The following is a 144,179-nucleotide window of genomic DNA, read 5'->3' on the forward strand; positions in this document are numbered from 1 at the left end:
CTCTTGACATATAGTCAATATGAGGGATTAGAGATGTTCATAATGATGTAAATAATTTAATCTGGGGTAAAGGCAAGTCATTTATGTCTCTGATTCTTTCTATGGACATTTATGTCTCTAATTCGTTCTATGGAGCAGCTAAGTAAGGTGTGACAAACTTCTTAGCAGTTGAATGCTCAATGTGCTTGCTGTCGCACGAGCCATTTTCCCTAATGTATGGAATGAATGTTCTTATTTGGTCTTTGTGACTAATTAATTTTACTCTGGTCTTCGTGACTTGATCCTCATAAAGTCTATGTAACTTATTTGGTTTTTGTGACTAATTTTGCTCTGGTCTTCGTGACATGATCACCTTGTAGTCTATGTGACTGACATGGTCTATGTGACCATATAACCTTATGGATTGACTTGGACGAGTGGAAGATGTTGGACGTTATAGGAGACGAAGGGGCATGGTTTCAACTTCGTTTCTCTCTTTGATGCAAACGCCAAGGAGATGAAGGGGTGCCCTTTCCCCTTCGTCTTCCTTAGTCTTCTTATAAAGGTGCGCCCAAGCCTTTGAGAAGATCAGAGGATCGTAGCAGAAGGTTTGCGAAGGTGATCAGAGAGTGCAAGCGAAGTTGTGAGGTGATCAGAGAGCGCTAGAGAATGTCTAGAGACTGAGATTTGGTTCGTGGAAAAGTTCGAGGAGGTTCCGAGTGGTGATCTTCTCGGCGACAGCAGCAGCGACTTCTCCGGCGGTTCTTCGGCGATTTCTTCAGGAGATCACTGTGAATGGTTACTACTTTGATTTCGATTTGTTTCATGCTATCAAAAGAACCTACAGGCCCTCCTATGCTTAAGTCAATCACCGACGATGAAGTGGAAAGCGGAGCAATAAGAAGACTGTAACACAACAGTGAATATCACATACCTCCGCCGATACTTGGACCCTCCTTTATATAAAACTCCGGTAGCGCACGTGCATGCTTCCCAAGGCAAGCATGCTTCTCAAAGCTTTCCCTGAAAAGACTTGTCAGTAAAGTGTCACTGACACAGTACCTTAACGGGCCGAGCATATCTTTGGAGTGACAGTGGAAGCTTCCGCCGTACGATCTTTTGGCAGTCCATGCCCAATGTCGGTGGTACCAACTCCCAAAAGGATATCATTGGATATCATCAGGAGTGTACTGCTAGGCCAAGCGGGTTGACCGCTCGGCCGGAATTTCGTCGCCCTGGTGCCCTGTCTGGTCGGCCAAAACCTCGATGTTCATCAGTGTGTGTCCGCCCGACCGAAGGTCCACTTTGTTATTACCGAAGCCTGCTGCCAAGCCAAGTGAGGTAGTCACTCGACCGAAGTCGAACTCTGCCCACATTAAGCTTTGCTGTCTAGCCGAGCGGGGTAGTCACTCAGCTCGGCTTCTACACATTGTCTCCCTTGAGTCTCGGTTGTTTGATTGCTCTTCGTAACGAAGGCGACGGCGGGTCAGAGACCTCTCTCCGGTCGGGGCATGCTTCACCCGACCGGTCGATGCCATATATGCGTTGACCGTCTTGACTTTGACCTCCATCGTGGCAGCGGGGTGGGGCCCTTCATCATCACCGCATCACAAGTCTCCCCCTTAAGTTTAGTCGAAGGAGGTTGTAAGTCCGACTGACTGGACAATTATCTGAGCATATTTCATGCTGATCAACCTTCGGCATCAACTTGGCTTCTGATTGGGGGGTGCACGCTTCTTGTCGATCGACCTGTTGATGTTTGTCATTCGGCCGTAGGTATGCTCCCTCAATCCGATCGGCACGCCGAAGGTTTGTACTTGTGAAATATTTTCTTGGGTTGTCCTGGGCGAGTGTGAGCGAGGCTTACGTCACCCAGATTTCTGGGAAATCGTACAAATCTCTTCACATTAAAGCTAAGCACACCCCCATGCCCTCATTAAATGTTGACCCATGGTGATGCGCCATGTGTCGTGCTCACTGTCGTCGCACGCCTGACGTGATAGGAGAATAGCCGCTGTGGTGGTTCAAATTCAATGGACAGATCTCGACCTGGATTTTTGTGACCTAGATCGGACAGCTCCGGTCGGCCGACCCCGAGGCTTCTAACCCCGTGCGTGTCGCCGCTTCTTCCTTCGCATCCTCGTCTTCGTGCTCTTTGACGCTAGCTTCTTTGTGCTCCGGCAACCTCTCTCCTCTACTGCTCCACCGACAACCTATTTCCAGTAAGCTTCCTCCATCAACCTTTTGCTTTCTCGTCTTCCGGCTTTTGTGTTTCCTCGTCTTTGACTTTTTTGACGTCTATGTTCCGGCGATAATTTCGCCAGTAGGTTTACTTTCTTTCGCATCTCTTCACCTTCCCTTGTTTTGCGATAGTGAGCTCCTCACAGCCTCCCGTCGGTATCCCTGGGCTCTGGTACACTTCTACCGAGTCCCAGTTTGACGCCGACGACGCTGAGAGTTTGACAGCCGCATTCGAGTTTTCTCCTAATTACCAAGTCTTTCTTTCATCTTCTTCCGATCGGCCAAATTCTCCACCGCCCGGTTGTATCACCTTCTTTCGAGATCAGTTTATCGCTGGTATACGGTTCCCTATTCATCCCTTCTTGCCTGCTATTTGTAAATATTTCTGCATCTCCCTCCACCAACTAGTGTCGAACTCATTTCGGCTGTTGTGTGCGGTGGTGGTTCTTTTTCGCTTGCATGACATTTCCCGTACTCCCCAGGTCTTCCACTATTTTTATTATCCAAAATTATCCGAACCAAGGACTTTCCTTTTCGAAGCCCGAGTGGGCTTGGTTTTCTTCGACAAAATGTCGTCCTCCAATAAGCATTGGAGGGAATATTTCTTTTTTGTACACCTTCCCGAGCGGCCAGACTTCCTGACTCACTGGCAGCTCGAAGTGGCGCCTCAGCCTCCCTTGAAAAAGTACAAGAGCCGATCGGACTATCTCAATGCAACTTCAATGTTGGCCGATAAAAAATACGACATCCACAAGCTGCTGTTGGAGGGTGTCCTGTATATCTTCGGCTTGAGTCCAATCCGCACCCGGCTACCGACCAGCCTAGGTATGCCACTTCTTTCAATCATTCTTTTGATTCTAACTGATTTTTCTTCCTTTCGTGCAGCCAAAGTCATGCTGCGCGCACGTCTGGCGACAAGGCAAAGCTCCCGGATGTCGCGATCAACATGGCTATTGTAGAAGAACTGGGGAGTCGCGGCCTGCAGCCGGTCAGCTCACAAGAGGAGCCGCAGGATGAGAGCGAAGCAGCTCCCATTTTGGCTAGTGGCGGGGCGACTAGTGGCTCACAACCTTCTGAATGGCTATCGGCCGTCGAAGGTGAGGGAGCTTCGGGCTCAACCTCCTCAGCGGAGACACTGATCAGGCACAAGAGGCGACGGGCGGAGATTTCATCGTGCTCCGCCACTTTCGGGGTGCGGTCAGCCGAACGAGTGGAGACATCGACCCCTGCTCCCGTCTAAGAATTCACTGCTCTTAATCGTCGGATTGGGCGCCCTCCCTATCCGGTCTGCCTCAGGGGACAGTCTGCGCGCCGTCGGTGGCCTTCCTACCACCAAAATCGAAGTCTAAGAAGTCGGGCATCCGACCGGCCTCTTCATCACGGTCGTCCGGGTGGGCCACTTCTGCACAGTTGGCCCAGAGTGGCCAACGCCACATTACCGCGATTCTGCATCTGTCGACCGAGGAGTGGCGCGAATCCAACGCCAAGTCCCGAACTCCAAAGCACCATATCATCATCCAAGGCCCGCTCGCCAAAATATGGGAAGATGCTAGGGCCCGTGCGACGGTGATGCCTCCGGGGTCACTCGCGGACAGCCACACCCAGATGTCTACTAGGGTAAATTTTACATTTGCATAATTTACTTCCGATCGACGCTTATATTCGCTCTGTTTGCAGTACTGGGTGGAGAGCTTGGTCATGTGCCAAAGGCTTGCATTTTTGGAGGAGGAAGTGAAGAAATGAAGGCGTTGAGTGACCAATCCTCCATCGCTCAAGAACAAACAAACGCTGAGATGGCCAAACTTCAAGCCGATCTGGCGAAGAGCAACAAACTGCTTGAGGCCGAACGGGAAAAGAGCTCCAAGCAGGCCACTCTTCTGGCTCGGCTCAATAAGCTGGCCACCGCCAAGGATGAGCTGGAGGCCTCCCAAGCGACCTTGAAGACCTACCAAGAAGCCGAGCCTAGCCGTTTCGAGGCTATGAAGAAGAATTACCTCCGCTCGGATGTTTTCAATGAGAAGGTCGCTGATCGGACTCTGTGCCTTTTCGATCTAGCCATCGATGGGATGATCAACTAGCTCAGGGAGGGTGGCTACCTACTGGTAACTCTGACCAGCATCATCATCAGCCGGGATAAACTCACTGCAACGCTGCCTGACGACGTCTTGGACTACCTTGAGTGAGGGCGAGAGTCTCTGTAAAGTTTCTATAAAATTTTTGAAGTCTTAATGAATGCTCATCCGTTCGGACGAGTTTTATCTCCTTGAATATTTTTTTGACTCCCCTTTTCTTTGAGCATTGCACGAACTCGTGGCCTCGTGACTCCGATCATCTATAATTAGTCTATCCAGCTGACCGATCCCTTTTGTATTCGATGCTGTCATGATTCTACGAAACTCCGATCGGTCCCGAGGATGTCTTGAAGAATAATGTCAAACGGTTACTATATTTTGGAGACTTAGGTTTTGCATAACCGACACTTGCCCTCTCATTGAGTGAAGGGTTTAAGGTCGCCGCTCGACCGTCGATGTAGACCTAGGTTTAAAGTCGCCGCTCGATCGTCGATGTAGACACGGGTTTAAGGTCGCCGCTCGACCATTGATAGAGACAAGAGTTTAAGGTCGCCACTCGACCGTTGATGGAGACACGCGTTTAAGGTCGCCACTCGACCGTTGATGAAGACAAGCATTTAAGATTGTCACTCGATCGCTGATGACGACTCAAGTTTAAGGTCGCCGCTCGACCGTTGATGGAGACACACATTTAAGGTTGCCACTCGGTCATTGATGGAGACAAATGTTTAAGGTCGGCGCTCGACTGTTGATGGAGACTCGATGTAGAGCCGGGTTTAAGGTCGCCGCTCAACCGTTGATGGAGACTAAGTTTAAGGTTATTGCTCAACCGTTGATGGAGACACACGTTTAAGGTCACCGCTCGACCGTTGATGGAGACACGCATTTAAGGTCGCTACTCGATTGCTGATGACGACTTAAGTTTAAGATCGTCGCTCGACCGTTGATGGAGACACGTGTTTAAGGTCGTCGCTCGACCGTTGATGGAGACACGCATTTAAGGTCGTCGCTCGACTGTTGATGGAGACTCGATGTAGACTCGGGTTTAAGGTCGCCGCTCGATCGTTGATGGAGACTAGAGTTTAAGATCGTAGCTCGATCGTTGATGGAGACACACGTTTAAGGTTGCCGCTCGACCGTTGACGTACACCTGGGTTTAAGTTCGCTGCTCGACCGTTGAGTGAGACACATTTCAAGAGGAATTCGCTTTTTATTCATATTTTGCCCTGCGCTCGAGAGACATACAAAAAATACATAGTATTCACTCATGCCCCTCTCATCCAGCCCTGTAGGGTTGAAGATGATTCGTACTCCATGGCCTCTCGAGCTGCCTTCCCTCTTCATCCTCCAGATAGTAAGCGTCGAAATGGAGCTTCTACACGGCCTTGAAAGGCTCTGCCCATGGGGTCTCGAGCTTAATGATGTCGCCGATCGGCTTCACTTTCTTCCAGACGAGATCGCCGACCTGAAAAGACCTCAGGATCACCCTCCAGTTGTAGTTCTATTTCATCCGTTGTCGGTGCGCCGTTAGCCGAACCGTTGCTTTTGCCCGTGTTTCATCCACCAAGTCGAGCTCCATAAGGCTCCGTTCGGTGTTTCCCTCATCATAGTGTTGCACTCGATTAGATTATACTCCGACCTCCACGGGGATGACTGCCTTGCCGCCGTATACCAAATGGAAGGGGGTCACACCGGTCACCTCTTTCGGGGTCATGTGGAGGGCCCATAACACACTTGGGAGTTCGTTGACCCAACTGCCTATAATATGGTCGAGCTGATCGTGTAAGACTCTGAGGATCTGTCGATTGGCGACTTTGGTTTGGCCGTTGCCTTGGGGGTAGGCCACAAAGGTGAAGACTTGTTGGATGCCATAGCCCCTACACCACTCTCTGAGCCTTTGACCGACGTGTTGGCGCTTGGAATTTCGTTCTGTGTAAAACCCCTGTACAAAAATTTGTACAGCCATAAAACTTTTTCTAGCAACCTACATGCTCTATCAGACATGTGTTTGATCAATCAAGCAAGCCCTTGATTGACCAAAACACACTTTGATCGAAGCACAAGATCACTTGCCTCTTGTGTTGGCGTTCAGGATCCATACAAAAAAAACATAACTAGTTGCGCTGCGGAATAAATAACTAGTTATACCTTTCTTTGTAGACAAAGACCTCTTGATCTTCTACTGTATTCCTCTCCTCTTCTTGGACGTCGTATTGGCGATGATCTACCAAGACAAACCACCCGAACCTTCTTTTGTTTCCAAGCCGCCTACCACCAAAAGATGCAAAGAAAAGGGGTGTCTCCTTCTTCTTCTCCTCCTCCAAACCTCCTACCACCTAGGGTGGTTCTTCTCTTCTTCTTCTCCTCCTCCAAGCTCCGGCCACCAAAGGAGATATGCGTCGACCCTAGAGGGAAGAAAGGGAGGAAGAGATGAGAAGGTGGAGCGCCGACCCTAGGAGGAAGAGAGGAGGTGGGCGCCGACTCTAGGGGAAAAGAAAAGAGAGAAAAGAAGAGATGAGGTGCCAACCACAAGCAAGGGAAACAACTCACGAGAGATTAGGTTTTGGTGGCATGACCTCTTCCCTTTTTATAACCTTCGGCACCAGATAAAAGAGGAGAAATATTAACAGAATTTTTGTTTAGAAAAAATCTCTAGGAAAGAATTAACATAATTCTTTTTAGAAAAATTTCTTAGGAAATAATTAATATAATTCTTTTTAGAAAATTTCTAAGAAAGAATCAACATAATTCTTTTTAGAAAAATCTCTAATTCTGTTGAGAAAAAATCTCCCTTTTTTTTTTTTTTTTTTCTTTTCTCTTCCTTTTCTTTTCTTTTTCTTTTCTTTCCTTTTGGTTTGGCCAACCCCTTGCTTGGGCACCAAGCAAGGCTTGGGCTGACCCCTTTCTTGGGTAGGAAACAAAAATCAAACGAGTAAATGCGAGGCTATACAGAGGCTACAACAGGGATCGAGAGGAGGAATTGGTTTTGTCCTCCTGATGGACTTAAGCTTCCTGTGTTTGACCCGAACACCCAACTCAAATTCATCAAAAATAACTCATACCACTAAAGAGTTATTATTAAACTACCGCACCAATCCCATATTACAATATGAGCTCCTTCTTATCATGAGTGCGTTAATCTCCCTGTGTTTAAGATATCGTATGTCTGTTAATTAAATAAGCTACTGGCAACTCAATTAATTAACATCTAGCTCCAAGAGTAGTACCACTCAATCTTATTATCATGTCGGACTAAGTCCACCTGCAGGGTTTACATGATAATCCTTATGAGCTCCTCAAAGGGGCATCATCAACTTAAATAAATAGGACACAGTTTCCTTTTATAATCAACATCACACCATATAAATGGTACTATCTCCCAACTCATCGGGCATATTGATTTAACGAATAAATCTCACCCATTGATAAGTCAAAGAAATAAATACTAAGTATATGTGTTTCTTATTATATCAGGATTAAGAGAACACACATCCATAATAACAGAGGTTCTATTCTTCTATGTAGTCAGTATAAATCGAACAACCTCAAATGGTCTTGCTCAATACACACATAATGTAATAGTATAATTTTATAGTCAAGACAGACTAATACCAAATTACACTACAACCGTTCCAATGGTTTGTCCCAATCCGTCTTGGTTGTGAGCTACTATTTATAATTTATGAGGAACTGATAACATGATCTTCTATGTGGCACCATACACCATGTTATCTATAGGGATGTAATCGAGCCGAGTCGAGCCGAACTCTTGGATGTTTGAGTTTGGCTCGTTTATAATCGAGTCGATCTCGAGCTTTATTTAACGAATATATTCATGGCTCATGAGCTTATTCGAGCTTTTATCGAGCATAAGCGAGCTTAATAAATATAAATTATAAATTTAAATATTCATTAAAAACTAAATTATATATTTTTAAAAAATTATAATATTCTTGTTAAAATTTATAATTTTATTCTAATAAATAAATTTAATATATTTATCTATGTTTTTCATAAGTAGAGTGTAAAATCTATAAATTCAATATCAAAACTATTATTTTTTTTTATTTAAAAGTTGATTCATGAGCTTAACGAACATGTTCACGAGCTAACGAGCCGAATATTATGAAACTTGAGCTTGATTTGTTTAGCTTAACGAGCCTCATTAAACGAGCTCAAACGAGCTTTTATCGAATCGAGATTCGAATAACTCATGAGCGGCTTGGCTCATTTACACCCCTAATTATCTACAATATAAATTAAATAAACAACTGCATTAACATATAAATATAAAATGCAATATTTGACCAAAGCGATTCTCATTTCAAAATATCTCAAAAAATAAATATTCATACAAAAGCTAGGCTTATAGTATATATCCCAACACGGTGAACTATCTTCCATTGTTAGATACGAGTCGCGCGTAGGATGTCGAACTGGCAAATGATGTTTCTATTTACTTCTTCCCGAGCGGATGTTCTTTTTCGCTAGGTCGGTACTTGGGAGGGGTCAGTGTTATCCCTCCGTTGATGTTGGTGGTGCCGCTCGAGCGCCCTCCTGTCGTCCTCCCGCTGCTCAGCGGATCTATGCCTCTGTCGCCGATCGGGAGAAGTAGATCAGTGGTGGTATCCACGTGGAGCCGGTCGGCTAAGGATTGGTGTTAGACCGTGACAATCACGCGTGTTGTGGGTCGCTGATTGGTGGAAAAGCAAAACATCGGCGTCCATACTTTTCCTTTTGACGCCTTAGGCTGACCGGACGCCACATGTTGTACGGTGTGTGCCCTGGTCTCTTGGTGTGGCCGCGCTCCTTCGGCCCTCGGCCCCTTGGGCGGCTGATGGATGCTTGTTGGTCGGCGCTCGGTCTGTGCTGAGTGTTCGATCGACGCCTCTTTCCTTCTGGCCACTTGGGCTTCTTCCACGTTTATATATTCGTTGGCCTTCTTGAGCATGTGGTCGAAGTCCCTGGGCTGCTTCCTTATGAGTGATCGGAAGAAATCTCCCTTGACAAGCCCCTAGGTGAAGGCGTTCATCATTGTCTCGGATGAGATCGAGGGGATGTCCATGACTACTTGGTTGAAACGCTGTATATATGCTCGGAGCGTTTCTTACGATCCCTGCTTCAGGGAGAAGAGATTGATGCTCATTTTTTTGATAGCGTCGGCTGCTAGCCAAGTGGTGTAAGAAAGCAGCTTGGAAGTCCTTGAAGTTGCGTATTGATCCGTCCGACAGTCTTCTGAATCAACGTTGCGCTGATCCGGAGAGGGTAGTGAGGAAGACTCGGCACTTCACTCTGTTTGTATACTAGTGCAGCATGACTTCATTATCGAATCGATCCAAATGATCATCTAGATTGGTTGATTCGTTGTATGTCTCGATCGCCAGCGGGGTATAACTTCTAGACAGAGGGTCTTGTAAGAGCTTCTCTGAGACTGCCGGTTGATCCGTTCAAGCAACGCGTTACTTCGGGGTGCCTTGCCTTTTCGTGCATCCCGGACGAGAGCATCATCCGAAGATGATCCCCGCTCTTGATTCGCTTGGACTATCTCCAAGGGGGTTTGGAACAAAGCACGATGAAAGGGGATCGGCGCAAGTGGTGCTTCCCCTTGTGTGCCAGTCGGCCTTCGGTTCTGCCCCCATACGGAGATTTCCTCCGTTCGGTCTTCCGGCCCCTCTCGTCTACCAGCCGCCGATGTTGCAGGCTGTGGTGCTGGCCAATCGGTTAACACCTGCTATTGTTGCTGCTCGATCATCTTTGCCGCTCGGGCTTGAACGAGCATCTCGAGCTCCTCCTAGGTGAGCATCACGGTGGTGAGTCGTCTAACGCCCTCCATAATCTCGGCTCGGATGCAGGCTACGTTCCCACAGACGACGCCAAATATGATTATGTCCAAAAGTCGAAGAGACGGAAAGCTGGGATGTGGCGCTCACGTTGACCTCCTGTGGACTCCGCTAAGACCTGCAACACAAACTACGTCAGTGCCGAGTCAGGGAAGGAGTCCCCGACGTTGACCCTTCGACGCTCAAGTCAGTCACCGGTGATGAAGTGGAAAACGGAGCAACAAGAAGACTGTAGCACAAACAGTGAATATCGAATACCTCCGTCGATGCTTGGACCCCCTTTATATAGAGGGGTAGCGCGCATGCACGCTTCCCAAGATGAGCACGCTTCTCAAAGCTTCCCTGAAAAAACTTGTCAGTAAAATGTCCCTGACATAATATCTTAACGGGCCGAGCATATATCTGAAGTGACAGTGGAAACTTCCACCGTACGATCTTCTGTCAGTCCATGCCCAGTGTCGGCGGCACCAACTCTCAAAAGGATATCACTGGATATCATCAGGAGTGTACTGCTAGGCCGAGCGGATTGGCCGCTCAGCCGGAATTCCGCCTCCTTGGTGCCCCGTTTGGTAGGCCAGAACCTCGCTATTCCTCAGTGTGTGTCTGCTTAACCGAAGGTCCACTTTGTTATTGCCAAAGCCTGCTGCCAGACCGAGCGGGGTAGCCGCTCAGCCAAAGTCGAACTCTGGCCACATCAAGCTCTGCCGTCTGGCCGAGCGAGGTAGCCGCTCGGCTCGGCTTCTGCACATTGTCTCCCTTGAGCGTCGGTTGTTTGATTGCTCTTCGTAGCGAAGGCAACGGTGGGTCGGAGACCTCTCCTCGGTCGGGGCATGCTTCGCCCGACCGGTCGATGCCATCTACGCGTTGACCGTCTTGACTTTGACCTCTTTTGACCTCCACCGTGACAGTGGGGTGGGGTCCTTCATCATCACTGCATCAAATAATAATAATAATAATAATAATAATGGTTTTTATTTTCTCTGTTGTAAAAATAATTAATTTTTATTACTGACTAAATTAACTAATTTTTTGTTTGGTTTGTTCAATTTTAATATAGTAAAAATAAATCGATTCAGTTGGTTGGGAAACATTTAATTAATTTAGATTTAATAAATTCGGTTGCTTAAAAATATTCAACAATTTGCAAAAGAAACGAAATATTTAAACGATGATCCCACTAAAAATATAAATAAACCCTAAAATTAAATATCTTGTATCATTAATCTGTAATCGTATATGAATACAAGCAAAGTTACGAAATATCTAAACGATGATCCCACTAAAAATATAAATAAACCCTAAAATTAAATATCTTGTATCATTAATCTGTAATCGTATATGAATACAAGCAAAGTTAATTTCTATTTTGGAATTAGAAACCTTCTCTTTTAATTGTTCTTGTTCTGTCGTTCATAACTCAATTGCAAAGACACCAGAAAACAACACTTCTTCAGGACGTACGCCCTGTAAAGCTAAATCCTGATTAATTACGCACAAGAAATGCAATGTCATAAATTTAATCATGGCATCTTTTGGTTGTCAACTTCCCAACTAAACAAGAGCCAATGTAATAGAAACGGCTTGTAGTCGTGTTTAAGATTATACTAATTATATGACTTCATTTTCAAATTACAAAAAAGCCTACTGCATCAATGAGTTAATAAAATATGTAGTAGTTTATATATATATATATATATATTTTTTTTTTCTTTTACATTTCTCAACATATAAGAAGAGGACAAAATGAAGAAGAAAAATAAGAGGTGAATTAAGTTCCTCTACGTGTAAACAAAGTCATGAAATGAAAAATGAATAATAAGAGAGTTAACCAAATTAGCCACATATAATCCATGAAAAATACTCTAGAGAGTTAACCAAATTAGCCACATATAATCCATGAAAAATATTCTATATAAGGCAAATCTAATTATTATTTAAATATGTTTTTGTTGCTATATTAAATTTAATTATTCAAATTAATAAATAGGCATTTCATTATTCTATGAAAAATATAAATGGAAAAATAATACGATTTTAATCATTTATATGTATTAAATGCTTACAATTTATTTTCTATAAGCACGAATGGAGTAGAAAAATTAAAATATAGTTAAATTCTCTCTTGTTCTCCAGTTTCATCCAGATAAATATTAAAATTAGCAATTATATTTATTTTGGTTGAAGTAAATTAAATATTGAGCTTAATATTACTTAAGTCAATTTCTGAAAACAATTTTATGATTTGAAATTTCGCAAATTTAGAGGCGTCAAACGTAAAGTAGAGAAAGAAAAAAGAGGTCTCAAATATTTTTTATACGGACTCAACAACCGTGGGGAAAGGAACTGCGCTCGTGCGGGGACTCATGAGTGTGTCGAATCCTCGTCCCCACTTTATGAAACAGCAAACACAATCATAGCGAATGAAAACTGAGCACGTAATTATTTGTCCACCGAATGCGATCCTACGAGTCCGGGAAACGAAAGCGGGAGAAGAGAGAGAGAGAGAGAGAGAGAGAGAGGGGTATATATATATAGACACAGGTGAAGAGGGAGGGACAAGAGAGAGAGAGAGAGCGCGGGCGCAAAGCGAGCATCCTGGAATCCCTGCTACTTTTGTCCCCAAATGCTATTTCCGATTACCGACTGGAAAGCCTCTCGCGGTTTGATCGGCGAGCGAAGCATTCGCCGCGAAGTTTTCGCTCAAAAATCTGCTTCCTTTTCGCCTCTTCTCTCGCACTTCCGCACAAAAATGATGTTTCTCACCTCCTCGAAATAGCCTGCAGGGCGAGGCATTTGCCATGGAGTTGTCGGATGCTTGAGCCACCTTTCTCCCGACCATTCTCCAGTCGTTTTCTCTGTTTGTTTGGTTTCGGCTTCTTTGGTTCCCGGTCCGCTGGAGGGAGGAGGAGGACGGTGGCCATGGAGTTGAGCTTGTTGGCGCAGCTGCACGAGCGTCTGCAGGGGTTGGTGTTGACGACGTCGGATCATACCTCGGTGGTTTCCATCAACCTCTTCGTGACGCTGCTCTGCGGATGCATCATAATTGGTCACCTCCTCGAGGAAAACCGCTGGATGAACGAATCCATCACCGCGCTCGTCATCGTGAGCTACTTCTTCCTTTAGCGTTCGCGCCGCTCAATGTAGGTTTTAATTTCTTTTAACGCTTTTCCTCTTGCAGGGAGTGTTCACTGGATTCTTCATCCTGCTGGTGACGAAAGGGAAGAGCTCGCATATCTTCATCTTCAGCGAAGACCTCTTCTTTATTTACCTTCTTCCCCCAATTATATTCAATGCCGGGTAATCTTCCTATCCGTCATCTAAAAGGAAATAATACACCCGAATCAGAGATAGTAGAGAACTTTGAAATTGATATTTTGGTTTTATTGATGTTAATGTAAACCGCAAATTTAAAATTTCTTGGTATCAGTACCTTATTACTCAAGTTTAAACCTTTTTTTACCCTGTTTCTCTTTATGCATCCCTTAATATGACATCTGCAACATGAAAAATCATCCTTGCAACCTGTAAATCTTTAGTACTGATATTGTAGCGATTGACTACAATAAAAGCTAACTCTTTGGATGACTACAATAAAAAAAATATTTTAACAGATTCTCAATTACTAGTTTAGCTGGTTTTTTTCTAGTAACTTAACTAATGGAACACAACCATTAGATTAACTTGGTTATTTCCATCCAAAACTTTATGTCTCATGCTTTTACTGAAATTGGCAACATTCCTCTGGTCTTGTTATTTCTATTTATCTGGTGAACATTCTTGAATAATTTAGTTGCATTTTAAATTTATAAAATAGAATCCCATTTGATACCACTTGGCTTATTAGCCTTGGACTGTTGACAATGATAAAAAAAAAAGAGAAAGAAAACATGGCGTTAGGCGCTTGCAATTAACTTGCTTGATTCTGAAGTGATCTTTTGTATTTTCACTGAAATTAACCTGATTAAATGCTTGCATGATAGGGGAGCAAATAAACACAGAAATTTTTTGATCAATGCCAGTGTGACTCTTTCATAACTGAACTTTCAGTTCGTGCAAATGTAGTGTGCAAATTATAGTTTTAGATAGTCATATGCCGCTAGCCTCTACTGAGAAATGATGTCTATAAATGCAGTCCAGGATATAACATAAGTCTGGAGAATAGGATTTGTACCTTCTTGAGATCATATGAACTTGTGCAAGTGCATGAATCACCCTTGCCATATTCTTGCAAGCACAATTGAGCCTAATTTCTAGTATTTTCTGTTTAATATTATGTGACTGACCAGAAGTAGAAGGGAAACTTTACTATTTACTTCCTCTATGACAAGTGACAGTGATGATTTATTTTTTCCAACATGATGGAAGAGAGTAGTATTAAAGTTTTTCTGTCATGTGGAATGTTTCAGATCTGAATACTGTGATGTCTCTTATTACTTAATTTTTCCAAGTTAAAAGTCTTGAACAATAAACCTTGCATGTACTTTCTATGTGGCATATCATTTACTCTAGCACCCTTGCTATAAAAGGAATTTCTCATCTGTTTACTAAAAAAAATATGATAGTTTCAGGCATTCTAGACTGATTACTTTTTCTTTATTACCAGGTTCCAAGTAAAAAAGAAGCAATTTTTTCACAACTTCATGACTATTATATTGTTTGGTGCAGTTGGGACATTAATATCCTTTTTCATAATTTCCATCGGTATGTTATTTGAGATCAGTTGCATTGTTCTGTTTCACTATACACAAACTTGTGATTGTTTTGACAAACTATGTTTGGGTGATCAAACTTGATGTGCTTTTGTCTTGATTTAACTTTGGGTCCTTTTCCTCTCGTTGATTCTGAATGCAGGGGCAATTGCATCATTCAGAAAAATGGAAATCATCTCATTAGAAATCAGAGATTTTCTTGGTGAATTATACTATTACTCTTTTCTTGTTTTCTGCTACATTACTTAGATATATTTGGTTATTTGCAATAAGTTTAGTTCCATTTGTCAGTATGCTTTTATTCATGCAGCAATAGCAGCAATCTTTTCTGCGACCGACTCTGTTTGTACATTGCAGGTCTTGAATAAATTAACAGCAATTTGTTCATTGTATTTACCTTATAAAATTAAAGATTAATAGTACTCATAATACTGTTTCTTCCAAGGCAGGTTCTTAATCAGGATGAAACCCCCTTGTTGTACAGCTTAGTATTTGGTGAAGGTGTGGTTAATGATGCCACATCAGTTGTACTTTTCAATGCAATTCAGAATTTTGATTATGCTCATATTGATGCAAATATTATCTTAAAGTTGTTGGCAAACTTTGGACACTTATTTTTCTCCAGCACCCTCCTTGGAGCATTTGTGAGTTTGTTGTTCTCATGCTATTTGACTTAGTATCATGCCTCGACTTACAAATGTTTTTTTTTCAAAAATTTTATGATGATATATTTACTCTATTAATTTCAGAGTGGATTGCTAAGTGCATACATCATTAAAAAATTGTACATTGGCAGGTCTGTTGAAATTTTATAGATTTTGCATGTCTCTAATTTTGATTACAAATTTTGCAACTAAAGATTTTTGGGGTGAAACTCATTCGTTCAACTTTCAAATCTTCTGTTTAAGAGTCTTTGTCTCCACTTCTTAGGCACTCTACTGATCGTGAAGTTGCACTTATGATACTGATGGCATACCTTTCCTATATGCTCGCAGAAGTGAGATTCTTGTTTAATTGTGCTGAAGAAGTCAGACAATCTGCACATTTCAAATTAGGATTTGAGTTGATATGTACTTAAAACATTTATTCTATTTTTCAGTTGTTAAGTTTAAGTGGCATTCTCACAGTCTTTTTCTGTGGGATAGTAATGTCTCATTATACCTGGCACAACGTGACAGAGAGCTCAAGAGTTACCACAAAGTATGTATTGTTGGCTACTTAATGCATCTTATTGATTGACTAGCTACATCTATTAATAAACTTAATTTTGATTCATCTGGATGATCATGAATTTTCTATTGATTTTTATTTCTTCATTGCTTTTGCCTTACCACTTGCTTTAATTCCAGGCATGTATTTGCCACATTGTCATTCATTTCGGAGACATTCCTCTTCCTGTATGTAGGAATGGATGCAATGGATATTGAGAAATGGAAGTTCGTTAGTGACAGGTATGCTGTAGTACACCATTATGAATTACATTACCCTGGTTAGTCACTTTTCATTTTTGCTGTCTAGTTTGTGATGGAACTACCTCACAATTTTGTAATTTATGTACCCAAAGTTATCTCTTTTGAAGTTTGTTTGAGCATAATCTCTTATCTACTTTCTAGATTAACAAGCAGTTTCTAATCAAGGGTTTATTGGCGGATTAGTAATTTATTTGGGTTCTTTGCATCTTGCAATCTGTAAGCAAATATTTAAGGGTAAATATTTGCTTTTTTGCACCAGTGTACCATATCTTATAGCTAATTGTTATGAAAAGACTATCATGTCGGTTGGTGTTCATTGTGCACTCTTTCTTAGATCTTTATTTTATCAAGTTGGTCTTTACTTTGTCACTTGTCCGTTGGCTTTTGGTGCTTAGTATGTATATGCATTATAAATTAATTTATTTTATTATTTTCTGCAGCCCTGGAAAATCAATTGCTATCAGCTCGATTCTTCTTGGCTTAGTTTTAGTTGGCCGAGCTGCTTTTATTTTTCCACTCTCATTCCTGTCCAACTTAACAAAGAAGTCTCCAGACGAAAGAATTCAATTCAAGCAACAAGTCAGTGCATAAAATTCATATGCAATGTTTTTTTCCCTACATTTGGTTCCATTTAGCAACTGGTGCTATCTGTTTGACAGATTACAATATGGTGGGCAGGTCTCATGCGAGGTGCTGTGTCTATAGCACTCGCTTACAATCAGGTTAGCTCTGGTTTGTTTGCAGCCCTTGCTCTTGTTGGCAGTTACTTGAGATTTCAAGCTTCAACTCTCAGATATTCTAATTGAAAAACAAAGAAAGATCTTAAGTTTGAGGTTACCCCATTATAGTTTCTTTTTGAATATGTAAGATACCCTAGTGGTTGACTAGAAAATGTGCCTACATTGTGATTCAAAATCATCTTAAAACATGATCCAAATGGATACTAGAACAAAAGATCCAGATCTCACCACCAGAGTGAATGCTGAATTTTTCTCCTTTCCAAAAGTAATGGTTAAAACTGCTTTCCATAATCTTTAGGTATTGGATACTTTATTGGTAAATTTATATGGTCGTGCCCTTGACTTCCAAAATATTGGTAGCCACCTTTCTTGCATTTATTTGCAGTCTATTTTAGGAGCCATCTTCATTTAATAACACGCTCAGCCTTTTGCATTAGAAGAAATCATAAGATCCATCAGAGATTCTGAAGTCATAGGATGCCTCTTAATTCTGGTGAATGGTGACACCCCTGAGGTATTTCCTAGTGATATTCATAAGCTTAGCATTAAGCATGAGTTGCTCTAAACACTCCTCATTTGCTAGACCACTTGCCCATCTATCTTTCCACAATCTATGCTCTTAAAGGATATTAAGTGTGCATTTTTCTGTACTTGCGGATCATGAAATAGTCATGCTAATTAAGTATCCAAAACGCCACCAAAACAAAGGTCTCAGGCAAAGAGATTGATCTCTGCTGTTATTGTTATTGCGTGAAAAGCAGTATACTCTGTTGCATACATGTACCTTCAGATTAACCAAATCTATTAATGACTATAAACTTTATGTTCCTGAAGAATCTTGAGTTTCTTATGTTGTGGTTCAATTCTAGAGGTTTAATCATAATCTTTGTATATGATTACTCCATCTCTTACCTATAAATTTCATGCTTTGTTCTTTATTCTTAGGAATTTAAAGAACTGTTACATTTATCCTTTGTATTAGACAAGTTTAATCTTTTCATCTTGAGAATGTATATCCATTTGTCTTTATAATTCCTTATCTTATTAAATTTGTAGTTTGCAAGATCTGGTCACACACAACTACGAGGGAATGCATTTATGATAACCAGCACAATTACAGTTGTTCTCTTCAGCACGGTGGTAAATAATTCTCCCACCAAAATGTCCTCTACATTGTTGATGCTTCTTCTTCAAATTTAAATGTGTTTCAAACAATGATAATCATTTCAGTTTTCTGATAAAATATTTCAAACTCTGTAGCATATCAACGAAAATGATCCATCTATTTTATTGTCATTGTCATCATTGTCAAACCATGTTTTCCTAAACTAAAATGAGTCATCTGTGTGGTAGTATTTTATTTTAATCAAATAGTAGGAGATCGGTAGATTATCTTCAAAGTCAGTTGATGTATCTACTTTGAAAATTAGATCGCAGGAAGTTATAAACACACAAGCCAGTCTAAAATAATAATCTCATCTTCTCAATTATCCTTTTCTGAAGGACTCCTAGAAATCTATTTTAGCATTATCTATTGACCTCAAAATTCACAACATTCACTTTTCTCTTCTTTTTTTTTTTTAAACTTATACATGAATATCAAGATGCTTGGTTGACTTTGTTTTGGTGCCTTAGGTTTTTGGATTGATGACAAAACCTCTTGTGAGGTTCTTATTGCCTCACAATGCAAAGCCCACGATGAGCATATCTTCAGAACCGTCAACACCAAGCTCTCTGCATGCGCCGCTGCTTTACAATTTGCAGGGAACAGATACTGAAGCCGAAGCAGAATTCGTGCACCGTGGGCCTGGCCTCCGTATGCTCCTAAGTAAACCTTCTCATACAGTTCACCACTACTGGCGCAAGTTTGACAATGCATTCATGCGTCCAGTGTTTGGTGGGAGAGGTTTTGTTCCCTTTTTCCCTGCTTCACCTCCTGATGAGGGCCTTCAAGGGTTGCCATAAGCTAACAAAGAGCATACGTTTAAGAGTAAAAAAGGACTGAGTTGGGGGAAAAAAAAGAAGAGAAAAATTCAATAGTTTTGCTGAAACTTTCCAATTTGCGGTGACAGTTCTTAACCTTGACCTCACCATTGATCAGTTCTCGTTGGCCTTTCTAGCGGCAGATCAATGTGTGAAACATGCAAATGTTGTCACTTAGATACTTGGTTAGTATTCTGTAATTTTTGTTTATATATATATATATACACACATATATTTCTTTTGAAATTACACGGTGTATTTTAAAGTCCAAGGTTTAGAGTGTTTAGGCCCATTTGTTTTATCTACAATCCTTTAGGAATTGACTCTTGTATGTGAGAAAAAGTGATTATGCTCATCCCAAATGCCTCTCTCTTGTATGCAAACATGATATTATGAAGTATGACAAGCTTGCCTATACGATTGTGGTTAGATCAGCTAATGTTGTAAGAATTTTGCTTACATTCATACAGATGAAGATTGTGTCAGCAGTTGTCCATTTCTTCAGGTTCTAAGTTGAAGGATAACTCCAAGAATGTGAGTCTGAAGCTTCTTGCCAGTCATAGGCAATCTGTTGATTTAGTAGGTTGAAGAACATTGTGTTTTAAGAACTCAAGCTGAAAAATAACTTTGGCATCTGAAAGTATAACAATACAGATCTAGTAGCTTGTACACGGATTGCACCACAAGATAATCGTTTTAACAGATATGAAGATCACCACACTCAAGTTCAATTAACTTAATTAGACAAAAATGATACCAACCAAACAATTCGCTAGTACAAAAGACTCAATAATTAGTCACAAAGGCATAAAGATAATATTGCAGGACAAACGATCAGAAGTAAATTCCTGGTGACTTTCAACCCCATAGAAACAATCTCATCATGCCATATGATCATCATTAAGCTATGTTGGTCAAAACCTTTTCAGCTATCTATAAATTTCTAATGAGATAGTGCTAAATCCCTCCAACCAATGTCATGTGGATGGATTTTCCGGCATAGGAATATGGACACCAGGCCTGGATTCCCATCCTCTCTTTTGTCTGTAAGCTTCAATTGTTTCTAATCTTACTCTTTCATGAAAAGCATCAAGAGGTCCTTTTGTGGATCTCTGCAAAAAAAAAGAGGAAAACAGAACAACAGCATGTTGCATCAGCTCTTTCGGGTCTCAGTCAAATGCAAGAAATTCTACCTTAGGAACAGATAGTTTAGGTGGAGCTTGAACAACTTCACCAAACACTATCTCTTCGTGACCAGGAAAGTTCCGAACATCATCAATTTTGGGCCTTTTGTTTTTCTTCTTCTTTGCCTCGAAATAACTTAGGATCAAAGAAAAAGTCAAATATCAACAATGAAAAGTTTTTTTTAAAATGAAATATATAGCTCCCAAGAAACCAATATGTACAGGGAATTTAAAAATGATCCCATTTTTCTTCTAAGATATGGATTCATCCAGATTTAATAAAACTTAACCAGTAACTTACTCTTTGCGCTTTTTCTTCCTTGAGACACCGGCAACTCGATCCATGTCCACAAAGCGTAGGTCCTTAGGCACCTTTCTTTTTTGTTTCTCCTTTCCCTCACCATTTAAGAATTGAGTTTTAATTGCATCATCACTATTTAAATGGTCTTCCTTTATTGCCGGGATGCCCTCTTTGTTTACAGAACTTGTTGTAGATGAAGACTCATTTTTGTTCATTTTCTGTAATTACAGTATCAATTAAATTCAATAAGCAATCAACCCAACTATGGTACAAAAGTTATTGCAGGAACTGCATGAACACTGAATGAAAGACAGAATTCTCTGGGTTATAAAGATGAATTAGAAATTGACTAGGATTTGAAAACAGCGATTTAATTTGCAGAAGTATCACATACATAAATAACAAATTGAATTTGAAGACAATAATTCAGTGAGTGCATTGAATTTTAGAGGAATCATTTCATGGAATCCATTATTCGTGAAGAGTCAGACCATAATTAGCTACATTGGATACTTGAACATACAGTGACATGTAAAAAGACATAATGAAGAAAGGTGGAAGGGAAACAAAGAAACTTGGCTCCTTTTAGTCTCACATTGTGTTTCAAATTGATATGTAAAACTTCTTAAGATTAAATATTTACACATCACTACTATCTTGATATGCATTTTGCCTCCCTCTTGAACTTCAAGATGGTATCAAAGTCAATCTCTCTCCACTAACAATATTGGATACAAAAAAGCATCCTTAATTTACTCAGTAGGCAATCCGGGGGAAGGCCGCCTATCTCCAAGATTAGTCGGGCGAAGCCCAAACACCTAGATTATCATTTTTTTATTTACAAAATTACATCCTATAGTAGGTAAAAAGAATGAAGAAGACGAAAAACTGCATTCCTCTAGTCTCACATTGCTGAGTGAGACTCCTTATGCACACTTAACTATCAATGGGATATCAATAGGTGTTCCACCTAAGGTGTCTTAGTATTTTTTGTTGGATTGGACTCCTCTTGGCATTAAGATGGTATTGTTAGTCTCTCTAACAATGTTGGACTTGATATGTTAAAAGTCATGCTAAAAGAGGCAAAGACAAAATACTGGAGTTCTCTAGTCCTTTACTACCATGATACAAATTGAGGCTTCTTAAGGATGCTTAAATATCATGCAGTCATACATCTAAAGTGCTTCAGTATTTTTGCTTAAATATCAACGGTCTCTACTAGCTTACTAATAGCAACATACAAAAACACATCGTTTGCCTAGGCTTCGATAATCAGGCATTATATATATATAAACTGGCTCCATCAAGTAATATAGTTTGATTAATTACTCCAATCAATCTGGAACAAGAACCCTCTTGCAGTCTTGACTTTTAACAACTACAATACCAAGAACCCTATCAACCAATATTTGATAGCCCATGCTGTTACAGATCAAACATGCTTATTGCGTGCAAAAACCTATGATACAAAGCTAGAGGAATACAAATATAGGGTGACGATAAAATCTTACATCAAATGCAAAGAGATGTTAAAATTCACAAAGTTCAATCAAAAAATGAACACAAAGATTTAACATCTTTGATTATTATCCTCACCTTGTTCTTCTCAGAGTCGCAATCGCTTACTGGCTTTCTCTTCTTCTGGCCTCTGCTGTCTTTGGAAGTTGGTGCGTGCCCTAAAAAATAAAAAAAGTTCAAAACATCAACAGGAAAGGAAAAATATGGAAGAAGTAGTAAACCGCATGTGAGGTATTTGTGAAAACAGCTGCTACCTTGCTTGAAATTCTCGTTCCTGAGCTCCATGATTTTGCGGAGCTTGAAGGGAATAACATCTAACTCTTTCACACTGGGAGGAGGAGGTAGCCGCGTTTCACCACCGTGAGCAGCTCTGTAATTCTTCTCCCTCCGTCGTTGCCCCTTTCCGCCCATTGCCGCCTGCCGCCTGCCGCGCCGCAATCAAAAATAAGGCCCAGGCTCTATGCTTCTATCTGGTGGCTCCTGCCTGCAAGTGTATTCCAAAATGCCCTTTTTATACGCTTTAACTAATTTATAAAAAAGTCCTTTAAAATTTATTATGGTAAAATATATAAAAATATTATATTCTAGTTTAAGCTTAAAAAAATATATACGGTCCGGGATGATTGTTTATTTTTATTTTTATAACTAAAATGAAAATTTTAATGAGCTCATGGATTTGAGCCATATAATCCATAATTTAAATTTTTTAAAAAAATAATTTTAATATTATTTGAGTCGGCTCAAAAAAAACTCATTTGCATCCCTAGTTAAAATACTTTTAACTCTAATATATAATATTTTTCAATAGAATTTCAGCTGAAAAATTAAAAGAAAAATAGAACAATGTTTCAAATACAAATTAAAAAATATTCCAATTGAACACTCAAACTTTAAAAGTTATCAATTGCTTCTACTCCCTCGTTGATATCAAATAAATGAATGCAACATCCATTAAGTAGAAAAGTAATTGTAATTATAAGCACTTTTTTTATGAAGTAAAATGTCCATTGTTTTAAAAGACACAAAAGAATTCTCCACTATTGCAGGAATTAAGTGGCAATTTTTTTTAAAAAAAAAGTTTCATAGTTCCATAATCCCTTTATCATTCCAGAACTTATTGGCTTGTTTTTTTTTATCACAAACATGTTATGGATTTTTCGGTAGGACAAGAATGATGATTTCTATGCAGATGATATTCCTCAAACTGTGTAATAAGTTTGGTGCTCTTTGTTTATTTTATAATGTCTTTTTTTTTATACTAGGCGTGAGTATTCTTTTAATTTAATCCATAAATTAACCAAACATATAATTAAATTAAAATTTTGCTAAAATCAAATTAAGTGAATTAAATTAAAAATTAATTATTTCGATTAACACCAAATTAACTGAATTTATTTAAAAAATAATTAAAAATATATATATAATTAATCAAATTAATATCAAATTAACCGAATACTCATTCCTATTTTACCTTTAACTTCTAGGTCTATTTTTTTTAATTTAAGATCTCTCTTACTAATTGGAATAAAAAACATGCCCAAAATGGAAATGGACTGGGATTATGAACTATCAGGGAATCGATTCGATCATTATATTATAAGTTCATTTCATACCGAACCCTATCGGAATAGGATTATGTACATTCTTATGAAGATGGGTCATTCGAACGTATGCAGATAGAAAGATTTAACACTATATTTATCCTTTTAATACAGATAAGCAAGTGTTATATTAATACAACGAAGAGCTTCTCATCTAACCACGAATCCAACTAAATGCTTACTAATTCCCCATCCTTGAATTTTAGGCCGGATGAAGTTCACCTCGAAATTACTTTGAAATTATTAGGTTGATCTGACCAATCACTACAAGGCAGCTTAATACAAGAACCCGTTTGAGACCATAAATCGGTTACAATAGCTCAAATGGAGACCTATCATGATCAGATCTTCCTGAATTCTTAATTGCTCAATACGAGTTACAGAGTATACTACAAAATAAAAATTGACTAAGCCAGACAAAAATTAATGTTACAGAAGTTCCCAATACGACAAACTAATCAACTAACTAGTCAATTTGGATCATCTCAGATAGGTAACCTATACGACAATCTGTATTCTAGGAATACCCTTCAATAATTTGGATGATTGCAGAGCAAGTATAATTTGTTAATTCAAACAGCTTCCCACCAAGTTAAGCAGCCAAGAAATGAACTTACTTTACAAGGGCCTGGAGTAAGATGTCAACTTTCAAACCTAATGCAACCTCTGCTTCTTATTTGTTTCTGAATGATTATCAAGTAAAACAAGGTCATCATCCTCATCATTGTCGTCTTCAACATCTTGAGGAGTTTTTGAGTTATTTAGTTCTCTCTTCATCCCAGACACTTCTGTAGCTACTTTAATCCCTTCAGATTCTGTTGATCCCACTGCTACTTGGTGGTCGGTCGATGTGCTCTGTCCGTTGCTTATAGCCCCATCTGTCCATCCTAACAGAACCATCCCGTCTGGCTCTTTCTCCTCATCAAAGTCATCCCTGCATAATTGGAAAACAGTAGTCCATGAGCAGCTAGTGCATGCACAAATTATCCAAATCCTAGTAGAAGGGCAGGAGCAAAATGTAAATGTCAGTGAGAACACTGAGGTGACAAGCTAGAACTGTGAATTGACACAAAAAGGAGCAAAGGTGAAGATAGTCCTAAGCATGTAAAAAGAATGCATCACTCTACAACTTAGAAGCACATGAGCAACGAGAGATGCAAAACCTTCAACTAAGTCCCATTGCATGCACCGGAATCCATCTGAAAGGTAAAATCATATTCAATTTGATCAACAGACTCTCATTTATGACTTGGCACTTGAAAATCTATAATGCTACATACTCCATTTGTTGAATTCTAAGACTGTCATCTATTCATACCCTTATGGCGTGCTCGTACTTGAAGATTGCATAGATCACATGGCACTACAGCAGGCAGTTCATTTGGGAGATAATGTCATAATGTCCACCAGGGTTAAAAGCATTTGGCGGTTGTACAGTTTGTAGGAAGCTCTGATGCCGCTTATCACGTGAAGTATGAATATTATGCTCACATTGACTTCTTGTAATGTCAACTACCTTCTAAAAAATCAATGTCTTCCATACAACAAAATTGATGGGGTATATATGGTAAATATTGCTTATACTTCGGCAAGTATTGGCTTGTTTGAATAGTAGGTATTGATCTAGTAAAAGAGACAGAATGCATAGGTTTGCAACGGACTGCTGATTGCAAATGATATATACATGTGTGTGTGTGTCTACACACACACACACACACACACACACACACACATATTCAATGATTTGACATGCAAGGAAATCAAGAAAAAACCTACTGTACTATAACATGGAATAATTAGCAAACAGAACCACCAATGTAATATAGTAGCAAAAACAAAAGAGCTCTGGGGAGACAGGAATAAGGGGAAGCATGCCAGGTAATAAGGGTAAGGTGGCAAGCAACAAAAGGGGACCTGTGTTTAATGTTTAAATGGCATTTCAACTCCTGCCGAAAATCCTCAACTGTGAGAATGGTGCCACTTGTAACTGGTGCAGGGAGGTCTGCTAAGATCTGCAATAAAATGGTGACACAATGAAATTGTAGACACTATGTTGAAAGATAAATAATGTAAAAAAAAATGTGGCAGAAAATATGAAACAAATGACAACCTTATCAAGGTTTAAGGCATAGTTAGCGACATCATCTTCCTCCAGATCGTCACCCACCTCATAGATAAGGGTAGTACCTTGCATTACCATAGGGAGATTCATGCCCAATTTATTTTTTATTATTTTTTCAACGACATCTCTCAGTGTTGAGGTTCGAGTGTTGACCACAAGAAGCAAGGGTGTCTATACAGTATCACAATGAACCCAATTAAGAAAACACAGAAACAACAAATATGAAATGCACTAGTAACTAATGGATTGAAAGGCTCACCTCAGAACAGACATAACAAGATTTGTTGGCCTCATATGGCTCGACTGGCATCAGAAGCATCTTTCTAGATGGATGTTCGAGACAATAGGTCATCCTAATTGGTAAAGAAAACGTTACGATTTGAATGAGAATTATTATAGATTTCACTAAAGTTAGTTTGACAAAATAACAAAGAACAAAATCTTGAATGATATGTGAATAGCAAAATTTATAAAAACGAAGTTCTCAATGCACAAGGTTTCTGCTAAATAAATAATCATCTAGATTTAAAAAAAAAATGAAAAAGAAAGAAACCTTATATTGAATCAGTTCTTTTAACACATTTTTTTATACAGTACATTGTTAATGATAAAATTACTAAGATGCATGTGGTGCTTAAAGTGCCATTTGTCAAAAACTAAAACAAGAAGAGGTACAAAGCCTAAGGGAAAACCTAGTTTTTCAAGGACCTAGTGATTTTTTATATCATTATTTTGAAGGAGAAAACCATGAGTCTCAATATGTAGTCACCAGGAACTTAGAATTCGAGTCCCTGAAAAAGGTTGATGAACAGGTGCTTGGCAGGCAAAAGAAAGTTAGGTTGAAAAAGGTTCATTGAAACATACCTACAATTCTGAAAATCAGCTTGAAGCACCTTGATTGCTTCAATCACTATCAATCCAGCAATAATAGCATTAGTTGTTGCAACAGCATGCACAATGTTCCCAGCAATTCCCTTAGCATCAAAAAGGCTATGTAAAGGAATCCCAAAGGAAGATGCCCTAATATTAGCAGCAGCAGTAACAAATTCTACAGCCAATTGATCATCTTTGTCAAAAGTAAGGTTCCCAATGTCCTGAAAATCAACAGATAAAACTTTAGTATGAAAATCAGAAAAATACAACTCAAGATAACATATTGACAAGAAAAAAGAAAAACACCTTCTCTCGCTTCTCAAGAAATAATTGTAATGCTTTCAAGAAAACTCTTGAATTTTCAGCAAGATTCCAAACCTCCTGTGGGTTACTCAGACCAAGAAATGGCATAGCAGATAATGATAAATCATCAATCAAGCAGTTACTTTCAAGGATACCATTGTGTAGGATGTCTTTTTCAGGCAACACATCTCTAAGAAAGGTTGGTTTAGGCTGGCTTCTATTCTTCCATGTTTCTTCATTAGCCAAAGCAGCTTGAATGTTATATCCAAAAACATAGTCATAGATCTTTCTGCTGTACTGCTCAGGATCCTCATCTGAGCCTCGCTCAATTATATTGTCTGTAGGTTTCACCGAATCAGAAGCATTGTTACTAGGTACAAAGAGATCATTCTCCTGATTTTTATCACCAAACAATTTTGCAAAAAGCAAGTCCTTTGCCCAAACTACACAATGAATAAACTGTAGCAAATAAAACAAACCAATAGAAGGCATAAGTCATTGGCCATGAAATAAGAAAACAAAACAAGAAAAGACAAGTTGGATCTGTCATCAAAGAAATTTTATATGCATAAAATGCTGAAGAACTAAAAATAGTAAAAACAAATAAATTAATGATACTTATTAATAAGGCATTCTTTAAAAGCTAAACAACAAGATGACATTGTTAGGACCGGTGGGGGGTGGGGTTGGTGAATGGCTCAATTCGATTTCTTGGTTAACTTGATGTTGCACAGTGAAAACTTGAAGGTAATACTAACTCCTTGTATTTACTTGGTATCCACCTCCTTGAAGTGACTAATCCAAGGGTCCACACCAGGGTTACACTTTGCACTATGAATCTTCTCCTTCTCGGATTAACACCGAAGGTGGAGAAACCTTACACAATAATCTACAAATCTTCCTCTCAACATAACACCTCACAAGGAAGAAGAAGAAGACAAGAGATTAGGATTTTGTGTACACCTTCTTCTTCTTTGAGTGACTTGAGATTATAGCACTAGTGAGAGCTTGAGCTTGAGCACTGGTGAGAGCTTGAGCTTGAGCATTGATGAGCAATGGAAAAAAATTGATCGCAATGGAACAGTGCCCAAAATAGGCTCGTCAAGCCTTCTTAAACCATTCGAGAAGGAGCCGTTTTTCTTGTCGTTTTATGAGTCTTAATCGATTAAGAATTGACCTTAATCGATTGCCCATCGTTAATCGATTAGAGTAATCGATTTGGGGTGTGTTTCATTTAAGCGACTCTTCCAAATCGCCTACCCTAATCGATTAAGATTAGGATAATTGATTATCTAAGTCGATTAGGGATTATTCTATTTCAAGCAGAATGTTCCGTAAGCGACTGAGCTAATCGCTTAAGCTTCGAACAGAAACATTCTGTTCGAAGCAAAAGACACCGTAAGTGATTGATCTAATCACTTACCGAGTCCTAATCGATTACACCAATGGATTAGAAAACCTTCTGTTTTAAACAGAATGTTTGTTAAGCGATTGAATCGCTTAACATTTTCTTAATTGATTAGCCATTTTTCTTAATTGATTAACACACTTGCTTGCGTTGATTATTAGCCGTCTCGCTAAGATTTGGTTCTCGATCCCCTTGGGCTTCTTTTGTCTTACATCTGATCTTCTGACCTGCAAGGGCTTTTCTTGTGCTAAAGATCTGGTCCTCTGACCTCCTTGGACTTCTCTTGCCTTGCATCCGGTTTTCTGACCTGCAAGGGCTTATTTTGCCAAGAATCCGGTCCTCAACCTTCTTGGTCCTGCAAACTTGAAATCATATTAAATCCAATATATTAGCCTAAACTTAAATAATTGTCAACCATCGAAATTTCTTCCTTAGGACATGATTGCACCACCAACAGACATGAGTCTCGATCTTGCCCCATTATTAAACTCCATGTAAAATTTAGATATTTTAATTTTTAAATAACTCTTAGTTACACTGAATACGAATTTTGTCGATTTCTCTTTGCCCCTTGTGCATTCAACTCAAAGTGATTCATATTTGAACATATTCATACCATTTTAACACATTTCCTTTCATTTTATCATTGTTGAAGTTGCACTTAAATGCACCTAGTCAATAGTATTTTATTTAAGAAAAAAAATTATAGCAAGCACAAATATCCATCTTAGCATTGTTATGTATGCAATACCAACATTGGATACGGAGGAAAGAGGGAAAAAAGGGTGAAACAAAAGTGAGAGAAAACCTAATTAGAAATGGTGAAGGGAAATTTTGCTTCCTACATTCCAACAGAAAGTTATTGCCATTATATAAATGTAAATAGCATCTTGTCCAATAAATTTGAATAAGTGTCCATTTAAACTGAAAGAATAAGTTGTTTTTAAAAGATCCATTTAGATATTTATGGTATCACAAGCCAGATCTATTTTAATGCCATCATGCATCATGATCAAACTGGATTAGATGTACATTGTGAACTAATCACGAGAGAAAGCAGCACAACAGATAATACAAAGAAGAATAGCATCACAGAAGAATGAGCAAAGAGATAGAAAATGACAAGTCTGAAGTCATGATACCAATTTGAGTTGTAAATGGATGACCATCTATCCCAAAAGCTTAAGTTGTTTCAATGGACCCAATTTCTAATGGATTCTTGTAGCAAGATTGTGCATGCCTAACTTATTCAAAGAGATCTTTAATGTGGTATTTGCTTTAAAAAAGATGCCATTGCCTTAAAAGCACAAGACAAACTATGCAAAGCCAAAAATTAAAGAGAAAGATATTTCATGTCAAAGAAAATGCTGAGATAACACTTGGTGATGATGCTAATCGCCAAAAAGTATTAGGAAAAAATAATAAATGTTTATGATGATAGTGATATCCATTTACATAAACACACACCAAAAATGAAAAGGAGAGAGAGTGAAAGCTTTAACCTTTGATGGTGTGCTGGTGATTGTGCAGACAGGATAGGTTTTTGGGGTCGGTTTTGGTTGACACTCATAGCATTCAGTTCTACCCTTAATATGGACAGTCACCTGATCATGGAAAATATATATTTATGTATCAAATGAAGTCGTGAAGATTAAGAGATGAACTCATCTTAAACCATGCATTTTTATTGATGATTTCCAAGTAGAATAATAGTAGTAAATTACATCTGCATCTTCAATCAAAAATATAATGAAGGGTTACAATAAATGCAAAAAGATAAAGTTAACAAGTGTCAAAGTTGATTGGCTAACCACATTTATATCCATAGTAAAAAAAGAACTAAGAAATTTTCTGGAATCAAGCTTTTCAAAGGTAGATTAGGTAGGTTGGTGAAGTGAGAAAAAACAGACAAAAAAACTTTGATTTTGTGAAGTGGTAGTCAAGGTTGTTCGCTCACATAAATTATGCATAAACATTTAGTATCAAACTTTCTGAAAATATACATACAAAAGACAAGCAGTACTGGCATGATGAAACAAGTAAATTTGTTCTCAAGTTAGAATAATTGACTTGGCCAAATTCAGAAGCATCCAAAATAGCCATGCCATTGAAAATAAAGAAAAAAAATGGAAGCAAAACAAATCCTAGGAATAAAGTTCATTTTTTCTGCTAATGATGGTTACATGCTACTAGAGTAATAAGAGTTCATTGAGCCATGCATCTCAAAACAGTAGGGCCTAATACATTAAAGGCCCAAGAGATATGTTAAAATGATGAGGCCGTAGAGAAGACAACATCATCAGACAAACATCATTGAAATGTTATGTAAGAGAAATTAAGAGATAGCATTTGCTCAAAACTCAGAGTTGATATTATCTAGGTGCCTGATAAGACATCTAATCTTGAACAACATGTAGCCACCTAAATGTTATGCAGTATATGTAACCACATACATAGTCCAATTTCCAGCAATGAATAAGGATAGTGTATATTACTTGGAAGTTGAAGGCTGTGGAAACTGATTTTATAACACCCTTCAAAAGTTATCTTCTTATTTAGTTTTCAGTGCAATTCCCAATACTATATAGCAAGTCTGTGCTAAAAGGTTCCTTGTCTATTGATATCTTTTATAGTTAGTACGCTAAAGTACCAAGTAAAAAAAATGTGGAATTGCCACATCAGCGGCTCCCCTAGAGCCGGTCCCACGAATATGAAGAGAGGTAAATGCAAGTACACAACTGAAAGCGCATGGCCGGGACGCTAACCCCAAGTAATGATACCCCGAGGATCGAACCTGGACCTTTCGGCCACGAAACCATGCACCCCCAGTTGTGCTACGCCCTGGGGACAAACGCTAAACTACCAAGTAAAGCAAGCATGAGACATTGGTCCTGCAAATAGTTTATAATAATCTTCAAATAGAGAATATACTAGGAAAAGTAAATTCTATAATTATACACCAAAACTCTAAATGAACAATTGCCAACAGACATTAAGTCTACCTGTCCCAAAAAGCCTGTCGTTCCACTTTCAACCAATGGGACTTCAGCAGCAAGGCAAAGACGGTTAACATGTCGTCTAGCATCCAGGTTATCCAAACCATTCAATACAACATTAAATTGCTTAAAAAATTCTACATTGAAGTCAGGATCCTTAACATTTGCATGGTAAGGTGTTATCTTTATTTGAGGTACAAATTTCAAGACCGCATCTCGAGCAACCTGATATAAACAAAAATATTCATGAAGGATTCAAAATCACAGGTAATGAAGGAACACTAAAAGCATCAGTATTAGATTCTAAAGAATAGTTCACATACTTTGGCCTTCGACTGACCTACATGACTTTGTCGAAATAAAAATTGTCTATTCAAGTTACTGACTTCTATAGTGTCCATGTCAATCTGCGTAAACCAAACCAAAATAAGATGCACAATAATAGCTAATATTAGAATATATAGCAGGAAGAAATATTACAAGATTACAACTCCAAAGAAATGAAAAATTGATTAGATACTTAAAAGTCCTAAACAATATCACAAATACTATAATACTTTTTGTAAGATAGCTACCTAGTGAAAAAGTTGAAAATAGGTATTTGGAATGAGATTACAAGATTAATACAAGGAATATAGTGGCTAATCTAATTTCACAAAAGAGAAAAAGATCATATTGAAGTGTCCATGATCGAAGCTAGGATCGTGTTTTATGAGGTTTAACCAGAAACTTAAACTTGATTGAGGCAATAAAGAAAAGTTAGCAAATGGGATCATAGGCCTCAGTTGGCTACTCATTTTAAGGTTGTGAGCCTCCATTGGGTCTCATGTAGAAGCAAACAGACCATATCCATATTAATTGTTTTATTGAATTATCTCCAACAATAAAGCCCAAGCCTCTTATATTTTTCTTTCAAAAAAGATTTCAAATGATTATATCATTCTATTTCATTGAAGAAGGGGTCTCAAGCAATACATACAACAGAACAAGGAGTTTCAAAAACATAGCTACAGAAAGACCCTACTGAGCACCATCTCCAGAAAGTTCTAATGGAAGGCATAATAGAAAGAGGCAAGAGGTCTGCTGGGAACTTGTGGAGAACCTTGAAAGCACCTTGCCTTGGACATGGACCCTCCAAAGAAACAGTAGCCCCCTCCACTTCCGAAGAAACAAAGCCACATTTGGCGACCCATCAAGGAAGACACCTTATCATATTGAAACTGTGCTGAATTCAAATAATCCCGAATATTTAGAATGTTGTTCCTTTTCACTTGATACCTAATCATATTGTGTGAAACCTCATGGGAATTAAGTGACTCAGTTAAATCAATAATACAATTCCGAAGAACATAGCAAGTTCAACAAATTGGATAAGAAAAGAAAACAATTTGCACATGGTAGTAATTACTTCAGTATAAAACATTGTTCTTCACCTCTCTTATTCAGAACATGAGTCTAACAATCAGCAAGCACATCAACAACCTTTTCATTATATGCAAATTTTGTCAAAAAAACCCGTTGTAGAAGATCAATGTTTAGCACCCAAAATTTTCACCTCCAGAAAAAAAGCATCATCATAAAGTAAAACAAACTGATGATACGAGTATTACCTAATTTAACACCACTAGCCTGAAATACAAAAAAATTTGTAGACAATATTAACTTTTGCTAAACCCTAATATTTCGCAACCTCAATAATGCATCACATGCAACAATCTCCATGTGGAATTCGAAGTAACAAAAAAAAAAAAAAAACTAAGCTCAAGGCTGGTTGCTTACGATGTGAACTTCTTGAAATCCAGAAAGCACGAGGGTTTTCAGCAATTCGCAACCAATGCCACCAGCGCCTACCATCAGCACCTTTGCACGCTGCAACCATGAAAATAACTCCTCTTAAAATCCGCTTATCTATCCGAATCAGCTATACCAAATAACTAAAAAAAAAAAGAAAGAAATCACAGCAATTGAAGTAAAATAGACTACGAAGGACACCTTAATCGCCTCCGCCTTCGAATCCGAATCCATGGGAACAGGAAGCGGAGAGCAAAAGCAGCAAGAGAAAGGAAATATTGTCAAATTTCAGAATTTGGGAAGCAAGGACGCTGCTCGCCACGGAGAGGAACTGGAATCCGATGACTCGCTGAAAAAAATTATTAAAACAAAGAGAGAGAGAGAGGGAGAAGCGTTTCTCTTATTATTAAGAGATCGTTGTTATCTTGATCATGACCGTTGATTGCAAAACAAACGGTGATAATATAGGGGCATTTAAGAAAAAAACAAAGCAAGATTCTTCCGCCTCGATTTCCGCCGCCGTACGCCGGCTGTTGGAAGGGTTCCCCTCGGTGCAGTGAAAGGCACGAGAGAGGAAAACGATGGTCGGTGGCCGGCCGAGTGACGACGACGGCGATGAACTGATTCGGTTGCAGGTGAAGGAGACGGAATCCGGTTCATCATGGTTTTCAATTACCAGTTTTGCCCTTGGGAGGTTGACCTTCGAACCCATCGATGGGCTCCCAGGAAAGTTCACTACTTTAAAATGGCGTCCAAGCATGTTCTGGTTGCATTAGCGATGCCTTTTCGGGCTCCGCCATGGTCCAATCGCGAAGGGATCTCGATTTCGATCTCGATCTCGACGATTTAAGTTGGATTTACTTCAAATTTCATTTTGATCTTTTTTTTTACATACAAAAGTCCTTTTAATTTTTTATTATTATCTAATAAATATATCATGAACTACGAATTAGGTGGAAAAAACGGTGGGAGGGAAGGAATGGGGTTGGAGTTGTGAACACGGCGAGGAATGCAAATAGAGGATAAAAAATAATACAAAGTGAAATAGAGAAAGATGTAATCATAAAAAAGACTAGTCAATTATATTATCAAAAAAAACTTAAGTTTATAGAAGAAAAAAATATAAATAGATAATAAAATGATAATAGAAGATTAATATATTATAATAATTTATTATATATTAATATCCTCCTCAGACTCACGATGCACTAACGAAAGCCGAGTTTATTAATCAAAAATTAAAATTGTGCAGTGGAATGTGCCTGAGTGAGTAAATCTATAATTTGCATAGAAAATGAGACAAATGATAAAATGATGATGTCATTCTGATAGTGATGGTGAGTGAAATAACAATCAATCTCGATATACTTGGTACGCTCATGAAAAACAAAATTACGAGTAATTTGAATGATACTAGAGTTGTCACAATGCATAGGGGTAGGGTTCAAAAGCAAAACACTCATATCAATAAGAAGTCAATGTAACTAAACAATTTTAGCAGTAGTAGAGGCCATAACACGATATTTTACTTCGACAGAAGAATATGAGACAACATTTTACTTTTTACTCTTCAAAGGGATAAGAGAATCTTCTAAGAAAATACAATATCCTGTGGTAAATTTATAATATGTAGAATTATCACCCCAATCTGCATCTGAATAGGCATACAACTCTAAGGTAGAAGTAGAAGGATAAAAAAAACTATAAAACTGAATACCTCAAAGTTATCGAAAGATGTAAAGCACAGCTCCCCAATGTACTAAAGTGGGAGAAACAACAAACTAGTTGACAAAATGTACAACATAAGCAATGTCAGGCCTAGTGATGGTGAGATATACTAGATTGCCAACTAGAGTGTCATATAAAGATGAATTTGGCAAGGGAACACCATCAACAGAAGAGTACCGAGCATTAATTTCAAGCAGAGTATCAACAATGTGAGCATCAGATAGATGAGTCTGCTCTAGAATGTCACCAATATATTTGGATTGCGAGAGAAGATAGCCACGAGGAGAATAAACTGCTTCAAGTCCCAAAAAATAACGCAGAGGACCCAAATCTTTCATATCAAACTCACGAGTCAAATGCAATTTCAACTCTTCTATTCCACTTAAATCATCTGCTGTAATAATCATGTCATCAACATAAAGAGAGAGTAATGTGCGACCTAACGAAGTACAATGAACAAAAAGAGTAGAGTCATGCTGGCTAGGAAGAAAGCCAAGAGATCCAATTACAATGGAGAACTTGTCAAACCAAGCTCGAGGAGATTGTTTAAGGCTATAAAGAGCCTTTTTTAGTCTATAAACTTCACCAGGGTTGTAGTGACACCTGATGGAGGCACTATGTAGACGTCTTCTTAAAGATTTCCATTAAAAAATGTATTTTTAATATCTATTTGGAAAATAGACCACTGGCTAACTGATGCAACTGTAATGAGAGTACAGATAGTAATTAATACGATAATAAAGATGCCCCCCCTAAAAAGTGGGTTAAAGCAGTTGACGTAGAAATCAAAGTCAAACAATCAAAGTCGCATGATCAGGTGGACTACGAGACCTTAGATTATGAACCAAGCAAGGTTGGCCGAGCGGGCCCTGAGAGCAGGTCGAACGTGAAGGGTCGATCAGACCTTTCGAGCGATCATCCTCGACACTTGCAACCGAGGTTAAGAGCCAAATACTAAGTTACTTAGTCCATTGCCCTAGCCTATCAGACCTCAGGTCCGGTTGGACACAATACGCCTCTAAGACAATAGTAAGGCTGAGTGAAGAATAGGTCGATAACTCCATTCAGTATGACCGGGCTAGTGACGCCCCGGCCAAGTGGCCTCCAGTGGGACCCATATATATGTCTTATCACACTCTTTTGGAAGTTTGTATCACCGACAACAGAGAATGTCCTGTAGGTAAATCATACTTTAGAAACTTCTAGTCTATCACATCAGAGATTTGGATGCTCGCTTAAGGAAAAATATCATAGACACTTTTTGACTTATCCTTTCTTAGGATGCTTTGGAAAATATGCATATGTTTTAGGATGCGTGCACAGATGCTACAATGATACTATAAAAGGTAGTTTCCATCCACAGACGAAGGTATGCAATGCTTCATTATCTTACACGCTCTCTACTACTGTTCATTTCTACTATTCTTCTCCACTGAGCCGAAGACTGACTTGAGCATCGGAGGGCCAATGCTGGGGATCCCTTCCCTAACCTGACACTAACACTCCTGATTTTGTAGGGCAGTGTGGAGTCTTCTTCTAGTCAATGCCAGAGCTGCATTCTCAGCTAGTCGTCTTCTTAGCTTTCGGACAGGATCAGTAACAAGCTTGGAAGCTGGAGCAAAGGTTTCCTCATAATCCATATCATACTATTGGAAAAATCCTTTAGCAATCAAATGATCTTTATACCACTCAATTGACCAATCAGATTTAGTTTTGATCTTATATACCTATCGAGAACCAATAACAAGCTTCCCTAAAGGAACAAGGACAAGATCCCAAGTACATGTTTGATACAAAGCCTAAAGTTCTTCCCCCATAGCCTATTGCCAAAGAGGATCAAGAACAACTTCTCTATAAGAGGAGGGCTCAGACAATTGGTGAATAGAAACCAAAAAAGAAGAAAAAGAACCAGAATAAGTAGAATACACAAAATCAGGTAATTAAGTAGACTGATGACATCGTTGAGGGTAACTAGAAGGAGGATCCACTTATTAGTACCCCCGAGATAGTTTTGATGTGATCAACCAAGTCAAGTTAGGTCTTGTTATGTTTTGATGTTCTGTGTCTAAGTGTGCAGGAACTTAGGAGCACAGGAGGTCGAGCGAAAGACGCAGCTAGCGAGGAGGACGAAACGGGAGAGAGTCGACGGGCTTGATGCATCTGAGGGACGAGGTGTTGCGGAAGAGTACGTTGGTGGACGAGAAGGAGATGTACAACGTTTACGAGGGATGAGAAGTCAGAGCAGAAAGTTCCACGAGAAGGCCGAAAAATGGGTTCAGGTGAGCCCTATTCCGGATAGCTGGAATCACCCAAATAAGAGGAGCCAGAGCGGAAGACCCGAACCCAAATGAGTGGAGCCGGAGCGAGAGCCTGGACCGAAAAGTCAATAGGGAGGTTGACTTCAGTCCAGGCGTCCAAATCACCTAGGCACCCTTGGGGTGCCTCGCTTAGCTGGGGCAGGATCAACACCTTCTGTGGGCCTGGATCAAAAAGTTTATCAAAACATGACATGTCGTAATCCATTGCGATGGGGATAAAATTTTATCCCCCTTCAGGCGCCTAGAACCTTCAAGGCGCTCCGATCAAAGCTATAAATACAACCATAATCCCAGAAGCTAAATAATACTAAAAAATATAGATAAGAACACTTGTAAACGTTCTACCTTGAGTTTAGCTTTGTAATTGTGAGCTTTGACTGCTACAAGAAGCTTCTCCACCTGAAGGAGATTTTAGTGGACTTTTAACTTCTTGGATTAGTAATCTTCTGATTATAAATCAAGTAAAATCTCTGTACCTCATTTTTTTAAATTAGTTTCTTAATTCTTTCTATGCAAGTGTTTGTTTTAATAAAGCTGTAAAAGTTTGAGAAAGGTATTTCTATTTTTAGATTTCAGGAAATTCACCCCGTCTTGTCGATCTCCAAGGGACCAACACCACTATCACAGGAGCATCATGGGAAGTAGTAAAAGTAGAGGGATCATCAGGGAGCTGATGACCAGAATCTGTATGATGTCAATCCTACAAGTAGTATCATTAGAAGAAGAGATGCTAGGGGAGTCTAGTTATGGCGAAACATGAGATGACATATCATCAGAGTCATTGTAAAAAGGATTAATACGAGTGAGATCAGATTTTTAAAGATTAGGAGTCTCAGAGGGAATGGAATAGAATGGAATGTGTTCAAGAAAAATAATAGGACGTGAGACATAGAGTTTTTGACTAACTGGATCATAACATCTATATCCCTTTTGACTCTCACTGTAGCCAAGAAAAACACAAAGAGAGAATAGAGAACTAAGCTTACTACAGTTAACATGAGGACGGAGGACAAAACATGTGGACCCAAAAACTCTTAAGACAGAAAATCAGGAATAGAACCATATAGTTTTTCTAAAGGAGACAAACTGGATGTAATAGAAGATGAAATTCTATTGATAGAATGGATTGCAGTAAGAATAGATTCACCCTAGAACTCGTTAGGAACATATGTAAATAACAGGAGAGATTGTGCAGTTTCAACAATGTCTATGTTTTCTTTTAGTAACACCGTTTTGTTCAGGAGTGTCAGTACAAGAAGTTTGACGAATTATACCATCCAAGGCAAGTAGTTCAGAAAAAATATTGGATGTATATTTACCACCTAAATCACATTGAAAGCATTTAATAATAGCATTATGTTGAGTTTTTACCATGACATAAAATATTTGATAAATACCAAGGCAATCAGAATGATGTTTCATAAGATAAACCCAAGTGTAACAAATACAATCATCAATAAAGGAAATGTAGTAACATGATCCACTAGGTGTACGAATAGGAGATTGACCTTACATATTAGAATGAACTAACTCAAATGGTGCAAGAGAAATAGAGATAATTCTAAAGAAAGGTAAAGTAGAGAATTTTGCCAATTTGCAGCCACAATATGAAATATCATGAGTTTACAATTTTTTAGAAGCTAAGTATTTCAAACGAAAAGAAGTTGTATCATAAAGACACTAGAAGGGGGGGGGGGGGGGGGGGGGGGGGAATAGCGTTTGCCACTTTTTCAAAAGTAGAGAATACGTAGTGGAAATAATTAAAGTGAAAGACAAATGCTAACACTGTTGGTTGCTACTCGGAATATCGTACTGGTTCTCTTGTACAAAAATTTTGTACAAGTCCTGAACCATTCCTAACAATCTATTGTGTTCTTTAGAAATTAAATTTGGAATCGCAAACAGAACTTAACATTATTGATTCCAAATTCAACTTATCTGTTCTTAGAGGTTTAGACTTGGATTGCAAACGATGTTTAACATTATTAATCCAAACCCGCCCATGTTACAAATTCGATTAAATATTTATTTCAGAGATCAGCTTCCAGGTTAAACATGGTGAGACACTAGACCTTCTTGGGTATGGGATCATCCACCACTTTCTAGACAAAGTTTTTCAACGAAATTCAATATTTAATCTCCTTATAGTAACCCTAGGTTTAACCAATAAGAACAATTGAATCACAAGATCAAAAAAAAAACAAAAGAAACACAAACTTGAATCATAAATTCGAAACCTAAAAATGTTAGTCTCTTGTGTTTGGTATTTCAAGATCTAAACAAAAAGATGAACTAGTTATGATGCAGAAACTAATAACTAGTTATACATTTTGTAGCTTATAGACCTCGTGATCTTCTATCGTATTCCTCTTCTTATCTCGAATGTCGTGTGGGCGACGATCTACCAAGATGAGAATCCACCCAAGCCTCCTTCTTCTCCTTGCAAATTTTGGCCACCAACAATCTCCTAGAGATGAAGAACTTCGGCCACCAACCAAGCTCCAAGGAATGCTAGGAAACAATGCCTCCTATCTCTTCTTCTTCTCCAAGCAAAATCCAACCACGAAGATCTCTCCAAGACGATGATGCCGCCGGCCACTTAAGAAGAAGAATAGGGGAAGAGGAAGAAGAGAGGGTTGACCACCATAAGGAAGAGAGGAATAATAGAAGATAGATTGTTATAAGGCGAGACACCTTTACCCTCTCTTTTATATTCCTTGGTCTTGGCAAATAAGGAAAGTTTTAATTAAAACTTCCTTAATTTCCTTGCCAATGAAAAGGGAAATTTAATTAAAAATTCCTTTTATTTATTAATGTGGCCGACCCCTACAACTCTTCCAAACAAGGAAAGTTTTAAACACAAAATTAAAACTTCCTAATTTATTTCTAGAAATTTTAAAACAAAAATTTCTCTTTTAAAAATTCCCTTCATAGTTGGTTATAAAAGAAAACTTTTATAAATTAAAATCTCTCTATTAAAACATGTGGATGATTTACAAAAAGGAAAGTTTTATCTAAAATTAAAATCTTCCTTTTAACTACAAATAAGGAAAGATATCAAATCTTTCTCTTAATCTTTTATAGAAAGATATAAAAGAAAAGATTTAATTTTAAAACTCTCTTTTAAAATCATGAGAATGGTTACAAAAAAAGAAAGTTTTATCAAAAATTAAAATCTTCCTTTTAACTACAAATAAGGAAAAATATCAAACCTTTCTCTTAATCTTTTGTAGAAAACTATAAAAGGAAAGATTTAAATTTTAAACTTTCTTTTAAAATCATGGTTTCCACATAAGGAAAGATTTTAAAAATTAAAATCCCTTTAAATTTAATTATGGTCGGCCACCTAAGCTTGGGTTCAAGCTAGGGCCGACCACCTACTTAACCCATCTAACCTTGGTTTGGCCGGCCCTAGCTTGGGCTCCAAGCTAAGCTTGGTCGACTACCTTAAGGTGGGTAAGAAGGTAGGTATGAGTGGGTATAACACTTTATAATTAAGAGGCTACGACAGGGACCGAGAGAAGAAATTAGTTTTGGTCTCCCGATGAACTTGAGCTTCTCGTGTTCGCCCCGAACACCCAACTCGAGTTCATCAATAATATCTCATTCTACTAAAGAGTTATTATTGAACTACTGCACCAATCCCATATTACTATATGGGCTCCTTCTTATCATGAGTGTGTTAGTCTCCCTGTGTTTAAGATATAGAATGTCCACTAATTAAATGAGTTACTGACAACTCACTTAATTAATATCTAGCTCCAAAAATAGTACCACTCAACCTTATCGTCATGTTGGACTAAGTCCACCTACAGGGTTTACATGACAATCCTTATGAGCTCCTCTTGGGGACATTATCAACATAGATTTCTATGACACAATTTCCTTCTATAATCAACAACACACACTATAAATAATATTATTTCTCAACTTATCGGGCCTATTGATTTATCGAGCTAAATCACACCCTCTGATAAATTAAAGAAATAAATACTAAATATATGCGCTTGTTATTATATCAAGATTAAGAGCACACACTTTTATAATAACAAAGGTCTTGTTCTTTAATGCAGTCAGTATAAAAAGAACTTACCTTAAATGGTCCTGCTCAATACACTCAGAGTGTACTAGTGTAATTTTATAGTTAAGATAAACTAATATCAAATTACAATATGACTATTCCAATGGTTTGTTCCCATCCATCTTAGTCTTGAGCTACTGTTTATAATTTATAAGGAATTGATAACATGATCTTCTGTGTGTGACACCACACACTATTTTATCTACAATATAAATTAATTGAACAACTACACTTAGCATATAAATGTAGACATTTGACCAATGTGATTCTTTATTTTAAAATAAATGTTTACAAAAAACTAGACTTTTAGTATACACTCTAACAAACACATGTGTTTTACTTGGTTCGAAGCCTTCAGTGACTCCTACTCCAAGGCTCGCACTCGCTGATTGCTTTCGTTGGGCAATCACTATAATCATGAAATTGTTACAAGAGTAAGTGCCATGCAGGAATTTAGATTATACCGATAATACAAAATTGTAGACTTGAGCGTGGCTTGCCGGAGTAGCTTTTCGATATCTCGAAGACCTTTTTGGAGCAACACGTGAGTACGAAAGTTGTAGCAATTGATGTTCTAGAGCTGCTAGTTGAAGCCTCCTTTTATAGCCCCGTCCAGACACCTAAACCCCCTCCCGGATGCTTGGACTGTGCTGACGTAGTAAGCTCTTGTCGAAATTTTATCCAAGAAGTTTATCCACCTCTGGACGCTTGGACTATTGACATGGGTCGGCTAGCCATTGCACTCCAATTCAGCTTCTGGATGAACTTTGTTGGTCTGGGTGCCTGAAGCAACTCCGGGTGCACGGACTGCTAGGGTGGCTGGCCAGGCATCGCCTGACCTTATTAAAGCGGTCTGGGTGCCCAGATCAACTCCGACCGCCTGAAGTCCGGGAGCCCAGATCCCTTCTAAATGCTCGGTTCCCTCTTTTTCACCTTCATCTTTCTTGTAAAAAAGAGTTAATCCAGACAACCATAATATGTTTATCCTACAAAATAAATTTAGTACAATAAGGTAGCAGTAGTACTTAGATCTTATCTCCCTGAGACCAGGATTTAGTCATGGTCTCAATTTAAAATTTTAAAATAGACCTAAATTAGACATGCGCCTAACGCCCCCAAATGAGACTCGTCCTAACTAGATCACTCTCCTCCAGTGCTTATCTTACTTATGTTGGATCGTGGAGTTCACTAGAGGGGGGGGGGGGGGGGGGGGGGGGAATAGCAATCTAAAAATTCGTAACAAAGTCAAGTCGAGTACGTAGCGAAAATATGAAAGACACAATGCTAATACAAACCAATTTTACTTGGTTCGGAGCCTTCGTCGACTCCTACTCCAAGGCCCGCACTCGTCGAGTGCTTTCATTGGGCAATTCACTAGTACTTCACTAAAAGGATTACAAAGATAAGTACAAGAACTCTTAAAATAAATATCCACAACAATTTAAAAAAACTTGAGCCACAGGTTGTCGAAGAAGCTTCGTAGCGTCGCAGGAGCAGAGTGCAACAGAGCAGTCGCAGAAAGAAGTTGTTATGTTTAGCTCTAAAGGAAGGCTCCTTTTATAGGAGTGCTCCGGGCACCCGGATCCCTTCCGGACGCTTGGACTGTGATGTTGGCCCAGCCAATCAGCGCGTTCCATGATGTGATGAGGATAAGTTTTGCCTTCCGGGTGCCCGGACTAGTTCCGGGCGCTCGGACCACCATTTTCCAGAAAATCATTTTCCTGTAAGAAAATGTTAGTCCGAGGTAAAATACAATTTATACTACCCTACAAAATAAAGTGTTATCACAATTATATTCAAAGAGAGTAGTAATTAGATTCTATCTCACCGAGACTAGAATTTAGTCACGATCTCAACTTAGATTCCCGAAATAGTTCTAAGTTGGATCGACGCCTATTGTTCCCTCGAACGGGGAATGTGTCCTCACCAAGTCACTTTCATCCAGTGACTTAACTTACCTGCTAGACATCCTGGCTGGACTTTGTGCCAACTATCTAGTCGGCTCGTTGACCTAGCAGGACTTCCCTGCAACACTGAGTTAGCACAATAGATAAAATAATAAGGTAAAATAGAATTCAAGTATAATCTAGGGTTATCTCCCTCTAGGGTTGCTTAGCTTCACTCATTAGGACTTCCATTGTTTGACTTCACTCACCAGAACTTCCTCCACCTAGCTTCACTCGCTAGGGCCCGACTTTACTCACCAGGACTTCCTCCACCTAGCTTCACTCCCTAGGGCCTGACTTCACTCACCAGGACTTCCACCACCTAGCTTCACTCACCAGAACTTCCACCACCTAGGTTCACTACCTAGTTTCACTCATTAAGGTCTGACTTCACTCACTAGGACTTCTCACCTGCCTATCCTTTAGATAGGACTTACCTTTGCTAGTCATCTAGTCTTGACTAGACTTCTCTCTTCTAAACACCAAGTCCTGTTTGGATTAACCCTTGGTCAAATTGACCAGACTTAGGTATATTGTCAAACATCGAAACCCTAGAGGTCGACTGCATTAACAATCTCCCCCTTTTTGACGTTTGACAATTTTCTTAAGTTAGGCTTGGGTCTTTAAGGGTTAAACTCAAAGTTTGAGAAATTAGAAATGTTTTAACTTTTCTAACTTAAGATAACTCTCTTCCTTTAACTTTTCTAACTTAAGATTATTCTCCCCCTTTGGCACACATCAAAAAGATATGAACTTAAAGGTTACTCTCTATTAATTAGACTTTGCACCAACAATAATATATGGTAACGGGGGAAATTTAAAAAAAACAGTTAATAACTTGTTCAAAAGTAAAGATTTTCAATAAAGAAGTTAGAAATAATTTTCAAAGTCTACTAATTTTGCATAATTTACTATTTTTTCATTAGATTTCTAAAATTTTGAAAATACTATAACAGAGTTAGAAGATTAAAGAAATAACATTTTCAAAATAAAAAGTTTGGAAAACATTTTGAAAATTGAATCTAACTTTCAAAAACATTTAAAAAAAACATTGAAAAAGATATAGGAGATGTTTTTAAAATGTTTTTTTTTTAAATTTAAGTTTAAAAAAATAAGATGATAATATTTTGAAGTATAACTTTTCAAATAATTTTAGAAACCTTTTTGAAGATGAATATTTGAAAAAGATATAAAGGAAAGTTTTCAAAAATCGAATGGTAAAATTTTAAGTAAGATTTTGAAATCTTAAAAAAAATTTATGTTTTAAAGCTATTTTTAAAACTTATTGTTTTAATTTTAAAAGAACTTTTGAAAAGGTTAAAAATTTAAACATAATTTTGCAAAATATGTTGAATAGTAATTCTCCCCCTGAATTTATTACTCCCCCTGAAGTCAACACTCCTCTTGAAGTCAACACTCCTTCTTAAGCTAATACTGGGGTTTGGGTATGTTAAACATCAAGGCCTTGGCATATTTTTATACCTAAATGTTTTTAGGGGATTTTAGTGTTAGTAATACTTATGTTCATTAAGTATATTATTTACATAAGAATTTTTATATAGTTGTTTATATAAGTTTGAATAAAATAAGGTTATTTAAATTAATCAATAATCAATTATTCTAGGATTAAGTTAAGAATTGATTTGTTACTAACTCAATAATAAGTAACTTAATTTAATACTTATTTGATTAACACAATTTTAAATTTTATATTAATTGATTGAGTTAATTAATGAAAGTCTTAGGTATAATATGATTTTTCACATATTTTACTTTTTTTTTGTTTTTAGATTTAATTTAAATATTAATTTAGAGTTAAAGTTATTAAACCAAGTTAAGTAATTTTAAGGTTCTTTAATTAAGATAAAGTAGTTAAAATTTTAATTAATGTTTTAATGTAAAATCAAGTTTGATTTAAAATGATTTAGAGTAAAGTTGATTAGGTTAAATCAAAATACTAATTAAGTCAATCTTAGTTCTTAAATAAAGTTAAACTGAACAATTATTTTTCATTAATTATTAAGTTTAAAGTCTAATTGAATTTTAATTAATTTAATTAAGATTTAAGTTTTAAGTTAAGTGTCTAACTTTTAAAATGATTTTGAAAATAATTTTTTAAAAGGGTTTTATAAGAGGAAAAAAAGATTTTAAAAGATTTTTTAAAAAAAATATTAAAAGGATTTTGATTGAGAGTATTAATTGATTAATTAATATGCTAAATAAGTTAGGAGATAAGTAGGTTAGGTTATTTTTTAATTAAGATTAAGAATTAAGTAGATTTAGATTAAATAAGTTGTTAATTTCAAGTTGTTAATTTTAAGTTAAGTAACATAGATTAGAATTAATTTTAATTTTAATTTTAATATTAATTTTAATTTTAAGTTTAAGTTTTTAGGTTTAACTTAATTTAATTTTAATTTTAAGTTTTTAATTTGATTTTTAACTTTAATTTTTAAAGTTAAATTTTAAAGTTAATTTTTATTTATTTTAAAGTAATTTTTAAGATAAGATAATTTTTTAAAATATTTTTTTAAGTTAAAATAATTTTCAAGTTAAATTAATTTTAAAATAATTTTTAAAATAATTTTTTTAAAAATAATTTTTAAGTTAAATTAATTTTTAAAATAATCTTAAGTTAAATTAATTTTTCAAATAATTTTTATGATAATTTTTTAATTTAAATTATTTTTTAAAAAATAATTTTAAAATTTTAAAATAATTTTTAAATTTTTACGTAAATTTTAAAAAATAATTTTTTAACTTTAAAATAATTTTTAAACGAATATTTTTTTAAAATTAAAATAATTTTAAAAGAATAATTTTTAAGTTTAAATTAATTTTTAAAAGAATAATTTTAAGTTTAAATTAATTTTTAAAATAATAATTTTTTAAGTTTAAATTAATTTTAAAAGAATAATTTTTTTAGTTTAAAATAATTTTTAAAAGAATAATTTTTTAAGTTTAAATTAATTTTTAAAAGAATAATTTTTTAAGTTTAAATTAATTTTTGTAAGAATAATTTTTAAGTTTAAATTAATTTTTAAAATAATAATTTTTTAAGTTTAAAATAATTTTTAAAATAATTATTTTTTATGTTTTAATTAATGTTTAAAGAATAATTTTTTAAAGTTTAAAATAATTTTTAAAAGAATAATTGTTTAAGTTTTAAATTAATTTTTAAAAGAATAATTTTTTAAGTTTAAATAAATTTTAAGGGAATGTTTTTTTTATGTTTAAAATAATTTTAAAAGTATAATTTTTTAAGTTTAAAATATTTTTTTTTTAAAAAAACAATTGAAAATAATTTTTGAGTTAAAAGAATTTTTAAAATAATTTGTAAAAGTATTTTTAAAATAGTTTTTAAAAAATATTTTTAAAATAATTGTTTAAAAGTATGTTTAAAATAATTTTTAAAAGTATTTTTGAAAGTTCTTTTAAAATATTTTTTTAAAAATGATTTTTAAATTAATTTTTTGTGTAATTTTTAAATTACTTTAGTTTTAACTTAGTTTAATTTTAACTTAGTTTTAGTTTCAATTTAATTTTAATTAAATTTAATTAAAATAATTTAATTTAAATTTAATTTAATTTTAATTTAATTTAAAATAATTTGCCTTAGTCATATCACCCGATCTATATTTTCAATCAAGGAATCCTATGATTTTTTGAGATGAATTAAGTTTAATTTCAGGGTTTGGTTGAACTTTGTGTTAGATTCAAGTTTAGTATTGGGCTCAACAAACAAGTATTTTTTGGATAAACTTATAGGCTATGATGAGTCACTTGGACATCATTAGAATAACCATGCATTCGAGGTTTTCCAAATAGTCTCATCCACTGAACTTAGTACAAAATCTTGGTCTGACTAGTTAGGATCCGTAAGGGGTAGCTTCAGTTAGTTCCACTCAGCCAAATGCACCAGGTCGAAGCCATATCTTCCTAGACATGCATAGACGGAGTTTCCCTAACCTATTATCATCCAAAACTTCACCAGTACCGTAGGTCAAGTTAAACTTTGTTCATTTTTAAGCTAATCCTAATTACCCTGCCGAATACGTTATTATTTTTGAAGGTACCAACTAGTTTGGAGTCTCTCCCTAAATTATTGATTTTTTAAAAATATTTTTGTATAATTAAAATTAGTTTTAGTTAAGATTTAATGTTTAATTTGTAATTTAAATTTAAGTTTTTAATTTTGAATTAATTGACTTGGTCAAATTGTCCTTCTTTAAAGGAGTGTATTTAATGTTTAAGTTTTTATTAATTTTTAAATTTGAATTAATTAAATTATTTGAATTATATTTCTTTAACAGTTTATCTTTTAACGTTTTATTAATTGTTAATTTTGAATTTTCTAGATTATCTTTGTTTAATATGTTATCTTTCAGATTTAATTTTAAGTTTGTTAAATTTAGTTTTGATTTATCAAAGTGTTTGATTTTATTCTTATATTTTCTTTACCTTTTAAGTTGATTAGTTAAATTTATTAGATTAGTCTTATCTTTAAAATTTAATTTATTGCTAATTAAATTATCTTGGGGTTGGATAGGATTTTCTAGATTGATATTGTCTAGATTATTAAATAATTTATTAAGAAATTTATTAATTTTATCTATATCAATATTGATCTTGTCATCATTATCATTTGAATTTTCAGATTTGTTTAAGTTTAAATTTGAATTTTTAATATTTAACTTTTCTGAATTTGTAAATTTGTTTAAATTTTTGTGTAAAGTAATATTTTTAACATTATTAGTTGAATTTTTCTTAGAGGTAGAGTCATTCAAATTGATTTGGTTATCATTTGAATTTTCAGGATTATTAATTATTTTCAGATTTTCTGAATTTTCTAAATTAATTAGATTTATTTTATCAGATAATATCCTTGGGGTATTTTTGTATATATTTTCAAATACATTATTTTCACGTATATTTTCAGAAATGTCCAAATTAACATGCATATTTTTTAAACTACTAGTAGGGGTATTTTGGTAAATATTACTAATCTTGAGCGCAACCGCTAATTTAGTAGGCTTCTCCGTTGGATCTGACTCGAGTCCGGATTTGATTTTGACTTGATTGTCTAACTCCAACGACTCCTCATGAAGCTTGGTCAGGCAGGTCCAAAACTCGTGGGCATCCTTGACCTTTCCTATCCTGTAAGTAACTTTGTTAGGTAATAAATTTGAAACTAACTTTATTACCTTTTGGTTTGCTTCTGAGTTTTGTGTTGATCTTCTTAGTGCCATGACACCATCGAAGTCATTCATGAGAATAAAAGTTTCCATCTGCATCCTCCACAGATTGAATTCATGTCTCTTGTACATCTCATATGGAGGTGGTTCGTGAATGCTTCGTTTCTTCGACTTGAGCCATTAAGCACTAAAGATAGAAAACTAAAACAAGGTGCCAAAACTTGGTCTTGGATTAGCAGTGCTAGAGAAAAAATATAGTATTTCACTAATTTCAAAAAATAATAAAACAATAATAAAAAAATATTATTTTAAATTTTGGTAAATGCGATATTTTGCTAATACTAGCCAACGGTGAAAAGATGACAATTAATTTTTGAAAAATAATTTAGGAGGGAAAAAATGAAAGACGTAAGGATATTTTTTAAACACAAATAATATATATTTTTCTTTTAAAAAGAACTCCCCTTGCTCGATTGGTGGTTATACCAATTCAGAGTGGTACCCGCTCTGATACCACTTATTGGATTGTGGAGTTCACTAGAGGGGAGGAGGTGAATAGTGATATAAAAATTCGTAACAAAGTCAAGTCGAGTATGGAGCAGAAATATGAAAAACACAATGCTAACACAAACCAATTTTACTTGGTTCGGAGCCTTCGTTGACTCCTACTCCAAGGCCCGCACTCGTCGAGTGCTTTCGTTGGGCAATTCACTAGAAATTCGCAAAAAGGATTACAAAGATATATACAAGAACTCTTAAAAGAAATACTGACAACAATTTAAAAGAACTTGAGCCGCAGGTTGTTAGAGAAATTTCGCAGCGTCGTAGGAGCAGAGCGCAATAGAGCAGTCGTGGAAAGAAGTTGTTATGTTTAGCTCTGGAGGAAGGCTCCTTTTATAGGAGTGCTCCGGGGGCCCGAATCGCTTCCGGGCGCCTGGATCATGATGTTGGCCCAGCCAATCAAAGCACTCTACGTTGCGACGAGGATAAATTTTGCCTTCCGAGCGCCCGGACCAACTCCGGGCGCTTGGACCACCATTTTTTAGAAAATCATTTTCCTGCAAGAAAATGTTAGTCCGAGGTAAAATATAATTTATACTACCCTGCAAAACAAAGTGTTAGCACAATTATATTCAAACAGAGTAGTGATTAGATTCTGTCTCACCGAGACCAGAATCTAGTTACGATCTCAACTTAGATTCCCAAAATGGTTCTAACTTGGATCGACGCCTACTGTTTCCTTGAATGGGGAACGCGTTCTCACCAAGTCACTCCCCTCCAGTGACTTACCTTAACTTACCTGTCATACATCCAGTCAACCCGTCGACTTGTCTGGACTTCGTGCCAGCTATCTGGTCGGCCTGTTGACCTAGCTGGACTTCCCTGCAACACTAAGTTAGCACAATAGATAAAAAGGTAAAACAGAATTCAAGTATAACCTAGGGTTATCTCCCCCTAGGGTTGCCTAGCTTCATTCACCAGTGTTGGAGCAATCTAGGTGCCTTAGGTTTTGATGTTTGGGCAAAGATTTAAGTTAGATTTATTATTGTATTTGATATGTATTGTGAGTATGCAGGATACATGTACAACAAGGAAAGTCCAAGTGTGATCTTGGCAAAGGAGGAAAGTCCAAGGATGAGTTTTGGCGGTGTAAGTCCAAGCATGTAGTCTTGGCAACGTAAGTCCAAGTGTAACTTGGAAATGGATGAAGTCTCGGAGGCGTAACCTCTTGGCAAAGGAAGACCCGACAACAATGACAAGACCGATGGAAGCTCCAGAAGGCAAGACGTGAAGGATGAGGAGACATCTGAGGGACGCAAGGCTGATAGAGGAGGCTAGAAGGCTAGGTCTAGGTTGGTCGGGCAAGGACGAGTGCTAAGTGAATGTACTCAGGGGTTAAATCCTAGGATTAGGGTTTACTGTAGTGTTACTGTAGCATTGTAGCATTATTGTAACAGTCGACTGGTATTTTCATCAGTCGACTGGTAGCCAACCGTTGGCTTGTAACGATCGAATTTCACTTAGGACCAGTCGATTGGTGATTGCACCAGTCGACTGGTGGTGGGGAAAACAGTAGGTGTTTTCCTCTCGAGCTATATTTAATAGAGCTCGGGGTGCTTGGCCAAGGTTGACGAAAATAGAGATGGTTAACCCCTATTAGAGTCTCCAAGGTCTTCTTAAGTGATCAAGAGCTTGTACGAGTTTGTGGCGAGGTTTCTCCACCCACAAGGAGCTACTCGAGCTGGCCAGAGGTTTTCCGGGGAATCATCCACCGACGGATCGAGATCGTCTACCTTATGGACAACCATGGAGTAGGAGCTTATCTCCAAACCATGTTAAATCAACGTGTTAGGTTTGCTTTCTATTATTAGTATTTATTTTTGTATTCCGCTGTGCATACTAACCATTGTAAGAAGCGATGTTTTGGGTGAGACGCTATTCACCCTCTTCTAGCAGACATCAAGGTCCCAACAACTAGGACTTCCATTGCCTGGCTTCACTCACCAGGACTTCCTCCACCTAGCTTCACTCGCCAGGGCCCAACTTCACTCACCAAGGTTTCCTCCACATAGCTTCACTCGCTAGGATCCGACTTCACTCACCAAGACTTCCACCACCTAGCTTCACTCACCAGGGTCCGACTTCACTCACCAGGACTTCCACCACCTAGCTTCACTCACTAGGGTCTGACTTCACTCACCAAGACTTCCACCACCTAGCTTCACTCACCAGGACTTCCACTACCTAACTTCACTCACTAGGGTCTGGCTTCACTCACTATGACTTCTCACCTACCTATCCTTTGGATAGGACTTACCTTTGCTAGTCATTTAATCCCGACTAGACTTCTCTTTTCAATTTAATGGTTCCTCTCTTCAATCTAATGGTTCAAAATTAATCATTCAATCTAATGTTTCAAAATTGACATTCATCTTTCTTGATGAACTCGAGTTAACCCAATGAGTCTAACTCATTTAACCTTATCAATCTAATTGACTCCGTGAACATCAATCCAAATTGACTCCATGGATCTAATTCAAATTAGACTCAATCTAATAATTGGATACAATTAAGTCTAACTTAATGAGTCTAATTCGGATTAGATTTAATCCAATGATTCATCATATGAACCCAGCTCAATATCAACCTGTTCTTTGTGTGTGACCTAATAAGTTCTCGTAACATTGATAATGTATCCAAATCAACATTTTAGATACATAAACAATGAGTGACATCTAGCAAAGAATCATTGCTACCCAAGTGACGAGAATGTTGAGATCCGACTTAACCTTTCCGTGACTATTATCTTATATGACTTGGTCCTTCTATCCTTGATATCTAGATTGATCAATGAAGTATAGACCGTGTCATCCTCTTATCAATCTTTATGTTTCTTAATCTCTAAGTAGACACACTCAATCAAATAAGTTCAATATCTCATATTGACTCATTTGAGCATGATCATGCTTTCATGTGTTCTACTAATCAAGGGGCTCACAGATATCACTTCCGTCATATGAAAGGGATAGATCCTATCTACATCACTCATATCCCTCCGTATAGGTTATTGCATACCTAGTGATCGACTTTAAAGTCCACCCTATTATAGGTGACGTTTGTTGGTACCAAAGTATACAACGCCTTATGTAGGGAACCGTAATGACTTCAGGTCTAAGGACTATTCATACCAATAGTCACATGAGAATATTTATGACATTCATATAATGATCCATAAAATATTCTCATGGTGGGTCATTCAGTATATATTCTCTAATATATACCCATGTGTCAATCTGATATCTCATATCCATGACTTATGAGATTAAGTCACCTGTTGACCTACATGCTAGTCTCAACGCATTAATATTGTCTTTGTATATTAATACTTGACTAGGAATAGTTAAGAGTAGTATTATATATATATATATATATATCTACAATATCTCACTATCAATTCAACCAATTAATATATTTTGTAGATTAGAACCTACTACCCTAGGACATCATTATATTTATTCATTTGGCACTGAACTGAAATAAATATAATAACAAACTTTGCCTTTTATTAATAATGAAATATAATACAAAAGGAGCCCTTTACAATCATCTCATAATTGATACTAGGGCTAATACTAACAGAAGATGCTGGAAGACCCACCACCTGACACTGACGCAAGAAGAGTTAGAAATGTTAATAAATACCTAAGCTGCAAAGATGGTGCAGCAGCAACAGGAGACTGTAGCTGACTAGCGAGCGCCAAATGACCCAACTACATCGATGACAGGACAATGAGTTGATCAAAGAGCCCGAGCGAAAGACCCTGTCGGCTGCAAATCAAACTACAGGCCGACTGACACCTTCTTGGAAGCACTGAATGCGTTGATCCCCTATCACCGGGCATTATTCCGCACGCCCTCGGAAGTGCAAGGCTGAGCTGAAAGGACACAAGCATCCTCTTCTGAGGACACAACCATTCGGGATGGGCGGAAAGGCAAAGCATCCCTATTCGGCAACTCTCCCGAATGGATCAACAGGTAGTTCTCCCGAGAGATTTTCGACGATCAGTTGCCACCCCACTATAGGCCTATGACGATTGGAGAATACACAGGGCAAACTGACTTCGAAGACCATCTAATCAAGTTCGACAACATGGCCACACTCCCTTAGTACACCGACGGAATCAAATGCCTAGTATTCCTCACCATGCTCTCTAGATCGGCATAGAGGTGGTTCAAACGCTTGCCGCTTGGCTCCATCTGTAGCTTTAAACTTCTGAATGACTTTCCTACAACATTTTGCTAGCAGCCGCCGCTACCAGAAGACAAACGTGAATATGTTCAACCAAGTGGCCATGGACATCCCATCAGCCACCCTAGAAATCTTGGTAAGTTCCTTTTCCCAAGGGCATACAGATGTCGACTTCTTTCGCTCACTTATCTAGAAGCCCCCGAGAGACTTCGACCATTTACTCGAGCGGGCTACTAAGTACATCAACGTCGAGGAAGCCCAATCAACTTAGAGGAAGGAAGTGATGCCTAAGTCAATTGTTGTCCTAGAGGGCCGAGCGGCCCACACCCACCAACCACCAAAGGGGCTCCGAGCAGGCGCAACTCAACCGTACCAGGAGCCCTAAGCCCATGCAATCCAGCATATGAAGGTAGAGTGGCCAAAGTTTGCCGAACCTTGATAGTGGACTCTACTCTTCTGTTCTTATCATCGCTTGGCAACTCACAACACAAGAGATTGCTATCATCTCAAACTAAAGCCATGCCGACTGACTCCTCCAAGATTCTACCATCAATCACCATCCCCTAAAAGCCACCATCACCGCTGATCGAGTGGGCAACACGAAGAGAGCAGGCTGGCAATGGAATAACACCAACCACAACCCTAGCAAAGAGGTTATCAAAGGCTGGCCTGGGCATCAGTTGAGTGGTCATGCCCGTCATCTCGGGAAAAAGAGAATCTCAGCAACACCGTTCAGAGCCACATCAGCATGATCACAGGAGGCCCGATCGACGGCGATTCCAACCGGGCCCAGAAGTCACACACCTAGTGATTGAAAATCCATGATGTTGGATGTAGCAAAGAAAGGGCAGAAGGACCAGAGATAAGTTTTGGCCCCCAAGATTTAGAGGGAGTGAAAGTCTCTCATGATGACGTCTTAATCATCAGGGCGGTAATTGCTAACTATAATATTCACCACACTTTTGTTGATATAGGTAGTCGAAGGCGCTGGAATTCTATTCTGTTTCAATTTCCCCTGTACAAAAATTATACAAGTACAGAACTTTTCCTAGCAACCTGCATGTTCGATCAGACATGTGTTTAATCAATCAAGCAAGATCTTGATGGATCAAATCACACCTTGATCGAAATACAAGATCGTTGGCCTCTTGTATTGGTATTCAAAATCGATACAAAGAAAACCAAACTAATTACGCAGCGGAATCAAAGAACTACTTGTACCTTTCCTTTGTAGCTAAAGACCTCTTGATCTTCTGCTGTATTCCTCTCCTCTTCTTGGACATCGTGTGAGCGACGATCTACCAAGATAACAAACGCCCTTCCACTCGTTGTTTCCAAATCTCTGACCACCAAGAGAAGCTCTAGGATGAGGCACCTTCTACTCTTCTTCTTCTTTTCCAAGCCGCCGACCACCAAGGAGAAGAAGAGGCGCCGACCACCAAGGAGAAGAAGAGGCGCCAGCCACCAAGGAGAAGAAGAGGTGGCGCCGATCCTAGGAGGAGAAGGTGATGTCGTCGACCCTAGGAGAGGAGGAGGTGGCACAGGCCCTAGGAGGAGGAGGTGATGCCGCCTGCCCTAGGAGAGGAGGTGGCGCTGAAAACCAAACAACAACTACTTGTGGATGGGTGGATGCAAGACTTTATATAGAGGCTACAATAGGGACCTAGGGGAGGAATTGGTTTAGGCCTCCTGATGGGCTTGGACTTCCTGTGTTCGGCTCGAACACCTAACTCAAGTTCATCAATAATAACACATACCACTAAAGGGTTATTATTGACCTACCGTACCAATCCCATATTACAATATGAGCTCATTCTTATCATGAGTGCGTTAATCTCCCCGTGTTTAAGATATCATATGCCCGTTAATTAAATGAGTTACTAACAACTCAATTAATTAACATATGATTCCAAGAGTAGTACCTCTCAACTTTATTATCATGCCGGACTAAGTCCACCTGCAGGGTTTACATGATAATCCTTATGAGCTCCTCAAGGGGGCATCATCAACCTAAATAATTAGGATACAGATTCCTTCTATAATCAACAATACACCATATAAATAGTACTATTTCCCAACTCATCGGGTCTATTGATTTAACGAATAAATCTCACCCATTGATAAGTTAAAGAAATAAATATTAAGTATACGTGCTTGTTATTATATAAGGATTAAGAGGGCGCACATCCATAATAACAGAGGTTTCGTTCTTTTATGTAGTCAGTACAAATCAAACAACCTCAAATGGTCCTGCTCAATACATACATAGTGTACTAGTGTAATTTCATAGTCAAGACAGACTAATACCAAATTACACTACAACCGTTCCAATAGTTTATCTCAATCCATCTTGGTTGTGAGCTACTATTTATAATTTATAAGGAACCGATAACATGATCTTCTGTGTGGCACTACACACCATGTTATCTACAATATAAATTCAATGTGTAACTGCATTGACATATATATAAATATAAAATGTAAACATTTGACCAAAGTGATTCTCATTTCAAAATATTTCAAAACAGATGTTCATACAAAAGCTAGGCTTATAGTATACATCCCAACAATCTCCCACTTATACTAAAAGACTATGCTACCATAAATGCTGTCATACATCTGATTCTCATCCCCTCAACATGCCTATCAAAAGCTCTCACCGGAAGGGCCTTAGTGAAAGGATCTGCCAGGTTATCTGCTGATGTAATCTTGATGACAACAACCTCTCCTCGTTTTACGATGTCTCGTAACAGGTGGTACTTGCGCTCAATGTGTTTACTTGCCTTATGGGCTCATGGTTCCTTCGAGTTTGCTACTGCACCACTGTTATCACAATAAATTGTGATAACTTTCGGCAAACTAGGAATCACATCTAAATCCATCAAGAAGTTTCTGAGCCATACAACTTCTTTGGCTGCCTCAGAGGCTGCCACATACCCATCTTCCATGGTGGAGTCTGAAACGTATTTCTGCTTAACACTCCTCTATACTATGGCTCCACCTCCCAAAGTAAACACATATCCCGAGATTGATTTACTACTGTCCCTATCTGATTGGAAGTCCGAATCCGTGTAACCCACAGGTAGCAAATCATCTGCCTGGTAAACCAGCATATAATCTCTAGTCCTTTTCAAGTACTTTAATATATGCTTTATGGTAGTCCAATGTCTCGGTCCTGGGTTAATTTGATATCTGCTAATCATGCTCACGGTAAAATAGATATCCGGTCTCGTACATAGCATCACATACATTAGGCTTTCTACAGCCGAAGCATAAGGAACTGCCTTCATCTCCTCTATCTCCTTTGGTGTCTTAGGACACATATCTTTAGATAAAGGTACTCCATGCCAAAAAGGTAGAAAACCTTTCTTGGAGTTTTGCATGCTAAAATGAGCTAGGATAATATCAATGTATGAAGCTTGAGATAAGTACAACATCCTTTTCTTGTGATTCCTTATTTCTTTGATCCCAAGAATATGTCCACATTCTCCCAAGTCCTTCATATCTAACTGCTTGGACATCCATACCCTTATGTCTAACAACACTTGACATTGTTGCTAATGAGCAAAATGTCATCTACATATAGTACGAGAAATACCACCACATTTCCGTCACTTTTCTTGTATACACAAGACTCATCCGGACACTGAATGAATCCATAAGACTGGATCACTTCATCAAACTGGATGTTCCAAGATCTCAAAGCTTGCTTCAGTCCATAAATGGACCGATTAAGCTTACATATAAGATGCTCTTTGCCCTTCGCAATGAATCCCTCTGGTTACTTCATATAGATGTTTTCTTCAAGACTTCCATTAAGAAAAGATGTGTTGACATCCATTTTCCATACCTCATAATTCATATGAGCAGCAATAGATAAAAGAATCCGGATAGACTTAAGCATGACTACCGATGAAAAAGTTTCCTCATAATCGATTCCCTCTTTCTGAGTATACCCCTTCGCAACAAGCCTCGCTTTAAAGGTTTCCATCTTCCCGTTTGTTCCTCTTTTCCTTTTGTAGACCCATTTATATCCAATGGCTTTTACACCATTTGGTGGTTCTACAAGCTTTCATACCTGATTAGAATGCATAGATTCTATTTCAGAGTTCATTACACTTTGCCAAGATACTGCATTTTTATCTTGGAGTGCTTCATCATATGTCTAGGGATCAACTTTATGTTCACCAGGGATCAAGTCCGAAGACTCTCCCAAAAACATGAATCTCTCAGGTTGTTTAACAACCCTCCTACTACGACGAGACACTACCTGTAATTGTGCATCATTTGTGACACGTGTTGCAGTTACTTGTGGTATCTCATCTTGTACCGTTGGTACTAAAATAGAAATGCCCTCTCTTATTTCCTTTAGAACAATTTTACTCATGGGCTTGTGGTTCATTATATAGTCCTCTTCTAAAAATTAGGCATTAGTGCTAACAATGACCTTCTGATCTTTAGGACTATAAAATAAACCACCTTTCGTTCCTCTAAGATATCCCATGAACAAGCGAACTTTTGTACGTGATTCCAACTTATCAGCGTCTCCCTTCAGCACATGTGCTGGACTACTCCAAATCCGAGCGTGTTTCAAACTCGGCTTACGCCCATTCCACAATTCTATGAGAGTAGAGGGTACTGACTTAGAAGGTACCAAGTTCAGAATGCACGCCGTCATTTCCAGAGCATATCCCTAAAACGAATTTGATAATTCTGAATAACTCATCATTAATCTAACCATTTCCATAAGAGTCCTATTCCTTCGTTCCGCCACACCATTCTGTTGGGGCGTACCAAGTGCAGATAATTAGGATTGAATCCTGGTCTCTGATAAGTAACTCCTAAACTCTCCTAAGAGGTACTCTCCACCATGATCAGACCGCAGTGTCTTGATACTTTTACCATGACGTTTCTCCACATCAGCCTTGTACTCTTTGAACTTATCAAAGCACTCAAACTTGCGGCACATCAAGTAAATGTACTCATATCTCGAATAGTCATCTATAAAAGAGACAAAATATTCGAAACCACCTCTTGCCTGGATAGTCATAAGCCCACACAAATCAGAATGAACCAATTCCAACATTTCACTCCTGAGAGGAGTAGATGAGGACGTGTTTCCAGGTGAGGGAATAGTATGCATTGGTTCAACCTAGAGTTTTGTCGAAACTCAAAGTTAGAACCGGGCAGTCAGAGGCTGTCATAATTTCATATTATATGTATATTATTTTTGTTGGAGCAATCTGGGTACCCTAAGTTTTGATGTTTGGGCGAAGGTTTAAGTTAGTTTTATTGTTGTATTTGATATGCATTGTGAGTGTGCAGGATACAGGTACAACAAGGAAAGTCCAAGTGTGATCTTGGCAAAGGAGGAAAGACCAAGGATAAGTCTTGGCGGTGTAAGTCCAAGCATGCAGTCTTGGCAACGTAAGTCCAAGTGTGACTTGGAAATGGATGAAGTTGTTGGTTGCTACTCGGAAAACCTAGAGGTTCCACTGTACAAAAATTTTGTACAAAGGTCTGAACCTTTTCCTAGCTACCATGTGTTCTTTTAAATTAAATTTTGGATCGCCTACGGAACTTAACACGTTTGATCCAAAACTTAATCTATTTGTTCTTTTAGGTTTTGACTTGGATCTCCTGCGGAACTTAACACGTTTGACCCAAGTCACCTTAAGTTATTAATTCCATTAAATATTAATTTCCATAATTGGTTCCCAGTACTGACGTGGCGAGGCACATGGCCTTCTTGGATATGGGAGCAACCACCACCGATTAGACAAAACCTTTTATGGAAAGCTAATATTTAATTTCCTAAAATAACTTTAGGTTAACTGAAAAGAACAATCAAATCACAAGGAAAAGAAAAACAAAAGAACACTATATCGAAAACAAATTTGAAACTCTAGAATCGTATGCCTCTTGTATTTAGTATTATTTCCAAAAATAACTAGCATGATGCGGAAAGGAAAAATTACTAGTTATACCTTCTAGAAAGACCTCTTGATCTTCTACCGTATTCCTCTTCTAACCTCGGACGTTGTGTGGGCAACGTTCTTCCGAGATGAGAAACCACCAATCACCTTCTTCTTCCTTGCAAGTTTCGGCCATCAAAACTTCTCCTAGGATGAAGAGGTTCGGCCACCACCACCATGCTCCAAGGGATGCTAGAAAAGAGGCTTCTTTTCTCTCCTTCTTCTCCTTCTTAGATCCGGCCACCAAAGCTATCTCCACCATGAGAAGGTTTTGGCCACACAAAGGAGAGGAGAGGAAAGAAAGGGCCGGCTACACCCAAGGAGAAAAGAGAGGAAAAATAGAATAGAGTTCTTAACCTTGAAGCCTCCTCTACCCCCTCTTTTATAATCCTTGGTCTTGGCAAATAAGGAAAATTTAATAAAACCTTCCTTAATTCTTTTGCCATTGAAAAGGAAAATTTATTTAATTAAAAATAATTTTTCTTTTCAATTTTGCAATGGCCGGCCACACCAAGAAATCTCCAAGCAAATAAAATTTTAAACACCAATTAAAACTTCCTTATTTTCTTCCGGAAATTTATAAAAATTTCTCCAATAATTTAATCCCTTCATGATTGGTTTATAAAAAGGAAATTTAATAAATTAAAATCTTTCTTTTAAACATGTGGATAAAAAGAAAGTTATCTCTAAAAATTAAAATCTCTTTTAATCTACAAATAAGGAAAGATATCAAATCTTTTCTTAATCTTTTGTAGAAACTAATAAAAGAGAATTATTAATTTTTAAACTTTCTTTTAAATCATGAACATGGTTAAAAAGGAAAGTTTTCTTAAAATTTAAAATTCTCCTTTAATCAACAAATAAGGAAAGATTTCAAATTTTAAACTCTCTTTTAAACATGTAGATGATTTACAAATAAGGAAAGTTTTTACCAAAAATTAAAACCATCCTTTTAAACTACAAATAAGGAAAGAGATTAATCTCTTCTCTTAATCTTTTGTAGAAAACTATAAAAGGAAATTTTAATTTTTAAACTCTCTTTTAAAATCATGATATCCACATAAGAAATAATTTTAATAAAATCCTTTTAATATTCTAGTGGTCGGCCACCTAAGCTTGGGACCCAAGCTTTGGCCGACCACCTACTCATCCACTTGGTCTTGGCCGGCCCTAGCTTGGGTTCCAAGCTAGCTTGGGCGGCCCCATTGGATGGGTAAGAAGGTGGGTATGTGGTGGGTATAAATCTCTATATACTAGAGGCTACGATAGGGACCGAGAGTAGGAATTGGTTTTGGTCTCCCGATGAAATTAAGCATCCCGTGTTCGCCCCGAACACATAACTTAATTTCATCAATAATAATTCATTCCACTAAAGAACTATTATTGAACTACCGCACCAATCCCAAATTACATTTTGGGCTCCTTCTTATTATGAGTGTGTTAGTCTCCCTGTGTTTAAGATAACAAATGTCCACTAATTAAGTAAGTTACTAACAACTCACTTAATTAATATCTAGCTCCAAGAGTAGTACCACTCAACTTCATCGTCATGTCGGACTAAGTCCACCTGCAGGGTTTAACATGACAATCCTTATGAGCTCCTCTTGGGGACATTCTCAACCTAGATCACTAGGACACAGTTTCCTTCTATAATCAACAACACACACTATAAGTGATATCATTTCCCAACTTATCGGGCTTATTGATTTATCGAACTAAATCTCACCCATTGATAAATTAAAGAAATAAATATCAAATATATGTGCTTGTTATTATATTAGGATTAAGAGCACACACTTCCATAATAACTGAGGTCTTTGTTCCTTTATAAAGTCAGTATAAAAGGAACGACCTCAAATGGTCCTACTCAATACACTCTAAGTGTACTAGTGTAATTATATAGTTAAGATAAACTAATACCTAATTACACTACGACCTTCCAATGGTTTGTTCCTTTCCATCTTGGTTGTGAGCTACTGTTTATAATTTATAAGGAACCGATAACATGATCTTCTGTATGTGACACCACACACCATGTTATCTATAATATAAATTAATTGAGCAACTACATTTATCATAAATGTAGACATTTGACCAATGTGATTCTTATAAATGTTTATACCAAAAGCTAGGCTTTTAGTATACACTCTAACAGAAGTCTCGGAGGCGCAACCTCTTGGCAAAGGAAGACCCGACAACAATGACAAGGCCGATGGAAGCTCCAGAAGGCAAGACGTGAAGGATGAGGAGGCATCCAAGGGACGCAAGGCTGATAGAGGAGGCTAGAAGGCTAGGTCTAGGTTGGTCGGGCGAGGACGAGTGCTGAGTGAATGTACTCGGGAGTTAAATCCTAGGATTAGAGTTTACTGTAGCATTACTGTAGCAGTACTGTAGTAGTCGACTAGTGGTTTCATCACTCGACTGGTGCAGTCGACTAGGAGCGAACAAAGGGATGGTATCGAGCCGTTGGGCTATAACGGTCGAATTTTCACAAAGGACAGTTGACTGATGATTTTTGCAGTCGACTGGTAGGCGGAATTTTCCAACCCGTGACCTATATAACCAAGACTTGGGAGCTTGATTGAGGTTGACGAAATAGAGGTGGTTAACCCCTATTAGTAGTCTACCTATGCCCTAGTATCTCAAGTGTTCTTGTGAGAGTTGTGGTGAAGTTTCTCCACCCACAAGGAGCTACGTGAGCTAGCCGGAGTTTGCCGGGGAGTCATCCACCGACGGATCGGGATTGTCTACCTTACGGATAGCCGTGGAGTAGGAGCTCTAAACTCCGAACCACGTTAAATGATCGTATAGCTTGGTTTGCATTTCTTGTCTTGTATTTAGATTAGCTTTCTACTTGTTTATTTGTATTTCCACTGCGTAACTAACAAGTGTAGGAAGAAGCGATCGATTTGGGTGAGATGCTATTCACCCCCTCCCCCTCTAGCGGGCGTCAAGGTTCTAACAATTTTTCCTGGACTAACTTTATTCTGCAGAAAGCAAGGAATGGAGAAAGGTGGTCCGGGCGGCCGGAACTGGTCCGGGCGCCCCGAGTTGGTCCGGGCGCCCCGAGTTGGTCCGGGCTCCTGGAGTCGGTCTAGGCGCCCAAAACCCAGAAGTTATCTCCAAGCTGATGTGGCGTACGCAGAGTGGCCAAGCCACATGGTCCAGGCGCCCGGAGGGGATCCGGGTGCCTGGAACAACCTATAAAGGCAGCCTCGACCAAAAGCTTCAACACAACATTGAACGACTTCATCTCTTGCGTGCTGCTGAGAAAACATTTCACGACGCCCCGAAGCTCCGACGACAACCGAGAATAAGAATATTCTAATCTGTAGTCATCGGTATTCTTTACTTTGGAGTTATTTTTTGTAATCACTTACTTGTACTTATTCAGAATTGACAGTGGATTGCCCATTGAAAGCACTCTTACGTGCGAGCCTTAGAGTAGGAGTCGACATAGACTCCAAACTAAGTAACCAAAAGTGTTAGCGATTGCTTTTACTTATTCTTATATTCCGCTATGTATTTACTTTGAGTTTTTCGAAACAAATGAATTAGCCACGAGCGCTATTCACACTCCCCCCCTTTAGTGCTTTTGATTCTACATTTTCATCCACTCGAACTCCCAACTGACATTCCAGCAGCTCTCAGGTAGTTTCGAGATAAATAGTGCTAGGCAAAAATTATATGCTGAGGCTTTTGAAAAGTTAAAAGCGGGATTCCAAGAGGTAATCGTGCAAAAGATCCCCTGGGCGAACAACCATTATGCAGACGTGCTGTCCAAGTTAGCAAGTTCTTTAAGTCCCGTGATGTTGGATAAGCCGATCGAGCAGGTGACGTTGATAGCTCATATCGAGAGATCAACTGAGATGGGAGCCTTAAGCGATTGGAGGATACCTATGATTAAGTTCCTTTGATCGGACAGTGTGCCGACCGATCAGGAGCAAGATCGGTTGATAAAAAAGAGAGTCAGGTTGTTCATATTAATAGAAGATCACTTATATAAGAGAGTTTTCTTGAGGCCATTGCTCAAATGCATTGGATTGGAGGATGCTTAATACATCTTACAGGAAGTACACCAAGGCTCTTGTGGCAGTTATCCGGGCGGTTTTTCACTGACTCAAAAAATCTTACTAGCTAGATATTTTTGGCCTACCTTGCAAGCAGATGTCGCCTGGACAGTGACAACTTGCTTATCTTGTCAAAGGTACCAGAACATACCACACTGACCTACTGAAGAGTTGAACACATCCATTGTTTCTTGCCTTTTTGACTAGTGAGGTATGGATATTATCGAACATTTTCCCATGGTGATCGGTCAGAGAAAATTTCTCCTTGTAGCTATGGACTATTTCTCTAAATGGATGGAGGCCTAACCGCTCACCAAGATAACTTAATAGATGACTATCAAATTCTTATGGTAAAATATTGTGTGCTGGTTTGGCGTTCCTCACAAGCTCGTGTCTGATAACAGAAGGCAATTTCAAGGACAAAGGCTTAGAAAGTGGTGTGTCGGCTATGGTATTCTACAGACCTTCACTTTAGTGGCCTATCCCTAGAGTAATGATCAGGCAGAGGCCACTAACAGAGAAATCCTTAAAGGACTCAGGACTCAGATCGACCACCTTAGAGGAAACTGGGTAAATGAACTTCCAAGTGTACTATAGGCATATGGCACCACTCCTTGAGAAGCCACTGGTATAACTTTATTTCACTTAGTGTATGGAGGATAAGTGGTGGTGCCGGTCGAAATAGGGGTGGAGTCAGATCGGAGATAGCTATATGATGAAGACAATCCCAAGTGGCACCTTATAGAATTAGACTTGATAGATGAAAACAGAGATAAAGCTGCCATTCGGCTAATGACGTACCAGCAAAGGATGAAGTAAAACTATAACTGGAGGGTGATTCTCAGATCATTCCAGATTGATGACTTAGTCTGAAAAAGAGTCAAATCAGTCGGCGACGTTAGCAAGCTGGAGGCCCTATAGGATGGACCGTATAAAGTGATTCAGAGGCTCAGATCTGGGTCTTACTACCTACAAGATGAAAATGGAAGGAATCTGGACCAATCTTGGAGCGCAAACCATCTATAACCTTATCAGGCTAGATAGTAAGTTTGTGATTGAATTCATGTAAATTGTAAAAATATGTGTTCTTTGAATGCAGGAAGATTTCAATGAAAAATTATTAAGTGCTCGAGACTCTTGTGCTGTTCGGCCAAGTTACAAGCGAGCGGAGCCCTCGTGTCTAAGTGTCAAAGATTCTTGACCCGTTCGAGCGAGTTATAAGTGAGCTGAGCTCTCATGCCTCCAAACTCTTGTGTCGTTCGGCCAAGTTATAAGTGAGCAAAGCCCTCGTGCCTAAGTGTCAAAGACGCTCAACTCTTTCGGTTGAGTTATATGTGAGCTAAGCTCTCATGCCTCCAGCCTCTATGTTGTTCGGCTAAATTATAAGCAAATAAAGCTCTCGCACCTAAGTGTCAAAGACTCTTGACCCGTTCGGGAAAGTTATAAGTAAGCTAAGCTCTCATGACTTCAGACTCTTGTGCCGTTCGACCAAGTTATAAGCAAGCAAAGCCCTCTTGCCTAAGTGTGAAAGACTCTTTACCCGTTTGGGTGAGTTATAAGTGAGCTACGCTATCGCGCCTCTAGACTCTTGCGTTGTTTAACCAAGTCATAAATGAGCAAAGCCCTCATGCTTAAGTGTCAAAGACTCTCGACCCGTTCGGGTGAGTTATAAGTGAGCTATGCTCTCTCGCCTCTAGACTCTTGCATTGTTCGACTAAGTTATAAGTGAGTGAAACCCTCACGCCTAAGTGTCAAAGACTCTCAATCCATTCAGGTGAGTTATAAGTGAACTAAGCTCTCACACCTCTAGACTCTTGCATTGTTTAGCCAGGTTATAAGCAAGCAAAGTCCTTGTGCCTAAGTGTCAAAGACTCTCAACCTGTTCGGGTGAGTTATAAGTGAGCTAAGATCTCACGCCTCTAGACTCTTGTGCCGTTCAGCCAAGTTATAAGCGAGCAAAGCCCTCGTGCCTATGTGTCAAAGACTCTCAACCCATTCAGGTGAGTTATAAGTGAGCTAAGCTCTCATACTTACAGAATCTTGCGCCGTTCGACTAAGTTATAAGTGAGAAAAGCCCTCCTTCCTAAGTGTCAAAGACTCTAGATCTTTTTGGGTGAGTTATAACTGAGATAAGTTCCCACACCTCCAAACTCTTACATCGTTCGACCAAGTTATAAGTGAGCAAAGCCCTCGCGCCTAAGTATCAAAGACTCTTGACCCGTTCGAACGAGTTATAAGTGAGCTAAGCTCTCACGCCTCTAGATTCTTGAGCCATTCGACCAAGTTATAAGAGAGCAAAGCCCTCGTGCCTAAGTGTTAGAGACTCTTGACTCGTTCAGGTGAGTTATAAGTGAGATAAGCTCTTACGTCTCCAGACTCTTGCACTGTTCGACTAAGTTATAAGCGAGCAAAGCCCTTACGCCTAAGTGTCAAAGACTCTCAACCAACTCAAGTGAGTTATAAGTGAGCTAAGCTCTCACACATTCAGACTCTTGTGCCGTTTGGCCAAGTTATAAGCGTGTGAAGCCCTCGCTCCTAAATGTCAAAGACTCTTGACTAGTTCGGGCAAGTTATAAGTGAGCTGAGTTCTCATACCTCTAGACTCTTGCATCGTTCAACCAAGTTATAAGTGAGCGAAGTCCTCACACCTAAGTGTCAAAGACTTTCAATCCGTTTGAGCGAGTTATAAGTGAGCTGAGCTCTTATGCCTCTAGACTCTTAAGTTGTTTGGGTAAGTTATAAGCGAATGAAGCCCTCACACCAAATATTCTAGAATATCGATTTGTTCGACCAAGTTTCGGACAAGCTTAGCTCTTGCACTCTATATTGCACTCACGTCAAGTAAGTTTTGAGGACGGAACATAAAGGTTAGAAGGAATGAGAACTCTAAAATGTCAAACAGATGCACATTGAATTTGAATTAGAAAATTTTTACATAAGCTGTTGGGTTGACACAAAAGGATGATGATAAGGAAACTACACCAAATTAGCGGTTACATCATCTGGGAGCGAATCTATGATTTTCTCCCTCTGGATGAATTTGTTTGAGACCTCAAGGGAGAGGTAGCCACCCTCCTTCAGTTGTTGAAGAGTCCTATCGATGCCATAGTCGAATAGTCAGAAGGACTGATCGGTCAGTATCTGATTGAAGCCCTTCGAATGAAGATACTCAACTCTGAAGGTTTCCAATCGGGTAGGCTCAGCTTCTTGGAACTTGGTGAATTGGGCCTTGGATGCCTCCAGCTCGGCCTTTAGCGATTGTAGCTCGACATTCTTTTTAGTGATTCTTTGTTGGTGTTCCTCGATCTGGAGCTCACTGGCCATTTGTTCAGCCATCCAACTACCTTGTTATGTAGCTAGAGCTGCCTCCAGCTCCTTAAGATTTTTGGTCAAGACCTGAACCTCTTTATTCTTGATATCCAAATCTTCAATAGTCCAAAGTTTCCTAGCATTCACGGAGTTGATCTTGGTCTCAAAGTTATGAGCTCGCTTAGTCAGCCGGTCAAGCTGGAGGGCCTGATCATGATTTTTATTCTTCTCAACTATCAACGCTCGCTCAGCCCCTAGGAGTTGCTCAAAGATTGTATCCAAGTCTTTTTCAGTTGGGTCACCTCAATGATAAGTCGACTGACTAAGGCCTGAGAGACGCTTGTCTCTCCGACCGGGGCACGTAGTTATTTATTTTCATGCTCTAAGAAAGCCAACCTCTGACATATAGCTAGGCTCTCCACCTAGAACTATAATTAAAGGAAGTTAGTTATGACTAATCGGGAAATATTTATGAAAAACTCCAGATAAATTTACCCCAGTTGATTTTTGATTAAAGTTGTAAGCAAGCACTCCAAACGGAATTGTAGCTTCCCTGGCCCTAACATTAGCCTAGGTTTGTGCCAAGGGCCCTTGTATTCTGATCTGATGTTCGGGAGAGCACGGTTCGACGCCATCAAGATATCGCCAGGTGTAAGTGAGCAATTTGAGGATGGTCGTAATATACTTACGGCCGCTTGGATCCAAGGGCTTTGAGGTGGCTTTTCCTTTGGACTTGGATGCAGGGGTGGAACGGATGATAGATGTAGGGTCCGGGTTAGCCAGTGGGGGCAACAGATAGGAGATTAGGTGCATTATGGTTGCCCCAGTCGTCAACTCAAATAAAGAGGGAGTTAGATCGATGGAAGGAGGAGTTGGCAGACTGGATGTTCTCTCAGGGATGGTAGACGGAGAGCTCTCACCTCGCTCAGAGGTAGGCCAAAGAGCTAAAGCAGCCACTTTGCGGAATTGAGGCCTCCGAGCGGAGGAAGCTTCCGACCAGAGCCTTTTTCGGCATTGGCGTTGGATTAGTGGCTTGTCGAAGGTGGTGGACTCCAAATGAACCACTACTGACGCCATAGAAGTGCGCTGGGGTGGTAGATCGCCAGTATTAGTTGCGACGTCGTTGGTCGCTGCTCAGCTTGCTCCTGCTTTGTCGATCAGTTCTTCAGATTACCCAACCAGCAATAATTTATAGCTTTCCATCTCGGGCACCCTTGGTGTTGATCGCTGCATTGGTTAGCTTTCCCTTATCATTCATCAACTACTTAAACATGACTTGAGCTATAAAAAAAGAAAAAGAAATCAAAATAACAGATAGAGAAATGACTTAGCTAAGGAACCGGGCAGCTAGGCTCAGATGGGACTCAACCCAAACATATTTAAAATGCCCTCCAGTAATAACTTATGGATGTGATATTTCTGGCCGGCCAGGTAAGTGGCTACTTGGAGGTAGGTCGGCTCCCAACGGTATTTTCCTAGCATGGGGGATTTTGATAGCTCCATTTGCCAATTGGTCGGGAAAGCAGGTTGATCGGGAAGGCAGACGAAGAAGTAGTGATCCATCCAGGCCTTATTAGAGGTGGACATCTTTTCAAAGTAGACAACACCCATTATAGCCTAAAAGAGGAAGGTGCCTGACTAGTGTTGGTGCAACCTTAGGTCAAGGTTGACCTGGTTGACCCGACTCGAGGTGACTTGTCTCGAGTTGTATTTTGATGTTTGACTTGGGAAGATTGTCGGTGCAACCTTAGGTCAAGGTTGACCTAGTTAAGTTGCATGTTGATGTTTGACACTCGTGAGAGAATTCTATTCTTGATATGGGACAAGAATAGATGTTTGGGAGATTATTGGTGCAACCGTAGGTCAAGGTTGACCTGGTTGACCTGATTCGGGAAAAAGTCCAAGTATGGAGACTTGGCACTGGAAAAGTCCAAGCAGGGAGCTTGGCACGCGAAAAGTCCAAGTATGGAGACTTGGCACGGAGAAGTCCAAGTATGGAGACTTATGGAAAAGTCCAAGTATGGAGACTTGGACGGAGAAGTCCAAGCAGGAGCTTGGACAGGAAAAGTCCTAACTGGATGTTAGGCGGTGTGGAAAGTCCGGTGAGTAAAGACTGGAAAGTCCTAACTGGGATGTTAGGCAATGAGAAAGTCCTAACTGGATGTTAGGCGGTGTGGAAAGTCCCGTGAGTGAAGCGGGGCAGAGTCCTAACTGGGATGTTAGGCGGTTGGAAAGTCCTGGTGAGTGAAACCAGGCAAGGGAAAATCCAGATGGATCAGGGATGATCGGACTTCTGGTGTTGGAAAATCCAGATGGATCAGGGATGATCGGACTTCTGGTGTTGGAAAATCCAGATGGATCAGGGATGATCGGACTTCTGGTGTTAGAAAGTCCAAGTAGGTCAAATTGACCGGACACTTGGTGGGGAGTCTTAGCAGGTCAAGGGAGTGACCGGATGCTAAGCATGATGAACCAATAGGTCAAGGTTGACCGGATATTGGTTTGGAAGTCTTGGGACTTGGTTTGGGCAAAACCAAGCTCTGGATCGGTCACCGGACCGATCAGATACTTTGCTCGATCGGTCCGGTGACCGATCGATAAGCTCTGTTTTCTTGTCGATCGGTGGCCGTGACCAGCAACAGGCGAAAGAAGCAGGTGATCGGTCCACGCATCGATCATGTCGATCGGTCTGGGACCGATCGAGACGATGTCGCGGAAGCAGAGTTGGGATCGGTCGTGGACCGATCCGGTTCTGATCGGTCCACGTATCAATCGAGTACGCGGTTTCGGATCGATGCGGGACCGATCGACAGCCCTGATCGGTCCGTGACCGATCGAGTTCTAGCTGCTGACGCAACGCCTAGTTTCTTCGCTGTCTCCTTCGCAGTATAAAGGGCTAAGGGCTTCTACAGGCGAACTCTTCTTTTCTTCTTGAGCTTCGCTCTTGACTCGAGCCGCCGGTGTGCTCTTAAGCTTTCGAGCTCTCATTCGAAGCTCGCGTGAGTTTCGGTGTTCTAGTCTTGGATCCGAGAAGCCGCTTCATCAAGGTTCCAATCGACAACAAGAGGCAAGCAAGTGTTTTACAATTTCTATTGTTCTTGTTTGTTGTCTCTATTGTTGTACTCCTTTGTTTGTTGTTGCAAAAGATTGTGGTGAGGTTTCTCCACCCACAAGGAGTATATTATTAGCCGGTTCTCCGGGGACTCATCCACCGACGGATTGAGAGGCTTCGTCCACCTTACGGACACGCCGAGGAGTAGGAGTATCATCTCGAACCTCGTTACATCGCGTTGAGGTTTGATCTTCTTGTTTTCGTTTCCTTGTTTGTTTTTCCCTGCGCTAACTAATTGTAGGAAGAGATTTGGGGTCGGCTATTCACACCCCCCTCTCTAGCCGTGAAGGATCCTAACAAGTGGTATCAGAGCGAGGCCGCTCTTCGACGGATCAACACCCGGGGGAGCACGGGCTAGAGATGGATCTCTATGGAGAAGATGTCACGATTCAACCCTTCTACGAGTCTCACGACAACTTCACATATTGGAAGGTAAGGATGATGTATTTTCTTAGGACTAATATGTTAAATTGGTTTTGTGTACAAGAAGGGTTTTCCCCACCGATGGATGATGAAGGAAAACCTATCAAGAAGAAGGAGTGGACGAAAGAGCAAATCCACCAATCCACAATCAACGACGAGGTAACGAAAATTCTTGAATTTTCATTACCTAGTGATATCTTGCATAAGATAGGTAGATACAACGATGCCAAGGAATTGTGGAACAACTTGGCAAAGTTCCATGAGGAGAGCTCAAATTCAAGCCATGAAGAGGAGCTAAGTGAGCCAAGTAGCTCACATCATGGAGGGAGCGAATTGGGAGTTGAGGGCTACTCAACATCCAAGGAAGAAGAGGAGGAGAGTTCCTCTTGTTCAAGTTCGGAGCAAGAAGAAGAGACATCTACCTCCGGAAGGGATGAGGAAGAGAGCTCACACCCATCCCCAAACCTAGGTAACTCAAGCATTTCAATTTCAAATAAGTTACATATAATATGCTTTGAGTGTAGGGAACATGGACATTACAAGAGTAAGTGTCCAAAGAGGGTAAGAAAGACTCCACCGGCGCCAAAGTTCAAGGAAGCCGGAGTCCCAAAACGCAAGGGCAAGGAGCACATCGTGTGCTTCCAATGCAAGCAAAGGGGACACTATAGGAGCCATTGTCCGAGGGGGAGGCAACCTCACAAGGGCAAGAGACCGGGCACAACGATAGGGGGAGCTAAGGCAAACCCTAAGGTAACCTCTAAGGTTCATTATTGCAATTCTAATAAAACTCATGCTAGTAGTTTTGTTGCAATTGTTAATAATGATAAGCATGTTAACTTTAGGAACCAATACATGTGCTTAGGAGCTAAACATGTTAGCCTAGGTAAGGATAACACTAGAAATACCAACCCTAGGATTAACGCTTCTAAAGTTAAGGAAAACCTAGGTAGAAATCCCAAGAAGACTAGACACATGCCTAGGAATATCTCAAGAGAAAATGACAAATTAAAACTTGAGGTATTAGAGAGAGAAAATCAAGTCTTGAGGTCAAGACTTGATAATTTGGAAAAGGCTCTTAAAAACATAGGGAAGTCATCTCTAGGGTTTAAGGGTCAAAAACCAATGTCCAAGGACAAGAAAGTTTTAGGTCACAAACCTAAGTCCCAATTGGTCAAACCCACTTATCATAATGTTCCATTCGATTATGGAACAAAACCTAAGGCTAGGAAGACCATTACCAAGGTCACAAGGGGAGTCACCCCTATAGTTGACCTTGATGAGACCCAAATGACCAAGGCTTTAAAGCCTAAGAGGGTCATTAGGAGGGTTGCTAGGGAAGTTATCCCTAGTGAATATTTAGTGAACCCAATGAGCTCTAATAGGTATTGGGTTCCTAGGAGCATCTTCTCTACCCCATAGATGGGTTAGAGAGTGTCAACTCCAATAAGAAGGGTAGTTAACCCAACTTTGAGGAAATTGACACTCAAGGAGCATTTTCAAGGTTTTGTGAACCTTTGAAAATGAAATGAATTATCATTTACTCCTTTGAAGAGTTAAATGTGCCTAAAGATTGGAAATCTCATTTTTAATCTCAATTGGCACAATTTGGAAAAACCTAGAAAAATATCAAATTGGGATTTTGATATTCTCTTAGGTAATCAAGGCAATCCGGGCCTTAATTTAGAAGTGCTACTCTTGTAAAATTTTAAATGGTATAAATCAAACAAGAGATCAAGAAATGCCAATTTGGGTTTTGACATTTTCTTGGAGCACTTTGGGCAATCTAGGATTAGAATTTAAGTTAGCTAAGTGATTAAGGATACTTAGATAGGGAATTTAGATATTTTATTTGTGCTAACTTGCCATGATTGGTTGCCATATGTCATGCCATGACATCATATTTAATTTAATTATCATTTGAAATGTCATGATAATGATTAGGTTATCTATATGTCATGTGTTAGTTTAGTCTCAAACTTTATGCCATGTCATCATCTCTTGCATTAATAATCAATTGAATTGATTTAAGGATGAAAAACACATTTTGATATTGAGATCAAATTTGTGTTTAGAAAATGCATGAGACCTTAGTCTAAGATACCTAAACCCATATCTCACATCAAATTGACTTGAATGTGGTTTGATACATCTTAGATGTGTGTGAGATATTAGGATCATGAGTTAGGATCAAGGTGCATAGTCCTTGTACCTAGATGAGCCTAATTCAAGAAAGGAGGATCATAGGGAAAGCTTGTGTACAAGTCATGTACATCTAGCCCTAAGATTATGGTCCTAAATTCAAATGGTTTTAAAAGCATTTTAAAATTGATTTGAAAAACCTTGATGAAGCTTTCCTAGTGATAGCATTCATCATTGAACATTGTGATACAAAGTTGAGTTAAACTTGAACTATTTCAAAGTTTTTGAACTTTGTATCAAGATTGAAAAATGGAAGTTATTTTCATAGAAAACTATTTTTCCTTGATAGTATATGTTATGAGGAGTGTATCCTAAAAGTTTCATAATTTTTGAAATTTTCTAGAATTGTTTATGGGTTTCTGAATTTCGGGTAAAAATTCAGGAATTCTGATAAGGGATCTTGGATCGGTCACTGGACCGATCCAGAAAGGAGTGGATCGGTCACTGGACCGATCCAGGGAAGTGTGGATCGGTCATGAGACCGATCCAGTAAGAGGCAGTGAGGCAGTCCGATCCCAGTGAATGTGGATCGGTCTGGGGACCGATCCAATGGGATCCTGATCGGTCTGGTGACCGATCAGGGCATGCCAAAAGCTGAATTTCAACTGTATATCTGAAATTCCAGCTGTGAAAGTTTGTGGTTTAGGTTTCTAAGGGTTTGAAACTCTCCAAGATATTGTTGGTGCAATGGTCAAGGGGGAGTTGACCTTTAGGGGGAGTTTTATCTAATTGTCAAGAGGGAGTTGACTTTTAGGGGGAGTTTTTACTCCTTAAGACTTTTTGAGGATTAGTGATATGGGATTATCACTAAGTTGATTGTTGAGTTTAGTATCAAGGGGGAAATTAAGAGTTTCAATGAAAGGTATGAGACTTTCATTAGGAAGAAACTCTTGATCTTGATACTCTCCTTTTTCTTTTTGATGTGTGTCAAAAAAGGGGAGAGTGTTCATTGGAGAATTATTGGAGAACCCAAGTTAGGTTATCGGGTTAACCTAAGCTAGGGGAAGAATGTCAAGGAATGTTCAAGGTAGAACATTGGAATTCTTTTTGATGTGTGTCAAAAAGGGGGAGAATTATTGGAGAACCCAAGTTAGGTTATCGGGTTAACCTAAGGGGAGAATGTCCAGAGAATGTTCAAGGAAAGAACATGGATTATGAGTTAGGTTATCGGGTTAACCTAACTTGATTATGAGTTTTGTCAAACATCAAAAAGGGGGAGATTGTTGGTGCAACCTTAGGTCAAGGTTGACCTGGTTGACCCGACTCGAGGTGACTTGTCTCGAGTTGTATTTTGATGTTTGACTTGGGAAGATTGTCGGTGCAACCTTAGGTCAAGGTTGACCTAGTTAAGTTGCATGTTGATGTTTGACACTCGTGAGAGAATTCTATTCTTGATATGGGACAAGAATAGATGTTTGGGAGATTATTGGTGCAACCGTAGGTCAAGGTTGACCTGGTTGACCTGATTCGGGAAAAAGTCCAAGTATGGAGACTTGGCACTGGAAAAGTCCAAGCAGGGAGCTTGGCACGCGAAAAGTCCAAGTATGGAGACTTGGCACGGGAAAAGTCCAAGTATGGAGACTTGGCACTGGAAAAGTCCAAGTATGGAGACTTGGCACGGAGAAGTCCAAGCAAGGAGCTTGGCACGAGGAAAAGTCCTAACTGGGATGTTAGGCAGTGTGGAAAGTCCTGGTGAGTAAAGCCAGGCAGTGGAAAAGTCCTAACTGGGATGTTAGGCAATGAGAAAGTCCTAACTGGGATGTTAGGCAGTGTGGAAAGTCCTGGTGAGTGAAGCCAGGCAGTGGGAAAGTCCTAACTGGGATGTTAGGCAGTTGGAAAGTCCTGGTGAGTGAAACCAGGCAAGGGAAAATCCAGATGGATCAGGGATGATCGGACTTCTGGTGTTGGAAAATCCAGATGGATCAGGGATGATCGGACTTCTGGTGTTGGAAAATCCAGATGGATCAGGGATGATCGGACTTCTGGTGTTGGAAAGTCCAAGTAGGTCAAAGGGATTGACCGGACACTTGGTGGGGAGTCTTAGCAGGTCAAGGGAGTGACCAGATGCTAAGCATGATGAACCAATAGGTCAAGGTTGACCGGATATTGGTTTGAAGTCTTGGGACTTGGTTTGGGCAAAACCAAGCTCGGATCGGTCACCGACCGATCCAATGCTCTTTGCTCGATCGGTCCGGTGACCGATCGATATCAACAAGCTCTGTTGATCGATCGGTCCGTGACCGATCAGCAACAGGCGAAAGAAAGGCGGTGATCGGTCCACGACCGATCAGTTATGTCTGATCGATGCGGGACCGATCAGAGACGATGTCGCTGAGAAGCAGAAGGTTGGGATCGGTCGTGGACCGATCGGAGGATGCCTGTTCGGTCTCACTTCGATCGATCGATCGATCGGTCGACCACCGTCGGTTCCGTCCCTGATCGGTCCGTAGACCGATCGGGTTCTCTTCGCGGCTAGTTTCCTATTGTTTCTCCTTCGCGGTATAAAGGGGCTAAGGGCTTCTACAGGGCGAACTCTTCTTTTCTTCTTGAGCTTCGCTCTTCGACTACTGAGCTGCTGGTGTGCTCTTGAGCTTTGCTGAGCTCTGCGTGAGCTTCTTCCCTTGCTGGTGTTCTAGCTGCTGGATCCGAGAAGCTGCTGCTTCATCAAGGTTCCAGTCGACAACAAGAGGCAAGCAAGTGTTTTACAATTTCTATTGTTCTTGTTTGTTGTCTCTATTGTTGTACTCCTTTGTTTGCTGTTGCAAAAGATTGTGGTGAGGTTTCTCCACCCACAAGGAGTATATTATTAGCCGGTTCTCCGGGGACTCATCCACCGACGGATTGAGAGGCTTCGTCCACCTTACGGACACGCCGAGGAGTAGGAGTATCATCTCCGAACCTCGTTACATCGACGCGTTGAGGTTTGATCTTCTTGTTTTCGTTTCCTTGTTTGTTTTTCCGCTGCGCTAACGAATTGTAGGAAGAAACGCGATCGATTTGGGGTCGGCTATTCACACCCCCCTCTCTAGCCGTACGAAGGATCCTAACAAGGTAGACAACACCCATTATAGCCTAAAAGAGGAAGGTGCCTGACTAGGACAATTATGGATAATAAAAATAGTGAAAAATGTGAGGTAAAAGAGGAATTCCATACAAGTGGAATAGGACAACATGCCCGCATAGTAACCTAAAGGAGTTAGGTACCAACTGTTGCAAGGGAATGTGGAAATCTATACCCGCAAACTTCTGAAAAGAAAGCATGAATAGGAAATCACAGGCCGATATAGAATTGGTCTTTGAAAAAAAAAGAAGGAAGCCATTCAGAGGCGTATAAGGGCGAGCATAGGCAGAAGGGATGTCGATTTTGTAATCATCATGAATGTGGTAGGCCATCTTATTTGATCGAACTCGTCAACATTAAAATCAAACTCGGTGGAGGTATTCCATACCTCGGGGACAGCCGGGGGTGGAGAAGGAGAACACACCATGGACAGAAGATGGAAATCGAAGATCAAATGGGAGAAAGGTGAAGGAACTTACTAGAGGAAGATCACCGGTGAGGAGAAGAAGACAGGAAGCAGTGGAGATGAAGACAAAAATCAAAAATACGATAAACTGACAGAAAAAATTAAGGGTTTAAAAACCCTATGGATGATAGGCCCGAGCCATCCGATCGAAGGCTTTGGAAAATGAGGCTTATTCTTGGCTATTGAATTTGAAAAGGCAACCATCACATTAGATCTCAACAGTCGCCTATCACATCACACATACATCGACAGAGGATCGCAACACATGACACTCAGCCACAGGTAACATTAATGAGGAATGGAAGCGTATGATTAAAAGGCATGGTCGGCGTGCTTTAAGTTAATGGCCAAGGATTTAAACGGTTTCCAAGAAATCATAGTGATATCAGCAACAATTAAAAGACACTAAGTAAGGGTGGTCACTTGGAAAGGAGATTAGAAAGAAGTTAAAAAATGGCTAAGTATTGTCCGTGTTAGATCTGAGTTGCATCAACCTCGGAGTTTGAGTGGTCGCTCAGAAAAGAGATAAGAAATACGTTTAAAAATGGCTAAGTATTGCCCATATTAGATCCAAGCGACATGAACCCTGGTCGCTTGGAAAGGAGATCAGAAAGAAGTTAAAGAACAGCTTAGCGTCATCCACGACGGATCCGAGCGGCATTAACCTTGGAGTATGATCGGCTAATTGGAGAAGGAATCAACTCTCTAGAAATTAGTAGGAATGGTGATGAACATAGAGGAGCAACAGCTCTAAACCCTAGTGTGCCTTGTTGGGGAGAGGTAAGCTCCTTGACAAATAGCAAGAACAGTGAGTGTCATAGACGAGCGACGGCTCTAAATCCTAGAATACCCGATCGGGAAGAAGAGTTGCAGAATATACTAATTATCTAGTTAGTTGAATTTGTATCCTCCTTCGACTAGACTTGAGAAAAAGACTTGTAATATAGTGATGAAGAAGGGCGCCTCTAAATATGGGTAAAAGAAGGAAAGAGCGGCTGACATGGAGGTCAAAGTTAAAACAGTCAAAAACTCAGGTCCACAGATCAAGCGAAGTTAGCCGAATGGGCCTCCAATGCCGGTCAGACGTGATCATTCGAACGACCATTCACCGGAAGCTTGCAATTGGGATTAAGAGACAAATAGTAAATCTCTAGGCCCACCCTCCCTGTTGAGCGGACAACATGTCCGGTCGGACAAAAGGCAATCCTTCGACAACAAGAAAGTCGAGCGAAGGAAGATAGCCCTGTTCAATACGACTGAGCCGGGACGTCCCTATCGAGCGACATCCAGTTGGTGTACAGTGGGACAACACCCATTATATCCTAAAAGAGGAAGGTGCCTGACTCGGACAATTATGGATAATAAAAATAGTGGAAAATTTGAGGTAAAAGAGGAATTCCATACAAGTGGAATAGGACAACAGGCCCGCATAGTAACCTAAAGGAGTTAAGTACCAACTGTTGCAAGGGAATGTGGAAATCTATACCCGCAAACTTCCGAAAAGAAAGCATGAATAGGAAATCACAGGCCGATATATAATTGGTCTTTGAAAAAAAAAGAAGGAAGCCATTCAGAGGCGTATAAGGGCGAGCATAGGCAGAAGGGATGTCGATTTTGTAATCGTCATGAATGTGGTAGGCCATCTTATTTGATCGACCTCGTCAACATTAAAATCAAACTCGGTGGAGGTATTCCATAGCTCGGGGACAGCCGGGGGTGGAGAAGGAGAACACACCATGGACAGAAGATGGAAATCGAAGATCAAATGGGAGAAAGGTGAAGGAACTTACTAGAGGAAGATCACCGATGAGGAGACGAAGACAGGAAGCAGTGGAGATGAAGACAAAAATCAAAAATACGATAAACTGACAGAAAAAATTAAGGGTTTAAAAACCCTATGGATAATAGGCCCGAGCCGTCCGATCGAAGGCTTTGGAAAATGAGGCTTATTCTTGGCTATTGAATTTGAAAAGGCAACCGTCACATTAGATCTCAACAGTCGCCTATCACATCACACATACATCGACAAAGGATCGCAACACATGACACTCAGCCACATGTAACATTAATGAGGAATGGAAGCGTATGATTAAAAGGCATGGTCGGCGTGCTTTACATTAATGGCCAAGGATTTAAACGGTTTCCAAGAAATCATAGTGATATCAACAACAATTAAAAGACACTAAGTAAGGGTGGTCACTTGGAAAGGAGATTAGAAAGAAGTTAAAAAATGGCTAAGTATTGTCCGTGTTAGATCTGAGTTGCATCAACCTCGGAGTATGAGTGGTCGCTCAGAAAAGAGATAAGAAATAAGTTAAAAAATGGCTAAGTATTGCCCATATTAGATCCAAGCGACATGAACCCTGGTCGCTTGGAAAGGAGATCAGAAAGAAGTTAAAGAACAGCTTAGCGTCATCCACGCCGGATCTGAGCGACATTAACCTTGGAGTATGATCGGCTAATTGGAGAAGGAATCAACTCTCTGGAAATTAGTAGGAATGGTGATGAACATAGAGGAGCAACAACTCTAAACCCTAGTGCGCCTTGTTGGGGAGAGGTAAGCTCCTTGACAAATAGCAAGAACAGTGAGTGTCATAGACGAGCGGCGGCTCTAAACCCTAGAATACCCGATCGGGAAGAAGAGTTGCAGAATATACTAATTATCTAGTTAGTTGAATTTGTATTCTCCTTCGACTAGACTTGAGAAAAAGACTTGTAATATAGTGATGAAGAAGGGCGCCTCTAAATATGGGTAAAAGAAGGAAAGAGCGGCTGACATGGAGGTCAAAGTTAAAACAGTCAAAAACTCAGGTCCACAGATCAAGCGAAGTTAGCCGAATTGGCCTCCAATGCTGGTCAGACGTGATCATTCGAACGACCATTCACCGGAAGCTTGCAATTGGGATTAAGAGACAAATAGTAAATCTCTAGGCCCACCCTCCCTGTTGAGCGGACAACATGGCCGGTCGGACAAAAGGCAATCCTTCGACAACAAGAAAGCCGAGCGAAGGAAGATAACCCTGTTCAATACGACTGAGCCGGGACATCCCTATCGAGCGACACCTAGTTGGTGTACAGTGGGACCTACCTACATATCTCATCGTACTCTTTAGAAGTTTGTGCCGTCGACAATAGAGCATGTCCAGCATGCAAATCATACTTTAGAAACTTCTAGCCTATCATATCAGAGATTTACGTGCTTGCTTAAGAAAAGGTGTGAGGGACACTTTTTGACTTGTCTTTTCCTATGACTCTTTGGAAAATATACGCATGCTTTGAGATACTTGCATAGACACTACAGTGACACTATAAAGGGGGTTTCCATCCACATGCAGGGTATGTGATATCTTGTTATTCTGCACGCCCTAGCTACTGTTCTTGATTAATATTCTTCTCTACTAAGACAAGAACTAATTTGAGCATTAGAGGGCCAATGCCAGGAACCCCTTCTCGGCCTGACACTGACACTCATGGTTTTGCAGGATAGTGAGTAGTCTTCATCAAGTTGACCACAGAGCTGCGTCCCCAGCCTACAATCTTCTCAACTTCAGACAGGATCATCAACCAATCTGGACTTCGTGCCAGCTATCAACCTAGCTGGACTTCAGCCTAGTATTTTGGTTCTCTAGATTCATCAAGTCCTGCACACTTGGTAAAAGGTTAGACAAACAACACATCTAACTTTAACCTATTTGTCATACATCAAAAATCTGATTATTAATGCAATCTATATCAATAGAAGAAACAAGTCCAAGATGAGAATGCCACAAATAAGAATCAGAAGAAGTAAAGCTAAATTGAAAGGATGACAAATCAATACTAGAAGCTGCAACATCTGGAACTTTCAGCTCTTCTAATACATATAGTCCCCCCTTCCTACGACCTATCCCAATCATCTTCTGGGATCACAGATCCTACACATAACAAAAAGATGAAGTAAAAGAAACTGATAAACCAGAATCACATAATTGATTGACCGACAAAAGATTCAAAGTAAGATTAGGAATATGATATACATTAGACAGAGATAAATTAGTCGTACAAATAGAGCAACACTAGCTAATGACATGGGAGAACTATCAGGAGTCACGACCGACACAGAAGGTGATGAATTTATAGATATAAAAGAATTAACATTAAGTGATATGATGCAAAGCTCTAGAATCAAGAATTCAGATAGGGGAATGTATACTTGAGATTCCACTAGAGGGCAAACCTATGTGAGAAGAGGCAAATATGGCATGTGACTGAGATGCAAGGAACTTATGAAATTATTCGATAAGAGAAACGATTATGAAATTGGATGATTGAGTCACTCCAGAGTCTGTAAGAGGAATTGTTGTTGCCATGTTGGGTGCTCTATGTTTAAGGAATCATTGTTGTGCTTGCTTACTGGATTTTTATAGAGATGGCAAAATCAAAAGTCACATTTTTTGGTCGTCAGGTGAACTTAAAGAACTCAAAATTCAATCTCCACCATTCAAATTATAGCCCTGGATGTGAGAAAAATTCTCTCAAAGTTTCAAGGCAATCTAACGGTTGAAACTCAAGAAAATACAATTCTTCTATTGCCACTTCAATGAATTCTGAAAATAAAATTATTCCATGATTCACCAAGAGAGGAGATGAGGAGATGAATTGACTCTGATACGATGTGAACAAAGAAAAGAATGCAAATAGAGTGTAAAAGGCAACATAAAGTGAAGGAGAGAAAGAATAGCTGTAAAAGGAGGCTAACCAATTATATTATCAAAAAACATAGGTTTACAAAGAAAAAGAAAATATAAATAGATAATAAAATAATAATAAAAGACTAATCTACCCTTATATAATAATAATTTATCATATACTAACAGGAGGTAATCTATTTTTTTTTGACATTTTGTATTTTTTTAAATTGATCATCTAAAATTGAGGGATGGATTAACTCCCAACAGATCATCTTCTGTTGACTTGGGCCACCTAAATTATAGCTGGACCCATCTTCTCCAATGAGGTCGACTTCGTAATTAATCAGATGCACTTGTCGAGTGGAGATGAGATAAACGAATTCTATTGGACCAACTCCTTTCCTTTCCCGCCCAACATCTTCATAGTTGAAATAGACTAATTGGAGGTTAGAAGGGGGCGAAGGCGCACCTTGGCGTGACTCCTCCAAGCCTCAAGTCAGAGTTGGAGAAGAGAATGAAGAAAACGAATTGAGAGCAACAATAGAAAATAGAAACTTTATGGTCAATTGAGCGTACCAGTATCCCCCTCCTCTTCATGCTAATATCATACCTCAAATAGGGAAGGAGAGTGAACTGAATTTCCCAATGGACTCCCCTTTATAATCGACGAGCAATGATATGCTCAAGGAAAAAAATTCAAGGAAAAGCTCAAGGATAGACACATAAAGTCATGGCCCACCATTTCACTTTTTGTGGGCCCCATCACTTTATGTGTCTATCCTTAAGCTTTTCCTTGAGTTTTTTTCCTTGAGCATATTATTTTTCATAATCGACACACCTCCTCTTTAATTGGCACCATTATAACCACTGGTGACACTATGTAACGTGCATTCTTCTGTAATAGATGTCTTTTCTATAATCGACATATGTTTTAATGCCTTCGCGCTACTCTCATAATTGTGCAGGCAAAATAACATAGATACAATGTTCTGGATGCTACAGTGTTTGGGACCATTACCCACTCGAGCTTGGTCACTTAGGCACTTAGAAGCGTCATCCACTCGGGTTCGGGAGCTTGGGCATTCGGGAATGTTATAGTGCTTAGGAGCGTCACCCACTCGGGGGCTTGGACTTGGGCTCGGGCACTCACACACTCGGAAGCATCATCCACTCGGACTCGGGATGCTACTATTCTTGGGTGCTATGGTGTCCAAGATGCTTTAGTGTTCTTGTCTCCACTCGAACTCGGGAGCTCCACCCACTCGGGCTTAATACCCATAGTATCTTGAGATCAGGTTAATCAAGATTTACGTTGACCGAGTCTAAGTTTGTTCTATGTGGATTCTATATTGACCAAGTCAAGGGATCTCCTACATGGATCTATGTTGACCTAGTTAAGGATTCACCACGTGGACCCTTACTTTACATCACATGTATCTCTTTCAAATCTAGTCGAAGAAGTAAACAATCCGTTTGACTAGATTATTGTCCAATCAATGACTCTAAGGTTCTTGACGCCATGGACCATGTGGATGAAACGTTGAGTGAAAGAATAGAGCAAAATGAACTAACTAGCGGCCGAGATAGAGTATCTCAAATTAGAGCTGGAAAGAAGAAATTCAAAACACAAAAAAATACGATCAAATCTAGTGGGTCAGTGGGTCGACGAGATGGCGCATCAAACCAGCTCGGTGTGAGGACCACGTAAGCACATCTTGACTTGGAATGGATTAGATAGAGACCATATCATGAAAGATAGTTGATTGAACTTTGAGTTGCTCCCACTTTGGCTCGATCAACCTCAACTGTACAACACCAGTAATTCGACTGCAAGCCACTCAAGCTTGAGATCAGGAAATTCAACACCCACAACCCACTCAGGCTCGTGATCGGGTGACCGTTTTGCCAACAACCACTCAGGCTCAAGATTGGGATCGGGTGATCTATTGGCACCCCCAATCCACTCGGAGTCAAGCGTAGGTGCTAAAGGTATCATGAATAATTGTTGGATTGATGAGGTTGCCTGATGATAGCGAAACCGAGTTAGGAAAGATGACAGTGGCAACCCCTTCGGTGAGGATATTGCTAAGACAGCTCCATGTAAGATAAAGGAAAATTTGAAGCGACTTTATCACAAACATAGAAATTTGCTAAAGGCTTGTCCTCACTGTTTCTTCTGCAAGTGAGAATTTTGTAACATAATGACAATATAACACAAAATAGACTTAGTTCCCTTGTTTCAATTTCTTGTATTTTCATGGATCCGTAATTAAGTCGGAGTGACAATTAACTAACTTGAAATCACTACTTTACATTGTTCGGGGCAGAGGAGATGGCAAGCGATGATTATATCTTTGACAGAGGAAGCTAATAAAAAAAAACTACTTGGCTGGATTAGAGCGATTAATTATAATTAGCAGAAATCTTCAAGAAATCATGACATGTATGAAGAATAAGATAGGTATAGTCAAACTTAGATTTGACCACTTTGCCTGAGGCAAAGGAGATAGCAAATGTCATGAATAGAGGAGCCCTCTTGTCTCTTATAGAGAAAATTTAGTTGTAGGTGATTTTGTCCTCATAAATGAATATTTTTATAGGCGACTATGTCCTCGATAGAGGAGTATTTTTATAGATGACTATGTCATTGATAAAGAAAATTTTTTGTTGTAGGTGACTCTATATCCCTGACATAAAAGTATTTTTATTATAGGTGACTCATCCTGACAAAGTATAATTTTTATAAACGATTTTGTTCCTCATAGTGGAGTGTTTTTGTTGTAGAAGATTCTGTCCTTAATAAAGGAGAGTTTTTGTAGGTGACTCTATTCTTAATAGAGGAATATTTATTGTAGATGACTCTATCGTGATAGAAGACTATTTTTGTAGGTGACTTTGTCCTTGATAAAAAAGTTTTTTCGTTGTAGACGACTCTGTCCTTGACAAACAGAGGAGAGGTTTTATAGACGATTCTATCTATGACATAGGAATATTTATTGTAAGAGAGTATGCCCCTTAATAGGATAGTTTTTGTTGTAGGTGACTCTGTCAATGGAGAAGAGAGTTTTTGTAGATCTCTAGCAGAGAAGTATTGTAGATGACTCAATTCTATGAATAATTCGATAAACATCTTTATCTTAGATAAAGGGAATTATCGATGACTAATTCTATCCTAATAAAAAAAATTTGATTTCGAGAAGACCTATCCAAAGAACATTCCATCCAAGGAATAGCCATTCTCACGAGAGGAATACTAGTAAATTTAATAAATGATGTTTTTTTTCTCCCTTATTTTTCTTTTTACTCTAACCAAGATTTTTTTTATGAAATTTATTCCCATATAAATTGAGTACTTTCCCTTCTATTTTTCAGAAAAAAAAATGCAACATAAGGCGGCGCGGTTGTTTCCCCCACGCTACGCCACATGTGGTTGCTGCTTTCTTCCTGTTTCCATCTCCGACCATCGGTCACCGCCCACGTGATGCAATCTCGCCACCGCCCACCACCGCCACCACCGCGGTCGCCACCATCACCACCACCGTCATCTCTCCTGAGCATACTCGTCTTTTTATAATTATGCAGTACGCTGCCCATTTCCGAGGTCTAAAAGCCCAAAAACTGACCTGGAAAGTGGTCGCCATGACAATTGCCAAGCCTCCAAGATTCCATACACAGACAGCTAAATTAAAAATACTTCTGGATGAAGGTGTGTGACGAGCGTTCTCACCATCATCTCGTCCTAAAATTGCGGCTAATCTGGCCACATGAGCGCCATGATTGAGGATCGAGCTGTGATGGGTCACTTTCCTTTCTCATCTATATCCAACTTGACAGGTTAAATTCTCTGTCACAACTTGTCTCTGTCTCAAGACCAGTACAGACACAGCGCAACTAAACAATGTACAGTTCCACTGCTGTCACTTATCAGGCACATATGCATTTTTAGTTTAGCTAGGAAGAAAAAAAACTCATAGTTTTCATCGATCACAAGAACCACCAAAATTCAAGGTGAAAAAAAGATTGGAAAAACAAATAAAGAAAGAAAGCAACGAGCATGCATGATGCAGTGTTCAGTGTTCTTGACTTGGAGAAATGCCTGCCCTGCATCCTTTTTCATTGGCTAGCTGTAGCCAGCTGAGCTTGCACTGGGTGAGCTTCAATTAAAGTCTTTACTGGAGTAGTCAACATGCTGTCATGCTAAAGATTCATTATTAATCGATTGGTACAAATCAATCTACATCTAAACTGACGTTATAGTTATAAAATATTAATTATAAGAAAATAAGTATTCTTCCTCATTAATTAGCTATCAGATTTATGCACTTTTTACAATTACAGCTCCAATAACTGTCTTTGAATCGAGTAGAGACTACTATAACCTTGTGCTTCACAACTCAAATGACATGAGACTGAATAATCTTATTGTTGGGGCCAATAGGGATGAATAAAGTAGTTGCCAACTTCAAATTGTATTTATTTAAAAAGGATAAAGGCGCCTAGATCTATTGATGTGCCTAATCCTATTTTGACACCATCATTATTCCTCAAATGTAATAATAATACGATTCCTAAACTTTAATTCTTAGCTTTTGACTACTAAGAATTCTTCTTGCATGCCACGACTTGTGCATCAATTTGGATGATCATTCCCAACTATATATATAGGTGACAACTTAATTGTATATTAATTATTATTGGTTGCAAACTTAAGTGGATCCAATCCTAAGCCAAACTATCAAAAATGGCAATCAAATATTGGTGCTTCTTCCATTCTCTCTAATTTTTTTTTACTTCCTCTGGAGTGGACCCACAAGGGCCCACTAACCCACATGCCCCTCAAACTTGCTCCCCATGTCTGCGAGCTTATTAAACCTCATGGAGATGAAGCAGCCAAACAAGCAGCACGTCAAGTGGCCGAAACGAAAGAGCTTCTTCCACTCCCAGATATATCCTTCAAAGATGGCTGTGGAAGCAGAAGATGATGTCTTCTTTGCAGATCTAAGCCGGCAAATCGCGCTGCTGATCATGGATGACGAAGAGCAACTCCCAGTTCACATGCAGTATCCTCCTCTTCCAGTTCATCAGGTTGGTTTCTTCTTCTTTCTCATTATTCCCAACGCTTGGGATTCTGAACTTTGCACTGGTTACAGATGTTTGATGAATGATTCTTCCTTTTTTTTTTTCTTCTTCTGCGAATAATACTATTGATTTTTTTAGAAAAATATAAATTCCAGATTGAATTGTTCTGTCATAGTGGATACCCACTGATAACCACTTGAATAAGTCAAGCCAGAGAAATCCTATCTGTCTTCCTCAATAATTACTGTCTGCCTCTTGATTCTCTTCCTTTTTTCTTTCACTCTTTTAGTCTAACATACTTAGGTTTGTGGTCCACAGGAGCTTCCTTACATGCCCCATATCATGATGCCACCGACCTATGGATATGATCAGGTGACTTACACAAGGGAGATGAGCAAGGGAACAGGAGTGTTCATTCCACGCTCTACTACACCAAGAAGGAAGAACAGACCAAGGAACAAGTCTTCTTCGGTGAAGAATTACAACTTCCCAAGGCAGCAGCTGCAGAAATCTGCAATTATGGTTTCTGATGTCTCCAATTACACAAGAGGTAGTTGCCCCAACTATTATCTCAGGCACTTATAGGGCAATCAAGTGTTTGTGCTTTTACAACTAAATTAACTTTGTTTAGAATGTGAGGGTGGTTGTTTGTGGTATTGATTCGTGAAAAGGGGCGAAAAAAATAACACTCTTCCAATAATAAATGTACTTGTGAAGAGGAACTCTAGAATCTCCAGCCTTTAATTGATGGAGATTATCTATATATAGGAGTGTATCGAGAACTACTCCCGTATGTGTGATTGTAAATCTTCAAATCGTCATGTTATTGATATAATATATGATGTGATTAAGGGTATCCAAATCATTTGGAATTTTATAATCAAAGCACAAATAAAATGCAAAATTAATGAAGCTTAAACATGAAAGTGAATTATAACATATCCCATCGACCCCTCCATTGGACTCATGTTCGCGCCAGAATAGCCCCCCCGGGGCTACAGTGTCATGGTAAAGAAGTGAGACAGATTTTTTTAGATAATGAGGGTTCGAAGAGTTTTAATAAAGTACTATCTGATTTATTTTAATGGCTGATAGAAAATTTTTATAAAAACAAACCAGTGAAGAATTAGTCGGATTATAACACTGGATACTTTAGATTATATGTTCACGGCAGAATAGTAAAATGTCAATATGATAAGATTGCTTTGCTTTGATCCATGTCCCCTTGAAACAGGAAGATTCTTATCTGTATCCCTACTGCTGGCCATGTGATCCAATGTCAGCTGGCAGCAGCTCAAAAGCGAGGCCTTACCACGTTACCAAGGGAGCAAATTCTTGGTGAGTAAGGAATATACAGTAGGGTTCTTCGTCTGAGACTAAAATCCAACATCCGCAAACATCTCTGATCTGTGCTTGATTGGTAGATTCTGTGGACCATAACGCAAATACGTGCTTGATTGGTGGCACAGCTGCCTAACTCTATCATCAGCATTAGTATTTCACAAAAATGCTCATTTAATTTTTATCGCACCAGATCGATACAAAAATATATATATAATAATATGAAACAACCAGACCTCAATCTAATCTGTTGTTGGTTTATTCGACTACACTGTGTCCAATTCTGTTAAATCATTAGCGTGTCACTGTCATACAGGAACAAAGCAAGCTGCGATTTTGCTGCTAAAGAATTCATGATAAATTGTATCCGAGGAAAAAAACAATAACTCTGCTAAAGCAAATAAGAACATTATATCGACACTGTTTGCAGTCTATCATATCATTTTCTGCCAAAAAAAAAAAAAAAAAAAAAAAAAAAACCTATAAGGACCTTCAGATTTCCCAAATATCTGAAGCTGTTATACATGTGTATCTTTGACACAATTAGAAGAAAAAAGAGAGATACTACGAGAAAAAGGATCTACAATAATACACATAAATATCTTTATAGTATATTTTTGATAAGACTTAAGTTTTAATTACATCATCGAAAAACATTCTATAAAGTGATGTCATCTTAGATCCTCCTCGCATTCTTGATATTTTATGATATCATTATACAATATTAATACTAACTTTAAAACTACCAGTATAACGACACTCTTAAATGTCAAGAAAAAAAAATAATTATATTTTAAGGATATTTATAAATGTTACCTTAATTAAATTATAATGACATTAATAAATATCATTATAATAATTTATAAATACATTTAAAATTATCATTAATATTTATTTAGAATATATAACTTGAATTAAATATTTATACATCATTGCAATTCATCCACTATTTAAAATATATAAAAAAATTATAAAACAAAATTTAATAGCTAATAGATATTTTTATTCATCCAATAACCATTTGAGTCAAATTTACCAATGCAATATTAATGATAACTCTTTTACATCCAAAATAACCAACACCTACACTCAGAATATTAAATTTTAAAAATAACAAAATCTTATAAAATAAAAACTCAGCTAGATGGATCATCTTCAACCATTATATTGATTTACAAAAATCCAAGTACCTGTTACCTACAAATACAATGCATACATTTGTATAAGTGAAATAAAATAATAAAAATATAAAATTAATAAAAATAATTCAAAATATTATATATCATACTAAATGAGAAAAATATAAATTATCATTCCATATGCACCTAATAATAATCTTCGCTTACTAATAACGGTAAACACCAAAGCAAACAATGAAATTTTTTTGTTGTTATATTTCCATAACCGTATATGTGCACCAACAAAGCAAACATCATTAGTAAATGAAAGAGAATAATCACATCTATCAAGAACTATCCTTCAATAGTACAAAGGAAATGAAAGAGAAGAACGAACGAGAATAATAAAAACTTTAAGAAAAAAGAGTATAGGTGCAGTGGTGGCCGGCAAGAGGGGGGGTGAATTGCCTAAAAAGTTAAAACTATATCCTCCTCGGATTTCAACTCAACAAATGCAATAGTAAATAATAACAACTAAATTAACAGAGACGAAAAGAGACTCAGCTATTTACTTGGTTACAACCAAGAAGGTTGTTAATCCAAGGCAGTAAGAAAAGCACACTGAAAGAACTCCTTCTCTGAAGGTGGAGAAGCCTTTTACACTTTGGAAGCTTAGAACTATTGCTAGAAAGACTACACAGTTGATTGCTTGAGTTGTGTTTGATTTCCTAGCTCCAGGGGCCTTTATATAGCTCCTGAAAAGTTTATCCCAAGGGTCTAAGGCGCCTCCAACCAGGTTCAAGGCGCCTCCAACTCGGTATAACGGATAGAACTCTATCCGCTGCGAACGGTCAAATTTGACCAGGCTGAAGGCGCCTCAAAGCAAGTCTGAGGCTCGAGGTGCCTCAGCTTGAGGCACCTTCAACATTGGTTGAAGGAGCCTCGAGCAGTCTTCTCAGCTCCGTTTCTTCTTTGCTTTGACTTCCGAGGCTCCGTTTGTTTGGGTGATTGCGACCGACCGAAATAGGGCTCACCCGAACCCAATTTCCGGCATTCTCCTCGAGCAGCCTTCCTCCCCGGCTTAACATCCCTCGAACGCCGTGCACGTTCTTCTCACCCACCGGTGTACTCTTCCGCAGCTCTCTCGTCCTTCTGACGCACTGAGCTCGTCGGCTCCCTTCCCGTGCCGTCCTTCTCACTAGATGCGTCTTCCGCTCGACTTCCTGTGCTCCTAAGCTCCTGCACACTCAGACACAGGGATCAAGCACAAAGCAGGACCTAACCAACTTGGTTGATCACATCAAAACACTACGGGGTCCAACAATCTCCTCCTTTTTAATGTGTATCAACCCAAGTTCAAGTTAGGGTTAAAATAGACAAGTAGTAGTTTTTAAATAAAATTACTAAACTAACATGTTAAGCATCAGTTTGCAATAAATAAAATTGCAACTACTTAATTAAGAGTTAACCAGAATTTTTCAAAAATATTTAAAAAAATTCTCTCCCCCTAAACTTGTACTTTTCTCTCCCCCTTTGATCACAGGAAAAATGGGGTAATAATAAGAGAAAATGATTAAAAAAAATATTTAGCAAATTTTAAGTTAAAAAAATGAATTTTCAAAAAATATCTAAGCAAAAATGAATTTTTAGAAAAAAATTTCTAAGTCAAAATTAATTTTTAGAATTTTCCAAAAAAAATTTCTAAGTAAACCAAATTTTTAGAATTTTTCAAAATAATTTCTAAGTCAAAATTTTTAGAATTTTTCAAAAATGTTTGAAAAACTTTCAAAGCATTATTTAATTATAGTTTAATGCTTTTTCAGAAAGTTAATTAAACATTTTATTTCAATATTTCAGCTTCCAGGTCGTGGCGAGGTACTAGGCCTTCTTGGTTACTGGAGCAACAACCACTTCCTTAGACAAAGCTTCATAAAGAAATTTTAACGTTTAATTTTTCTTTTGAAAGCCAAAAAAAAAATTTAATCTAGCAAGGATTTTGGAATCCAGTATAGATTCCTTCCTACTGGGTTATTCAAAAATTTAGGGGGTATATAATTTCTGGGGACTTTCCTAAGTTGTCCCTGATGTTTTCTAATATACTAATTCAATTTTTCATAAATTCTTAATTTTGATTTTGGAAATTTATTTAAGCATGCATTATTATTCTTCAATTTCTCAATTTCAACTTTTAATTTTTAATTTTCTAGTTTTAGATTATCATACATTTCTAGTGGACATGCTTTTACTAGTTTCAATTTTAATTCAGCATTTTCTTTTTCTAATTTGAATAATTCTTTAGAAAGAGACTTAATAAATTGAAATGATTGAGTAGGGGTTAGATTGTGTACCTAACTTACCTGACTCGGTGATGCTCCCCCTTCATCGTCGCTTTCTTCGTCTGAAGTTCCTCCCCCTTCATCTATGCTCATTTCTGAGCTTGAATCTTCTACGGGAAGATGGTTGACCATCAACGCTAATCCGGAGAAGGCTTCGATGTCTGATTCGGAAGAAGATGAATCTGACCAAGTCGTCTTCAGATTCTTGTGCTTGGAAGATTCTAGTTTTTTGTAGATTGTCTTTACCTTCTCTTTCTCATTTTTCTTTAATTTTGGGCAGTCATCTTTGATGTGCCCTTCTTCGTTGCAGTTATAACAATGAACCGTTCTTTTTCTTTGCTGACGCCTCTTTGTCTGCGATCTAAATTTATTAGTATTAAAAAACTTATTGAAACGCTTTACCAGTAGTGCCGCTTCTGATTGGTCGATCGAGGCTTCGAAGTCAGAATCGTTTGTTCTTGCCTTCAAGGCAATGTTCTGGCTTGCTTTCTCCACTTTATTGGGCTCTGCAATCCAAGATTCGTGAAGTTCAAAAGTAGAAAACAAATTTTCTAAAGTACTTACCTTGAAGTCCTTAGAGATGTAGTACACATCTACTAAGGAGGCCCACTCTGGAATTCTGGGGAAGGCATTGAGCGCGTATCGGATTGAGTCTCGGTTCGTTACTTCTTCTCCAAGGTTGCTTAATTGAGTGATTAGCTCTTTAATCCTTGCTTGGAGTTGCACTACCTTCTCGTCTTGGTTCATCCGGATGTTCGTAAGTTGAGTCTGGAGGATATCGCGTCTTGCAAGCTTTGCTTCGGATGTACCTTCATGAAGCTCCAGGAATTTTTCCCAGAGGCCTTTCGCGGAGTCGTAGCTTCCGATTCGACTTACCTCCTGAGGTGGCAGCACGCTAAGCAGGTGGAATTCTGCCTTTCCGTTGGTGAAAAACTCGGCTTGCTCCTTCTTGCTCCACTAAGGCTCTTCTTTGTCTTTCGGAACTTCAAAACCATATTTCATAGTTAGTAAAATATCGAAGTCGGTTTTAAAAAATACCTCCATCTGGCGTTTCCATGTCGCGAAGTCTCCGTCGAATTTCGGGGGATGAATATTCGCTCCGGCCATTATCTTGATCGTTGTGCTTCAGTCGGCGGTTAGTCCTTCTGAGGCGATCTAGCTCTGATACCAATTGTAGGTGCAGCGGAGGCCGACAAGAGGAGGGTGAATTGCCTGAAAAGTTAAAACTATACTTTCCTCGAATTTCAACTCAACAAATGTAATAGTAAATAATAACAACTAAATTAACAGAAACGAAAGGAGACTCAGCTATTTACTTGGTTACAACCAAGAAGGTTGTTAATCCAAGGCAGTAAGAAAAGCACACTGAAAGAGCTCCTTCTCTGAAGGCGGAGAAGCCTTTTACACTTTGGAAGCTTAGAACTATTGCTAGAAAGACTACACAGTTGATTGCTTGAGTTGTGTTTGATTTCCTAGCTCCAGGGGACTTTATATAGCTCCTGAAAAGTCTATCCCGAGGGTCCAAAGTGTTGGTGTAGCGGAGGCCGGCAAAAGGGGGGTGAATTGCTTCTAAAAAAAATAAAGTATACCCTCCTCGGAGTTTTCAACTCAAAATAAAAGCAATAGTAAATAATAACAAATAAATTAACAGAGACAAAAAGAAACTCAACTATTTACTTGGTTACAACCCAGGGGGTTGTTAATCCAAGGCAATAAAGAAAAGCACACTGAAGAATCTCCTTCTCTAAAGGCGGAGAAGCCTTTTACATTTGGGAAGCTTAGAACTATTGCTAGGAAAGACTACACAGTTGATTGCTCGAGTTGTTCTTCATTTCCTAGCTCCAGGGGCTTTTATATAGCTCCTGGAAAGTCTATCTCGAGGGTCCAAGGCGCCTCCAACAAGGTTCAAGGCACCTCAAAGAGGTTTGACCGGATAAACATCTATCCAATCGCAAACGACCATGTTGGCCAGGTCTTTGGCGCCTCAAACAACCTTGGAGGTGCCTCGGACTGTTTGAGGCGCCTCAGACCAGGTTGAAGGTACCTCAAGACTGCAAGTCAGAGCAGGCGCCTTCAGCACTTCGTCGAAGGCACCTTCAGCTAGCTTTCCAGCTCCTTTTGACTTTCTCTTCGCTTCCGATGCTCCGATAACTTAGGTGATTGTGGCCAACCGGAATAGGGCTCACCCGAACCCAATTCTCGGCTTTTTCCTCGAGCAGTCTTCCGTCCCGGCTTAACGTCCCTCGAACACCGCGCACGTTCTTCTCGCCCACCGGTGTACTCTTCCGCAGCTCTCTCGTCCTTCGGACGCACTGAGCCCGTCGGCTCACTTCCCGTGCCGTCCTTCTCGCTAGCTGCGTCTTCCACTCGACTTCCTGCACTTCTAAGCTCCTGCACACTCAGACATAGGGATCAAACACAAAGCAGGACCTAACCAACTTCGTTGATCACATCAAAATACTACGGGGTCCAACAATCTCCTCCTTTTGATGTGCATTAACCCAAGTTCAAGTTAGGGTTAAAATAGACAAGTAGTAATTTTTAAATAAAATTACTAAACTAACATGTTAAGCATCAGTTTGCAATAAATAAAATTATAACTACTTAATTAGGAGTTAACCAGAATTTTTTAAAAATATTTTTTTTAAAAAAATCCTCTCCCCCTAAACTTGTACTTTTCTCTCTCCCTTTCATCACAGTAAAAACAGGGTAATAATAAGAGAATATGATAAAAAAAAATATTTAGCAAATTTTAAGTTAAAAATGAATTATAAAAAAAATATCTAAGCAAAATGAATTTTTAGAAAAAAATTTCTAAGTAGACCGAATTTTTAGAATTTTTCAAAATAATTTCTAAGTCAAAATTAATTTTTAGAATTTTCTAAAAAAAATTTCTAAGTCAAAATTAATTTTTAGAATTTTCCAAAAAAATTTCTAAGTAATTAATTTTTAGAATTTTTCAAAATAATTTCTATGTCAAAATTTTTAGAATTTTTCAAAAATGTTTGAAAAACTTTCAAAGAATTATTTAATTCTAGTTTAATGCTTTTTCAGAAAGTTAATTAAACATTTTATTTCAATATTTCAGTTTCTAGGTGGTGGCGAGGCACTGGACCTTCTTGGTTATTGGAACAACAACTACTTCCTTACACAAAACTTCATAAAGAAATTTTAACGTTTAATTTTTCTTTGAAAGCCAAAAATGATTTTTAATCTAGTAAGGATTTTGGAATCAAGTATAGATTCCTTCCTATTGGGTTATTCAAAAATTTAGGGGGTATATAATTTCTGGAGACTTTCCTAAGTTGTCCCTGATGTTTTCTAATATACCAATTCAATTTTCCATAAATTCTTAATTTTGATTTTGAAAATTTATTTAAGCATGCATTATTATTCTTCAATTTCTCAATTTCAACTTTTAATTTTTCATTTTCTAGTTTTACATTATCATACATTTCTAGTGGACATGCTTTTGCTAGGTTCAATTTCAATTCAGCATTTTCTTTTTCTAATTTGAATAAGTCTTTAGAAAGAGACTTAATAAATTGAAATGATTGAGTAGGGGTTAGATTGCGTACCTGACTTAGCTAACTCGGCGATGCTCCCCCTTCATCGTTGCTTTCTTCGTCTGAAGTTCCTCCCCCTTCATCTATGCTCATTTCTGAGCTTAAATCTTCTACAGGAAGATGGTTGGCCATCAGCGCTAATCCGGAGAAGGCTTCAACGTCTGATTCGGAAGACGACGAATCTGATCAAATGACCTTCAGGTTCTTGTGCTGGGAGGATTTTGGCTTCTTGTATTTGACCTTTTCCTTTTCTTTCTGCTTGCTCTTTAATTTCGGGCAGTCATCGCCCTTCTTTGTTGCAGTTGTAGCAACGAACCGTTCTTCTTTTTCGCTCATGCTTCTGCGATCTAAATTTGTTAGATTTAAAAAACTTATTAAATCATCTTACCATTAATGCAGCTTTGGATTCGTCGATCGAGGCTTCGGAGTCAGAATCGTTTGTTCTTGCCTTTAAGGCAATGTTCTGATTTGTTTTCTCCACTTTATTGGGCTCCGCAATCCGAGATTCGTGAAGTTCAAAAGTTGAAAATAAATTTTCTAAACTACTTACCTCGAAGTCCTTAGAGATGTAGTACGCATCTACTAAGGAGGCCCAGTCTGGAGTTCTTAGGAAGGCATTGAGCGCGTACCGAATCGAGTCTCGTTCGTTACTTCTTCTCCAAGGTTGCTTAGTTGAGTTATTAACTCTTTAATCCTTGCTTGGAGTTGTGCTACCTTCTCACTGTTATTCATCCGAAGGTTCGTTAACTGGTTCCGAAGGATGTCGCGCCTTGCTAGCTTAGCTTCCGAGGTACCTTCGTGAAGCTCCAGGAATTTTTCTCAGAGGTCTTTCGCGGAGTCGTAGCTTCCGATTCGACTTACCTCTTGTGGTGGCAGCACGCTAAGCAGGTGGAACTCTGCCTTTCCGTTAGCGACAAAATCGGTTTGCTCCTTCTTGCTCCACGTGTTTTCTTCTTTATCTTTTGGAACTGCATAGCCATATTTCTTGATTAAGCAAATATCAAATTCTGTCTTGAAAAATATCTCCATCCGACGTTTCCACATCACGAAGTCTCCGTCAAACTTTGGGGGATGAATATTCGCTTCGGCCATCGTCTTGATCGTTGTGCTTCAGTTGGCGGTTAGTCTTTCTGAGGCGGTATGACTTTAATACCAATTGTTGGTGCAGCGGAGGCCGGTAAGAGGGGGGTGAATTGCTTCTAAAAAAAATAAAGTATACCCTCCTCAGAGTTTTCAACTCAAAATAAAAGCAATAGTAAATAATAACAAATAAATTAACAGAGACAAAAAGGAACTCAGCTATTTACTTGGTTACAACCCAGGGGGTTGTTAATCCAAGGCAGTAAAGAAAAGCGCACTGATGAATCTCCTTCTCTGAAGGCGGAGAAGCCTTTTACACTTTGGAAGCTTAAAACCATTGCTAGGAAAGACTACACAGTTGATTGCTTGAGTTATTCTTCATTTCCTAGCTTCAGGGGCCTTTATATAGCTCCTGGAAAGTCTATCCCGAGGGTCCAAGGCGCCTCCAACAAGGTTCAAGGTGCCTCAAAAAGGTTTGACCAGATAAACATCTATCTGATCGCAAACGACCATTTTGGCCAGGTCTGAGGCACCTCAAACAATCTTGGAGGTGCCTCGGATTGTTTGAGGCACCTTAAACCATGTTGAAGATGCCTCAAGACTGCAAGTCAGCGCATGCACCTTCAGCACTTCGTTGAAGGCGCCTCCAGCTAGCTTTCCAGCTCCTTTTGACTTCCTCTTCGCTTCCGATGCTCCGATAACTTGGGTGATTGCGACCAACCGGAATAGGGCTCACCCGAACCCAATTCCCGGCCTTTTCCTCGAGCAGTCTTCCGTCCTGGCTTAACGTCCCTCGAACACCGCGCATGTTCTTCTCACCCACCGGTGTACTCTTCCGCAACTCTCTCGTCCTTCGGACGCACCGAGCCCATCGGCTCACTTCCCGTGCCGTCCTTCTTGCTAGCTGCGTCTTCCGCTCGACTTCCTGCGCTCCTAAGCTCCTGCACACTCAGACACAGGGATCAAACACAAAGTAGGACCTAACCAACTTGGTTGATCACATCAAAACACTACGGGGTCCAACACAAGGCGCCTCCAACAAGGTTCAAGGCACCTCCAACTCGATGTAGCGGATAGAACCCTATCCGATGCGAACCGTCAAATTTGACCAGGTTGAAGGCGCCTCAAAGCAAGTCTGAGGCGCCTCAGTTCTTGAGGTGCCTCAGATTGAGGCTCGAGGCGCCTTTAACATTGGTTGAAGGCGCCTCGAGCAGTCTTCTCAGTGTTGATACAGTCTGACCTGGATGTTGTTTTGATGTTGACACTGATTTAAGTTTGAATCAGATATTAAATTAACTCAGATTAATTACTAATCAAGGTTGACTTGGTTAACCTGATTGACCTGATTGGGAAAAGTCCAAGCGAGGAGCTTGGCACGGGAAAGTCTTGGTGAGTGAAGCCAGGCAGTGGGAAAGTCCTAACTGGGATGTTAGGCAGTTGGAAAGTCCTGGTGAGTGAAGCCAAGCAATTGGAAAGTCCTGGTGAGTGAAACCAGGCAATTGGGAAGTCCAAGTGTGGAAGCTTGGCATGTATGGTCGGAGAGGGTTCGGTAGCACGCTCTCTGGACCGTCAGGGGTGAGGGCAGCAAGCTTGGAAGCTTGACTCGAGACTCACAGCTTTGGATCGGTCTGCAGACCGATCCAGTGGCACGGCTGATCGGTCTGTAGACCGATCCAGTTGCCTGATCGGTCCCCAGACCGATCAGGCAACACTCAGTAGCACACTGAGTGTATACTGATCGGTCCGGGGACCGATCAGGCAAAACTCAGTAGCACACTGAGTGTATACTGATCGGTCCGGGGACCGATCAGATAACACTCAGTAGCACACTGAGTGGATACTGATCGGTCCGGGGACCGATCAGATGATCCTCAGTAGCGCTGAGTGGATACTGATCGGTCTTACCGACCGATCCAGTTGAGTCCTGATCGGTCCACAGACCGATCAGGCTTCGTTGCCAGATTCGCGTGAAGGGGTGGATCGGTCTTGGGACCGATCAGACAAGCACCTGATCGGTCACCAGACCGATCAGTGACGATAAATAGAAGCGTGGATCGGTCTGCTGACCGATCCACAGTATGACTTGTTTTGCATGCGCTTTCTCTTATTGTTTCTGATTCGCAATTGCTTTTACCTATTTCGTTTCTAACCATCTGCTGCAAGCTTTCTCGAAGTTACAGGTTACAGATTACTTGATGTTGGGTGAATTCAAATTAAGGATCATTAGTAGAAGGCGACGAAAAAGCTTTTGCTGTGTCTCGCTGCGGACAAACCAGTTTTGGTAGCAACGTCTCATTTGCGATCTGCTGGCAGCCGTTTGGTCGAAATCAGCTTGACTTGTGCTGATAGGTTCAAGCTCAGAGATACCAGTGGAAACGAGGATGCCATTGGTGGGAGCTGAGACAATCAGACAAGGAAGAAGCGTGATTGGCGACGTCGTGGACGGTTGCAGGGATTTGCTGCAGGTTTGGCAGAGATCCGTTACAGAGCAGAGAGGCATATGAAGGTGGAGAGGAGAGGCTCTCGTGACAATGCTTTTTGTGCTCTTGCTGTGAAAAACACTGTGGAGAAAAAACTCTCTGGAAGATTGAAGCAGTGTGCTTGTTCTTCGCTGATTGTGGCTGTGAGCTTCCTTTGATCATTTCACTTGAGCCACTACTGTAAGTCTTGTGCTTAATTTCTTACTGCTGTTAAAGACTTTGTGGAGAGGTTACTCCACCGAGAAGGAGAATCCTTTAGCCGGATAGCTTCCGGGGTGTGATCTACCGAAAGATCAAGAGGATTCGTCCACCTTACGGACACGCCGAGGAGTAGGGGCAAGTTATCCCCGAACCTCGTAAATCTGAGTTAGTGTGTTTTGCTTTCTTGTTTTAGTTTTCTAATTCCGCTGTGCTAACAAAGTTCTTAAAGAAATTTGTGTTTAGTGTTTTTCAAAGAGGCTATTCACCCCCCTCTAGCCATCTAAGGTCCCAACAAGTGGTATCAGAGCCTGGTGCTCTTCATTTCGGCTTAACAACCCGAAGAGCAAAACAATGGCCATGAAGGAGGGATTTAGCACCAACCGTCCACCTTACTTCGAAGGAGCAGATTTTCAATATTGGAAGGGCCGCATGGAGTACTACCTCAAAACCGACATAGCCATGTGGTTCTCAGTCAAGGAAGGTTTCACACCACCAAAGGATGAAGAAGGTAAGGAACTCGAGTCGTCAAAGTGGTCTACCGAACAACTCCACAAAGCACAAGCCGATGCCAAGGCTATGGTCACCTTGCAATGTGGAATCGCCAAGGACCAACTCGTCAAGGTAGGTCCGTTCTCAAGTGCAAGAGACCTATGGAACAAACTCATCGAGCTCCAAGAGGGAACTCGAGATTCTCGGATTGCCAAGAGGGACCTATTCTTGAATCAGCTCCAAAATCTAACCATGAAGGACAATGAAACGGTGAGTGAACTTCATGGGAGATTCAAGGAGATCATCAATGGTCTCCACTCCGTGGATGAACGGGTAGAAAACCGTGACCTAGTAAGGTACGCTCTTAAATCTTTTCCTAGGAATGCCTTGTGGTCATCCATGGTAGATGCCTACAAGGTATCCAAGGATCTTTCCATTGTTAAACTAGATGAATTTTTACGTGAGATGGAACTTCATGAGCTTGCTAACAAAGGTCAAAAGAGAAGGGTATTGCTTTATATGCAGGACCAAAGAGCAAGGATGGAAGAAGGAAGAAGGAAAAGAAGAAAGAAAAGGAGATTTCCTCATCCACCTCTTCTTCCGAATCCGATGATGAAAGTGGATCATCATCAAGCGAGATGGCGAACTTCGTAAGGAGGATTATGAGAAGAGGCCAAGATACAAAGGAAAAGGTAAAACTAATGATCAAAATTTTGATAAATCTAATGTTACATGTTATGAGTGTAGCAAGAAAGGACACATTCGGAGCGAGTGTCCGAAACTAAAGAGGAAGGAGGAACGAGCCAAAAGGAAGGAGGAAAGAGCCAAGAAGAAGAAGACTCTCAAGGCCACTTGGGATGAGTCCTCATCAAGCTCATCGGAGGAAGAAGAGAAGATGGAAAAGAGCACTCGGCAATTGGCACTCATGGCAAGGGAAGAGTCAGAATCCGAGAGTGATGACTCAAGCGCTTCAACCACGGCTTCATCATCTTCGGATGAGGAAGAGGTAACCTCTTCTCATATAGAAAAGTGTTATAAAACTATCACTCACTTATCTACATTGCTTAAAAAGTCAAAAACAGAAAATAAATTGTTGAAAGAAGAAGTAAAAACCTTAAGGACCCTTAGGGAAGATGAGGTCGATGACCTACATCTAGAAGTCATTGAGGATGAGAACAAGGCCTTAAAGGGTGAGGTTGAGAAACTCAAGAAAATGCTTGAGAAATTCTCAACTAGCTCTAAGACTCTAGACATGATTCTAAATGCCCAAAGGGCAGTTTACAACAAAGCCGGGTTAGGGTATCAACCCAAGGAGTCGAGTTTCATTTCTCTAATGTCTAGAACTCAAAATAGTAGATCACATGTTTCTAGAGTTCATGGAACTAGGAAAGGTATGACCAAGGCATGGGTTCCTAGGTCTTTCGTTGTAGAAGCATTAGGTCCCAAGATTTGGGTACCTAAAACCTCTATTTTTCGTGTATTGTAGGCATTGGTCGAGGGGGAGCATCTATCAACTTGGTTTGTTGATAGTGGATGCTCCAAGCACATGACTGGGAACAAATCATTGTTTACTACCATTCAAAACAAAAGTAGAGGTAATGTGTCTTTTGGTAATAATGGTAGCCTTAAGGTTGTAGGAATTGGAGACATTCATATATCCGAATGTCTTCATATCAAGAATGTCCTTCTAGTCAAGGGGATGACTTTTAATCTCCTAAGTGTCAGTCAATTGTGTGATACGGTTACACAATTGAATTTCATTCAAGTCAATGTTTGGTTAAACACATTGACACACTTGACACGGTACTAGTAGGCACAAGGGTTGACAATATTTATCAAGTATCATTTAAAAGTGCTACTAATGCTTTGATTAAGTGTTTCATGTCGAAAGAAGAAGAGTCTTGGTTATGGCATAGAAGATTGGCACATGTAAACATGAAGAACATCTGGAAGTTGGCCAACCAAGGATTAGTGCGAGGCTTACCAAGCATCAAGTTCCACAAGACCAAACTATGTGATGCATGTCAAAAGGGTAAGCAAACAAAAGCTGTCCATAAAGGTAAAAGCAATGTAAGTACATCTACTGCTTTAGATTTATTGCACATGGACCTATTTGATTGCAGCAGTGTAATATCATTGAATGGAAGTAGATATTGTTTGGTAATCGTTGATGATTTTACTAGATACACATGGACTTTCTTCTTGAAACATAAGGACCAAACTATAGATATTTTTATTTCCTTTTGTAGAAGAACTAAAAATGAAAATCGACAACAATTAAAACCATTAGAAGTGATCATGGTGGGGAATTTCAAAATCATAGGTTTTAGAGTTTTGTCAAGAAAAGGGATATAGGCATGAGTTCTCTACTCCAAGGACCCCACAAAAAAATGGGGTTGTGGAGAGAAAGAACCGAGTCCTACAAGAGGCTGCACGAAGCATGCTTTATGAGTACTCACTACCGAGCTACTTATGGGTGAAGCTGTGAATACACTTGCTATGTGCAAAATCGAGTTTTAATACATAGGTTTTAGGAAAGACTCCCCATGAACTTTGGTTTGGGAAACCGCCTACAATTAAACATCTTAGGGTGTTTGGTTGTAAAGTGTTTATCTTAAACACCAAGGACCATCTTGGGAAGTTCACGGCTAAGGCTGATCAAGGGATACTGGTCGTGTACTCTCTTACCAACAAAGCCTATCGAGTCTACAATGAGAGGACTAAATTGATTGAAGAGTCCTCGGACGTAGCATGAAGAAATCCCTAAATCAAATGATCAATCAAGGGATGTAGGAGAAATTCAATTCGAACTTAGAAATCTAAGTTTGAATGATCAAAACATTGGAAGAGTCGAAGTTGACTCTGAAGATGATGAGCAAAGGCAAGAAAGGGCTCAATCTGATCTCTTGCCTGTGCCGAGTGAGACCACTCATGAGGCACCGCCAACTCCAAGGCAATCTAGGATAGTCTCTAGTCATCCACAAGACCAGATTGTGGGAGACATCCAACAAGGGGTTAGGACTAGATCATTCTTCATAAATGAGTCGAATGAGGTTGCTTTGATCTCAGAAATCGAACCTAAACTAGTTGATGAGGCATTGCATGATCCTGATTGGGTCATAGCTATGCAAGATGAGTTAGGTCAATTTGAAAGAAGCCAAGTGTGGGACTTGGTTCCTAGACCTAAGAAGACCACCATTATTGGAACTAAATGGGTCTTCAAAATAAGTTAAACCAAAAGGGAGAGGTAGTAAGAAACAAGGCAAGACTAGTAGCCAAGGGCTATAGTCAAGTTGAAGGCCTCGATTATGATGAGACCTATGCTCCTGTGGCACGATTGGAGTCCATTCGTTCAATGCTAGCTTTTGCTGCACATAGAGGTTTCAAGCTCTATCAAATGGACGTTAAATCGGCCTTCTTAAATGGTTTCATTAAAGAAGAAGTCTACGTTGAACAACCACCGGGGTTTGTGAATACCGAAGCTCCAAACCACGTGTTCAAGCTCAAGAAAGCTCTTTATGGGCTAAAACAAGCACCTCGAGCTTGGTACGAAAGGTTGTCGACTTATCTATTAGAAAAGGGTTTTGTAAGGGGTCAAATAGACCCAACACTATTTCTTCGTCGAGATGGTGAAAATATTTTTGTAGCCCAAGTATATGTCGATGACATAATTTGTGGCTCAAATAACAAGGACTATTTAAATGAATTTATCACTCACATGGAAAGTGAGTTTGAAATGAGTCTTGTGGGAGAATTGACATTCTTCCTTGGACTAGAAATCAAACAAACTAGAGATGGCATTTATGTCCATCAAGCAAAATACACTCAAGAGATGCTTAAGAAATTCAAAATGAGTGATTCTAAGGAAGTATCCACTCCTATGGCGACGAGCACTCGTCTTGACAATGATGAGAGTGGAAAATCAGTTGATCTAACGCAATATAGAAGCATGATCGGTAGTCTTCATATCTCACACTAGTCGATCGGACATACTCTTTCTTTGTGGGCATGTGCGCTAGGTATCAAGTCCGTGCCAAGGAATCTCACTTAATTGCAGTTAAGAGAATTCGAGATACCTTAAAGGCACAATTAGAGTAGGTCTTTGGTACCCTCGCATCGAATCATTTGACTTGATAGGTTATACCGACTCTATCTCGGTGCAAATTGGATCGGAAAAGTACGAGTGGGGTTGCCAATTTTAGGTTCATGTTTAGTTAGTTGGTCAAGTCGGAAGCAACATTGTGTTGCTCTCTCCACGACCGAGGCTGAATATATTGCCATGGGAGAGAGTGTATCACAGTTGTTGTGGATGATACACACCCTAGAGGATTATGGACTCTCTTATAAGGGTGTACAAGTGCTATGCGACAACATTAGCACAATCAACCTAACTAAAAATCCAGTCCATCATTCGAGGACCAAACACATTGAAGTGCGTCATCACTTCATAAGAGATCACGTAGCTAGGGGAGACATTGTGCTCATATATGTTGAGTCAAAGTCAAACCTAGCCGATATCTTCACAAAACCCCTTCCGGAGAATGAATTTAGTCATTTAAGGAGGGAGTTGGGGATGTGTTTGGCTCCTTAGGTCATTAGAACTTCACCATGATCAATAAGGACTATTAAAATGACAAGAGTAATTGGGAAACTGATTTGGGCAATTTGGGGACATCTCACACAAACGATAAGGTTTAACAAATTGTTTTTGTTTGCTAGAAATGGGGTGAGATGCTAGGAACAACCAATTTATTCAAAATGCACTATGCATCCCTTGAATAAGTAGGTTGAAGAGACATAAATTGAGTATGGGGAAGGTCATTACATAATTCATGTGTATTTGACTCCTAGATCTTACTCATATATTCCAACCAAGGAATCTTGGTTGGACTTTTGTCTAGAAATTATCTAATCATGATTGATGTGTTGATTGATACTTTGGATTGGTATCTTTAATGATAAGATGAGTTGATAATGTAAGAATAGTAATTTAGGATATATTTTGACAAATTTGAAACTAAACATGACAGGGTTGGATATTTCAGGTTTTGAAACTCTGAAATGTCTGAAACTAACTTGTAACTTAATTAAAAAAAAAAAAAAACCTAGAATGTTAGGACTTTCAGAGCTTGCAATTAGGAAATGTTCTTGTTCGTAGATGTTTAAGTTCTGTGCTCTGAATTTGAGAAGTTCTGAATTTTCAGAATTCTCGAGAGAAACGACTGCGAAATCAGTTGCTCGAATTCAGATATCAGAAATCTGAATTATCAGACACTGATCGGTCTCACGACCGATCAGGAGACTCTCTGATCGGTCCACAGTCCGATCAGGGGTCCTCCAGATTTTTCTGTTGGCTCACTGATCGGTCCAGGGACCGATCAGGAGGTTCTGGCACGCGACAATCACAAATGATCGGTCCAGGGACCGATCAGGAGGATCTCACGCGACGATTCACATCTGATCGGTCCAGGGACCGATCAGGAGAGTCTCAACCTCTTCAACCTCTCATCTCTGATCGGTCCAAGGACCGATCAGCTCTCTATGGTTCGCAGGAAGGCCCCTGATCAATCCGAGCACCGATCAGAAGGTTTCCTGATCGGTCAAGGGGACCGATCAGACCCTTTTTGTGCGTTAAAATCGATCCTGATCGGACAGCCGTCCGATCAGATTACACTGTGCGCTACCCCTCATTAAATCCTCCTGACATCCTCTCTTCCCGATCTTCTTCTTTCTCACAACCCTAGCCGACCAACGCCCCGACGCCCCTTTCTTCCTCCCGTATTCTCGACCCATCGTCTTCTAAAAGCCGAAGGTCAAAATGGCACCGAGGTAATCTCTCGATCTCTAATCTCTACTGTTATTGTCTTTGGCAGTTCACGTTATCATGTTTCTTACGGTGACTGTGGTTTGTGTTTGGTGGTTTGCCCATGGCCGGTGCTCTCTCTTTGTTTCCCATTGTCCAAATGGTTAGGAAGAAACCCACTAGTGGTGAGGGTACCTCTAAGGAACCAACCGAGAAATCCAAATCCAAGTCCAAAGCTCCTGCTACCTCCCGACCTCAACCGGCTAGTTCGGGGAGATTCCCCAACCAACAATTTGAAAAATCATTTAAGGAGAGGACTTTCAAATTACTCCCTTGTCGATCTGTTGATAAGAAGTTCATGCAGGAATCTTGTCCCTCTATTTTAGAAACCATTGCCTACTACAAGCTCGATTCTTTGGTTTTTCTAGAAAGGGACATCAACTTCGATCTAGTATCTGAATTCTATAACAACCTTCATCGGACTCCTGATGGTAGTTATAGAACAAGAGTGGCTAAGCAAAACGTTGATCTCAACATAATTGCCTTCTTTGAGTATTTAGGTTGTCGTTTGTGTTCGGGGACGGTGTTCTCCATCTATCCTGTTTTGCCTGAACCCGTACCTCATCCTCTTAATGTCTCTTCTGACTCAATCTATGAGTACTTCTTTGGTCATCCAAGACTGGATGGTTTAGATGAGTTAGATGACGACTTTCCTACATTTGCAGCCCTTAGACTCTCTGCTCCTGACTACATCCTTTTCAAAGTTGTCACACAATGTCTTCTACCTATCACCTCTAAACCGTTGGCAGAAATTCGACCATATCACTGTCTGATGCTTTATGGGTTACGTCGACGTCTAGATTTTGATATTATGTCGAGTGTCTATATGTCTATCATATCCCATAGCGAACCGAGCGGCGACAACATCTATATGCCTTTTGGGCATATAATTACTGGTTGGCTCGAGTCCATGGGTATTGACGTCTCTAGGGGGAGGATAGTGAAGATGGTCAGGCAGGATTGTCGACTTGGGAAACGTGCGTTTTCCAAGTCCGGAATCCTAAGTCAGGATGGACCGGTTAGGTGGAAGGATGGGAGGGCACTGGGTGAGCTACCACTTCCACGACAGGTTGCTCGTCCTCCTGCTGCTGCATATGGCGAGGAGGATCCAGATCTGCGCTGGCAGATCGCTGAGCTGGAGAGCCGGTTTGACCGCCACGAGGAGATGGTGGCTGCAGAGTTCGATGGCCTGCGCCTCCAGATTGATAAGCGCTTCGATACTCTACAGAGACAGCAGTTGGCGACACATCAGGCATTTCTAGGATGGATGGCCGGCCATCCACCTCCTCAGCACTCCGCGGGCGAGCTACCCTCAGGCAGCAGCATGCCTCTTCAGGATTCCACTCTTCCAGCTGATGCTGCGGATGATCCTCTTGATGAGGATGTTGGCTGACATTCTCTATGTTTTGATTGTTTTGTTGATACTATGTCTTTGATACATTTATCTGAACTGGATGTTAGCTATGTTTCTTATATTCATGCTATTTATGATGCTTCACTATTCATGATACACTTATGATGTTTCATATGCCATTGTTTTTCATATACCGTATTTTTTTTGTGGATTAAGATTGAGGCGTTATTGGTTAAAAGGGGGAGGTGCTTGTCAGTCTTATTCATTATTTTACACCTTTTCGGTGTTTGACAAAGGGGGAGAGAATAATTAAGTTTAGAGACGATTTGACCTCTTTGAATCAATAAAAAAAAGAGGAGAAGGTAACTGAGTTATATCCATCTTAGGGGGAGATCTTAATTTCCCTGAAATTATGGATATGAGAGTTTTTCTGATCTAAACTTAAATTGTGTTGTCAAACAACAAAAGGGGAGATTGTTGATACAGTCGACCGGATGTTGTTTTGATGTTGACACGATTTAAGTTTGAATCGAATTAAATTAACTCAGATTAATTACTAATCAAGGTTGACTTGGTTAACTGATTGACCTGATTGGGAAAAGTCCAAGCGAGGAGCTTGGCACGGAAAATCCTGGTGAGTGAAGCCGGTGGAAAGTCCTAACTGGGATGTTAGGCGGTTGGAAAGTCCGGTGAGTGAAGGGCAATTGAAAGTCCCGTGAGTGAAACCAGGCAATTGGGAAGTCCAAGTGTGGAAGCTTGGCATGTATGGTCGGAGAGGGTTCGGTAGCACGCTCTCTGGACCGTCAGGGGTGAGGGCAGCAAGCTTGGAAGCTTGACTCGAGACTCACAGCTTTGGATCGGTCTGCAGACCGATCCAGTGGCACGGCTGATCGGTCTGTAGACCGATCCAGTTGCCTGATCGATCCGCAGAGGCAACACTCAGTAGCACATCGAGTGTATACTGATCGGTCCGGGGACCGATCAGACAGTAGCACACTGAGTGGATACTGATCGGTCCGGGGACCGATCAGATGATCCTCAGTAGCGCTGAGTGGATACTGATCGGTCTTACGGACCGATCCAGCTGAGTCCTGATCGGTCCACAGACCGATCAGGCTTCGTTGCCAGATTCGCGTGAAGGGGTGGATCGGTCTTGGGACCGATCAGACAAGCACCTGATCGGTCACCAGACCGATCAGTGACGATAAATAGAAGCGTGGATCGGTCTGCTGACCGATCCACAGTATGGCTTGTTTTGCATGCGCTTTCTCTTATTGTTTCTGATTCGCAATTGCTTTTACCTATTTCGTTTCTAACCATCTGCTGCAAGCTTTCTCGAAGTTACAGGTTACAGATTACTTGATGTTGGGTGAATTCAAATTAAGGATCATTAGTAGAAGGCGACGAAAAAGCTTTTGCTGTGTCTCGCTGCGGACAAACCAGTTTTGGTAGCAACGTCTCGTTTGCGATCTGCTGGCAGCCGTTTGGTCGAAATCAGCTTGACTTGTGCTGATAGGTTCAAGCTCAGAGGTACCAGTGGAAACGAGGATGCCATTGGTGGGAGCTGAGACAATCAGACAAGGAAGAAGCGTGATTGGCGACGTCGTGGACGGTTGCAGGGATTTGCAGGGATTTGCTGCAGGTTTGGCAGAGATCCGTTACAGAGCAGAGAGGCATATGAAGGTGGAGAGGAGAGGCTCTCGTAACAATGCTTTTTGTGCTCTTGCTGTGAAAAACACTGTGGTGAAAAAAAACTCTCTGGAAGATTGAAGCAGTGTGCTTGTTCTTCGCTGATTGTGGCTGTGAGCTTCCTTTGATCATTTCACTTGAGCCACTACTGTAAGTCTTGTGCTTAATTTCTTACTGCTGTTAAAGACTTTGTGGAGAGGTTACTCCACCGAGAAGGAGAATCCTTTAGCCGGATAGCTTCCGGGGTGTGATCTACCGAAAGATCAAGAGGATTCGTCCACCTTACGGACACGTCGAGGAGTAGGGGCAAGTTATCCCCGAACCTCGTAAATCTCTGAGTTAGTGTGCTGTGCTTTCTTGTTTTAGTTTTCTAATTCCGCTGTGCTAACAAAGTTCTTAAAGAAATTTGTGTTTAGTGTTTTTCAAAGAGGCTATTCACCCCCCTCTAGCCATCTAAGGTCCCAACACTCAGCTCTGTTTCTTTTTTGCTTTGACTTCCGAGGCTCCATTTATTTGGGTGATTACGACCGACCGAAATAGGGCTCACCCGAACCCAATTTTTGGCCTTCTCCTCGAGCAGCCTTCCTCCCTGGCTTAACGTCCCTCGAACGCCGCGCATGCTCTTCTTGCTCACCGGTGTACTCTTTCGCAGCTCTCTCGTCCTTCGGACGCACCGAGCCCGTCGGCTCCCTTCCCATATCGTCCTTCTCGCTAGCTTCGTCTTCCGCTCGACTTTCTGCGCTCCTAAGCTCCTGCACACTCAGACACAGGGATCAAACACAAAGCAGGACCTAACCAGCTTGGTTGATCACATCAAAACATTACGGGGTCCAACAAAGAGGAGTCAATTTCAAGCCTATATAGTAGTTCCTATAGCTAGTACATGTACTTACAAGCTAGGCTCATGCTCAAGTGTAGTCTTCTCTCTATGCGAAGAAAAAATATCGTTGAATTCCACGATGGAGAGGCAAACCTGAAAATTGGCATAAATATTGTGAATATATTAAAATGAAAAAAATAGAGCATACTTATCAACATATTTTTCTAATCATGAATGTGAACCAAATTTTAATGGTTGGAGGGGAACTTCACTCCTCTCATTATCACTTAAACCAAATTGGGGAAAATGCATACTAGAGCTTAGCTTATTCACACTACTTTAAACTATCAACCTTAACTTCAATTCTACTTGAATTTTAATGGCTAGGCACATACATAAAGAAATTGGTAATCCTTTAGACCATATATAGACTACTTTGACAAACATAAAGGAGCATGAAAGATTGATACTTGTACTTTATGAACTCTACCGAAAAAATAACTAAATAAATAAGAAGAAAAGCAATAAAATAGTGCTCATGCTTTAAAAACCTCAATTAGAGTCTTGAGAGTTTTTCCACTTCAACACACAAGGATATATTATAATTGTCGAAAAGTTGTTTGCAAGGTTGTCCCACAATAAATGAGCCCAATGCTTGAACATATAGCACATCTCATTGGTATACCAAACTTAATAAGTATGATCAAGATTATTGCTAAATCTAGGAGTCCAATTTGTCTTTCTTCCCTTTTTAACTAGAAAAAAAATTCAATCATGCATGGAGAAAGAAAAAAATAAATTGAACACATAAAATTTCTAAAAGAATATTTTTTGATTTATCAACTGAACTTGCAATATTTATAGAGAGATTCAACAAACAAATAAAATTCTAGGCTACCATAAATAATTATGGCACAGCTAAAAAATAAAATACTAAGCAACACAAACATAAAATGGGATAGAGCATCAACCATCCGTTATTAACCAAATCTGAATTAACACATTCATTAATTTCACTATCTAAATTCCTCACAAATCAAACATATTGATCATAATCCTGATTAATTACTAACCAATCTAGAATTAACCTATTTAATGATCAACTAAATTCTTAAACCAAGAAATATACCTTAATCGATCTCTTGGTCTTGCCGGAATAGTAGCGACCACTCCTTGGTGCCCGACTGATGATTGGATGCCTATATCTCAGCAAGGCTTAAATCAACCTAACAATCAATCAATTACATCCAAAGGTTAATCTAGATTCCACTCCATTAATCAAAGCAATAAAGTTTACACAACCCTAGAAATCGAAATTAGAATTACCCTTTGCCCTCTTCTCAGTGGATCTACACTACCAAGCAATGGCTCAGCGTCAGCTGGTTCGAGAGAAGAGAAGGACAGCAACACACGGGGAGGCATGGCCGGATGATGGTTTCATCATCACCTGTTACGTCACCATAAGTGCAAAGTTACGTCGTCAATAATACAAAAGTTATCGAATCCACAAGGACTGTTGATTAAGCACTAGTTAACTTCGCATGGTGAGCTATCTAGACAATCAAAAATTAATTGGAAAAGAGAGAGTGAAGAAAAGAAAGAATGTAAATAGTAGAGAAAGAGGGAGAGTTGGGTTTGGGGATGGATAGATACTAGGATTTTGATTTCACTATGATGCTAGTTAATGACCCTATGCATTATTCATCTCCTTACCTCCATTCTTATGCACATGTAGAAAGTTACCGACTATCCCCTGCAGTGGACAACTGGCAAGGTAGTTAGATCAACATCCCTTGCAATTAAATATGAATGATTTCTATGAAATCCGTTAGCGGGATTTCCTATCACTAGCGTCCTTCGATCATACAACATAAGAACACATGTACTACTTAATAAACATAGAGATGAGGATTACAATTGACTATGACTACCTACTTCCTTGTGTTGGCGCAGCGGCGGGGCCGGTGAGAGGGTGCAACCTCTGAAAATAAAAATAAAACATTTCCATTCTTTCCAACCAAGATTAGTAGTAATATCATAATTAAACTAAATTGAAATGAACAACTAATTAAAAAGAAAAGAGGCAAATAGTTTTGACTTGGTTACAACGTAGGTGGTTGTTAATCCAAGGTGGTTGCAAAGCTCTGCTATAAATATATTCTTCTCTGTAGGCAGAGAAACCTCTTACACTCTTTGAAAAGCTCAGAAAATCTCTAGGAAATGATTACAGTAGTTGTACTAAAGTTGTTTCTTTCCTACGTCCAGGGGTCCTTTTATAAACCCTGGAAAATCTTATCTACTGCTTGAGGGCACCTCCAAGGGGCTTGGAAGGCATCTCCAATGAGGCAGCGGATAAAGCATTATCCGCTCCCAAATGGCTACAAAGGCTGGGCTGAGGGCGCCCTCCATAAGCATGGAGGGCGGCTCCTATACCTTATGGAGGGCGCCTCCCATACCTTATGAAGGGCACCTCTTATAACTTATGGAGGGTGCCTCCTATACATCATGGTGGGTGCCCTCCACCTGCAGTGTATAAATATCTCTAGATTTCCTTTGAATCTTCCGCTGCTCCGTTCGCTTTGGTGATTGCAGCCAACCGAAATAGTGCTCATCCAAATCCAATTTTTGACATTCTCCTCGAGCAGACTTTCGCTCTGGCTTCTCATCCCTCGAACGTCACGTACGTTCTTCTTATCCACCGGTATACTCTTCCGCAACCCTTTCGTCCATCGAATGCACCGAGCTCATCAGCTCCCTTCCCATGCCATCTTTCTCGCTAGCTACGTCTTCCGCTCGACTTCCTGTGCTTCTAAGCTCCTGCACACTTAGACATTGAGATCAAAACCAAACAGGACCCAACCTAACTTGGTTGATCACATCAAAATATCCATGGGGTCCAACAATCTCCCATTTTTTTGATGTGCATCAACCCAAGTTCAAGTTAGGGTAAAAATAAACAAGTAGTAATTGTAAAAAAAAACACACAAGTAGTAATTGAAAGTAAAATAAAACATTTTAAGTATAAAGTTGCAAATAAAAGAAATTGCAACATCAAATGTAATTCAAATTGATTAAAAATAAAAAAAATCTTAACTCCCCCCTAAACTTGTACTTATTCCTCCCTCTTTGTGTAAGATATCGCAAAATAAATAATAAATATTATTGGACGAAAAATCTTATTGGATTTTTCGGGGATTTTTAGAAATTTTTCGGGATTTAAACGGAGTCCGTATGACCCATTTTGAGGGGATAGATTCGGGGTACAATGGAGGCCTATTTGGAATACCCAATTAAATGAGAGTTGATTTAGGATTTAACTTAAAGGTTTAATAATTAAACCTAAGTTTTATTTTCTTTATTTTGCTCTCCCGATTCTTTCTCCTCCCCTGCCCCCGACTTTCTTCCTCTCCGCTCCTTCTCACGCGATCGGAGCAAACGATGCCACAAGGGAACCGATCGCCGAGGCCTGGTGCACCGCCGGCTGAGCCTCCCTCCTTCCTCTCCCTATCGCGGCATGGAGATTCTCACCCTTCTCGCGATTGAGCTTCGGCCGGCCACCGAACCCGAGCTTTTGCCTCTTCTTGCGATTTCCCCTAAAATCCCGATTTCCTTCTCCTCTGATTGTTGAATGCTGATCCACGCGCCGCCCTCTTTCGACTTCTCATCGCCGCAGACTACTAACCTTCGACGCCGATGAGCCTTGGTCGCCGATCGCTGCCATCAGTAGCCGCATCTTCTTCCCTTGCACGCGGGCTGCTGACCTAAGGGGGGAGAAGGGGCGCTAATTCTAGGGTTTCCAGGCATCTTTATTTGCTTGGAGTCACGTGATCACCGAGGGTAAGCTAGCCTTCTTTTCTTGATACTCTCTGACCCGTGCCCTAACACTATAGTTGATCGATCGTCTTCTCCTTAATCTGTTCGCCGGGGATTGATCTATAGCTCTACACTTGCTGGATCAGATCGGAACAACACCATTGGAGGCAATCGATCAAGGTAGGCTTCGTTCAGAATTGTAAAGCTACAAAGATCTTGCTTAGTTAGCTCTAATCATGGTAAGCTTCTTATTCTGGATTAGAGGAGGCGTTAATCAGTATGGTGCTTGTGCTGATCATTGTCTTGTTTCTAATTCTTGAAGCTGTGGGAGTCTCGGCTGGAGAATTTGAGATCGATTGAGGTGAGTAGGACTATGTTTGTTAAGGATTTCAGCAAATTAATGGTTCTACTGTTAATTTCTGTGTTGGTTTTGGAAAGAAGTGGCGTAGGGAGGTGGGTAGCTGTTAGCAGGATTCTTGTGAAGGTTGTTGAGCTCCTGGATTTGTTGCCTCCTTGAAGGTAAGTGTTTACCACTAGTTTTCTTATTAGGGGTGCTACTCTATTAGGTTCTCTAATGGATTGTAGAATTTATTCTTGATGTTAGTGGATGACATGTAGATTAAATGATGGTTACTTGGTGTATGTTTTATGTAAATGGATACATGATCGTTATTGATTTGTGTTGGATTGATTGGGGTTTGTATTGGATTGGAATTTATGTTTGTGGTTATGGTGATTGGTTGATGTAGATTGTTATGTGATCATTCTTAGGATCATTAGATTGATTAGTGTGATGATTGTGGATTGTGTTTGGATTTAGAAAGAGTTGGATTAAGGATGATCTTATCATCTACTTTGGTTTGGATATTTAGGTGGAATTAAATAGGGTTACCTAATTGACGTAGGATTAGGTTATGGGTTTAGCTAGTTGTTGATTATGTGATTAGCTAAATAATATATGTATATATCATGTGATCACAGGACTTTGATCTGGACGAGCAGTGTGACGTGGGGTGGTTCTGTTGGATACGGGACTTTTAAAGGCGGGTATTTCTTCCTTGACTCTATGTAGATTTTATTGAGCTTAGTGCATGGTGTTATGTGATGGATTAGACTGCTTTTCCTTATATCGTATTAGTTGGTTGCCTTCCTGCTTGATACTTATGCTTGATCTTTGAGATGTCCTAGTTATATCATATACAGTCTCTACTCTTGATTTCTACTCTGCTGTGATTATGCGTGTAGAGTATGTATTGTAGGGATTGTCAAGTGGTTGGATTTACCATGCTGATTTTGCATATAATGTGGACTGTACGTAGCTTGGTATGTGTTTTAGGAGACATCATGTTGACCGTACATTTGCATGTTGTATGTACACACGTGTTTGGTTATGTACTTTTGGAGGAGTTAGGTTGATTGTATGTTTGTGGTTTATACACGTGTCTGATGTGTTTATTATTGGAGGATACATGTTGATTGTATTTACGATATGTGCATATGTGTCCAGGGGGATTATTGGAGATTTTTGGTTGATTATACGTGTGTAGTTGTGTACATGTGTTCGGTGGGATATGTGGATTTATTATGACGCTTACATTCATGTTGTGGAGTGCTTATATGGAGTTAGAGTTTGCATGGATGATGACGATGTCTGTATCATGATTATATATATATATCATGTTCATCATTCATTGCATACTGACGACTATCGTCTCCTTTGTAGTTGAGAGGGTTGTCAGTTTTTATAGCTGTCCACTCTACCACTGATGGAGAGTGGTAGCTGGGAGTGGAGCTATGTCCTGTCGCGCTTACTGCTCAGGTTGTTACTCTGTCAGCCTCGACCACTCTGGAGTAGTGGGTCTTGAGGGTACAGTAGGCAGAGGGTTTGAGTTGTGAGTGGTCAGGGACCCTTAGCTATGTAGTTATATAACTGCTTAGCTGACCGTCCGCTTCGGCCGCCTATAGCGGTGCATGTACTGGAGGCTTGTACGGTTTGTCACGGACCCAAGCCTCTCGGCCATACAGGGGTCGTGGTGTCTAGAGAGGTGGCGGGGGTGACCATGGAGCATGCATGCACGTTTGCATTTGATGTGCGGTGCATCGTTGGAGATATATTTGCATACATGCCTAGTAGATACTAGTTGCATGTGTTTGTGGTATGTTGCATTTGTTTGCGATATGATTGTTGCATATGGTTGTCATGCCGCATACATGTCATTTATTTTACATGTATATGCAGTCGTATTTATATTGCACAGGTGTCACGGGTATATCTGTTGCAGATCCGGTGAGTTTACTGATCATTGTACCATGTGTCGATTCCAGATTGGGTATGTATCTGTCATTATGTTAGTTGTGGTTTGTACAGTTTATATGTCAGGTTATTATGTCAGATATGTTTAGGTGCATTGATTTTGATAGTATGATCATGTTCTTTATTCTCTACTGAGACTGTATACTTGTGATCTCCATGTTTATTCATAGACCATGCACTATCTTGTCTATTACCCGCTGAGTTACCTATACTCACCACCGCATGTATACATTTATGTTTTCAGGTAGCTTGTAGATGGTTGGTGTCTCTTGGAGTATCCTGTCTGCCGGGTTCTACGTCACATCCGAAGACCGTGCTTATTTTCTTTTGTATATTCTTTTCTTATTTTTGGCATTGTATTTGTGTATAGCCATGTGGCTATCCTATGGTTTTGGCGTTGTATTTGTGTTTAAGCCGGGCCGGCATGCATTGTATTTATTTGTGTTGTGTGGGCTTTCCGTCATTTTTCCGCTGTGTTTTGGTACAGCCGTGTGGGCTGTTTTATATATAACTGCGTGGTTGTGATTGTTTTATTCCAGCCGTGTGGGCTGTTATTATAACTGCGTGGTTGTGCATATAAATATTCCAGCCGTATGTGGCTGATGTATTTTGCTTGTAGTGATGCTTCAGATTGTCACCGGTACAGGGGAGATGCTGTCGGATTTTTGTCTAGCAGAGACTCCTTTGGGGGCGTGACACTTTGATCACATAAAAAAAAATAGGGTAATAATATGGATATTTTTTAAGTTTTAGGAAATAATACAAGTAAAAGATATTTAAAACAATTTCTAAAGTATGAAATTTTTCAATAATTGACAAACATTAAAAGCATTAATTTCATAAGCTCATCAGTTTGTCAATTAAATATTCAATTCAATAATCTGCTTCCAGGCTGTGGCGAGGCACTAGGCCTTCTTGATTATTGAATCATCAACCACTTCTAGACAAAGCTTTTTAAAGAATTTAAATATTTAATTTGTCTGAAAGCCGTAAATCCAAAAAATATTTTAATCTAAGTAAGACTTTGGAACCCAATATAGGTTCCTTCCTACTGGGGTAACTAAGAATTTGGGGGGTACATATCCTCTCGGAATGTTTCTAAGTTGACCTTGGTGATGTCTAATATACTAATTTAATTTACCATAAATTCTAAGTTTTGATTTTTGAAAGTTATTCAAGCATGCACGGTCATTTTTTAATTTTTCAAATTTTCAATTTTTATTTTTAATTTTTCATTTTCTAATTTTAGAATATCATACAATTGTAGAGGACATGCTTTTGCTAAATTTAATTCAGCATTTTCCTTTTCTAGTATAACTATATCTTTAGTAAGACTTTTAATAAATTTAAAGGACTGTTTGGGAGATAGAGCACGTACCTCACTTACCTCAATTTCTGATGCTCCCCCTTTATCGCTGCTTTGTTTCGATGATCCTCCCCCTTCATCTATGCTCATCTCTGAGCTGGTCTTATCTTCTTCTTGATGGATTACCGTTAGGGCTAGTCCGGCGTATGCTTCAATTTCAGATTCGGGGGATGACGACTCGTCCCATGTTGCTTTGAGGTTATGTTTGGACTGAGCTGGCTTCTTATTCTTTTCTTTACCGTTGTTCTTCAGTTTCAGGCAGTCATTTTGATATGCCTTTTTTCGTTGCAATTGTAGCATCAGACTATCCCTTTGTTTCGATACTACTTTCTCATCTGTGACTTAAATTTATTAGATTTAATAAATTTATTGAACTTCCTTACCATTAGCGCTGCTTCATTTTCATCAATTGATTCTTCGAAGTCTGAATCATTGGTTCTTTCCTTCAGGGCAACGTTCTGACTCGGTTCTTTTCTTTTTCCTATGCACCGAGATTCATGTAATTTGAAAGTAAAGAAAAGACTTTCTAAAGTACTTATCTCGAAATCCTTGGATATATAGTAGGTGTCTACTATAGTTGTCCATTCGAGTGTTCTTAGGAACACATTTAATGCATACTTTTGTGCGTCCCGATTCGTTATCGTTTCTCCAAGGTTTGTTAGTCTGGTGATCAGCTCCTTGATTCTTCCATGTAGTTGTGCTACTGACTCTCCTTCTTCCATCCGGAGGTTTGTCAATTGATTTTGGAGCACGTCCCATCTCGCAAGCTTCATTTCAGAAGTCCCTTCGTGTAGTTCCAAAAACGTCTCCCAAAGTTCCTTTGCTGAGTCATTGCTGCCGATTCAATTGACCTCCTGGGACAGAAGAACGCTGAGCAGATGGAATTCTTCTTTACCGTTCGCCACGAAGTCGGCTTGCTCATTTTTCGTCCACTGATATTCTTCTTTGTCTTTTGGAACTGTAAAATCATATTTCATTGTTAAAAGAATTCCGAAATCTATTTTGAAGAATACCTCCATCCGACGTTTCCATTGTATGTAGTCTCCCTCAAACTTCAGTGGATGAATGCTTGTATCGGCCATCGTCTTGATCTTGATGCTTCAGTCGGCGGTCAATCCTTCTAAGGTGGTTGGACTTTGATACCACTTGTTGGCGCAGCGGTAGGGTTGGTGAGAGGGCGCAGTGTCTGAAAACAAAAATAAAAACTTTTCGTTCTTTCCAACCAAGATTAGTAGCAATATCACAATTAAACTAAACTGAAATGAACAACTAATTAAAAAGAAAAGAGGCAAATAGTATTGACTTCAACCTAGGTGGTTGTTAATCTAAGGCGGTTACAAAGCTCTACTAGAAATATCTTCTTCTCTGTAGGCGGAGAAGCCTCTTACACTCTTTGATCTCTAGGAAATGATTACAGTAGTTGTTCTAAAGTTGTTGTTTCTTTCCAGGGGTCCTTTTATAGCCCCTGAAAAATTTTATCTATTGCTTGAAGGCACCTCCAAGGGGCTTGGGGGGCGCCTCCAGTGAGGCAGCGGATAAAGCTTTATCCGCTGCCAAACGACTACAAAGACTGGGTCGAGGGCGCCCTCCATAAGCATGAAGGGTGCCTCCCATACCTTATGGAGGGCGCCTCCTATACCTTATGGAGGGCGCCTCTTATACATCATGGAGGGCGCCTCTTATACATCATGGAGGGCGCCTCCTACAGCGTATAAATAGCTCCAGCTTTTTTTTGGATCTTCTGCTGCTCCGTTCGCTTGGGAGATTACGGCCAACCGAAATAGTGCTCATCCAAACCCAATTTCCTGCTTTCTCCTCGAGTAGGCTTCCGCTTCAGCTTCTCGTCCCTCAAACGTTGCGTACATTCTTCTCATCCACTAGTGTACTCTTCCGCAACCCTTTCACCCCTCAGATGCACCGAACCCGTCGGCTCCCTTCCCATGCCATCCTTCTCACTAGCCGTGTCTTCCACTCGACTTCCTGTGCTCCTAAGCTCCTGCACACTTAGACATAGGGATCAAAACCAAACAGGATCCAACCTAACTTGGTTGATCATATCAAAACATCCATGGGGTCCAACACCTTGTAGAGAATTGCTTCCCTTTCAAGATGATACCCTAGACGTCCGTTAGCGGGATCTGCTTATCACTAGAGTCCCTCGGTCATACGATCTAGGACATCCCTCTATGGGATCTACAATCAATCCACATCTACATGTTTGCACCATTCACATACTTCATCAAACACATAGAAGACACAACACAAATAAAACATGACATAACACTTCATTGAATAAGGAAATATCCAAATACATAGTTCATACATCCATAATCACATCATAGCTACTTCCTATATCCTAGATCTAGAGATCTACTCCATAGAAAAGGAAATACAACCAAAGATGAAAAAAGTGTAGGACCGTAGCGGCCGGCTAGAAGGGGGGTTGAATATCCTTGTAAAAAATAAAAGATAAAACCAACCCTTCTCGAACTCTTAAGCTAACACTTGTATAAAATAAAAGCAATAAATAAAATCAAAAAGGTAAAAGGCACACCGATATTTACTTGGTTACAATCGGGGAGGTTGTTAATCCAAGAAAGTGTAGCACTAGTGTCTCCTTCAGGCGGAGAAGCCTTATACAGCAATGAAGGGCACAACAGAAGCTAAACTACAGAAATGCGCACAAGTGTAGAAAGAATGCTTAAGTTCTTGTTGGATTGAGACGCGCTAGAGGGGGGGGGGGGTGAATAGCGCTCGTGGCTAAATTTTACGTGTATCGGAATCGTGAAAATATCGGAGTTAAAACACGCAGCGGAAAGTAAACAAACACACAAAGAGACAAGCTTTTTACTTCGTTTGGAGCCTAAGGCGACTCCTACTCGAAGGCCCGCGATCCTTGATCACTTCCTGTGGGTAACAACTATAATAACGATAGAAATTACAAATTACACTGAAAGTATTGAAGTAAACTAGTACCGACAACTTAAGAAAGAAGAAGATTGAAGCTCCGGGTCGTCGGAATGTCGCAGCAGCACTTCGGAATGACTTTGTTAGCAACACGTTGAAGAAGGAAAGCTCAGAACTTGATTCCTTGAGATGCTGGTCGAAACCCCCTTATAAAGGGTGTTTAAGGCACCTTGAAGGCTGTTCAAGGCGCCTCCATGCTGCCTGGTCTTCCGCGTGGATCAGATCTGAACTGGTCGAACTTCATCCCTTGGAGGTGCCTTATACCCTGCTCAAGGCGCCTTCCAAGGCGCCTTATACTCCCTTCAAGGCGCCTTCGATGAACTTTCGTAGCCAGCTCAGCTTTTGCACCCGAGGCGCCTCCAAGTTCCATGGAGGCGCCTCGGACACTGTTCATCCGAGGCTTTAGGTTGCTCCTTTGCACCTGCAAGATACGTTAGTCCCAAACCATATCCTGCAACACAAAGTTAGCACAATAAACATGATAAATGAAGTATAGACAGTCTCCGGACTGTCCGAGTCTGACTTCGGGTTTCCTAGGTCGACCCGACGCCTACCGTTCCCTCTACGGGGAACGCGTCCTCACCTACTCCACTCAGGAGATTTACCTGTTGCCAGTCGATCCTCCAGATCGACTGGACTTTTGCTCGGCACTCGATGCTTCCGGACTTTTCGTTGGACATCCGCTTCCCCGGCTAGTCCAGTCTTTCAACTGGTTCGCGACACCAGGACTTTCCACCTAGGGTTACCGCCCCCTAGGACTTTTGCCTGAAGACATCGACCTACCAAGACTTTCCGCATAGGGTTACCACCCCCTATGACCTAGGGTTACCACTCCCTATGGTTTTACCTTTTGCCTAACCGCAGCTAGGACTTTCTTGAAATTCTTAAGTAGACTTGTTAGACTACAAAACATCTTAACTTTGACTTCTTTGCCATTATCAAAACACGAGTTCGATCGTCGGATTCTTCCCGCACCAACAATCTCCCCCTTTTTTATTATGGCAACTCAAATTCAAAGTTAAGTAAATAAACGAATAGATAGACATTTTTAGCATAGGCAAATCTGCTAAGTATAGATGAACAAGGTAATTAAAGCAAGTTTGCCCTATATGCTCCCCCTTAACTTTTGCTCCCCCTTAACTTTTGCCTCCCTAATTTTTTTAAAATTTTTTTTTTAATTTTAACTTGAATTTATGTTCACATATTTACTTTTGCTACTCTCCCCCTTTGCCATAACTCAAAAATGGGCAATTATAGATATTTGATTGAGTTGTACACAATTAAGGTCAACAGTTTAGCTATGTTCAATAGGGTGTGAAAGTTAAGGTCAATTGGAACTTAGCTTAAGTTTGAGGATAAGGTTATTTATTTATTTAAGTTTAGTTGGTCCTTAGGTCCAAGCATAAGTCATGTTTACTAGATTGATTTACTAGGTATCAGAGCCATAAAAAACAAAATATGCTTAAAAAAATGAGTGTTCTTTACCAACTGTCTAACTTTTAGTTACTTGCTGATTGTCTACAGGACAGTAGCTTTCACTAGGTTAGTCAAGTTAAATTATTTTGGTCCAGATAGACTTGACTAGAGCTGGAGAATTTAACTTGATTAATGTTTATTGCATATTTAACGCCCAAACTCATATTGATGCACAGATATAAGCATTCTTGAGTCCAGGCTATACCCTATACATCTCACGCCGTTCTATGTTTGTCAATCACAATCAAGGTAAACCTAGGTGCTTGTGAGATGCTCTGGCTTAATTCTAGGGGAACATGATATCTAGGGGAAAACCTAGGTTAATTCCAGAATTTTAAAATCTAGGAAAAAATTAGAGTTTTGAAAACTGTTTTTTCTAGAATTTGAAAAAAAAATAATAGAAATAATAGTAAGACATCTACTCTACCCAACACATTCCTATTTGCCTTCTAAGTCCACTGAACTCAAGTTCAGGTAAGAGTTTTGTAAAGATGTCAGCTAGGTTTGATTTGGACTCAACATGGTTGAGTGAAATTTCACCTTTAGCTACATGATCCCTTACAAAGTGGTGTTTTACCTCTATATGTTTGGTTCTAGAATGGTGAATAGGATTTTTGGTCAGATTAATCGAGCTGATATTATCAATAAAAATTTTAGTATTTTTATAGTCTAGTTGATAGTCTTTTAGTGTATGCATCATCCATAACAATTGAGATGCACATTCTCCTAGAGCTATGTATTCAGCTTCTGTAGTGGATAAAGCAACACAATGTTGCTTTCTGCTTGACCAACTTACTAGGCACTGACCTAGAATTTGACAACTACCACTTGTACTTTTCCTATCTAACTTGCACCCAGCATAGTCTGAATCAGAATATCCATAAAGGTCAAAGGTGCAAGTTCTTGGATACCAAAGTCCTACATTTAGAGTTCCTTTAATATATCTAAGTATTCTTTTAACATATGTTAGGTGTGACTCTTTTGCACATGATTGGTATCTTGCACACATACCTACTGCAAACAGTATGTCAGGTCGACTTGCAGTTAGATAAAGTAAACTACCTATGGAACTTCTATAGTATTTTGGGTCTACAGGTTTTCCTTCAGGGTCAGAGTCAATGTTTATGTTGGTTGCCATTGGAGTATTTATAATTTTTGAATTTTCCATGCTGAATTTTTTGATTAACTCCTTAGCATATTTACTTTGATAAATGTAGATTCCATCTTTGGTTTGTTTTATTTGTAAGCCTAAGAAAAAGTTGAGTTCTCCGACCATGCTCATTTCAAATTCACTTTCCATTAATTTAACAAATTCTTTCAAAAATTTTGAATTAGTTGAACCAAAGATTATGCCATCAACATAGATTTGGGCTATAAAGATGTCTTTTCCTATGATTTTCACGAACAAAGTAGGATCGATTTGTCCTTGGTTAAATTCTTTGGATATTAAGTAATTAGATAATCTTTCATACCATGCTCTAGGGGCTTGTTTTAGTCCATATAGTGCCTTTTTTAATTTAAATACGTGATTGGGGTAGTCTATGTCTTCAAAACCTGGAGGTTGGCTTACGTAGACTTCTTCTTTGATAAAACCATTTAAAAAGGCTGACTTAACGTCCATTTGGTACAATTTGAATCTTTTATTGGCTGCATAGGCTAATAACATCCTAATGGACTCGAGTCTAGCTACTGGAGCATATGTTTCATCATAGTCTAAGCCTTCGACTTGACTAAACCCTTTGGCTACTAACCTTGCCTTGTTTCTTACTATATTACCGTGATCATCCAACTTGTTCCTAAAAACCCATTTAGTATCTATTATTGATTTATCTATGGGTTTAGGTACAAGGTCCCAGACTTAGTTTCTCTCAAATTGGGCTAATTCTTCCTGCATTGCAATGATCCAGTCTGGATCAGGCAGGGCTTCTTCTATAGTTTTAGGTTCAATTTTAGAAATTAGAGCAATCTGACTAAGGTTTCTATAGGACGATCTAGTTCTGACTCCTAGGTTTGGGTCACCCAAAATTTGATCAGGTGGGTGAGAGGTGCTAATTCTAGTTGGTCTTATCTGTGAGTCAGAAACTGGTTCTTCTGACTCATTAAGATTAGGTTGGATTTCATCATCATCTACAGCTCTTGGATTAGTGTCAATATTTGTATTTATATTAGGTAAGTTGTTTTCTTCATCAAATATTACATTAGTTGTTTCTTCAACTTTCAAGGTATTTTGATTATATACTCTAAAGGCTCTACTGGTAGAGGAGTATCCTAAGAATATTCCTTGGTTAGATTTGGGTGTAAATTTTCCTAAGTAATCTTTAGTATTTAAAATGTGAACTTTACACCCAAATACCTTTAGATAGTTTAGATTGGGAATTTTATTATAGTAGAGTTCATATGCTGTTTTATTGTGAAATTTATTAATTAAAATTCTGTTTTGAATGTAATTTGCAGTATTTATCGCTTCAGCCCAAAATTGATGATTTAAGTGATATTCATTTAACATAGTTCTAGCTGCTTCTTGTAATGTTCTATTTTTATGTTCCACTAGTCCATTTTGTTGGGGGGTTCTAGGACATGAAAATTCATGTTGGTATCCATTTAATTTACAAAATTGGGTGAACTTATGATTTTCAAATTCTCCTCCGTGATCACTTCTTATTCTTTTAATTTTAGTATCTTTTTCATTTTCCGTTAAGTTACAAAAATTACTAAATATTTCATAGGTTTCATCTTTTGTTTTTAGAAATTTTACCCAAGTGTACCTAGAGTAGTCATCAATTATTACTAAGCAATATTGGTTCTTGTTTAGTGATTTGGCTCCATGTGAATCAAATAGATCAAGGTGAAGGAGCTCAAGTATGGTGTTGGATCTTTCTAGGTTAGTTGACTTGTGGGTTGACTTGGTTTGTTTTCCTTTTTGACATGCATCACAGATTGAATTTTCAATAAATTTTAATTTGGGCAACCCTCTAACTAGACCATTTTGACTTATTTTTGAAATAAGTCTTGTGTGTGTGTGACCCAGCCTTGGGTTTCCTCTTGTTGTGTCAGGAGACACTTTATTGAGGATATTGATAAATCAATTGTGTAGATGTTATTTTTCCTAAGTCCCTTAAGTTTAATTTCTGGATTTTCAATATTTTTAACTAGACATCCAGATTTATCGAAATTAACTAGGTATCCGCTGTCACACAATTGACTTATACTTAGTAAAATAAAGTTAAAACTTTCAACCAATAAAATATTTCGAATAATAAAATCGGAACTAAGTTCAATATTACCTTTTCCGATTACTTTAAGTTTACCGTTGTTGCCGAATGCAACTGATCCTAGACTCTTGTACTTGAGTTTGGTAAACTTCAACTTATCTTCAGTCATATGTCTGGAGCATCCACTATCCAACATCCATTGATCCAATTCCTACACATGAAGTAGTTGAATTGGTTTCTTATTAATGGATTAAAGATAGCGTGATTGAAGTAGATTCCTTAAATTTTCTATCTTATTGTATTTAAGATAATTTAATAAACACTTATGTCTATTGAATTTTGAAATTTAAGTTTTTAAAATAATGAATTATTTAAGTTTTTGAAATAATTTTGAAATTTATGTGTTTACAATAATTTTGAAATTTAAGTTTAAAATAATTTTGAAATTTAAATTTAAAATAATTTTGAAATTTAAGTTTTTTACAATAATTTTGAAATTTAAGTTTAGAATAATTTTAAAATTTAAGTTTAAAATAATTTTGAAATTTAAGTTTAAAATAATTTTGAAATTTAAATTTAAAATAATTTTGAAATTTAAGTTTTTTACAATAATTTTGAAATTTAAGTTTAAAATAATTTTGAAATTTAAGTTTTTAAAATAATTTTGAAAGTTAAGTTTAAAATAATTTTGAAATTTAAGTTTAAAATAATTTTGAAATTTAAGTTCAAAATAATTTTGAAATTTAAGTTTTTTACGATAATTTTGAAATTTAAGTTTAAAATAATTTTAAAATTTAAGTTTAAAATAATTTTGAAATTTAAGTTTTTAAAATAATTTTGAAAGTTAAGTTTAAAATAATTTTAAAATTTAAGTTTAAAATAATTTTGAAATTTAAGTTTCAAATAATTTTGAAATTTAAGTTTAAAATAATTTTGAAATTTAAGTTTAAAATAATTTTGAATTAATTATCAGTTTGGTTTTAATTACTTAGTCATCTCACCCGATCTAAATTCTCAATCAAGGAATCCTATAATTATTGTGAGATGAATTGAGGTTCAATTTAAGGGTTTGGTTTAGTCTTGTGTTAGATTCATGTTTAGCTTTGGGTTCAACAAGTAAGCATTCTTTGGATAAACTTCTGGGCTATGGTGAGTCACAAGGAGCTCATTAAAGTAACCATGCCTTCGAGGTTTTCCAAATAATCCTACCCATTGAACTTAGTACTAAAACTTGGTCTAACTAGTTAGGATCCATTTAAGGGTAGCTTCGGTCAGTTCCACTTGGCCAAATGCACCAGGTCGAAGTCATATCTTCCTAGACATGCGATGCCCAAGCTTCCCTAACGTACTATCATCCAAAAACTTCACCAGTACTGTGGTTCAAGTTAAACTTATCCCGTTTTAATCTAATCTTAATTACCCTGCCGGGTAATCTATTCTTGTTTTACCCATTCCGGATAAATTAGGTTCAGTTACCCTGTCGGGTAGTTCAGTTGGAGGTGCCAGCTAGTTTGGATCCTCCATCTACTTTTCATTTTCATAATTTCGACTTGTTGAATTTTGAATTTGTAATTTAATTTTGAATTTAATTTAATTTCGAATTTTAAATTTTGAATTTGATTTTTAATTTTAGATTTTGAATTTGTAATTTAATTTTGAATTTTTAATTTAATTTCGAATTTTAAATTTTGAATTTGATTTTAAATTTTAAATTTTGAATTTTTAATTTAATTTCGAATTTTAAATTTTGAATTTGATTTTTAATTTTAAAATTTTAATTTTTAATTTAATTTTAAAATTTTAATTTAATTTTGAATTTTGAATTTGATTTTTAATTTTTAATTTTTAATTTGTAATTTAATTTTGAATTTTTAATTTAATTTCGAATTTTAAATTTTGAATTTGATTTTTAATTTTTAATTTAATTTTAAATTTTTAATTTAATTTCGAATTTTGAATTAAGATCGTTTTCATTTTAGCTTTCCCTGGATCACGACCTCGATATGGTCTGTCGAGGTAGTATATTTGATCCTTCGGAACCCAGTATTGGCCAAGTCCAATTTGATTTATCAATTTGGACTTGGGGACCCATGCTTGGACTGATTTACTACTTTGTTTGTTTATTAAGGATAAATAAGATTTATATTTCTTTTTACTTTTATATCCTAGCCCAGTTCTATTGAAGACGACTCTTTGTGTCCCAAGAATTAGATCCAAATTCTTGGAGCCCAGAGAGAACTTTTCTAAAGTAATTTTTAAATCATTTAACTGATTTTTCCGATTTGAATTTTCTTTCTCAAGTTGTTGTACTTGAGTTGAATCTTCAGTTAAAGATTTTGAGTTAGTTACTCCTTTAAGAATGATTACTTTTTTTAAAAGTGACTTAATTTTCAAATTTGACTTGCTAATTTGCGAAGTAAATAATTGACTAAATTATTAAGCCTAGGAATACTTACAGCGGAGTCTGGCCCTTCGGAAACGGATGTGGATCCGTGGCTTTGCTCGGAGTCGGCTTCTGACTCGCTCTCGGATTCACTGATCTGGTCCCGGGCCATCAATGCGAGTAAACTCGTTTGGTCGAGTTCGTCGTCTTCGTCCTCCGAAGAGGATTCGTCCCAGGTTGCCTTTAGGACTTTCCTTCTTCTTTGCTTCTTGGCTTCCTTTTGATTGGGGCAGTTGGCTTTTATATGCCCCTTTTGGTTGCACCCGTAGCAAGTGACTTCGAACTTTGTCTTTGAGTTCTGTTGAGCCTCCTTGGATTGAACTGCCTTCTTCAGATCTTTCTTGTTGAAGCCCTTCTTCTTCTTGTAGAGTTTCTTTACAAGATTCACAAATTCGCTGGCCAGTTTATCTTCCGAATCTTCTGAATCGGGTTCGTCTTCTGATTCCGATTCAACTTTTCGCCGTCCTCTTGATTCCCGTGTTCGACTCGTTCCTGCAACCAAAGCAATCCCTTTCTCGGATGGCTGTGCATTAGTTTGTTCATGGAGTTCAAATTCACTAAATAATTCGTCTAATTTTAAGGAGGACAAATCCTTAGAGACTTTATAGGCATCTACCATTGATGCCCATAATGTACTCCTAGGGAATGAGTTAAGGGCATACCTTATTATATCTCTGTTTTCTACCTTCTACCCGATTCCATGTAGAGAATTCAGGATATCTTGAATTCGGGCGTGCAAAGAGCTTGCCGTCTCGCCTTCCTGCATTTTCAAATTGTATAGTTTATTTAGTAACAAATCACGCTTACTTACCTTGGTTTCCGAGGTGCCTTCGTGAAGTTCAATCAGTTTCTCCCATAGCTCTTTTGCGGAGGAGAATGGACCGACTCTGTTGAGCTCTTCTTTGGTAAGACCGCACTGAATGGTGCAGGTGGCTTTGGCGTCTGCTTCCACCTTTTTGATAAATGCTGGCTCCCAGTTCTCACAGGATGTAGGCTTACCGTCAGTACCAGTTGGTAGTTGCAGTCCTATTTTGACGATCATCCAGGTGTCGAACTAGATCTTTAGATAAATCTCCATTCGCCCCTTCCAATATCCGAAGTCTTCTCCGGAAAATAATGGGGGGCGAACAGTGCTAAATCCTTCTTGTTGGGCCATTTAGATCTAAAAAAAAGGAAACAACAAGATCTATTCCAAGACTAAGTCTTGGCTTAGTAGTGCGGGAGGAAGGAAAAATAACAGGCTCAAGTGGTATTGACCAGCTTTGAGCAGAAAATCGATTCATAAAAAGAAATTAGAATATAGCTATGAGGCTAAATTCTAATCGACTCCGAACAAAACCACGAAAAAATTGTCTCGAATAGTGGTTGCACTGATTCAAGACGACCCCGCTCTGATACCAATTGTTGGATCGAGACGCGCTAGAGGGGGGGGGTGAATAGCGCTCGTGGCTAAATTTTACGTTTATCGGAATCGTGAAAATATCGGAGTTAAAACACGCAGCGGAAAGTAAACAAACACACAAAGAGACAAGCTTTTTACTTCGTTCGGAGCCTAAGGAGACTCCTACTCGAAGACCCGCGATCCTTGATCGCTTCCGGTGGGCAACAACTATAATCACGATAGAAATTACAAATTACACTGAAAGTATTGAAGTAAACTAGTACCGACAACTTAAGAAAGAAGAAGATTGAAGCTCCAGGTCGTCGGAATGTCGCAGCAGCACTTCGGAATGACTTTGTTAGCAGCACGTTGAAGAAGGAAAGCTCAGAACTTGATTCCTTGAGATGCTGGTCGAAACCCCCTTATAAAGGGTGTTCAAGGCGCCTTGAAGGCTGTTCAAGGCGCCTCCATGCTGCCTGGTCTTCCGCGTGGATCAGATCTGAACTGGTCGAACTTCATCCCTTAGAGGCGCCTTATACCCTGCTCAAGGCGCCTTCCAAGGCGCCTTATACTCCCTTCAAGGCGCCTTCGATGAACTTTCGCAGCCAGCTCAGCTTTTGCACCCGAGGCGCCTCCAAGCTCCATGGAGGCGCCTCGGACACTGTTCATCCGAGGCTTTAGGTTGCTCCTTTGCACCTGCAAGATACGTTAGTCCCAAACCATATCCTGCAACATAAAGTTAGCACAATAAACATGATAAATGAAGTATAGACAGTCTCCGGACTGTCCGAGTCTGACTTCGGGTTTCCGACCGGAAACCCTAGGTCGACCCGATGCCTACTGTTCCCTCTACGGGGAACGCGTCCTCACCTACTCCACTCAGGAGATTTACCTGTTGCCAGTCGATCCTCCAGATCGACTGGACTTTTGCTCAGCACTCGATGCTTCCGGACTTTCCGCTGGACATCTGCTTCCCCGACTAGTCCAGTCTTTCACTTGGTTCGCGACACCAGGACTTTCCACCTAGGGTTACCGCCCCTTAGGACTTTTGCCTGAAGACATCGACCTACCAAGACTTTCCGCATAGGGTTACCACCCCCTATGACCAAGGGTTACCACTCCCTAGGGTTTTACCTTTTGCCTAACCGCAGCTAGGACTTTCCTGAAATTCTTAAGTAGACTTGTTAGACTACAAAACATCTTAACTTTGAATTCTTTGCCATTATCAAAACACGAGTTCGATCGTCGGATGCTTCCCGCACCAACAGTTCTGAATCTTAAATTGAAGCTTCTGGACGAAGGCTATATTTATAGCCTTTGTCGGGGGCACCTGGAAGTGTTCCGGGTGCCCTGGGGGGATAAAACTTTATCCCCAACGTACAGATCGAGTCAAACCTCGATCTGGTAAAAAACCAGACTCCGGGCGCTCGGGGCGCCCGGGATGCATCCGGGTGCCCGGACCATTAAAGTCAATATTGTTGACTTTTTGGTCCGGGCTCTCGGCTCCGGTTCAGCTCGTCTTTGGTCTGGGTCTTCTACTCCGGATCCGCTCATTTGGGTGATCTCTGCCATCCGGAATAGGGCTCACCCGAACCCAACTTCCGGTCTTCTCGAGCGGGCTTCCCTCCGGCTTCTCGTTCCTCGGAATTGCTGCGTGTTTCCTTCTCATCCGCCGGCGTACTCATCCGCAGTCTTCGTCCCTCGGACGCACCGCGTGCTGTCCTTCTTACTAGCTGCATCTCTTGCTCCCCGAGCAATCTTCCGCTCCGGCTTTCGTCCCTCGGAACCACCACACGCTTCCTTCTCGTCCGCCGGTGTACTCTTCCGCAGCAACTCGTCCCTCGGACGCACCGCGTGTCATCTTTCTCGCTGGCTGCGTCTTCCGCTCGACTACTTGTGCTCCTAAGCTCCTGCACATTTAGACACAAGGTTAGAAACACACAGGACCTAACTTAACTTGTTGTTCACACCAAAACAACCTTGGGGTTTCAACAATCTCCCCCTTTTTGGTGTGAGCAACCCAAATTAAGCTAGGGTAAAAATAGACATAAAATAAACTTAACTAAATTTGCATTTAAGTACAAAAAATAAAACAAGTTAAATTTTGGTCTACCTCCCCCTAGACTTATACTAATCCTTCTCCCCCTTTGATCACAAACAAAATGGGGTTTCCAAAAAAAATCTAAGGGTTAAAGAGAAAATTTTGAGATCCTTAAAAATTTGCAATAATTTTTACATACAGAGTCTCTGAAAAAATTTAAGTAAAATTTTCTAAGTGAAATTATATATAAAAATCCTAACTTAGAAATTTTTTACAAAAATATTAAAAAAATTCCAATAAAAAATTTAAGTAGACATTTCAATTTCATAACAACCTTTAAAAAATATCTTTTGAGAATTTTTCTAAGTATTAAAGAGAATTTTCTAAGAGAAACAAAACCAAAAAAATATTTTCTTAAATCTTTGAAAATTTTTCTAAGTAATTAAATTTTTAAGTGAATTTCACGTAAAGTATTTTTCTAAGTATAAAAATATTTTGAGAGAAAAAAAATGTTTGAAAAACTTTGAAAGCATTAATTAATTCTAATTTTAATGCTTTGACAGAAAGTTAATTAAATATTTATTTTGATATTTTAGCTTCCAGGTCGTGGCGAGGCACTAGACCTTCTTGGTTATTGGAGCAACAACCACTTCCTTAATCAAAGCCTCATAGAGAAATTCATTGTTTAATTTTCTCACTGAAAGCGCTAATTTTTATTAATATTTAGACTAAGCAAGATTTAGAAACCCAATAAAGGTTCCAACCTACTGGATTAACTAAAAAGTTTTTAGGGACATACTTTCTTGAAATATTCCTTATTTGTCTCGAGTGATATCTAAAGTACCAATTTAAATTATTAGATCTTCTAAAATTGGTTTTAGATGAACATGCATAGTTTTTCAAGTTGTCTATTTGATTTTTCAAATTTTGATTTTTTAATTGTAATTTTTCATTTTCCAATTTTGATTTATCTAATTCTTCTAAAGGGCAGGATTTAGCTAAAATTATTTTTAAATTTTTTATTTCTTTTTCTAATTTACAACAGTCTTTAGTTAATAACTTAACGAACTTAAAAAGTTTATCGGGAGGAAGAGAACGTACCTGACTTACCTTATCGAGTTCGCTGTCCGTGTCTCCCCCTGAACTGCTGCTTTCTTCTGACGAAGCTCCACCTTCATCAATGCTCTTGATGCTCATCTCGGAAGAGCTTGAATCGCAGTCGTCGTCTTGATGACTCGCCATCAGTGCGAGTCCGGAGAATGCTTTGACTTCCAATTCGGACGACGTATCGTCCCACGTCGCCTTTAGGGCCTTTCGCTTTTGGATAGGCTTCTTACCCTTCTCCTTCTCCTTGTCCTTGTTCTTCAGCTTGGGGCATTTGTCCTTGACGTGCCCTTCTTCGTCGCAGTGGTAGCAGCGGATCGTTCTTTTCTTCTTTCCCTGCGGATGGTTAGTAGATCTGGATTTACAAAGTTTCTTGAATCTTCTTACCATCATTACCATTCCTAGTCGTCGAGAGAGGATTCCGATTCTGGTTGGTCTCTCGAGGCTTTGAGGGCGACGTTGTTCTTGGGCTCCTTCATTCTTGCACATCTTGACTCATGCACTTCAAATGTTGAAAAGAAGTCTTCTAATGAAATCTTTTCTAAATCTTTAGAAATGTAAAATGCATCTACTAATGATGCCCATTTGGTATTTCTAGGAAAGGAATTTAAAGCGTACCTGAGCGAATCTCGGTTACTTACCTTTCCTCCGAGATTCGAAAGTCCGGTAATAATTTCTTTTATTCTCAAGTGCAGATGTGTGACTGACTCGTCTTCCCCAAGTTGTAGGCTGGTGAGCTGATTGCGAAGCAGATCTCTTCTGGTGAGCTTGGCTTCAGACGTCCCTTCGTGCAGCTCGAGGAACTTCTCCCAAAGTTCCTTTGCCGAGTAGTAGTGCTCGATCTTGTTGACTTCTTGAGGTGGAAGAACGCTTAGCAGATGGTATTCTACTTTGCCGTTCGCCACGAATTCAACCTGCTCCTTTTTTGTCCATTGACATTTTTCCTTATCTTCTGGAGCTACATAGCCATATTCCATTGTTAAGGTTAATTCAAAGTCTGTTGTAAAAAATACCTGCATCAGATTCTTCCAGGTAATGAAGTCTCCTTCGTATTTCGGCAGGTGGATGCTTGGTCCGACTATCTCGTCGCTTCGTTCGGCGGTTAGTCCTCCTGAAGCGTCTCGGCTCTGATACCACTTGTAGGACTGTTGCGGCCGGCTAGAAGGAGGGGTCGAATAGCCTTGTAAAAAATAAAAGCAAAAACCAACCCTTCTCGAACTCTTAATCTATCACTTGCATAAAATAAAAGCAATAAATAAAATCAAAAAGGTAAAAGGCACACCAAGATTTACTTGGTTACAACCGGGGAGGTTGTTAATCTAAGAAAACATAGCACTAGTGTCTCCATCAGGCAGAGAAGCCTTTTACAGTAATGAAGCGCACAATAGAAGCTAAACTACAGAAACGCGTACAAGTGTAGAAAGAATACTTGAGTTCTGAATCTTAAATTGAAGCTTCTGGACGAAGGTTATATTTATAGCCTTTGTCGGGGCACCTGGAAGGGTTCCGGGCGCCCTAGGGGGATAAAACTTTATCCACAACGTTCAGACCGAGTCAAACCTCGATCTGGTAAAAAATCAGACTCCGGGCGCCCGGACCATTAAAGTCAACATTGTTGACTTTTTGGTTCGGGCTCTCGGCTCTGGTTCAGCTCGTCTTTGGTCCGGGTCTTCTACTCCGGATCCGCTCGTTTGGGTGATCTCTGCCATCCGGAATAGGGTTCACCCGAACCCAACTTCCGGTCTTCTCGAGCGGGCTTCCCTCCGGCTTCTCGTCCCTCGGAATCACCGCGTGTTTCCTTCTCGTCCGCCAGTGTACTTATCCACAGTCTTCGTCCCTCGGACGCACCGCGTGCTGTCCTTCTTGCTAGTTGCGTCTCTTGTTCCCCGAGCAATCTTCCGCTCCGGCTTTCGTCCCTCGGAACTACCGCACGCTTCCTTCTCGTCTGCTGGTGTACTCTTCCGCAGCACCTCATCCCTCGGACGCACCGCGTGTCGTCTTTCTCGCTGGCTGCGTCTTCCGCTCGACTACCTGTGCTCCTAAGCTCCTGCACACTTAGACACAAGGTTAGAAATACACAGGACCTAACTTAACTTATTGATCACACCAAAACAACCTTGGGGTTCCAACAAAAAGAAGCAAACTACAACCCAATACAAAGAAGTAGAGAGAGGAGAGTGCTTATCCTTGAAGCGTGGTGTCCTTGGAGGCGTTCCCTTGCTTCGGAGGTGGGCAGATCAGCGAAGATGTAATTTCTAGGGTTCTCCCAAGAGGGAGAACCCTTCTCCAAGGAATGGGGGCAAGCCCCAAGCCAAAGATCCATGAAAAGGGGAGAAAACCCCCTTTTATAACACTTGGCGCATCCTTTGCATGGGTCGTGACATGACCTTGTGAATCCACACAGCCATGTGCTGCCTTAGCTCTGGTATGATGACACGACTATGTGGTCCACACGGCCAAAGTATTCTCATTCTCTGGAACTTCCACACGACCTATATGGATTGACACGACCTAACTCTGTTTCTTCTTTGGAAATGTGACACGACCGTGTGGTCCACACGGCCAAAAGCTTCTTCTTCTCTGGGAATGTGACACGACCGTGTAGTCCACACGGCCAAAGTTTTCTTTTTCTTTGGAACTTCTACACGACTAGTGTGGATCGACACGGCCATGTAAATTTCACACACCCCTTGCATGGCCCTTAGCATGGCTCTGCATGGATATATCTTATTGCAACATCTTTTAGACTATCAAGATTGGGTTGTCTCTAGTTGAAATCTTCAGAAAAGTTGTAGAACATGAAGTTATCTACATTTTTATATAAAGAACAACCCGTAACTTCAACTAAACACAAAGTTATGAGTATTTTAGTTTCAGTCTACAGTGCTAAAAATTCTACACGGCCTTCACACAGCTATATGGATTCCACATGGCCTCCACACGACCCCCACACGGCTTCCACACGGCCGTGTGGTTTCCACACGGCCAGAACATGGAAAAACTTAGTTTTCGCATGCCTATGTGAGTTCCACATAGCCTGGATACTTTAGAAGCTCTAGACTCCATTTAAGCTCCGTTTTTGCTCTAAATCACGTCCTATCAATCAAAATAAGCAAAGAGTAGATCTCCGAACAAAAAGAGTAGAAATATGATATTATAATGAAATGGGGTGCAATAAACATAGATTATGCTAATAAAATATAAGTAAATATGCGTTAAAGTATGTATACAAGTGTATATAATCTATGCACATCAGCACAGACAGCTCTAAACAGTGGCGTCACTAGGTCAAATGGGTAGTGCTGACTTGGAGCAATGCAAGATAGCGACGCTTTCAGGCTAGGCTCTACACTGTGAGTGGATGACGCTGCTCTGGTGTGAGGAGACGGTGGTGATCATGGATCGGGAAGAGAGAGAGAGCTCGGTCGACAGTGGATCGAGAGCTAGGGCACGACGTTGGTGTTGCTTGGTGCTAGGAAGTCAGGAGAGGGACTAGCCTCCACTCCCGTTGTGGCCGTGTCTGGTGTTGGTGGCCATGTAGGTTACACCAGAGTGTTCGGCCCTTCATAATCACTAGGTGAGAGGAATTAATGAGAGAAACTAAGGTTTTAATTTATATAACCTCGATTAAACATTTTCAACTTAAGTTAATTACCTCGATCAACTCTCAACTAAATGGATATTTCGAACGGGCTTTTCCTAAGCCTAATAAATTTATTCCTTTAAACGTGTCATATGGACTCCGTTTAAATCCCAAAAAGTTTCTGAAAATTCTATAAGGTTATTTCTCCAATAACACATACTATTTATTTGTCATATCTTATAGATAGCGATGTTGTTGCCTCGCTACTAGCCACTGCTCGGCAACGACCCCCTCGTGTGCGACCTTTTGTGAATGGGTTTTGTGGCGAGGCATTGGCCCTATTGCGTGTAGTCATTTGAGAATCAACCTCTAGTGAACCAGTGGCCTAGTGAGGCTACAGTCCCCTCGAGTGCGAGTGCACACAAAGCAACTGCTCGCTTCATGGTGAGGCTGTGACCCCCTCGAGTGCAACCGGACACAAAGTGGCTACTCGTCACCTAGCGAGGCTGTGCGTAGTGCTACGGAAAGGGAAGAAATAAGAAATACAATTACTGATACGGTGCATAAAGGTGGGGTCCGATAAGGCAAGGTAGTCAGGAGTCAAGGGGACATGTTAGTCAGAAGTCAAGGGGATATGACAGTCAGAAGTCAAGGGGACGTGACAATCAGCAGTTAGGGAAAGAAGGAGTTAAATCACCTGACGTTATCTGCTGCATAATTCCCGGTCGGGTACTGACAGATTAGGAGCCCAGAGCGAGACATAAGATGTAACCTAGCGTAAGGCCTGACCTTCCTCTACTGGTCTGGTTCCCTCAACCTGATCTACATAGACAGGCCTGGTACTTTCAGTTAGACAGCTCTCGGCCGACCCTTCAGTACTCCAAGTGTGAAAGAGGGAACCCTCGTCGTAGCTCATCTCCCTCATCAAGACTTGGGCCATGCGCCACATCCTAACGGCCATCCTGAGCTGCCCGTAGCTAAACCCGGGTGGGACAGAAGGCGCAGGTGACAACAATGCCAGGGAAATGTAACCGCCTGTCAAAGAATAACTACCAAATGTCAGGGATATTCCAATGGCCTGCTGTCATTTGCGAGTGGAACCTTTTTTCAGTCCATAAGAGGGTGCCACACATCCTCCATCACCCGACAGGCCCTGGCACCCGACATTCTCTGACATCGGTCAAACTCCAGAGGTACGCACGATCGTATAAAAAGGGAGATCATCTCTCTTGAGCAGGTACGTGCACATTCTCACTTGTCTTCTATAATTTTTTTTCCTTCATACACTATTCTTCTGGGAAAAAGTACTTGACTTGAGCGTCGGAAGACCTGCGTCGGACCTAAGCCTCCTTTGACTAGACTTGGAGGGGAGGTTTGTGACATAGTGCATAAAGGTGGGGTCCGATAAGGTCAGGCAGTTAGGAGTCAAGGGGGCGTGGCAGTCAGAAGTCAAGGAGACGTGACAGTCAGAAGTCAAGGGGGCGTGACAGTCAGTAGTTAGGGGAAAAAAGGAGTTAAACCACCTGACGTCATCAACCGCATAATTCCCGGTCGGGTATTGACAGATCAGGAGCCCAAAGTAGAGACATAACACGTAGCTTGGAGTAAGGCCTGACCTTCCTCGACTGGTCTGGTTCCCTCAACCCGATATGCATAGATAGGCCTGGTACTTTCAGTTAGACATCTCCCGGCTGACCCTTCAGTACTCCAATCGTGAAAGAGGGGACCCTCGTCCCCAAGGCGTAGCACAGCTAGGGGCGCATGATTTCGTGACAGAGAGGTCCAGGGTTCGATCCTCGGGGTGTCATTGCTTGGGGTTAGTGTCCCGGCCATAAGCTTTCAGCTGTGTACCTGCATTTACCTCCCTCCATATCCGTGGGACCGACTCTAAGGGGGCCGCTGATGTGGCGGTTCTATATTTTTCGTGAAAGAGGGGACCCTCATCGCAGCTCGTCTCCCTCATCAAGACTTGGGTCATACGCTACATCCTAACGGCCATCCCAATCTGCTCATAGCTAAACCCGGGTAGGACAAAATTCATTAGGTGACAACAATGTCAGGGAATCGTTATCGCCTATCAAAGAATAACTGCCAGATGTTAGGGAATGTTCCAATGGTCTGCTATCATCTGCGAGTGGAACCTTCTTTCAGTCCATAAGAGAGTGTCACGCATCCTCCATCACCCGACAGGCCCTGGCACCCGACATTCTCTGACATCGATCAAGCTCCAGAGGTACGCACGGTCGTATAAAAAGGGAGGTCATCTCCCTTGAGCAGGTACGCGCACATTCTCACTTGTCTTCTATAATTTTTTCCCTTCATACACTATTCTTCTGGGAAAAAGTACTTGACTTGAGCGTCGGAAGACCTGTGTCGGGGATTTTTTCCCTGGTTTATAGTCTCTAACATTCAGTGTGCTTGTCTGAGTGTGTGCAGAGCCTAAGCAGAGTCGACTTAATCATTGTCGTCCGTCATCCCCATGTGGGGGTCCTCTTTCCTGGGCACATACGCTAGGGGTGTCCCAATCGCCTATCCGGTAACACCAATGACATCTCATCCGACCTTCGTCTGACTCAGATTCCGGACAGGATCAATTACCTTTGAGCCTCTCCTTGCTTGCGGTGGAAAGGGAAGAATCCGGTTGCGTTGCAAAGAGAAAAGGAAAGAAGGGTTGGGAGATGGAAGAAACCTAGCGATGATAGAGGGATAGAGGAAAGAAAACGAACCAAGAAGAGGTGGGAGAGGGAAGGAAATGATCGGATGGAAGGAAAAGTTTAGATTAATATATTTATAATATAATGACATTTATAAAATATGTTACTATAGGAAGTGTAATATGATAATTTTTATAAAAAAAATAATCAATGGTAAAGAGTGTCATTGACCTTTGTTTGAGTATAATTTCTTTGTTTCACTGTTCTATTGAATCATTAATTTCTTCTCTCAACCATTGCTATTTTCTAGTCTAAGAATCAACAATTTTATGGCTGTTGAGACAGCCAGTCATCAGGGCCAATGAATCTGTTGTCAGTGAAGTGAGAAAGTTGTTCTCCAGAAAGTTTCTTTAACCAACTTACTCTTCTTGACTTAGATGAGCCTGGTCCCGTGCAACCTTCTTCTACATAAGTTGTCTTGCTCCTGAGAAACAAAAAGAAGCCGATAAATTCATTCCTAGATAAAAATTGAACAATAGTGTCATTTATTATATCAAACATCAAGTAAGAATTTCTTACTGATCTGAGGAACCCCATGCTGCCCAACCCTCGGGTACAATATTGGCCGGCATGTATGTCTTGTAGAAAACCACAGTGGACCATTCGTTCCATGGTCTTCCGAGGTAGGTCTTGCCCGAGGCGCGAATGGTGCAAAACTTGAACACGAACCCGGTTGGACTACTTTTGTTCGACTTAGAATTGGCAGTCAGCCAACCTGATCCGATCGAATTTAGAACACAACTCTGCATGTAACATGATACAAATCTGATGTAGTGTCGACTTGATTAGCTCAACCTACAACAACTTTTCAGTTGTTGGTTGTTAAGAGGTGAATTACCTTATACATGGATTGTGCAGAGCCAAAAATAAAATCGACAGCACCTTCGATCCAACAATCGCTAAAAAAGTGTCGGCCAAGGTAATCGCACAAGGTGTCTTGGTAGCCAATGAAAGAACACCTGTAGAAGGAGTTCCTATCTCCCCCTACTAGAGCTGCCTCTGCTACTTGATAAGGTCCACCACTCGGTTGCTTAAATGAATTCTGTAAAGAAAGAGATGAAGTTTACATTATTACCATGAATAGTTTTGTGTTATGAAATTTGCCCAAAATTTGTATTGAAGTTTACATTTATATTGGCTACCATATAAATGTGACATTTATACTCAAAATGTGTATTATTGAACTAATTGTGCAATTGGACTAGTTAATCAATACTCCCCCTGTGATTAGATGCAATGGAATTTAATCCAAGACATATAACTTGATTTGATAATTAGGAGACTGCATTTTTAGTTTTTTTTTTGTTGAAGTTCAACCAATTAGTTTGTCTTAGTTATTTCTGATTATAAGTCCAATTCGATCAAGCCACTCTCTAGTTTGACCTAATTTACTGAGATTTATACAGAATTCTCACCACAAATGCAATATCGCGAGCAACAAAATCATTGGCAAATACCCTGAAGGTCGCACAATTCATGGTATCTCCACGATCATTCCACTCTATTCTAGTCTTGCTAACACCTTCACCTTGGAGCACAATAAATGACTTTTTCATTGGTATGTTAACCTTTTCCCTATAAGATATCAAAAATAAAGTATATCAACTACACTACGATATAAATTTCGATAAACTTATAAGCATTTTTTAAAAGAAAAAGAAGTGACATATTTATGCACAAAATTGAAGAGGAGTTTAGATGGAAGCCCCTTCTGTTCTCTAGCCTATATATCACCTATGCAAAGTTGAGAGTAATTGTTCTCAACTTCTAATTGGTCAATAACAAGAATTAATTACTGTCATATTGGCCTTCATACTAGTTTTGTCTATAAATATAGACCATATAATTCCTTTAGTGGCATAAAGCACACAAGTAAATGCAGTTAATTACAAGTCTATGCTGGAGACTAATTAATGGCAATGCTTTAACATCTAATTAAAGTAATTCTTATAATGTCATTTATGCATATAGAGAAATGATACTTAAAGAAAAAAAAATCTTAGTAAAAAGTTCAAGATCCACCATTTTCATTTTTTATGGGTCCATCACTTGATGTGTCTATCCTTGAATTTTTCTTTAAGATTCTATTTATCATTTTTCATGCATATAATACATAAGGGTTTAGAAAACTAACATACGAAAGGAAGATGGTCGAGAAGTCTGCACACTTATTTTACTTAGATGAATAGCAAGGAAAGAAGAGGAAGCAAAAAGCATATCGATTTATACTCTATGTTCAACAGTTCAAGAGTATCTATCACACTCCGTCGGTGTGATTCCCGCACACAGAAGTTACCCTGACAATATAATAAAAGAGACTTAGAAAAAATAAGGAATTCAATAGAGAGGAGAGGAGAGTATGTGGGACACGTGGAGAGATTTCGTGAGCGCGTGGCAAGGAAGGGAAAAATAAAGGAGGACAGAAAAGAAGAAAGAAAGGGGGAAAAATTCAATAGGAAACAATACCTGTAAATCCCTTGGTTAACATGAATTTGAATCCATTTTTTATTGCCGTCAGGAATTGAATTAATGGCAGCTTGAATCGACTTGAAGTTTCCATGTCCTTTCTGATCAACAACGATGGTTTTTGTAATTGAAGCAGCTCCATCTGTGCATACACAAGAACTCAGAATCAACAGAAATGAGAACAATATGAAATACATGATGAAGATACGAGGTATGGAAAGATTCTATGGCATGCATATATAGAATTTTTGGTTGAGATTTCAATTTTTATAATAATTTTAGTTTATGGAAAGTATAATGTATATAAAAATTACAGAACATTCATTTTCAGTTTGAATAAATATTATTTCTATTTTCTTTCCTTATGTACATTAATCGAAATTAATTATTCCATTTATATATCGAAAAAAAAGGATTCACTTTTTATATCATTATTTTATTTTATTTTATTTCCTTATCTTTGGCAGTAAAAGAGGTCTAATTAAGGATCTTCTTAAATATTTAAATTATTACATGAATTTAAAGATATTATCATTGTTATTATTAAATAAATAAAAATTTATTTAATAATAACAATGATATATATATATATATATATATATATATATATATATATATATATATATATATATATATATATATATATATATATATATATACCAAGGAGGGAGAAGATGAGGCGCTGGATAGGTGACTTTGTTGTTGATCGTGAGAAAACTCTAAGTTGGAAGAAGATGTGTTGGGGTTCAATCAAACTCTCACATTGAAAAGATTTAGTAAAGATCATGAGGTTAAAAGGATGCATGATATCTCCATTAGTATGAGACCTTTTGGGGTGAGCCCAAGAGCAAAGCCATGAGGGCTTAGGCCCAAAGTGGATAATATCATACCATTGTGGAGATATATGTGTTGGTGCGGTTAGCACTAACGATTTAACCCAGGTTTTGATGAATGACAAATCAGGTTAAATTAGTCTGTTGTTGTCTGACACTTTGATAAAGTGTGCAGGAGAAGTCCAGACAGGTCGACGGGCCGACCAGATGTCTGGCACGAAGTCCAGCTAGGTCGACGGGCTGACCGGACGCTTGGCGAGAAGTCCGGCTAGGTCGACGGGCTGACCGGATAGCTGGCGAGAAGCCCAGATCGAAGTCCAGACGGGTCGACGGGCTGACGGGCTGACCGGACGTCTGGCAGGTAAGTGAGGTAAGTCACTGGAGGGGAGTGACTGTGAGGACGCGTTCCCGGGAAGGGGACATTAGGCGTCGATCCGGCTTAGATCCATTTCGGATTTCTAAGTCGAGATCGTGACTAGATTCCGGTCTCGGAAAGACGGAATCTAAGTCATACTCTTGTTGTTAATTTTTATTACTTAGCGTATCTATAAAAATGTGCTTACAATCTGTGCTGCAGGGTTTTTATTTGCCTCGGACTAACACTGTTTTGCAGGTAGGAAACAGTGAGGGTCCGGGCGCCCGGGATGGTTCTGGGCGCCCGGAAGTCCGGGCGCCTGGAAGGTATCCAGGCGCCCGGAGGCAAGTTTTATCCCCAGGACGACGTTGATGTTGGGGATCGGACGGCCGGCTTGAAGGGGGGTTGGATAGACGGCGCCCCCAAATACTCGCTTCTCCTACGATGTTAGCTTGCGCAGCGGAAATACAAAACAAACAAGCTAAACTAAAGACAAGAATAAGAAAGAGCAAACAAACCAACACACGCCGATTTACGTGGTTCGGAGATAAAGCTCCTACTCCACGGCTGTCCGTAAGGTGGACGATCCCTCAATCCGTCGGTGGATTAATCCCCGGAAACTCCGGCTAGCACAATCCTCCTTGTCGGTGGAGAAACCTCACCACAACTCTCACAAGAACTCTTGGATTGCTAGGGCACTAGTTGACTACTAATTAGAGGTTACCCACCACTAATTTCGTCAACTCAAACCAAGCTCCCAAGCTTTGGTTTTATAGGCCACGGGTTGGAAAACCCCGCCTACCAGTCGACTGCTAAAACATGCAGTCGACTGCCCTCTGTGGAAATTCGACCGTTACATCCCAACGGCTCGATTCCACACATTCTGTTCCCTGCCAGTCGACTGCCCCAGTCGACTGCACCAGTCGACTGCTAAAACATGCAGTCGACTGCTACAGTACTGCTACAGTAGCACTACAGTACTGCTACAGTAGCGCTACAGTACTGCTACAGTAAACCCCTAAAACTAGGATTTTACTCTGAGTACAATCTCTCGTGCACTCGTACCCTCACCCTTATGACTCACTTGATTCTTCCTTTGCAGCTTTGACCTTTTGCCTTCAAGCCTACTTCCTTTGGCTCTCGTCCCTCGGATGCATTCAAGCCCGCGGCTCGTACCCAATGCCATCCTTCGCGTATGCCTCGAAGTCGCTTCCCTCGGCCCTTGTCCTCGCTGCCTTGTCCACGGTCCCTCGGATGCTCCATCCTTCACCGGACCCGAAGCCATCAACCTGAGTCATATGTGTATCCTGCAAACCTGCACAACTCAAATACACATATCAAATACAAGGGTGAACCTAACTTAAACCCTTTGCCCAAACACCAAAACACATGGTCCCGCGGACCATTGGGATTGCTCCAACAATCTCCCCCTTTTTGGTGTTTGGCAATACGTTTAAGTTAGGGAAAACATATAGCAAATAAACATGCTAAAACAAATGGACTTACGTTGCCAAGGTTACACACTTGGACTTATACCGCCGAATGGACTTACGTTGCCAAGGCTACACACTTGGCAACCGCCGAATGGTCTTACGATGCCAAGGCTACACACTTGGACTTACAACGCCGAATGGACTTACGATGCCAAGGCTACACACTTGGACTTACAACGCCGAATGGACTTACGATGCCAAGGCTACACACTTGGACTTACAACGCCGAATGGACTTACGTTGCCAAGGCTACACACTTGGCAACCGCCGAAACAATGCATAGGGCTTTTTAAGAACCTATCCCAAGGCTCCCCCTACACCTAAGCTCCTATTGAGCTAGGATTTTCCACATAAGGCTTTTGAAGGACCTATCCCAAGGCTCCCCCTTTACCTAAGCTCTCCATTGAGCTAGGATTTTTACAACGGGCTTTTTAAGAACCTATCCCAAGGCTCCCCCTACACAAAGGTACTTTCAGGTTTTCCTAACTAAACCTTACTTCTCCCCCTTTGCCTAACATCCAAAAAGTTCTCCAACAATATCCCAATTATTGAAAACTTGTCATCCAAATGACCCTAAACTCATGTATGTATCACCCATGGATCGCATACATCTATATGAGCTGACCCGGTCAAAATCTAGTGCTGAAAACACTTTCAGACTGGTATCAGTCGACTGCAAGAAGTACCAGTCGACTGCCCCCATGAAAACGAGCTTACAGAGACATTCTGTGCTCGTGAACAGTGTTACCAGTCGACTGGTAACTGTACCAGTCGACTGGTACACTATTCATGAAAAAATCAGCCTTTTCTGGCCAACTTCAGAAATGCGCCAGACCACAGACCTCCAAAATTTTGTGGAGAGGTCTATTAAATCAATATCTACTTGGGAAAACTATATATAAAAATATATCTATCACCAATCCCAAGATTGACACAAAATACAAAACTAGCTAAAAAGTTCAATTGAACCTTGACCTAAAGTCCTAGTTTTGGCTTCCTCTTGATGTATTTGCCCATACCAACCCACAATGCATCCCTAGCATTGGTTTATATGGCATCTATACTTCCAAAACTAATTATCATGCAATATGACCCCAATTGTCATATTTCTTGCATGAAACATAAACCATGTGTGCCAATTCCCTAGGTTTGAGACTCAAGTCCGTCTCTAAACCACTTGGCACACTCCATGGCTCCTCTAGACCCCCAAGTAGAACCCACCTGAGATCCATTGGCCATGGGTCCCAAATTGACTCTTTGAGCTCCCCCTAGAGCTCTTAGCCTTAGCCACCTCCCTAGGTGACTTTTCCACAATGGCTAGGCCACATCGATCCACCCCCGGTGACACTTGGCCTACAAACGTAACTTTCTTAACCTTGGACACCTTGTCCTTGGTTAATTTCTTCTTACCATTAAATGGTTTTCCCTTGCCATTTATTGGCTTCTCCTTGCTATAGTCATATGCAACCCTAGCATAAGACTTTCCCTTAGCCTTGGAGACCTCTCCCTTGCCATGATCATTTGCCACCCTAGCACATGATCTCTCATTAGCCTTAGAGGAACTAGATCGGTATCCCAAGCCCGATCTATCATTGTTGGGTCTTTGGTTACCCAACATCATCCTTAATTCCTTAGATCCAATATTAAATCTCTTAAGGAATTGTTCCAACTTATCAAGCTTTCCCCTTAAAGCTTGATTCTCCTTCTCTAGGTTTCTAACCCTAGAGTTAATTTGTCCAAATTGGACATTCCTAGACCTACCCTTCCTAGGCATGTGTCTCCCCTTCTTGGGATTAATGCCTTGGGTCTCCCTAGGTCTATTGTTTCTAGATTTTTCATGCATAGATTTCCTAGGGTTTTGATCTACATTAACCCTATTCCTATCATGATATTTAAATCCAAAATTTTGCATGGGTATATAATGATTAACATTATTTTTCCTAACATGCATGGAAGAATTTAAATTTGACTTCAAATTTAAATTAGGGTTTACCTTACCCTTTACCTTTGGAGCTCCCCCTTGACATGAGCCTCCATTCTTCCTCCACTTCTTTTCCCACATCCTTAAATGCCCCAACCTTTTGAGCTCTCTCTTCCTTGGGCATTTGGTGTGGTAGTGCCCTATTTCACCACAAGTGAAGCATCTAATGTGCTTCTTCTCGTTCTTCTTCCTACAACTCAAATTAGATTCAAAATGAATTGAATTGAGTTTAGGAGTTACCTCTTTCTTACCCAAAGGACATCTACTCTTGTAGTGTCCCTTCTTATTACACCCGAAGCAAATTATGTGGTCCTTTGACTTCACTTCGGTGGAGGTGCTTGCTAGATTGACCACTTCCAAGACCTCTTCTTCTTCTTCACTTGCCTTGGAATTTTCTTCAATTCTTGAGGATGTAGATAATGCCTCATCTTCATTTTCCTCCTCCTCAACTTGAGCAATTAAACCCATCTCCTTGGGTTCTTCTTCTTTTGATGTTGAATTGCTCTCCACATCCGATTGGTCCTTCTTCTCCTCTTGGACCACTTCATCACTTTCTTCGGATTTTTCATCTTCTTGTGTAGGCAAAAATTCCTCCCATGGTAATTTCTTCACTTTGCTCCACAATTCATGGGCATTCTCATATTTACCTACACCACTTATCACATTAGGAGGCAATAAATCAATTAAAATTGCTATTACCTTTGAGTTTGCCTCCGATCGTGAGGTTTGCTCCTCCGTCCAATGTCGTGTTCGGAGCTTCTTTTCTTTCTTGTTCTTTGGGACTT

At 39.7% G+C, this 144,179-nt stretch overlaps 6 protein-coding genes across 7 annotated transcripts; 2 read left to right on the forward strand and 4 right to left on the reverse strand.

Moving 5' to 3' along the window:
• The first annotated feature begins 12,686 nt into the window (after positions 1-12,686).
• Positions 12,687-19,434, forward strand: LOC121982476 (sodium/hydrogen exchanger 2-like). The gene is made up of 14 exons (XM_042535568.1): positions 12,687-13,234; positions 13,311-13,429; positions 14,736-14,833; positions 14,984-15,043; positions 15,152-15,198; positions 15,291-15,485; positions 15,591-15,637; positions 15,772-15,838; positions 15,941-16,041; positions 16,191-16,292; positions 16,754-16,892; positions 16,973-17,035; positions 18,110-18,193; positions 18,689-19,434. Exons 1-14 carry the CDS (start codon positions 12,944-12,946, stop codon positions 19,016-19,018), a joined length of 1,743 nt encoding a protein of 580 aa, XP_042391502.1. The 5' UTR covers positions 12,687-12,943; the 3' UTR covers positions 19,019-19,434.
• A 333-nt stretch (positions 19,435-19,767) lies between these two features.
• Positions 19,768-22,525, reverse strand: LOC122004827. Its single transcript, XM_042559674.1, has 5 exons — positions 22,294-22,525; positions 22,118-22,197; positions 20,522-20,739; positions 20,230-20,356; positions 19,768-20,148 (listed from the first exon to the last, which is right to left on the reverse strand). Exons 1-5 carry the CDS (start codon positions 22,448-22,450, stop codon positions 20,014-20,016), a joined length of 717 nt encoding a protein of 238 aa, XP_042415608.1. The 5' UTR covers positions 22,451-22,525; the 3' UTR covers positions 19,768-20,013.
• A 1,431-nt stretch (positions 22,526-23,956) lies between these two features.
• Positions 23,957-33,909, reverse strand: LOC121982486 (SUMO-activating enzyme subunit 2-like). Of its 2 annotated transcripts, XM_042535579.1 has the most exons (11): positions 33,335-33,905; positions 33,122-33,211; positions 31,666-31,749; positions 31,349-31,567; positions 29,849-29,950; positions 26,942-27,397; positions 26,627-26,856; positions 26,022-26,115; positions 25,751-25,933; positions 25,555-25,652; positions 23,957-24,574 (listed from the first exon to the last, which is right to left on the reverse strand). In XM_042535579.1, exons 1-11 carry the CDS (start codon positions 33,365-33,367, stop codon positions 24,295-24,297), a joined length of 1,869 nt encoding a protein of 622 aa, XP_042391513.1. In that variant the 5' UTR covers positions 33,368-33,905; the 3' UTR covers positions 23,957-24,294. The 2 variants fall into 2 exon arrangements, with proteins under 2 accessions (XP_042391513.1, XP_042391522.1); XM_042535588.1 differs by lacking the exon at positions 29,849-29,950 and having other exon boundaries at positions 33,335-33,909.
• A 1,005-nt stretch (positions 33,910-34,914) lies between these two features.
• Positions 34,915-83,981, reverse strand: LOC122042851 (uncharacterized mitochondrial protein AtMg00810-like). Its single transcript, XM_042603192.1, has 2 exons — positions 83,915-83,981; positions 34,915-35,300 (listed from the first exon to the last, which is right to left on the reverse strand). The coding sequence occupies exons 1-2, from the start codon at positions 83,979-83,981 to the stop codon at positions 34,915-34,917; spliced, it is 453 nt and encodes a 150-aa protein (XP_042459126.1).
• Positions 83,982-85,290: 1,309 nt separating this feature from the next.
• On the forward strand, positions 85,291-86,377 carry LOC122004902. Its single transcript, XM_042559789.1, has 2 exons — positions 85,291-85,521; positions 85,834-86,377. Exons 1-2 carry the CDS (start codon positions 85,312-85,314, stop codon positions 86,098-86,100), a joined length of 477 nt encoding a protein of 158 aa, XP_042415723.1. The 5' UTR covers positions 85,291-85,311; the 3' UTR covers positions 86,101-86,377.
• A 50,156-nt stretch (positions 86,378-136,533) lies between these two features.
• On the reverse strand, positions 136,534-139,053 carry LOC122042856 (probable pectinesterase 55). Its single transcript, XM_042603204.1, has 6 exons — positions 139,047-139,053; positions 138,733-138,874; positions 137,682-137,841; positions 137,105-137,308; positions 136,786-137,009; positions 136,534-136,690 (listed from the first exon to the last, which is right to left on the reverse strand). The coding sequence occupies exons 1-6, from the start codon at positions 139,051-139,053 to the stop codon at positions 136,534-136,536; spliced, it is 894 nt and encodes a 297-aa protein (XP_042459138.1).
• Between the last annotated feature and the right edge of the window lie 5,126 nt (positions 139,054-144,179).

The sequence above is a fragment of the Zingiber officinale genome, chromosome 1B (assembly GCF_018446385.1).
Source record: "Zingiber officinale cultivar Zhangliang chromosome 1B, Zo_v1.1, whole genome shotgun sequence".
NCBI lineage: Eukaryota > Viridiplantae > Streptophyta > Magnoliopsida > Zingiberales > Zingiberaceae > Zingiber > Zingiber officinale.

Coding starts and splice junctions, on each gene's coding strand:
- LOC121982476 (XM_042535568.1), top strand. CDS start 12,944: ATGCTTGAGCCACCTTTCTCCCGACCATTCTCCAGTCGTTTTCTCTGT. Junction 13,430..14,735: donor CCAATTATATTCAATGCCGG/GTAATCTTCCTA, acceptor CTTTATTACCAG/GTTCCAAGTAAAAAAGAAGC. Junction 18,194..18,688: donor TTGTTCTCTTCAGCACGGTG/GTAAATAATTCT, acceptor TTGGTGCCTTAG/GTTTTTGGATTGATGACAAA.
- LOC122004827 (XM_042559674.1), bottom strand. CDS start 22,450: ATGGGCGGAAAGGGGCAACGACGGAGGGAGAAGAATTACAGAGCTGCT. Junction 20,357..20,521: donor AGGAAGAAAAAGCGCAAAGA/GTAAGTTACTGG, acceptor TTTGATCCTAAG/TTATTTCGAGGCAAAGAAGA. Junction 20,149..20,229: donor CTAAACTATCTGTTCCTAAG/GTAGAATTTCTT, acceptor TTTTTTTTGCAG/AGATCCACAAAAGGACCTCT.
- LOC121982486 (XM_042535579.1), bottom strand. CDS start 33,367: ATGGATTCGGATTCGAAGGCGGAGGCGATTAAG. Junction 26,116..26,626: donor GCTGATTTTCAGAATTGTAG/GTATGTTTCAAT, acceptor TTTACCAATTAG/GATGACCTATTGTCTCGAAC. Junction 25,934..26,021: donor CTTGTTATGTCTGTTCTGAG/GTGAGCCTTTCA, acceptor GATACTGTATAG/ACACCCTTGCTTCTTGTGGT.
- LOC122042851 (XM_042603192.1), bottom strand. CDS start 83,981: ATGACGGTGGTGGTGATGGTGGCGACCGCGGTGGTGGCGGTGGTGGGC. Junction 35,301..83,914: donor CGGTGGCGAGATTGCATCAC/GTGGGCGGTGAC, acceptor GTACTTCGTTAG/GTCGCACATTACTCTCTCTT.
- LOC122004902 (XM_042559789.1), top strand. CDS start 85,312: ATGGAGATGAAGCAGCCAAACAAGCAGCACGTCAAGTGGCCGAAACGA. Junction 85,522..85,833: donor CTCCTCTTCCAGTTCATCAG/GTTGGTTTCTTC, acceptor TGTGGTCCACAG/GAGCTTCCTTACATGCCCCA.
- LOC122042856 (XM_042603204.1), bottom strand. Junction 137,842..138,732: donor GTTAACCAAGGGATTTACAG/GTATTGTTTCCT, acceptor GATATCTTATAG/GGAAAAGGTTAACATACCAA. Junction 137,010..137,104: donor CTGCACAATCCATGTATAAG/GTAATTCACCTC, acceptor TGTTACATGCAG/AGTTGTGTTCTAAATTCGAT.